We start from the raw sequence: 144,179 nt of genomic DNA, 5'->3' as shown, positions 1-144,179 counted from the left end.
GACGACTGAACGACGAATGACTGTTCCTTTAAGGGACGTCATCCAAGATGGCGTCCCTCGAATTCCGATTGGCTGATAGGATTCTATCAGCCAATCAGAATTAAGGTAGGAATTTTCTGATTGGCTGATGGAATCAGCCAATCAGAATCAAGTTCAATCCGATTGGCTGATCCAATCAGCCAATCAGATTGAGCTCGCATTCTATTGGCTGTTCCGATCAGCCAATAGAATGCGAGCTCAATCTGATTGGCTGATTGGATCGGCCAATAAACTAGCTATTGTACCTGGTTAAAATAATTACAAAGTTGCCTGTAAAATAAATATTAATCCTAAAATAGCTATAATATAATTATAATTTATATTGTAGCTATATTAGGATTTATTTTACAGGTAAGTATTTAGCTTTAAATAGGAATAAGTTATTTAATAAGAGTTAATTTATTTCGTTAGATAAATATTATATTTAACTTAGGGGGGTGTTAGTGTTAGGGTTAGACTTAGCTTTAGGGGTTAATACATTTATTAGAATAGCGGTGAGGTCCGCTCGGCAGATTAGGGGTTAATAATTGAAGGTAGCTGTCGGCGATGTTAGGGAGGGCAGATTAGGGGTTAATACTATTTATGATAGGGTTAGTGATGCGGATTAGGGGTTAATAACTTTATTATAGTAGCGCTCAGGTCCGCTCGGCAGATTAGGGGTTAATAAGTGTAGGCAGGTGGAGGCGATGTTGAGGGGGACAGATTAGGGGTTAATAAATATAATATAGGGGTCGGCGGTGTTAGGGGTAGCAGATTAGGGGTACATAGGGATAACGTAGGTGGCGGCGCTTTGCGGTCGGAAGATTAGGGGTTAATTATTTTAAGTAGCTGGCGGCGACGTTGTGGGGGGCAGGTTAGGGGTTAATAAATGTAATACAGGGGTCGGCGGGGTTAGGGGCAGCAGATTAGGGGTACATAAGTATAACGTAGGTGGCGGTCGGCAGATTAGGGGTTAAAAATTTTAATCGAGTGGCGGCGATGTGGGGGGAGCTCGGTTTAGGGGTACATAGGTAGTTTATGGGTGTTAGTGTACTTTAGGGTACAGTAGTTAAGAGCTTTATGAACCGGCGTTAGCCAGAAAGCTCTTAACTCCTGCTATTTTCAGGCGGCTGGAATCTTGTCGTTAGAGCTCTAACGCTCACTTCAGAAACGACTCTAAATACCAGCGTTAGAAAGATCCCATTGAAAAGATAGGCTACGCAAATGGCGTAGGGGGATCTGCGGTATGGAAAAGTCGCGGCTGAAAAGTGAGCGTTAGACCCTTTAATCACTGACTCCAAATACCAGCGGGCGGCCAAAACCAGGAGCCTCTAACGCTGGTTTTGACGGCTACCGCCGAACTCCAAATCTAGGCCATTGTTTCCTATGCATTGTACTGATCTGCTTTTTATTTACATGTACAACCCCATGGAAAATGCAAAAAAAAAAAAAAAAAACTAATTTGAAATTTCAATTCACCCTGTAATTTATTGAAAAACATTCGGCTAGATTACGAGTTTTGCGTTAGGCTTAAAAAGCAGCGTTGGCGGGTCCTAACGCTGCTTTCTAACGCCCGCTGGTATTACGAGTCTTGCAGGTACAGGCTCACCGCTCACTTTTTTGGCCAGACTTGGAAATACCGCAAATCCACTTACGTAAATTGCGTATCCTATTTTTTCAATGGGACTTGCATAGCGCCGGTATTACGAGTCTAACAAAAAGTGAGCAGTAGACCCTCTCCTGTCAAGACTGGTACCGCATTTTAAAGTCAGTAGTTAAGAGTTTTACACTACAACGCCGTAGCATAAAACTCTTAACTAAAGTGCTAAAAAGTACACTAACACCCATAAACTACCTATTAACCCCTAAACCGAGGCCCTCCCGCATCGCAAACACTAAAATTTAATTTGTAATCCCCCAACGTCGCCGCCATTATATTAAAGTTATTAACCCTTAAATCTGTCCAACCCTAACCCTAACCCCCCTAACTTAAATATAATTACAATAAATCTAAATAAAATTCCTATCATTAACTAAATTATTCCTATTTAAAACTAAATACTTACCTATAAAATAAACCCTAAGCTAGCTACAATATAACTAATAGTTACATTGTATCTAGCTTAGGGTTTATTTTTATTTTACAGGCAAGTTTGTATTTATTTTAACTAGGTAGAATAGTTACTAAATAGTTATTAACTATTTAATAACTACCTAGCTATAATAAATACAAATTTACCTGTAAAATAAAACATAACCTGAGTTACACTAACACCTAACACTACACTATAATTAAATCAATTCCCTAAATTAAGTACAATTAAATATAATTAAATAAAATTAGCTAAAGTACAAAAAAAAACAGAAACCTAAATTACAGGAAATAATAACCAAATTACAAGATTTTTAAATTAATTACACCTAATCTAATCCCTCTAACAAAATAAAAAAGCCCCCCAAAATAAAAAAGCCCTACCCTACACTAAATTACAAATAGCCCTTAAAAGGGCCTTTTGCGGGGCATTGCCCCAAAGTAATCAGCTCTTTTACCTGTAAAAAAATTTACAAATCCCCCCCAACATTAAAACCCACCACCCACACAACCAACCTTACTCTAAAACCCACCCAATACCCCCTTAAAAAAACCTAACACTAACCCCTTGAAGATCACCTTACCGGGAGAAGTCTTCATCCAACTGGGCCAAAGTCCTCAACGAAGCCGGGAGAAGTCTTCATCCAAGCCGGGCAAAGTGGTCCTCCAGACGGGCAGAAGTCTTCATCCAGACGGCATCTTCTATCTTCATCCATCTGGCGCAGAGCAGGTCCATCTTCAAGACATCCGACACGGAGCATCCTCTTCATCCAACAGCTAACACAGAATGAAGGTTCCTTTAAATGACGTCATCCAAGATGGCGTCCCTTCAATTCCGATTGGCTGATAGAATTCTATCAGCCAATCGGAATTAAAGTAGAAAAAATCCTATTGGCTGATGCAATCAGCCAATAGGATTGAAGTTCAATCCTTTAGGCTGATCCAATCAGCCAATAGGATTGAGCTCGCATTCTATTGGCTGATTGGATCAGCCAATAGGATTGAACTTCAATCCTATTGGCTGATTGCATAAGCCAATAGGATTTTTTCTATCTTAATTCCGATTGGCTGATAGAATTCTATCAGCCAATTGGAATTGAAGGGACGCCATCTTGGATGACGTCACTTAAAGGTACCTTCATTCTGTGTCGGATGAAGAGGATGCTCCGCGTCAGATGTCTTGAAGATGGACCCACTCCCTGCCGGATGGATGAAGATAGAAGATGCCATCTGGATGAAGACTTCTGCCCGTCTGGAGGACCACTTCGCCCGGCTTGGATGAAGACTTCTCCCGGCTTCGTTGAGGACTTCGGCCCGGTTGGATGAAGACTTCTCCCAGTAAGGTGATCTTCAAGGGGTTAGTGTTAGTTTTTTTTAAGGGGGTATTGGGTGGGTTTTAGAGTAGGGTTGGTTGTGTGGGTGGTGGGTTTTAATGTTGGGGGGGATTTGTAATTTTTTTTACAGGTAAAAGAGCTGATTACTTTGGGGCAATGCCCCGCAAAAGGCCCTTTTAAGGGCAATTTGTAATTTAGTGTAGGGTAGGGCTTTTTTTTTTTTTTTTTTTTTATTTTGTTAGGGGGATTAGATTAGGTGTAATTAGTTTAAAAATCTTGTAATTTGTTTATTATTTTCTGTAATTTAGTGTTTGTTTTTTTGTACTTTAGCTAATTTTATTTGATTGTATTTAATTCTATTTAATTGTATTTAATTTAGGGAATTCATTTAATTATAGTGTAGTGTTAGGTGTTAGTGTAACTTAGGTTAGGTTTTATTTTACAGGTCAATTTGTATTTATTTTAGCTAGGTAGTTAGTAAATAGTTAATAACTATTTAATAACTATTGTACCTAGTTAAAATAAATACAAACGTGCCTGTAAAATAAAAATAAACCATAAGCTAGCTACAATGTAACTATTAGTTATATTGTAGCTAGCTTTAGGGTTTATTTTACAGGTAAGTATTTAGTTTTAAATAGGAATTATTTAGGTAATAATAGTAATTTTATTTAGATTATTTTAAATTATATTTAAGTTAGGGGGTGTTAGGGTTAGGGTTAGACTTAGGTTTAGGGGTTAATACATTTAATATAGTGGCGGCGTCATTGAGGGCGGCAGATTAGGGGTTAATAAGTGTAGGTAGGTGGCGGCGACATTGGGGGTGGCAGATTAGGGGTTAATAAATATTAGGTAGGTGTCGGCGATGTTGGGGGCATCAGATTAGGGGTTCATAACTAAAATGTAGGTTTCGGCTGTGTCCGGAGCGGCAGATTAGGGTTTAAGAATATAATGTAGGTGTTGGCGATGTCGGGGACGGCAGATTAGGGGTTAATAAATGTAAGATTAGGGGTGTTTAGACTCTGGGTTCATGTTAGAGTGTTAGGTATAAACGTAAATTGTATTCCCTTATAGGAATCAATGGGGCTACGTTAAGGAGCTTTTTGGCAGGTGTTAGGCTTTTTTTCAGCTGGCTGATCCCTATGGGGAAATCGTGCACGAGCATGTTACACCAGCTCACTGCTAACGTAAGCAGCCCTGGTATTGGAGTGCAGTAATGAGCAAAAGTTTGCTCAACACTCACTTCTTGTCTGGTTTGTAAAAACCCGTAATACCAGCGCTGTCTGTAAGTGAGCGGTGAGCATAAACTGCTCGTTAGCACCGCACAGCCTCTAACGCAAAACTCGTAATCTAGGTGATTATTAGCACATTGTTTGATGTTTTACTTTGTGAATTTAATGTATTTTTGAAAATATACACTAATTTCAAATCTGATGACTACAACACACTCCAAAAAAGTTGGTACAGTTGACAGTTTACCACTGTGTGACATCACCTTTTCTTTCAATAACACTTATTAAGCAATTGGGCACTTAAGACACCAGATGGTTAAAGGGACAGTCAAGTCCAAAAAAACTTTCATGATTCAAATAGTTCATGTAATTTTAAATAACTTTCCAATTTACTTTTATCACTAATTTTGCTTTGCTCTCTTGGTATTCTTCATTGAAAGCTAAACCTAGGAAAGCTCATAAGATAATTTCTAAGCCCTTGAATGCCGCCTCTAATCACATGCTCTTTTATTTGCTTTTCACAACAGGGGAGAGCTAATTCATGTGAGCCATATAGATAACATTCAGCTAGATTTAGAGTTGGGCGGTAGCCGTCAAAACCAGCGTTAGAGGCTCCTAACGCTTGTTTTTACCGCCCTCTGGTATTTGGAGTCAGTCAGGAAAGGGTCTAACGCTCACTTTGCAGCCGCGACTTTTCCATACCGCAGATCCCCCTACGCCATTTGCATATCCTATCTTTTCAATGGGATCTTTCTAACGCCGGTATTTAGAGTCGTGGCTGAAGTGAGCGTTAGAAATCTAACGACAAACCTCCAGCCGCAAAAAAAAGTCAGTAGTTAAGAGCTTTCTGGGCTAACGCCGGTTTATAAAGCTCTTAACTGTGCTCTAAAGTACACTAACACCCATAAACTACCTATGTACCCCTAAACCGAGGTCCCCCCACATCGCCGCCACTCTATTAAAATTTTTTAACCCCTAATCTGCCGTCCGCACACCGCTGCCACCTACGTTATCCCTATGAACCCCTAATCTGCTGCCCCTAACACCGCCGACCCCTATATTATATTTATTAACCCCTAATCTGCCGACCGGACCGCGCCGCTATTATAATAAAGTTATTAACCCCTAATCCGCCTCACTCCCGCCTCAATAACCCTATAATAAATAGTATTAACCCCTAATCTGCCCTCCCTAACATCGCCGACACCTAACTTCAAGTATTAACCCCTAATCTGCCGATCGGAGCTCACCGCTACTCTAATAAATTTTTAAACCCGCCCTAAATTAAATATAATTTTATTCTAACGAAATAAATTAACTCTTATTAAATAAATTATTCCTATTTAAAGCTAACTACTTACCTGTAAAATAAACCCTAATATAGCTACAATATAAATTATAATTATATTGTAGCTATTTTAGGATTAATATTTATTTTACAGGCAACTTTGTATTTATTTTAACCAGGTACAATAGCTATTAAATAGTTAATAACTATCAGTAAATAAATTAAATAAACTACCTACAATTATCTACAAATAAACCTAACACTACACTATCAATAAATTAATTAAATACAATACCTACAAATAAATACTATGAAATAAACTAACTAAAGTACAAAAAATAAAAAAGAACTAAGTTACAAAAAATAAAAAAATATTTACAAACATTAGAAAAATATTACAACAATTTTAAACTAATTACACCTACTCTAAGCCCCCTAATAAAATAACAAAGCCCCCCAAAATAAAAAAATGCCCTACCCTATTCTAAAATTAAAATAGAAAAGCTCTTTTACCTTACCAGCCCTGAAAAGGGCCCTTTGCGGGGCATGCCCCAAAGAATTCAGCTCTTTTGCCTGTAAAAAAAAAACATACAATACCCCCCCCAACATTACAACCCACCACCCACATACCCCTAATCTAACCCAAACCCCCCTTAAATAAACCTAACACTAAGCCCCTGAAGATCTCCCTACCTTGTCTTCACCACACCGGATCCCGATCTGTCCAGAAGAGCCTCCGATGTCTTGATCCAAGCCCAAGCGGGGGGGCTGAAGAGTGACGTCCATCCTCGGGGTGAAGTCTGGATCCAAGCGGCGGCTGAAGAAATCCATCATCGGGCTGAAGTCTTGATCCAAGCGGGCGCTGAAGAAGTCCATCATCGGGATGAAGTCTTCTATGAAGCAGCATCTTCAATCTTCTTTCTTCCGGAGCCATCATCTGCCAGCCGACGCGGAACATCCTCTTCTACCAACGCCTACTCGCCGAATGACGGTTCCTTTAAATGACGTCATCCAAGATGGCGTCCGTCGAATTCCGATTGGCTGATAGGATTCTATCAGCCAATCGGAATTAAGGTAGGAAAATTCTGATTGGCTGATGGAATCAGCCAACCATAATCAAGTTCAATCCGATTGGCTGATCCGATCAGCCAATCAGATTGAGCTCGCATTCTATTGGCTGATCTGAACAGGATTGAACTTGAATCTGATTGGCTGATTCCATCAGCCAATCAGAATTTTCCTACCTTAATTCCGATTGGCTGATAGAATCCTATCAGCCAATCGGAATTCGACGGACGCCATCTTGGATGTAATTATTTTAACTAGGTAACTATTAAATAGTTATTACCTGGTTAAAATAAATACAAAGTTGCCTGTAAAATAAATATTAATCCTAAAATAGCTACAATATAATTATTATTTATATTGTAGCTATATTAGGGTTTATTTTACAGGTAAGTATTTAGATTTAAATAGGAATAAATTTTAAAAAAAAAATTAATTTATTTCGTTAGACTAAAATTATATTTAACTTAGGGGGGTGTTAGGGTTAGGGTTAGAATTAGCTTTAGGGGTTAAAATTTTTTATTAGAGTAGCGATGAGCTCCGATCGGCAGATTAGGGGTTAATACTTGAAGTTAGGTGTCGGCGATGTTAGGGAGGGCAGATTAGGGGTTAATACTATTTATGATAGGGTTATTGAGGCGGGAGTGAGGCGGATTAGGGGTTAATAACTTTATTATAATAGTGGCGCGGTCCGGTCGGCAGATTAGGGGTTAATCAGTGTAGGTAGGTAGCGGCGATGTTGGGGGAGGCATATTAGGGGTTAATAAATATAATATAGGGGTCGGCGGTGTTAGGGGCAGCAGATTAGGGGTTCATAGGGATAACGTAGGTGGCAGCGGTGTGCGGTCGGCAGATTAGGGGTTAATAATAAAATGCAGGGGTCAGCGATAGCGGGGGCGGCAGATTAGGGGTTAATAAATATAATATAGGGGTCGGCGGTGTAAGTGGCAGCAGATTAGGGGTACATAGCTATAATGTAGCTTGCGGCGGTGTTAGGGGTTAATAATAATATGCAGGGGTCAGCGATAGCGGGGGCGGCAGATTAGGGGTTAATAAGTGTAAGGTTAGGGGTGTTTAGACTCGGGGTTCATGTTAGGGTGTTAGGTGCAGACATAGGAAGTGTTCCCCATAAGAAACAATGTAGCTGCGTTAGGAGCTGAACGCTGCTTTTTTGCAGGTGTTAGGTTTTTTTTCAGCTCAAACAGCCCCATTGTTTCCTATGGGGGAATCGTGCACGAGCACGTTTTTGAAGCTGGCCGCGTCCGTAAGCAACGCTGGTATCTAGAGTTGCAGTGGCGGTAAATATGCTCTACGCTCCCTTTTTGGAGCCTAACGCAGCCCTTCTTTGTGCTTCATAATTCACCACACATTCTCAATCGGAGACAGATCAGAACAGCAGGCAGGCGATGCTAGCACCTGCACTCTCTGCTTACGCAACCATTCGCTTGTAATCTGGCCAGAATGTGGTTTGGCGCAATCCTGTTGGAAAATGCAGGGACATCCCTGGAAAAGATGACGTTTGGATGGCAGCATATGTTTCTCCAAAATGTATACATATCTTTCTGCATTAATGGTGCCCTCACAGATGTGCAAGTTACCCATGCCATGGGAACTCACGCACCCCTATACCATGACAGATGCTGGCTTTTGGACCTGACGCTGATAACAGCTTGAATGGACCTTTTCCTCTTTGGCCCAGAGAACACGGTGACTGTTTTTTCCAAAAACAATTTGAAATATTTACTTGTTGGACCACAAAACAAGATTCCACTATGCTAGTGTTCATTTCAAATGAGACAGAGCCCAGAGAAGTCAGCAGCGCTTCTGGAAAGTGTTGATTTATGGCTTCTGCTTTGCATAGTAAAGCCTTAACTTGAATCTGTGGATGCAGCGGTAAATGATGTTGACTGACAAAGCTTTACCAAAATATTCCCAAGCCCATGTTAGGATATCCATTACAGGCTTATGTCGGTTTTTGAGACAGCGACGTCTGAGGGATCGGAGATCACGCACTTCCACAAGTGGCTTTCAGCATTTCCTTTTACGCACCGAGATTTGACCGGTTCCTTGAATCTTTTAATTATATTGTGCACTGTCGAAGGTGAATGCCCAAAATTCTACCGATTTGTCTTTGGGAAATGTTGTTCTCAAAGTGTTGGATTATTCCCTGACGCATCTGTTGGCAGATTGGGGATCCTCGACCCATCCTTGCTCTTGAAGTACTAGGCCTTTTTGGAGGCTTCTTATATACTATGATTACACGATTGCCTCATCTGTTTCTCATTACTTTCTTATTTCAACTTGTCACATCGCTATTAGTCCTTAATTGCCCCTGTTCCAACTTTTTTGGAACATGTTGCAGTCATCAGTTTTGAAATGAGTGTATATTTTAAAAATACATTAAATTCACAATGTAAAACGTCATATAATGTGTTAATTATGTGTTTTCAATATAGTACAGGGTGAATTGAATTTTCAAATTACTCTTTTTTTGCATTTTCGATACTGTCCCAACTTTTTCGGAAATGCAGTTGTTACTTGTACCATTTAATGTCCCTTTAAGTGGGTTGATACTTACATTATTTTATGTCTGTCTCTTTTCTCGCCAAGTTAGAATAGAAAACTGGAAAAATAATATAAAGCACAAATCGTTCAATAGATTAGACTGATTTATTCTGGAAATATGTGAATGTATTAGCACAAAAATACCATTTATTTTCTCCTGAATTTACTAAATTATTTTTATGTGGTTTTTTCTTTCTTTTTCTCTTTTCTACTTTATTTACAGTAAGTTCAGTTAAATAATTTCCATCCCAACACAAAGCTATATTCTTTCTTTCCACTCTCTGTTCATATAAATATTTTTGGCTCAGAGACAGTCCAAGGCACACACTGGAGTTGAGTCTTTTTTTTACTGTTTATTGCAATCACCAACTGTCCTTGTTTTATGTTTTTTGCTGCCTTGTATAAAAGTAATTTCCATCAAAACATTTAATCAAACAGAAAAAAATAAAACAATAACTGTTCACTATGCAACACTAGATTTTGTTCTAGATTTTTGCAAAGCTGATACAGTAAATGCCTAATTTCTCGCTCTCTTGCTGGTGTTTTATTATGAAAATAAGTCCATAAATTTAAAGCACTGAAAAATCATTTACATATGAAATACAATAAACAAAACAAAAAAAAAAAGTGTCCTGATTTCTATATCTCAATTCTGCAAGAATATCTGCATTTTAATAAATGAGTGGTGGCAACCATCAGAGTTCCTTGGGTGCATAATACCTTATTAGTTAACATGCAAATCCACATAAAAGGTTTAATTATGAAAACTCTTTGTAATTTCAACAGTTTTCAAAAATAGTCACGTTGAAGACCATTGTTGTTTATATGTACGTATATATACACGTTGATTGGAGTGATTTAGATACCAAAATAACAAGAGTATTGCATTGAGCAATGATACTTTTTTATTGGACTAACTATACATTTATAAGTAGCCAAGCATTCAGGATATTCCTCCCTTTCTCAAGTCTGAAGCAATATTAACCAATTCAATGGAATTGACATATTATGTCTTGAAGCACAGGATGGTTAAAATGTTTGAGTGCAGGGAGAGGAGGGGGTGTCGTAAAATCATGAGGGGAGTTAGGGCTGACAATATCCAGTGTACAAAATCAGACAGGGGAGAGATATAATTATACATAGGGCTCGATTTATCAAGCGAGGGCGGACAGGTGCGTACATATTCACCCCTGTCCGCCCCAGTTCGCCTATGGCAGGCAGCAATCCACTGCCGGATTTTACCATTGCACACAAGCGCTAGTTTGTGCTTGTTTGCAACACTGCCCCCTGCTCACACACAGCAAATTATGCGCGTGCAGGAGCTGTCTATCTCGCCGGTCGGTCGAGACTGGGGAGATTGAAATGCTCCACCTAAGAGGTGGAGAACAGGGTAGGAAGCAGCAGTCTGATGACCATTGCTTGATAAATACTGACTGCAGGTTCTCTTGTGAGAACCTGCAGTCGTAGGGGAGGAGAGGCTTGATAAATCGAGCCCATGGAGCATATACTGATATCAAGTGTATAACTACCTGGCATCAAGATGTATAACGATCTGTAATTATGTATACATGAGGTAATATAAAATTGTTGCACACAAAAAATCCCACAGAATAAAAAATAAGAATAATAGTAATGGCATAAGATTATTATTTTTCTTTGGAGTTTTTTTTTTTTTTTTTTGTGGCAATTTTAGATTCCCCCTGCATACATAATTGCACATCTTTACATATCTTTATATATCTCTCCCTGTCTGTTTTTGCATACTGGATATTTAAAGCCTCTATACAACTTTCACCTCAACCCCCATCATGATTTTACAATACCCTCTCCCTGCACTCAGACCTCTGTAACACTTTCTGTCCTTTAAACTCTCCTGTGCTTCAAGACATAGGGCCAGATTTCAAGTGGAGCTCAAATGTTTGCGAGGAAGCCTCCAGCCATGTGTGTGTATAACTTCCACATACTGACCCATGTGTATCTTCTCAAAGCTCCCCTTCTCCTATTAGGGGTGTAGGTTTACTTTTATCAATAGAAGGTGAAATTTGACATAGTGGTTGGTGTTACTGTAGCTGCAACTTTTTTCAACATCTGTTTTAGGAATGTAAATCTTCAGACTCAGAATCATTGGTTGGAAATTGATGAAGTGTTTATTAACATTGAATAAAACAATTTAAAGAAAAGAAGCAATTGTGTGAGAATGTTTAAAGATATAGCTTCATGTAACATCTTCCTTACTTTAATATTATATGCACTCAACTTTATTGATATAAACATATAACAGGATGAGCAAAATTAGAAAATGATCAGAGAGCGCTTAACTTGTAATGTTTAAAACAGGCACAGGGCATAGCACCGTTTATTACAATGGGTGCCAGAGAGGGTTGACTTCTCTGGCATCTAAATAAACAAAGAACTCCATGTGGACCTAAATTTCAGAAAGCAGTTTTAACATTCAAAGGTCGTGGAGAGAAATACTGTTTATTTTGTAGATATTTCTATCATTTTGTTTTAACTAAGGCAACTTAAAAGCTTTAAGAAAATACTTTGTTCTCAATCAGCCTTTCTCTGACTAAAATCTCAATCAGGATCAGTTGAATCCCATTTTGAAATAGGGTTAGCACACTGCAGCACCTTGCCTCACTTCTGTTATTTGATTTATCTCTTGCTTTTACAGGGATTTTTGTTTTTCAGTGACCTCTGAGACATATAATTGCTGGTTTTGAAGCTGTATTACTTCCAAGACTAAAAGTATAGTTTATTTAAAGAAGTCATAACACTATAGTAAATTGTATATCCATTCAACTATCTTTAAAATAGCCATATTTAAAAAAAAAAAAAGTATTTTTCTTGTTTTACATTTTACATTTTCTACAAGGGATTAATAAAGTAAACTGACCTTTGACAGTTACTCTGCCTGTTTATGTACAAATCGTACCCATGGGAGTCATTATTGTTTATTATTAAGGTGTAAAAAGGACACGCCAAAGTTATCCACTAGGCAACCTAAGTGCAGGCCAGGGCCTCTTGAGTATTTAAGACCTTGTGGTCATGGATACACTGACATCTGATCCAGGTTTTAACAATGTCTAGGGTCAGCTAGACAACTAATCTAGAATATAAAATGAGTTTCAAAACTACAAAATATAAATATATTATTGTTAAAGAAAAGATTTGCTAAAACACAAATATAAGATTTATACAATTTCATATTATAACACAAAATATGTTTCTATTATTTGTTAAGCAGTAATATTTTTAATACTCTCAGCAGAATATGTGATTTTGGCTTATTTTCCATAGGTGTATAAAAACTAATTAAATTTCAAAAGGGCAACACTTAATGACAAACAACTCAATAGAGTTGTTTTTTCTTATATGTGTTACGTACAAATTGTTCATTAACATAAAATAAGATGTATCTCAGTTTAGAACATTTCAGAAACACATTAATTGAGAACCAATATCAGATAAATGTATCTAATCTTTATACAGTTGACTATTTTTTCACAATATAGTAATATTATCATTTATTGTAGAGAACTAACAATATTTTAATCACTAAATGACTGGATACCATGATCATAGGCTATCTAAAACATAAAGATCTATCCAAGCATTGAACATTCTATTTAAAGGTCAGTAAATTCACACTTTCTTAAAGCTTAGGCTATGTTCCTCTCAAACATTACATTCCAACCGCATTGTTTATTTTAAATAAATAATATTTTTAAGATGTTTTATTAAATCTTACTTTTTCCAGTGTAACCATTATTGGCCGCCCGTTCTCCAACCCCTCCATGACATCTCTAATGTGGGCGGTATAGACAAAATCTGTACTTCCCACATGCTAATTAGGTTACGCCCAATTTTCCTCCCACTGAAGCTCGCTCACGCTTCTGTCTCTACAGAGCGGATTTGTATGATATTGCTATAGCGCATGCGTCAATGTCATAGCTATACATGGATACGATAGCAAATGAGGTCATCGTGCGCACGTTCACTAATCTTGTACATAGAACGACAGATATCAAATGTCAAATTCTTCAAAATATAAAAAATAATGCGGCGGTTCAGAAGGCGGACAGTGAACATACAGTGAACATACACTTTTGCGATCAAATAAATAGATTTCAAAAAAAGTTTATCAAAAGTGATGAATGAAACTTATGTTGAATACATGATGCAAATGTAATTTTGATGTTTAGATTTTGGAGTATACTGTCCCTTTAAGAATGGGCGAATGTGCTGAAAGTTTAATTTGTTTGGTAGAATAAATGGTTCTGTGGACATTCATTCTGGACAATTGAATGTTGATAAGAATGAAAATCCATTAAAATTCAGTAATCGAATGTTACTTTCATTTTCAAATGTTCATAATCAAATCGAATATCCACAGTCGAAGTTTTGAATGTAACATTCAATGTAACAAATACTATTCAGACGTTCAATAGTTCATGTGATAGTGGATTTAGTAAATTGATACATAATAGATACAAATATATAAGTTTGAATGTTTCTATTTCTAATATTGCATAATTTAAATATTACATTTAAAAAGAGCATTAGAAATAATATTGCAAATATAAAGATTCAAATTCTTCAAATTTGAATATTGTAATATTCAAATTGAATTATTAGAAAAAATTGAATAGAATATTACATTTAAAGAAAGCATTAGAAATAAGATTACATTAAAAGAATGCTTAAATGTTGTACAAACATTCAAAATTCGAAACAAATTAACTAATGTGTTAAACTTTGTTTCCTTTTTTTAACCCCTTAAGGACCAACGACGTACAGGGTATGTCGTACAAAAAACGGTTGTTAACGACCAACGACGTACCCTGATCGCTTCCATCCGCTTTCATGTTATTGCAGTGATGCCTCGATATTGAGGCATCCTGCAATAACATTTGTTAGCCATCCGATGCATAGAGAGCCCTCTCTGGATCGGCCATCGATGGTCACGGTCGTTGGTGGGTGGGAGCCATTGCAGAGAGGCAGGTGGGGGCCATCGATGGGGGTTGTGGGACAGAGGGGGGGTGGGATCACGTTCGGGGGCGCCGGGAGCACGCACGGGGGTGGGAGCGGATGGGAACACTACACTATGGCACAATAGTTGTACAATAAAGAGGGAGAGAGGAGAAAGAATAACACGTAGATATATTTTTTTAAAGTTTCATTAACTGTTTAAATACAGACAAAATAAGTGTAAAGTTTAAATGCCTATAAAACAATGGAAGCTGCCATGTTGTAACTGAGGTTACCTTCTCTGCTGTGACCAATTAGGGACAGTTATAAATAGGTCACTAGAGTGTGCAGCCAATGGCTGTGTGGAATATAACAGTGTTCTGCACTTCCATTTCTAAGAGGAACTGAAAAGCTCAGATTTTCAGAATGGAATTACAGGAAAAGGGAACAAAATAAATAATGAAAGTATATTGCAGAGGTTTTTTTTATATATGCAACTTATCATTTTAAGCAAAAAGTATATTTAATCTAATGTGTAAGTATAGCATTTATGTCCATATTTAATTTGAGACAGTTTGCCTTTTCCCAAGATTTTCATGCTTTTCAAACTCCTTCTTCTGCCAGTCTAGTGACTCAGTTTTGGACAATTTCAAAACAGATACATTTGTGAGTTTCCAATAACAAAAGTCATATGAGTGTGCACACATAGGGGTACATTTATCATGGTGCGGACAGACATGATCCGCTATAGCGAATCACGTCTGCCGCACATCGATAAATGCTGACAGCATACACTGTCGGCATTTATCATTGCACCAGCAGTTCTTGTGAACTGCTGGTGCAATACCGCCCCATGCAGATTCACAGCCAATCGGCCGCTAGCAGGGGGTGTCAATCAACCCGATCGTATTTGATCGGGCTGATTGCTGTCCACCACCTCAAAGGTGGAGGACGAGTTAAGGAGCAGCGGTCTTAGGACCAATGCTTCTTAACTTACGCTTCAGGCAAAACTGAAGTGGAGCGGGTCGGAAGCAGCATCCGCTGCTTCATAAATCGACCCCATGATGTGCACTTACTCTTCTGTGCAATCCCACATTTGCACACAGTGCTAGAACCAAGGCTGCAACTACAGTACTAGTCATTAATATCACTAATCACTATCATAACTTATAGTGCTTGTACAACAGGTAAATTATCTGTTCTAGGCTTCTCAATTCCAGTTCTCAGGGCACACTAACAGGCCAGATTATCAAAATATCAGAACTATATCACAGGTGCAATATTCAGCTGATCAATAGCCATGGTTACTAACCTGCTCTCACTCATCAGCTGATTATGTCACCTGTGTTCTAATTCATATATTATAAAGATCTAGCCTATTTGTGGACTTGAGAAAGACTGGGCTAAAGCTGTTCTTTGTTTGGACTGTTTCTATTGGTTAGCAATCCATGTTCTCAAGGGAATGTGGAACCAAAGGTATTTTGCAAAAAGTGAAACATCTGCACATCTATTTTATATTAAAACGGTAATAAATAATCAAATGTGCCAGTTTTAGCTCTGCATGTTTATAGCTATGAGTATAAAAGCTTATTCTTCACAGCACACTTCTCAGAGTAAATATGCTATACATAGAAATTAGCTACAGAAGACAAGGATCATATTCATGTGCATATATATGTGTGTGTACTGTGTGCCCCCAAAGAAGACAATAATAAGAGGACTATAACTCACCTGTGCTATCCAACATGCATGTTAACATACACTAGACTAGCGGTCGCCAACCAGTGGTCCGTGGAAGTCTTGTGGTCCTTTTAAACATAATTATTTTTTTCCCACTTTCTGCCTCTCTGTTTCTAGCTCAGAAATTGGCACTCACCCTTTATCTGTCATTTGGGAGTGGTTATACTAGTTATATACAGTATGTGTGTATACATACATATACATACACACACACACATTATAGAGGTTTGTACTTTTAAAAAAATATATATATGTTAGTAGTCCACGGGATTTAAAATTGTGAGTTTAGTGGTCCTTGAGGTCAGAAAGGTTGGCGACCCCTGCATTAGACTGTGGCCCCTATTTATCATAGGTCTTGCGGACCTGATCCAACAGTGCGGATCAGGTCCGCAAGACCTTGCTAAATGCGGAGAGCAATACGCTCTCCACATTTAACATTGCACCAGCAGCTCACAAGAGCTGCTGGTGCAACGCCGCCCCCTGCTGACTCGCGGCCAAGCAGCCGCCAGCAGGGAGGTGTCAATCAACCCGATCGTATTCGATCGGGTTGATTTCCGGCGATTCCTGTCCGCCTGCTCAGAGCAGGTGGACAGGGTTATGGAGCAGCGGTCTTTAGACCGCTGCTTCATAACGTGTTTTTCTGGCGAGTCTGAAGACTCGCCAGAAACAGGGGCCCACAAGCTCCCTACGGAGCTTGTTAAATGGGCCCCTATAACTCAAGTGATAAAAAATAAATTTGGGCTTGTAATATGAGCACAAAAATGGAAGCAGTATGGATTACGTTAAAAATTTTGCACCCAAAATATTTAAAGGGACACAAAACTCAAAATTTTTATTTGATGATTAAGATAGAGCATACATTTGTAAACAACTGTTCAGCTAACGTCTATTAGCGATTTTGCTTTATTTTATTGGTATCTTTTCTTGAAGGAGCAACAATGCACTACTGGGAACTAGCTGAAAACATTTGTAAGCCAATAACAAGAGGCATTTATGTGAAACCACCAATCAGCAGCTAGCTTCCAGCTTCTGAGTCTACCTAGGTATGCTTTCCAACAAAGGATACCAAGGGAAAAGGAAAAATAGATAAAAGAAGTTAATTGGTAAGCAAACACAAAACAATGTACATTTTCTATTTATAAAATGACAGTTTAAAATGTTTTAAAAAATGTATTGTGTGTATATCTATTGCAAAGCAGTCATGTCAACACATTCTAGTATGTACAGTATATATAAACTACACTTGATTCAATGCCACTTTAATGTGAAACATTTTAAAACTGAATCACGCCCTTCTTGTTTTGATGGCTGTCCTGAATACATCATGTTCCTCCAATTTATGAATGGATTTTGATCACAACAGAGAAAGGTTTGAATGAATTATACAAGGACCTAAAACACAAAGGAGATGAATAATCATCATCTTTAGTCTTGATGTGTGATTTTGATTCTGCATAGCAACCTGCTTCCTAGTTTGGTAATTTGCTATTTCTTGTATCATTTAGTTTAGGAGAAGACAAGGCTGAGACCATTGATCTTAAAGTGATTGTAAAGTTTAAGGAATTAGTATCAGGTATCTAAAAAAAAATCTTAACAACAAGGGCGTTTTAATAAATTAAACTATACAATGATGCTTCTTTTTTAAAATACCTTTGCGTTCTGCTAAACGTACTGCTGATCCTCTGCCTGAGTTTCCTACTGTATTGAGCAGATTGATGACGAATCCGGCTTCCTCCAATCATTGCATGCCCCCTTTGGTGTCCAGCTCATGGGGCATGCAACGATTGGAGGAAGCCAGATTCGTCATCGATATGCTAACTACAGTAGGATCGGCTGTCTGCTTTCCATAATACAAAGGTAAGTATTTTAAAAAAGAAGCGTCATTGTAAAGTTTAATGAATTAAAGTGACCCTGTTTTTAAGATTATTTTTAGATACTGGGCACTAATTCATTAAAATTTACAATCACTTTAATCCCAAATTTATAAAAGTTTATAAAAATGCAATGTGATAACTGGAAATCTAGGATTTAGAGCAGAATATATTTCAAATGATTAATTTATTTCTAAATTACTTTTAAAAGTAGTGATGTTTTAGACTGCTGCTTCAATTTAATTATATCTAATTATTAAATAACCAACTAATTTGTGACTAATTATGAGCTATTCAAATGCTAACAGTTTTCTGTTCTTTTCTGAAATCACCTGCAGAGACGTAGATCATCCAAATTTTACATAAGAATACCATATTCAAGCACAATACTTACCGCCTACGATAAAAAGCCATAGGAAGCTGTTGTGTAATAATAGGGAAAACGAATGTATCTAATTACTACACATCACCCCTCCCTGGCCTGTAGTACTAAGGGCCTTCAGGATATGAAAAGAGACATAATGTATATTGCATTATCACCAACGTGGTTTGGGTAACAGGCAGGATCCTGTATGTAACCTGCATCAAAGAAGAAAATATATGGAAGAAGAATGTACAATTCTCTATACCTGCACATGCAGTAAAATGTAAATTGCCTGCACATAAATAAATTGAAATAATTTCTAAGCTTGTAAAATAACGCTTCTAATCCTTTGATTGAACCAGGATAGGAAATTCCCTCTTTACCTGTTCTACATATCCTGTGTAATTCAAATTTTTAAAAGCTTCAATGTAATATTCTGTATTTGAAGAATGATAAACATGTCTACAATGGAGCAAGCTGGAGTCAAAGCACAGTGAGCCTAAGAATGTGCTTTATCTGTGTCTTCATCCATTCAAATTACCATGGATTCCTTTATAAATAAACACCCATAAGACTGTCTAAAAATGTACATGGAGCATAAAAAGGAAAATATGAAATTTACATTCGTAGATAAATATCTAAACAGTAATACATAACAGAGAATTTATTTATGTGTTTGGTCCCACATTGTAAAGCATAAAAGCTGATGATTTAAGTATAATATATCTTTTTCTATCTTTATGTTTTCATTCACTTTAGTTTATTGGGGAAACCCTTTCTGACAAGACAGGTTGCTTTTATTTTTAGCCCCCTCCCAGAGCTGGTGCTATAATAGAGGCAGACTAGGTGACCGTCTAAGGGCGCCCCTGCAGGGGACAGGGGGCAAATTTGATGAATGATTATTTATTTTTTTGCTCCCTATGTTTGGTTTCATAGGAGGGGTCTTATGTTGTGACATAATGGCTAAAATTGGAGGGAACTCCTCTGAAATCTAGTACAGGTCAGCCTAAACAACTTGAAGCATATGGCTGAATCAGCAGCTAGCTCCCAGTAGTGCATTGCTGCTCCTAATCCTACTTAGGTATGCTGTTCCTTAAAGGATATCTTATTTCAGTGTATAGACACTTGGCATAATTATACAGTGCTGTGTGTTCATTTTCAGTGTTTAAATATTCTGCATAATTATGCATCACAGAGTGCTCACCATCCGAGTATAGGCACCCACCATCATTATACACGACAGCCTGCTCTGTTTTTTAGTGTACAAACCCTCAACAGCACTATACAGTGCAGCATATATGTCCTCAGTATATACATACTCTGCAGTTTTACTAGTGAATAGATGCCTTATCATATAGTACATAGTGTTGTGTTTATTAATGTATAAATGTTCATCGTCATCAATATACAGTGATAATTGTGCAAAATAAGTGTGAGTTGTACTGGTTTGTACAGTTTTCTTCTGTTTGTACATGTTCTCCAGTATAAACTATTTCAGGACATTACTTGCTCTTTGCCCATGCAGCTTTCTCTTAATAAACAGGACTGTTGTATATATTTAAGTCTCCAGTCTATTGCTATGCAATCTGCTGTTTCCTACTAACCCTGCTACAAAGATCATCCTGTTAAAGAGACCAGAATCACTACAGATACATAGATAAATATAGATATATTATATACTGTACACATACAGTATATATATATATATATATATATATATATATATATATATATATATATATATATATGTGTGTGTGTTCCCTTTTTACTTATTTTTAATACTACATAATTCTAATCTCCACATTTAGGGGTAGATTTATCAAGCAGCAGATGCTGCAATCTACCCCCGAAGTTTCAAGTACGCCTGAAACTTAATTTAAGAAGCAGCGGCCGTAAGACCACTACTCCTTAACTCATCCGCCACCTCTAAGGTGTATTGGCGGACAGCAATTGTATCCGATCGGGATGATTGACATCCCCTGCTAGCGACCGATTGGCCGTGAATGTGCAGGGGGCAGCATTGCACAAGCATTTCACCAGAAATGCTTGTGCAATGATAAATGCCGACAGCGTATGCTGTCGGCATTTATCGATGTCGGACGAACATGATCCTTTACAGCCTGACATTTTGATAAATCTACCCCTTAGCCTCGTATTTCCTCAGTTCATTAGGCTACAGTCAAATTGAGTATTTTAACCACAATTAATAAGATCAATGTGTTGGTGTAATGTTACATAGCCAAGATATCTAGTGCACAGGATATTCTATTCTGGGAAGTTTAAAGGGATACAAAGGTCAAAAATGAAACGTGCATGGGTGCACTTCAATTTGAAATATAAGCAATTGTTTCAATATACTTCAATTAGCAAAAATGCTTCAAGTTAAAATTATTACTGTTGTTCTGTATCATATGCACATATCCTGTGAGGGCCCGTGCACCAGTATTCAAACACCTCACCTTCCTAGAGAGTCAGCAGTGGCCTGTATGGTGCAAATTACATCTTCAGAAACAATACACACCCCTGCCAGCTCTCTAAGAAAGTGTGGTGTTTAAATACTGGTGCACAGGCCCTCACAGGATACGTGAGTATGCTGCAGAAAAACTGTAATAACCTTTACTAGAAGCATTTTTGCTAATGGAATTATATTGTAAAAATACAGATATTTCAAATCGAAAGTCACCCATGTACATTTTATTTTTTACTTTTCTATTCATTTAATATGCAGCTGTACTAAATAATAATGTATACGTGTATCTATCTATCCATCTATACAGGGAGTGCAGAATTATTAGGCAAGTTGTATTTTTGAGGATTAATTTTATTATTGAACAACAACCATGTTCTCAATGAACCCAAAAAAACTCATTAATATCAAAGCTGAATAGTTTTGGAAGTAGTTTTTAGTTTGTTTTTAGTTATAGCTATTTTAGGGGGATATCTGTGTGTGCAGGTGACTATTACTGTGCATAATTATTAGGCAACTTAACAAAAAACAAATACAGGGAGTGCAGAATTATAAGGCAAGTTGTATTTTTGAGGATTAATTTTATTATTGAACAACAACCATGTTCTCAATGAACCCAAAAAACTCATTAATATCAAAGCTGAATAGTTTTGGAAGTAGTTTTTAGTTTGTTTTTAGTTATAGCTATTTTAGGGGGATATCTGTGTGTGCAGGTGACTATTACTGTGCATAATTATTAGGCAACTTAACAAAAAACAAATATATACCCATTTCAATTATTTATTTTTACCAGTGAAACCAATATAACATCTCAACATTCACAAATATACATTTCTGACATTCAAAAACAAAACAAAAACAAATCAGTGACCAATATAGCCACCTTTCTTTGCAAGGACACTCAAAAGCCTGCCATCCATGGATTCTGTCAGTGTTTTGATCTGTTCACCATCAACATTGCGTGCAGCAGCAACCACAGCCTCCCAGACACTGTTCAGAGAGGTGTACTGTTTTCCCTCCTTGTAAATCTCACATTTGATGATGGACCACAGGTTCTCAATGGGGTTCAGATCAGGTGAACAAGGAGGCCATGTCATTAGATTTTCTTCTTTTATACCCTTTCTTGCCAGCCACGCTGTGGAGTACTTGGACGCGTGTGATGGAGCATTGTCCTGCATAAAAATCATGTTTTTCTTGAAGGATACAGACTTCTTCCTGTACCACTGCTTGAAGAAGGTGTCTTCCAGAAACTGGCAGTAGGACTGGGAGTTGAGCTTGACTCCATCCTCAACCCGAAAAGGCCCCACAAGCTCATCTTTGATGATACCAGCCCAAACCAGTACTCCACCTCCACCTTGCTGGCGTCTGAGTCGGACTGGAGCTCTCTGCCCTTTACCAATCCAGCCACGGGCCCATCCATCTGGCCCATCAAGACTCACTCTCATTTCATCAGTCCATAAAACCTTAGAAAAATCAGTCTTGAGATATTTCTTGGCCCAGTCTTGACGTTTCAGCTTGTGTGTCTTGTTCAGTGGTGGTCGTCTTTCAGCCTTTCTTACCTTGGCCATGTCTCTGAGTATTGCACACCTTGTGCTTTTGGGCATTCCAGTGATGTTGCAGCTCTGAAATATGGCCAAACTGGTGGCAAGTGGCATCTTGGCAGCTGCACGCTTGACTTTTCTCAGTTCATGGGCAGTTATTTTGCGCCTTGGTTTTTCCACACGCTTCTTGCGACCCTGCTGACTATTTTGAATGAAACGCTTGATTGTTCGATGATCACGCTTCAGAAGCTTTGCAATTTTAAGAGTGCTGCATCCCTCTGCAAGATATCTCACTATTTTTGACTTTTCTGAGCCTGTCAAGTCCTTCTTTTGACCCATTTTGCCAAAGGAAAGGAAGTTGCCTAATAATTATGCACACCTGATATAGGGTGTTGATGTCATTAGACCACACCCCTTCTCATTACAGAGATGCACATCACCTAATATGCTTAATTGGTAGTAGGCTTTCGAGCCTATACAGCTTGGAGTAAGACAACATGCATAAAGAGGATGATGTGGTCAAAATACTCATTTGCCTAATAATTCTGCACTCCCTGTACAGTATATACCAGTCATCAGGTGAAACATTTATGCTCAGAGCAGCAGCAGGTCCGTACAGCTGTGAAAAAATCTATAGGGGATTTTGATATATATTATACGTTGTTTAATTGGAATGCATATGTAGATAAAGAGAGAGATGGAAATTATGCAAAAAATGACTCCTTAATTGTGGAATTTAGCAAATAGAAACTTTACAATATTGTCTATATTGTCAGCAAACTATCAAGTAGAATAATCATTACTTAATAACTATTATAATAGAATAGAGAGATAGTTACTTCAGCTTGTTGCATTGTTGCTGTAATCCTAACATTTTACTGCCAAATTCTTAATTCACAAGTCTTTAACAGAGTTTGAGAACATCTGTACTGATCACTTACTCCCAGTCAACCTGAGTTCAGCCTTGTTCACTAACTTAACCCTTTAGGGGTTAAGTTTTTACTTTCCTCTCGTTGCACCTTTCAACAAATACAACCCATCTCTTCCCTCAGATTTTCCTCATAAGTGAATACCACATGATTCACTTATTCTCTCCCTTCTCTATGCGTGTTGCAATAATATGCCCCCTCTCTGGCTCCTCAACTCAATTTCTAGATCATGTTGCTGCCTGACTACCTTATTTCCTCTCTCCAGACACCGCTGCCCTCATTCTTGGGGACTTCAACCTCCCTGTTGACAATCAAACTGCCTCCTCTGCAAAACAACTTCTGCAGCTCACTTCCTCTTTCGGCCTGTCACAGTGGACTGTCTCTCTCACTCACAAAGATAGTCATTCTTTTGATCTGATTTTCAGCTATTGATGCACTCTCTCAAACTTCACAAATTCCTTTTTTCCTCTTTCTGACCATCATCTCCTCACTTGCAACATCACATAACTCCCTACAACTCTCTCTTACATCTACCCCTCACACCAAACTCCACAGAAGCATGAATTTACTAGATAAGCAACATCTCAAACCTCTACTCTCTTCAATCCCCTCCTTTTCCTGCCCTGACCGATCTATCTGCCACTACAATTCTACCCTTACATTAATCTGTGACTATTTGGCACGCTTCCTACCAAAGCTTGGAAGTCACACACTCATCATCAGCCCTGACATACTCCTCTGGCACGCTTCCTACCCAGATGTTCCTGCACTGCTAAGCAACACTGGAAAAAATATCAGTGTTCAGCTGACTTTCTTCACTACAAGTTCTTTTTGAACTCCTGCTATTCTGCCCTTAACCACTCTAAGCAAGATTACTTCTCTACTCTCATGTCTACTCTTTCTTCAAACCAAAAACATCTGTTCTCCACTTTCAATACTTTTCTTCACCCACCCCCACCTCTACAACTTCTCTTTCAGTTCAAGATTTTGCCAGTCATTTCAGCAACAAAATTGATTCCATCAGAAACTAATCTCTCAACATAGTACTAGTCTCTAACCCCCTCTAACGCTTGTCTTCCTTACATGTAGCTCTTCATCTGCTACACCTCTCTGCCAATCCCTTTACTAGCTTCTTCTAGCCTCCAGAATTAAACACAAAATTCTGACTCTTACAAACAATGCCCTCAATTGCACTACTCCCCATATATCTCAGACCTTGGCCCCTAGTTATTAAGGTCTGTCGGACATGATCCGACAGTGCGGATCAGGTCCGACAGACCTCGCTGAATATGGCGAGCAATACGCTCGCCGTATTCAGCATTGCACCAGCAGCTCACAAGAGCTGCTGGTGTAACGCCGCTCCCTGCAGACTCGCGGCCAATAGGCCACCAGCAGGGGGGTGTCAATCAACCCGATCGTACTCGATCGGGTTGATTTCCGGCGATGTCTGTCCGCCTGCTCAGAGCAGGTGGACAGGTTATGGAGCAGCGGTCTTTGTGACCGCTGCTTCATAACTGCTGTTTCTGGCAAGCCTGCAGGCTCGCCAGAAACATGGGGCATCAAACTCCATTCGGAGCTTGATACATATGCCCCTATGTCTCCAGATACTGTCCCTCCCGTCCCCTTGGCTCTGCTTACAAACCCCTCCTCTCCTCCTCTCTTGTTACCTCCTCACATTTCTGTCTACAGGACTTCTCTAAACTGGCCACTATTTTGTGGAACTCTCTCTCTAGTTTTAAAAGTTCCAAGCACTTCCTAAAGACTCTACTGTTCAGGGATGCATACAACATACACTAACCTTTTCTAACCTAAGTAATCTGTTTGAACCCCCTTAGCATGTAAGCCTATAAACCCAGCTGTTTGCAGATCACCTTCATGAGAGCTGAGTGCAACAGTGCAAGTCCCAGCAGGGCCCTCTACCCACTTAATCCCTATTAGTGTTACCTTGTATACCACTCCTATGTTTATAGCTAATCTGTTGGTGTTCTATAAATAACTAAAAAAAATAATAATAAGTTCAATGCTGATATTACAATATTAAAATATTTATTTGTATTTATTTTGTTTAAAGTTTCTATCTTTAGGAAATCAGTGTGTTGTTAATGTTTTATATTGTAATATTGTGTATGTGTGCTTGCATGTCATTATTTCCTTTTTGTTAGTTTTTTTTTTATAAATGTCAGTGCTTATCTCTGTAGGTTTCCCACTGCTAACTTTATTTATGTTGTAGTGTATCATAGTTTGTATGGAACCTGTATTAGTGCTTCTGATGGCATTGAACATTTCAGTAGTATTTTCTTGAAGTTTATAACTATGAATTAAATATATGAACTGACAATCGCAATATATAATTATTCTGTTACTGATCCATCTCTTCAACCAGACCTTGTGTAGCTGCCTTTGAAAGCATTTAAAAGCTTGAAACAGATGTGCGGTTTCAATGCCAAATTTCAACACCAAGGACAAATGGGAAACACAATTTGGAGCCATATAGAAGTGCATTTGGCAGCCTTCTATATACAATGTGTTAGGAACGGCTTGTTCCTTTTAGGCGCCCTAGTTCCAACATTTACCTGGGGAAAAAAATCTTTTATTTTTTATTTTTTAAATTTAAAAAAAAACTCTTTCTTATACTGATATACGCTGTTCTATGAGTGTGTATCCAAATTTCCCTGAGGCAGAATGTGCAAACTAATAATTAGAGTAAATAGAGATTCAGGAAAGGGCTTAGGGAGATATGTGTTGCAGACAAACAACCATTGTCTAAGACAAAACATCACCTGTGTATGTCTCAGTTTAGTCAGGTGTTATAGCTTTATGGAACCCTGAAGAAATATTATTGCTTATTAACAAGTTTTAGGATAGTGACTCAGCGTAGACTGCCATGTGTGAAAGCTTTTAGTTTAAGTCTTCAGAAAAAAATCATAATAGCTGTTAAGATATATTATTGATTACTGCCTCTTACTTTTACATTGACAAATGATTATGGAGCAAAGAACATTAGGACAGTACATTTTTTTTTAAATTAGAGAAATATAAAGTGCTTTATATAACACTGTTGCATTACTGAATTAAAAAAGTGCAACACCTGAGTTATATCTACAGTGAAACCCACTCATTATGGGTGGTGGTTTTAATGAGCAAAACCAGCTATTTCAATTCCAAGAATAAGCCCAAAGGAGAAATTTAATAATTTAAAGTACCGGCTCCTTTGCATTAAAGATTTTGCTATAAAGGGCTCAGTTTATCAAGCTGTAGATGCAGCTTTGCAGCTCTAGCAGTACAGACTCACACAAGCACGCCTGCAACCCTAGTTAACAGGGAAGAGGTCTTAAGACCACTATGTAACCTCTTCACAACAGATCTAACCAGGATAATTGACAAGCCCTGTGCGTGAACAGGGTGTGTGGTTGTATGAGAATTTGTTAGTGTAATGATAAATGTGGCAGCAGATGCTGACAGCTTGCTGTGATGCCTGGCAGACAGGTTCCAAGCTGGGAACTATGTCCTCTCACAGTATGATAAGGCTGGGACAAAATGTTTATTTATGTCTATTATAAACGAAATTTAATTTAGGAGTTTTCCAATTCTGACCACTGGAAGAACATATAGCAGGAAGACTAACCCTGTCACATAACTGTGCTAAATTGGCTTCAGCAGACATTAGTAGACAAGGATGAATATTTTGCTAACATAAAGACCAGGCTAGCCTTGTCTAGTCCAGTAACAAGTCCTGATTGGCTCCTCTGAGTGAGGTAAAAGGTGGGTTAAGTTTGGCTATTGAAATAAACAAGATGTTAATACATTCAAAACATTTTCATACTAACCCAGTATGTTAACTTATTGCAAGACTGCAGACAAATCTTGTGGCTCGATTGCTCACTGACTGATAAGCAAATCTCCCAAAACAAGGCTTGGAAAACTAGACAGGGATTTTGTTTCGTTATCTGTTGCCCATACTTTTTATTTTATAACCTTAGGAAATTGTTAACATTTCACATTTTTCCAGAAACCATAGGCCACTAAGGGGCCAAACACAATCCTTTAAAAAAGCATATCAAATTATTTATCTACAACCCCCCCCCCCCCCCCGAGTAGACTTTAATGGGGGATTTTGTGAAAATCATTTGAGAAGTTTTTCTAAAGAATTGTCATCAACCCCTAAATCATGAGACGTATAATAAAAACAAAAGTTATAATTATTATCCATAAAGGAGAGGCAATAAAGACACAAAAGCATACACTGGACACTTAAAGGAACAGTGTACTGTAACATTGGCTTCCTCTTAAAGGGACACTCAAGTCAAAATTAAACTTTCATGATTCAGACAGAGTCTGCAATTTTGAACAACTTTCCAATTTACTTTCATCAACAAAATGTGCACAGTCTTTTTATATTTACACTTTTAAGTCAACAGCTCCTACTGAGCATGTGCAAGAATTCACAGAATATACATATATGCATTTGTGATTGGCTAATGGCTGTCACATGATACAGGGGGAGTGGAAATAGAAACTTTTAAATCTGTCAGATAAAAATCTCCTATTTATTTGAAGTTCAAACTAAAAGCTATTGCATTGTCTTTTTATCATGCATCTGTTCATAGTTCAAATTGACCTTATTTACTGATCCTTTAATATATTTCTAATGTCTTGTTATACAAGCAGCAGAGTTTAAAATGGATTCAAAATTGATTGGGTATATTGTTGTATATGAAATAGCCATTTCTGCTCATTGAAACCATAACCCAAGGAGCTTGTGGGTAGAACAGATCTAATAAGCTTATGTGTGTAATTATTTACACAAAGTCGCCCTTATCTTATTTTTAATGTGTTAATCAAATAGAAGACAATGGAAAATTAACTATTTTCATACTATTATAATTAGTATGTCTCTATTGGAGCATGATTTCATCTAAACTTTCTAGATTTTCTAGAACATACATTTTCAGTATATGTGGGGATAGAACAGGCAACATCAGCTATTTCAACTGACAAAATAAAGGTCAATTATTTTTGTCAACAAATTAATCACTTCTAACAGATATAATAGAGCATTGGGAATACATTAAAGAAAATAAAAAGATAACAGTATCTTGCCCATTTAGCCATAAACACTGTAGCCATACTAAATGGTGAAGATTGTGTAACGCATTATAATAAATAATATTATAAACAAATAACATCAAATTCAATTATACCCACTAAAATGGTAAAACATTACAGAGCACACATAATTACAGGAATAGCATATGTTGCAGAGGACTGTCAGCAAAGGTAATGAGGGATTTACCTATAAATTATGTAAGAAATCCATCCATCAACCAAATACACAGATTATTTTCACTGTATTGATGAAAAATCTTTAACTTATATTCATAATTCAATTGAAAATTAAAGATGGAATATTTAGCCCTACACATGTATGTTCCAAGTGTTTTCCTTTTAAATATGTGTTTAATTGTTTTTTAAAAGTAATATTACTTTCTTCTTTGTTACTTTTTTACATAAATGTTGACCTTGTGACCAATGGCTATTTAATAAGTGTTAGTCAGTTGTGCATAAACGTGCATTTATAATACAAAATATTTTAGATGTTTAACTTACCTTTCATGCACACAAATATAGTTTTATATAACTACGCAAGAAGGAAAGAAATTGTTGAATTTTCAATCAAGGAAGAAACAAGTGTAACAAAATGGAACAGGTTTTAGCTGCCATAGCATAGAAAACTTAGTAACTGGAAAGTTTTATGGATATTAAAAAATATAATGTATACACTAAATGGGATTACCTATATTGACTTTGATAACCTTTCTAGAGAACAGATTTGTTCAGAGAATGTGGTTACAAAGTCTGAGATATGATTCCATATCTGCTATAAATTTATTAAAATACAATATTCTGCCTAAACCAGGACAGTGGCGTTCAAAAAGAAAGATGTTATCAGAGAATGATGGAAAACCTGTCACAAAAGATATTGCTCTCCCAAAAATTCTTCTCTTCAATTTTGCTTGATTAAACATCTCTGTATCTCTCAGGGGATCTTACACAGAGAAAAAAAAATGTTACTAAAAGTAGTGCAGGATTCTACTTGTTCTTACCCAGAGGTCAAACTTAAAGAATCCACAACAAATGCCTCAGTGGTATTTATAATACTTCAACCTAATCCTTAATGTTTGTTAACAAACACAGAAAAAAAATATGTCCTGTGGAAAGGTTTATGAGTATTTCTACATATTGCTGTATTATACATTTTACAGCAGCTAATTTAAAGTATAAAAACGGATGCATTAAAAACGGGAATGCATTTCAACTGCTAAAATAAGATATCCGGGGTACAGCAAAGCATGAAGTATTCTATGCAAGTCAAGGAAGAATGTTTATTAGACATAAATATTTAATTCTCCTGCTGTATATGTTTGTATTACGCTGTTCATTCATCAGAGTGTTTCACAACTGATTAATATATGACAAAGCCTCACTATACACAAATTAATCAGATTATAACCATTGCATGGTAATATGTCATTTCATATGTTATGACTATTATTCATATTATTCATGTGGATAGACTAGTACACCTCTGACTTTTACTAATCTAGCTCTCCAGGTGATACACTCATATAAAAAGCATTATACATTGTTGCAGGTACAAAATCTTAGATAGATGATAGATAGATAGATAGATAGATAGATAGATAGATAGATAGATAGATAGATAGATAGATCAAGAGAACAAAGAAAATTTAATAGGAGTAAACTAGAACGTTGCTTTAAATTGCATGCTCTACAGTATATGAATCATGAAATAAAAACCGTAGGTTTCATAAAACTACAGCTGCACTACCATGAAGCTATAATATGTATTTTGTGTGTGATAGATAGCTTGTGCAGATAGATAGATAGATAGATAGATAGATAGATAGATAGATAGATAGATAGATAGATAGAAAGACTAATGGACTATAAGACATCTAAATTGTTTTTGTTTTAATCGCATCAAACATTGAAGATAATGGGGCCAAATAATCAAGCTCTGAACGGAGCTTGATGTCCCGTGTTTCTGGCTAGCCTTCTGGCGAGCCGGAAACACAAGTTATGAAGCAACATTTTTTTTTTTCTTGCCTAGTTATCAAAAACTATATTTGTGTGCATCAAAGGTAAGTTAAACATCTAAAATATTTTGCATTATAAATGCACGTTTGTGCACAACTGATTAATACTTATTAAATAGTCATTGTTTATAAGGACAACATTTATTTAAAAAAGTAACAAAGAAGAAAGTAATTTTAAAGGGACAGTCAAGTCCAAAAAAAACTTTCATGTTTCAAACAGGGCATGTAATTTTAAACAACTTTCCAATTTACTTTTATCACCAATCTAAAGACCTCTGCTCCATAACCTGTCCGCCTGCTCTGAGGCGGCAGATGGACATCGCCGGGAATCAACCCGATCAAATACGATCGGGTTGATTGACACCCCCTGCTAGCAGCCAATTGGCCACAAATTTGCAGGGGGCGGCATTGCACCAGCAGTTCCCAAGAACTGCTGGGACAATGATAAAGGCCAACAGCATATGCTGTCGGCATTTATTGATGTGCGGTGGACATGATCCGCAATATCGGATCATGTTCGCTCGCACCTTCATAAATATACCCCTATAGTCTATTAGGTATCCCCAAAGGAAAAAGTCACATGGGATTAAATCTGGTGACCATGCCGGCCACTCCATGTCTCCCCTTAAAGAGATCAAACGCCCAGGGAACATTTCCCTCAACACTCCAAGTGAACGTCATGCTGTGTGAGCTGTGGCCCCATCCTGTTGAAACCACACATGTTGTGTATCCACATCATCCAGTTTGGGGCACAGAAAAATCTCTAATATTTCAACATACCGGTCAGAGGTCACAGTTACTGTTGCACCACCTCCCTAAAAAAAGTATGGCTCGATCACACCAAAGTTGGCAACTCCACACCAAACAGTTGCGCAAGGAGAATGGAGTGGTCGTTTGTGTCATTCATGAGGGTTATGTTCAGCCCAGTAGTGAAAATTCTGCTTGTTTATGGCTCCACTGATATAGAAGTGAGCCTCATCGCTACTCAGAAGAACAGCTGCAGCGGGAACCTTTTCAATAATTTTCTCACTTAGGGCTCTGTGGTTGGAATGATCTCTCTTGCTTAATTCCTTTTGTAAGGATGCAGTTTTAAATTGGCATGCAGAATTCTCCTCAAACTCTGAGTCAATTTTCCCAGTGCCATGGCATGCTTACGAGCGGAACACCTTGGCGATGGCTGAATGGATGCTATTACTGCTTCCACATTTTCTGGTGTTCTAATGGTCCTAGGTCTGCCAGGTGATTTTCTTTTCAGTGTGGATCCAGTTGCTCGAAGGTTAGAAATACATAGCAAAAACGTTTTCCGATCTGGCACAGATGCATTTTGACCGAGTGTGAAGTGTGTACGGAACACTCTCTGCGTTGCTATCACAGAATGGATGTTCTCGTAATATGCTTAAACAACAAAGCCCCGATGTTCACCGGTCCAACTCATGATGGGTACTGAAAACAGTAGAGCCTAACCTACCGAATGAGACCTATCCCACTTCTCTACCACCACTACAGCCCGGACAGTGCCCCTTCAAAATGTGGGAGATCTTTATGCTCCACCCTGTATGTAATTTATATATATATATATATATATATATATATATATACAGTATATATATGTGTGTGTGTGTGTGTGTGTGTGTGTGTATGTGTGTATGTGTTTTACAGTATATTTACAGGATAATGTCCTTCTCATTCTTAAAAAACACACACACACACATATATATATATATATATATAGTCATAAACAAGAAAAAAAACAACATATATTTGTGTATACCTATACCTGTATATCTATTCTTATATACTCGCAAGTATGAGTGTTAGGATTTTTTCACTCCATTGACTTGAAGTTGAAGTTAATTTTTTTGCACGTGTCTGGGTTTACGCTTGCGCAAAAAACTTTTTACTTTCAACATGTAATATGAGCACAACCCAATGCTTGCAAAAAACCTCCGTCTAGCAAAGTTATCGTGCGTGCAGGAGCACTAAATAGCGCTCCACTCATAATCTAGCCTTAAAATAGGTTGAGCTTGCAGGGAAATCAGAGTTCCTTATTTTATCACTGTTTGTGCACACATGCTTTCATATTATATATATGTCTGTATACCAAAGCCCAATACTTAGTGCCTAATAATATAAAGCTCTTGCTCAGATGAGATAATATAAAATGATCCTCCAGCCCTGCAAATTCCCTCACGAAAATTCAAAAAGGCAGATTTTGCAATACTTCTCCAATGGGAGTTCCCTGCATTTCTGTATGTGAAGGAGTGACAAGCCCAGTGCAATATAGCATTACATGACATGAGAGTTCTGATGCATTTACACTTTGTGCTTTGTATTTTATATTACTTTACACTTCAGATTAAGATGTTGATTCTAAAAAAAAATTACTGGTCTAGACGGGATTTTCCACTCAAACACTCGCAGGGGAAGCCTTCATGAAATTCTATAAAAAAAAGATGTCTCCCATAGAAATAATGTACAATGAAGGACCAGCACCTCCACGTAGGTACACAAGGGGAGAAAGTAAGGGTGCAAATCCTTAGGGATCTCCCTCATAGGAATCCAAGCATCAAAGCACAAAAAAGGAAAAGAAAGGCAGCACATTCAAAAGGGAAACCTTTAATAAATAGAGCAACGTTTCAGGGCTCCTGCACCTTTCTCAAGGTTTCCCTTTTGAATGTGCTGCCTCTCTTTTCCTTTTTTGTCCCATGGAAATAATGAGATCTTTCTGCTATGTTAAAGTTCACTTTGAAAAATGAAGTACACAGGGAGAACCCAAAGTCTGTTTTTTATCTTGAATATTACACCTAATACAAATCAAATCAGGCTTTTTCAGTGCACTGTACCTTAACCCCTGCACCCAAAAAATAAAGGGATAGGGAGGGATGGGGCAGCTACACTACAGAAAAACGGGTGTTGGGGGGTCCCTAACTTGTAATCGCGGGAGGGGGGTAGGTGGTGGGACCACTACACTACAGAAAAAACAAAAATAATAAAATAAATTACATAAAAAAGGGTTTCATAGCCAGCTACCAGTACCTAAGATGGCGGCACCAGTTAGAGGGGAGAGGGTTAGAGAGCTGTTTGGGAAGGATCCGGGAGACTGGAGGGTTAGGGTGATCCTACACTGCTGGAAAAAATGAAAACATAAAAAAAATGTAATTTAAAAAAAAAAAGCCTTACATTTTTATATTGGCAGACTGTCTGCTAGTACTTAAGATGGGGTAACCAGTGGGAGGTGGGGGAAGGAAGAGAGCTGTTTGGGAGGGATCACTTAGAGATCAGGGGGTGGGAAGTGCCAGGTGGGAGGGAAATCTCTACACTAAAGCTAAATTAACCTAATTAACCCCTTAACTGCCAGGAATAATAGAAGTGTGGTGCGCAGCTGCAATTAGCGGCCTTCTAATTACCAAAAAGCAATGGCAAAGCCATATATGTCTGCTTTTTCTGAAAAAAAGGGGATCCCAGAGAAGCTTTTACAACCATTTGTGCCATGATTGCACAAGCAGTATGTAAATAATTTAAGTGAGAAACCCAAAGTTTGTGAAAAAATTAACGATTTTTTTCTTATTTGATCGCATTTGGCAGGGAAATGGTGGCATGAAATAAACCAAAATGGGCCTAGATCAATACATTGGGTTGTCTACATAAAAAAAAAATATATCTATAGTATTGACAGGTAAATAAAAAAAAAAAAGCCTCTATTTCTGTTTAAATAGAGTGATAGCAAAAATGCTAAAAATTCTCCGGTATTTTGGGCAAGTTTTTCTCTGAAAGTCCCGGTAGTAAAGGGGTTAAAATTGCTGTTATTTTCGTATGCATAGGCTTTTGATTTAGAGTAATTAGTGTTTTGAATATTTTGATAAAAGCTCACCACCTTTTAATTTGCGAGAAAAAACTAAGATCTATAGAGCGGAAATGTGTAGATAATTACACTGGGATTTGAGAGGCAATTTAATATAAGTCCATGGAACGCCCATGTGCAGCCTATTTTTTATGAAAAAAAATAATTACTCTTTGTATTTTGCACTTGTAAGTACAAATTTTTATGTGTTTTTGCACATACATTGTTCATATTTCATATGATTTATTCTAGTGTAATTTATATACAACTTTTACATTTTTGATAAAATACATTTTTGGTGAACAAATATGTTATGCTTCTTGAGGCACCTGAACAATACAATTACAAATATATTTTTTTTTCCAGGGTATTTTTGTGTGAATGGTTCAATTATTCATTTTGAATGATTTTTATATTACAATTTTCATTATGCACTTTTGTTATTTATGAATCTCCTTCCAATATAAAAAATGCCCTGTATATGCCCCTTAGCAAAACACCCTGCTTTAAAGGGACACTGAACCCAAATGTTTTCTTTCGTGATTTAGATAGAGCATGAAATTTTAAGCAACTTTCTAATTTACTCCTATTATCAAATTTTCTTTATTCTCTTGGTATCGTTATTTGAAATGCAAGAATGTAAGTTTAGATGCCGGCCCATTTTTGGTGAACAACCTGGGCTGTCCTTGCTGATTGGTGGATAAATTCATCCACCAATAAAAAGTGCTGTCCAGAGGTCTGAACCAAGAAAAAAACTTAGATGCCTTCTTTTTCAAATAAAGATAGCAAGAGAACGAAGAAAAAATGATAATGGGAGTAAATTAGAAAGTTGCTTAAAATTACATGCTCTATCTGAATCATGAAAGAAAAAAATTGGGTTCAGTGTTCCTTTAAGGTTAAAAAGTAGCTTTATGGAATTCTGGTGAGAATTCTTAAAGGGACAGTCTAGTCAAAAATAAACTTTCATGATTCTGATAGTGCATGCAATTTTAAACAACTTTCCCATTTACTTTTATCATCAAATTTGCTTTGCTCTCTTGGTATTCTTTGTTGAAAGCTAAACCTAGGTAGGCTCATATGCTAATTTCCAAGCCCTTGAAGGCCGCCTCTTATCTGAATGCATTTCACAGTCTTTTCACAGCTAGAGGGCATTAGTTTATGTGTGACATATAGATAACATTGTGCTTATGCACGTGGAGTAACCCAGGAGTCAGCACCGATTGGCTAAAATGCAAGTCTGTCAAAAGAACTGAGATAAGGGGGCAGTCTGCAGATGCTTACAAACAAGGTAATCACAGAGGTAAAAAGTGTATTAATATAACCGTGTTGGTTGTGCCAAATTGGGGAATTTGTAAAAAAGGAATTATCTATCTTTTTAAACAATAAAAATTCAGGAGTAGACTGTCCCTTTAAAGAATATCACCAGCCTAGAGAGCTTTATAGATTCAGGCCCAAAGGTTTATTACATTTAAACTTTGCACTTTCTATTTTGTATTTTATTTTGTATACAGCAGTGTATTTAGGATAGGGATTTTACAATTTCTGCTTATGCTTTGACAATTTCTGTGTAACTTTAACAAATTAGGGTAATACTTTGTATATTTATGTGTATATTTTACAAAATACTTTCCACTACAAAGTTCAATTCTAATTTGTTAAGGTAACACAGAAATTTTCAAAACATAATCATAATTATAAAATAGCTGCTGCATCGGCGGAGCCAACTACCAAGCTGACTGGTCGCATACAGCAAGAGCTCCGGCTCTTAATGCTTTTAAAGGATTATTGTCAACTTCTAGAAATTCCAAAATGCCTAACAAAGTCTCCTACAAGTTTACTTTGGAAAATAAGTAATGATTGGAGCTAAGTAATTAGAGAATGGAACTTTACTTTGCACTGCATATTTCATGCTCGCCACGAGGTCACAGAGCTCTGTTACAATTTTTAAAAGCTTAGTAATGATTCGGTTTCTGGGCTATTATTATAATAATTTCTCCTATGCACCTGAAAGCATCTACAAAAATAAAAATAAAAATGACACTTGTAAATAATGAAGAAAACTTCTACGCCACGGTGCAGTCCCTGCTAGTAAATCTAACATGGCAGATGGAGGAGAACTTCAAAGAACTCTCAGAGCTCTTTGAGCCAGCTGCGCACGCTTTGGCTGACGAACCTACACCACCGGCTGAGAAGCTACCTATGCCTGAGCGGACCCCCAAGACGACAACCACTCTGCCTGCCTTGAGAGCGAATCATAGGGCTCACATTCCGGACAGGTCCTGACAGTGCGGGGACGACCCCTCAGAAACTACAGGACTCCAGGCACCCCTAGTCTCGGAGAATCACTCTAATTGTTGCAGGATTATTTTCACTGACAGCGTTATTCTCCTGCTACCTGCCGAGATCTTGGTTGGTTTGCCATTTCTATCTCCGGATCAACCTGCTACCAGCGCTCCCGCAGAGTCTCACAGATCGGAGTCTTCATTTGTGGCCCTCAGTAGACGGCACCCTCACGAGATGCGGTGGAGTCTTGCGATCCATGCTGTCCGTTATACCAAAAGAGGTATTGGCTAAACTTAACCTATTCGTCGCGCCCACCAGACAGGATCCTGTTATGCCCTCCAGAACTCTCCTGAACTTAACTTAAGTATATTACACTCTGACTACCGTTTTCCTTCATTTACAGAACATTTGATACCTTTTATTACCCCTCCCTTGTTAAGAGGATATGAAGCTTTTTCTCTTACTATATATGCTGGTAATCGCTTCAGTGTTACGGACATATTGCTAATAGCGTCCCATACTCTGGGGCTCACAATCACACCTCCATTTACACCAGATAAACACTGCTTACCCTGTTTTAATGTGTCATTTTTCATGCTCCTCTCTGTGAAATATCGCTTATACAATAGTCCTACTGTAAGACATCTATAGTTAATGACAAGAGGCTATAAGTGTCCCTCCATCATAAACTCTGTTTTAGTTACCCCTGATATGTGCTTGAAGTCCTTAGAACTGGGGTTAGATGGTATTAATTTTATTACTATCTGCACATATAAGCATATATCTACAGACTGCATTCACTGGTTCCTCCTGAAGGACACGTATTGATGATAACTCTTGGGTTTGATGCCATAATGTGTACACACACTGGTGGATAATTGTTCTGCAGTCCTGTTATAATACATTTGCTCATCTGTGTTCTGTTAGTTGGTTCTCTATCCCTGCTATGCCTATCTCTGCTTACTGTCACATATAGATAATGTTAGTTGAAAATGTGCCACTTATCATATTACAATTTTGCGTGATAGTGTTTTTGCTGTATTTCTTATCCCTGTTCCTCCATTTTTATTTCATATCCCTTGATCTCTGCTGAGTACGAGTTCCAATTATATGTGTTCTGTGTCCCCCATTGCCTTCGTAACTAGGGATACACTCATAGTTTCCAAAGGAAGTTTTTATTCATATCTTCAGAGTCTCAACACCTGATATTTTTTTTTATGTTCTTTGCATCACATATTAGTATATTTATAGAACAGAATGCGCAAATTTAAGCTAATGTTTGTACGTGTGATATGTTCTTGACCTAAGTGTCTTTTTCCTGTAGGCCATGGTCATTGTATCTCCAGTATCTATTTTGCTTGTACAAGGTAGTAGTTATGCTAATGATGTCAATATTTTATATTTAAGTTATGTGTTTTATTTCAGTGTTGGCTGATTTCCATTTATAGCTTCTAGTCACCCTCTTTAGACTATTACTCTAATAAGGGACCAAAGCACCTCACAGCGTGATATACTTTGCGAGGAGATACTACATCTCATTACTTATTGTTTCCTGTCAGGGACTCTGAAGCTACAGATACTCACTACTTACTTACAATCAGACCAGTCACCTATAATTGCTGGCTCCTGCCATATTTATATAAGATGTGAAAGTTATTGCTACTCCTTCTTCGTGCATATGAGAGAAACTACCTTATAGTGCTACCATAGTATAATCATATCTCCCCTCACCCTTTCCCACTCTGTTGATCAGAGTGGGTCATATCCAATCTCCCTTTCCCGTCTCCGTCCAGTGGTGACATTGATCCCCGAGGGGAGATACAGTATATATCTAGTATCCGTGTTGGGCTACCGGCAGCAAGGATAGGGGGCTAATTGAGGTAATATTGAAACTGCTCTATTATTTACATCTGTGCATTTTTTCAGCAGCTTTGCTCTATTTATGTTATCTACCTCATTTAAGCTCAAATTATCTAGTCATTCAGAGTGGTGTTACTTGCTGTGAAAAAGAGGTTTTCAAAGATCTGTGCCTGATACTGATCCATAGCTATCCACTCCTTTGTTCTATCTACTGCCCATGAGCTCCCTTATTTTAACACTATACTAAAGTAATTACCCCCTCGTAACTCGTTATTCATAACTTATATTACACTATTTTCCCCTATGCCACTGTGGCTTATAAGGCTCACTATCTTACTAAGAAAATCAGATATGCATACGACCTGTTAAACATCTAGCATCATCCCCTCCGCCCTCATTCCCTTTTTTTCCCCCTCCCTTATACATTGCACGTTACATTGTCACATTAGAACTTTGACACCTCTTTTTTCTCTCTTTCTGGGACTGCTGCTAAACGGTGTTAACCCGCTGAAGTCAGTCAAATGAGGATACCCTATTTGAGGTTCTCCCACATGATTAAAATGATGGTGTCAAAAATGAACTTAGACTATGTTATATAATAGAACAATGTTATTGTGGTTTTGTATTTATATATGTTTTTCTTTTTATGGTTATCATTCTTATATTCCTGCTGCCTGTAACAATTGGTTCATCTTTGATCCATCGCATTAACCATTGTTCATAAGCTTATATTGAAAAAAAATGAGATTTCTAAGAGGTTTGCATAACATGTAATCTTCATATATGTGTATGCTCATGTTGATATGCAATTTATGATGTGGAAACAGAGGTTTATCTGTTAGATTTGAGTTGCTAACTGTAATCTATTCATCATGCTTGTATTGCAACTTAATATTTTGTACTACGTCTTTATTGTAACTATGTTTAGAATCTCAATAAAAGAAATATTTAAAAAAAAAATAAAAAAAAAAGGTGCTGCTGCATCGAAAGCTAAGTCTAAATGCATTAAAGGGACAGTATACACCGATGATTTTAATATAACTGCATGTAATAGACACTACTATAACGATTAATATACACAGAAACTTATCTAAAAATCCAGTATAAAACCTTTAAAACTTACTTAGAAGATCCCAGTTTAGCACAGTTGAAATGGTTATTCTGGGACACACATTGAAATAGGCTGTAAAGCAAAAAGAGCAGACACTCTCCCCTCCACCCTCCCCTGCATATGAAAAGACCCTTTACACAAACAGTAGCAAGCTGGAGTAGGCAGAATACTTCTAAAACTTTGGGGCTTGGTTAGGAGTCTGAAAATCAGCACACTGCCATTTAAAAATAAGCAAAACTATACATTTTTTATAACAAACAAAATGTATGAGCTATAAAAATGGATCATCTACAAAACATGCAAAGAAAAAACTAGTGTACAATGTCCCTTTAACATACAAAAAAGAATGTGCAAAGCGTAAATGTAATTATACTAAAAGAACCAAATCTAAAGTGTAAAATAATATAAAATACAAAGCACAAAGGGCTAGAATACAAGTGACGCAGTATTTTACCCCGCTATCGTGAAAACTCCGCTAGAGTTAAAGGGACATGAAACCCACATTTTTTCTTTTGTGATTTAGAAAGAGTATGTAATTCTAAACAACTTTCTAACTTACCTCTATTATCTAATTTGTGTCATTCTCTTTATATCCTTTGCTGAAAAGCATATATAGATAGGCTCAGTGGCTGCTGACTGGTGGCTACACATAGATGCCTTGTGTGATTGGCTCACCCATGTGCATTGCTATTTCTTCAACAAATAATATTTAAAGAATGAAGCAAATTAGATAATAGAGGTAAATTGGAATATTGTTTGAAATTGTATTCTCTATCTGAATCATGAAAGAAATGTTTTGGGTTTAGTGTCCCTTTAAACTTTTTTCTGTAGTCGGGTTGCCTTCATTTTACAATTAAAAAAAAATATATATTGCGCTAGCATTAACCCGAATAGCACGAAAAACTTAACTTAAGTTTTCGCGTGCGCATGCATGTATTCCCCCATAGAAATCAATGGAGTAAAAAAAGTGGGGGAAAAAGCTAACACCCGAGATTGTGCAAACTCAATCGCATTTTCGCATTCCCTACAGAAGTCAACGAAGAAAAAACAATTGTTGGGGGAAAAAACATCCATCATACAAACAACATAGCATATTCGCATTAGCAAATGTGAAATATTTACAGTAAACACATAGTTAAAATCTTTATTAAATATGAATATTGCATAAGTATGTTTTATCATGTTTTCCTCTAGTTAATGGCAAAGGGATATAATGCACTAATACATATGTTTATATATGTGTGCATATATATTACTGTTTTTATATGTATATATATATGACTGTAAATATATATATATATATATATATACATACACATATAAATATATTAATATATATGTACACATATATAAACAAACAAATACATCTTTAGCAATGTATATGTATGCGTTTCAATGTTAAAGCAATTTGCCTGCCTTTTTTTTTTTTCAAACACCCGAGATCTCATATCTTTGAGTCCTTATAACTTTTTGTGCAATATTTTTTTTAAAATAATTTTTATTAGGCAGTGTTAAGTGAGTGTTTTGTGCAACTTTTTTGTTTCGGAAAACAGTTAACCACAGCTCTGAGTTTGCGTAAATGGTGGTTACGCTAGCACAATCATGATTTCGCTCAACTTGTAATATCAGTGCAATCAAAAGGCTTGCGAAAAGAGGATATCGCTTGTGCATAACCATTTGTACTAAAACTCTCATGTCATGCAGTGCTATACTGCACTGGGCTTCTCTCCCCTTTCCATATAGAAATGCAGAGAACACCCCTTAGAGAAGTATAGCAAAATATGCCTGTCTAGAATTTTGTGAGAGATCTCAGAGCGCTGGAGGATCATTTTAGGTCATCTCATCTAAGTGAAGAGGTTTATAGGAGGCATCTCTCATCTCTCTGGGACTTATAGGTTCCACCCTTTTTCTTATAGCATTCAGTAAGTTTAGCCCCTGTGAAGTCTGCACTATAATTACTCTCCAAGCAAGAGAAACTTCTCTCCTACCTCTAACTAGGCATGTAATTTCTTCTGCCATCTATGTTTACCCAAATTTTCTATAGCCAATACTTAAGTATATAAACTTTCAGTATAGGTAGGGATTACATAGGCAAAATCAGCTGTTTCAAATGCCAAAATAAAGGTAAATTAGCTATTTGTAAACTATGTGATCCAAATGAGCAGGTACAATAGATAATTGGAAACAAATAGACCTAATCTCTATTTTTACTGATAAGAGCAATCAAATTGTGGGACCTGCTTGAGGATCTAGTAACTGCCAACAGAATAGATAACTTGGTTAAGAAATATTTTTGGCTAAAAACATAACCCATGGTTATAATTGTTTGTATTAGGTTTTCTGAATGTATAAGTGTCAGTTCACTTGGTAGGGAGTAATGAGGCTCTGTGAAGGTTGAACTGAATAACCCTTTCTTCTTCTGTCACCCTAATCTACTATGTTCCTGTTTATTTACCTAACAAACCTTAAAGAGACAGTGCACACAAATGTAATGCATATAATAGACACTACTATAAAGAAGAATATGCACAGATACTGATCTCAAAATCCAGTATAAAACCTTTTAAACATTTACTTAGAAGCTGCCAGTTTTGCACTGTTGATGAGGTTGACTGGGACACCCAGTGAAAGGGGCTAAAAAAACAAGAAGAACAGACACTTCGCCTCCCCCCTTCCCTGCATATGAAAAAACAGATAACATAAACAGGAGCCAGCAGTAGTCTGTACACACAAGTAAACTTCTGGTACTGTGGGGCTTGGTTAGTCTGAAAGTCATCACAATGTTATTAAAAAATAAGCAAAACTATACATTGTTGCAAAAACACTCCCAGATGGGCTGTATAAATGGATCATCTGCAAAACATTTGCCTTTAAAATCCAAGGTACAGCAAACTATGTATCAATGGGTGAGATTGTTTCACTAAAAATAAACAAAATAGTCATACAAATAATGATTGTTATTAATTAGGAGAAATAATGGGACTCAACTTGATTTTAGTTGGACATTAAAACTTTATTCAGTCATACAAGAGGAGTGCCATCCCATCATTTCTCCTATTTACATGGGTTTGGGTTCACTGAGAGGAGCCTATGGGTTGTGCACCCTGACTCACTTACACTGCTGCTTAATTCCTAGAGTGCTGGTCTTCATTCGCACGTTATGTACTTTATTAATTATTTTGCAGTTTTATCCTCCTCAATGGACCATAAAGGGCCAGATTACAAGGGGAGTGCAACATATCACTCCTGCTTGAGCATTAACTCTGCTAAAATTAAGTTTTTTGCACGTGTCGGGCTGCATTCGTATTATGAATTGAAAGTAACCTGACAAGAGCACAAAAAGCCAAACTTACAATATTGCATCCATGTTCACGTATTCCCCATAGAAGTCAATGAAGCAAAAAAGTGGGAATAAAACCTTACACCCTACTCGTGTGTAAGTCCGATCACATATTCTCATGTGCACTAACCGGACATGACAATATTAATATTAAACATTCCAAAGTTCTTCACATAGCAAAATATGTTCTATTTATTCAAAAATAAACATTTCTACATATATCTGGTACTTTGGTACAATATATATCTATACCTTTTATATATTGGCCCCCTGCATTTCTGTCAGATAAAGCATTACTTCGCACAGAAAATTGTTGCACTTACAAATGTTTAGGTAATGTCGTGTTTATTTTTTATTGTTTGTATTGTATGACACAAAAAAGTGGAGGAAAAAAAGCCAAATCTGATACATTCCACGCAAAACTCCGAAAATGGACTGGACAATAACAATTTGTGGTAACATTCTAACATTTTTAGATTTTTACTTTTACCACTTTTACACTCTCCAGCCCACTGCTTTAACAAACAAAAGTTAAAACATATTTTTGCATTCACAAGCAACAGAATCCAGATAATAGAACAATATAAAATAGTGGTTGCTCCTAGGGGCGGAGCTAACTTTGGTGCAGTCTGAGCAGTGGCATCAGGGCCCAAGTGCTTGGGGGGTCATAGCCTATACATAGGCCTAAGCAGAATGTGTACAATCCTAATGCAGGAGAGCATTTTATTAGTGTAGTTTTCACATCTATCTATTTATCTATCTATCTACCCTTCTAAATGTCTGTCTGTCTATCTATTTATACAGATTAATCAAATTGTACGTAGCAGTGTGTATATTATAGCTATTGATTACTACTAAGTTACCTTGGGGAGCCCCCCTCCGAAAAAAACAAACAAAACATTTGCTCCAGTGGATAAACAAATATTTATATACTGTATGTCCTTAAAGGGTCAGTAAACCTAGGAAATAATAACATTAGCTTAGCTCCAGATTTCTAAAGTGAAGGGTTAAATAGATATCAGGCAAAAAAAAAACAGAACGCCGCTCCTGGCTCTACTGAGCAGGTCTGTTTTCTTCTGCTAAGCGCATCATAGGCATGCTGTCTATTCACAGTGCGCCCGATCGCGCTATTAAAATCAATGTAGCTCGCTCCCGCTCTGGTAGCAGAAGCGAGTTACATTGATTTTAATAGCGCAAAGGGCCGGCTGTGATTAGACAGCGTGCCCAGATGCGCTTAGGAGAAGAAAACAGACCCGCTCAGTAGAACCAAGAGCGGTGTTCTGTTTCTTTAGAAATCTACAGCTAAGCTAATGTTATATAACTCAGCACTATGTGCACAATTATATAACATTATTTCCTAGGTTTACTGGCCCTTTAATGAAGCATCATTTTTTTCTTACATCTGGATTAGGTACAAACATCATTAGAACCTGTTTTTTGTGTCTGTAGGTGTTTTTTTAGGGATTTAATTATATTCCCATGGAAGCAAAATATATGCTGTAAATATAAAAGGTAAACATGGCAGATAATTTATTCAGTACTGACCCCAACTGTCACCTACATTGTATGAATGCATTTTCTTCACTTATCCCATTTTTGTTTCCCTTAACCCATAATAACAAATGATGTGCGCAATTAAAGGAATATGAAACAGTGTTCCTTTATTTAAAAAATAATAATTAATTTAAAAAATGTTAAATCATAATAAACAAAATTCCTCTACTGAGCTTTGACAGTAAACTGATTGTAGTTATTATTTTATAGTGCCCCCAAGCAACACTACAAGGAAAACCTGCACGTTTGCCTTCCTATAGGGATCACAGCCCCTTGGGGGACAGTGACAGAAAGCAATGGACCCTTCATAAAATAAGTTTAAAAAAATGGTAAAAACCTTTTATAGTGATAAATAATGCATTTAATACTATGAGGCCTATTTATCATGTCTACCGGACCTGATCCAACAGTACGGATCAGGTCCGACAGACATCGCTGAATGCGGAGAGCAATACGCTCTCCGTATTTAGCATTGCACCAGGAGCGGGGTGTCAATCAACCCGATCATACTCGATCGGGTTGAATTACGATGATTCCTGTCCGCCTCATCAGAGCAGGCGGACAGGGTTATGGAGCAGCGGTCTTTAGACCGCTGCTTCATAACTGCTGTTTCTGGCGAGCCTGCAGTCTCGCCAGAAACACGGAGCATCAAGCTCCGTATGGAGCTTGATAGATAGGCCCCCATGTGCAGAATTAAGTATGCTTTATGTTTACTCTCCCTTTAAAAAAATTAAACAAAAGGTAAAATAATTTTAAAATAATGAATAATACATATTGCAGTTTATATTAAGTATAACCGACTGCATTGTGCTTTTTCTATTACAACAATGATACTATTTGATATACCTTTAAGTTTTTATTAAACTGGGAAATTACTATATTTATTGACATGAACTGAGCATGTACAAAAATGTAAACATTTAAAAGAAGCAGCAAGATGCCAAGAGAAGCAGGTCAAAATAGATTTTACAGAGGGTAAGGCTAATGGATAAAATCCTAAAACAATTAAAAAACCCATCCATAAAATGTTTTCTGGAGATCTATAATGCCATTAGTAAGGAGAGCAATCAGATTTTCATGGTGCACTGTAAGTTTTACATTTTTCAACAAGCATTATTATTCAGTGTTAAAAAGATAGTAACAAACATGTGCTGAACTGAACTCCATAAAAAGAATGACAGGAATTATGCTTATGCGGGAATTAGTCACAGGCTATGAACATGAATGTCAAACAAGCTTCCTAGCATATTGTCAGTTGACTTTGAGCTGGATTACAAGTGGAGCACTAAATTATTGCACTCCCACAAATGGGAAAATTGGCCCATTTGCCGGAGTGCAAAAATTAACCAACAATTACAAGTTACAGGTTATTGATACCGCAACCTCAAGGTAGCAATTAGCGCTCCAAAAATTAACCAGAGATTATAGATCTCTGGTTAATTTTGTAAAAGTGCCCCAAATGAGGGCATTGTAGTTTTTTATTTAAAAAAAAAAATCTAGCTTTTTTTTAAATTAAAAATAAAGTGTACTGCACAGTTTTGGGGCTTTAAAGTTGGTGGGAGTGGGGTATTAGAAAAAATCCTGCACTGAAAAGTGCCTTTGACATTGTTGTCTATGGGAACTGTGTGTTCCCATAGACTGCAATGTAAATATATATATATATATATATATATATATATATATATATATATATACTTATATACATATATATTTATTTGTTAATATTAACACATAAATATATATGTATATGTACATATTTAACACAGAAAAAAATACAGTGCTATATCATGTGGAGTCCCAAAACTGAAACACAAAAACTCCTGAATGGACAGGTCTCCTAATACTTTAGACCCCAAAAAGATCAGTTCATAAACTAATGGGGATAGGAGAGGAGAATATCCAAACTTGCTTGCAGCCTAGTCCCAAAGGAAAGAGGAATGTCGCCCGGGGAATCTAGAGATATTCCACAGCATATCTGGAACAGAAGAGGGAAGGGCGCACAGAAAAGAATCCCCACTGGTGTAGTATGCAAAGGCAGATCGAATATTCAAAAACAAAAAGCCAAATGTGCACTCACGTGAAATAAACTCAAATCATATGAGGTATGGAATCAGCATAGGAGGGCATAAAAGCCACAGGAGAGTTCAGATAAAAGTGTCCACACTATCCATAAAAGGGTCCACACTATCCCAGCAGCCGTTCTCTGTCCGAACCGAAATTCCACCTCTCCAGCAGAAGATTAAACACTTTGAAAGGGGTTATGCAGCCTGGTCAGTGAATGTTGAATGTGTATACTGCATGTGTAAAGGGTGGTGCTCGGCATAAATAGGACATAAACTGAAAGGTATGGCGAAAATGCTTTATTAGCATGAAAAAACAAGTATCTGTTATAAAACACAGTAGCCGCTGTGGCATAAAATGATCATACAATTAAAAACGCCCAAAACAAAGTCAGAGAGTATAAAAGTCATACCATAGCTAAGTAATATATATTAAAAAATGCTGCCCATCACTGCACTAACATACATCCTTCGCTGCACAAGGTTCTGATGCCGTCTGTGACGGCCTCAGAATGAGGCTCCCATTGGAGCCTATGGAAGCAGGCTCTCATTAGCGCAATGCTCCCTAGCAATGTGAACACGAGATAGCATTTGCATTGTGATTAACTTGTAATACCAGCACACATTATCGTGCACTGGTATTACAAAGTAGAGTGATATAGCGCTCCACTAGTAATCTAGCCCTTTGTGTTTAGTTTCATGCACAAATTCTATTGTAAACCCATTAAATCTATTCATATTTTACATTTTTTTTTTAAAAATCTAAAGGCTAGATTACGAGTTTTGCGTTATGAGGGGAGCGGTGCTAACTTGCATGTTATTGTCACCGCTCACTTCCCTACAGCGCTGGTATTATAGGTTTATAAAAACCTGGCGTTAAACGGCAAGAAGTGAGCATAGAGCAAAATTGTGCTCCATACCGCACTCCAATACCAGCGCTGCTGAAAGCCGCTGTGAGCTGGTTGTACGTGCTCATGCACGATTTCCCCATAAACATCAATGGGGAGAGCCGGCTGAAAAAAGTCTAATACCTGCAATAAAGCAGCATAAAGCTCTGTAACGCAGCCCCATTGTTTCCTATGGGGAAACTAAATGTATGTTTACACCTAACACCCTAACATGAACCCCGAGTCTAAACACCCCTAATCTTACACTTATTAACCCCTAAACTGCCACCCCCGACATCGCCAACACCTACATTATACTTATTAACCCCTAATCTGCCGCTCCGGATATCGCCGCCACCATAATAAACATATTAACCCCTAAACTGCTGCACTCCCGCATCACAAACACTAGTTAAATATTATTAACCCCTAATCTGCCGCCCCTAGCATCGCCGTCACCTACCTACATTTATTAACCCCCTAATCTGCCGCCCCCATCGTCGCAGCCACTATACTAAATTTAGTAACCCCTAAACCTAAGTCTAACCCTAACACCCCCTTACTTAAATATAAATAAAATAAATCTACTATCATTACCTAAATTATTCCTATTTAAAACTAAATACTTACCTATAAAATAAACCCCAAGCTAGCTACAATATAACTAATAGTGACATTGTAGCTAGCTTAGGGTTTATTTTTATTTTACGAGCAAGTTTGTATTTATTTTAACTAGGTAGAATAGTTACTAAATAGTTATTAACTTTACTAACTACCTAGCTAAAATAAATACAAATTTACCTGTAAAATAAAACCTAACCTGAGTTACACTAACATCTAACCTTACACTACAATTAAATAAAATACCTAAATTAAATACAATTACCTAAATTACAAAAAAAAACACTAAATTACACAAAAAATTTTTTATCAGATATTTAAACTAATTACACCTAATCTAATAGCCCTATCAAAATAAAAAAAGCCCCCCCAAAATAAAAAAAAAAACCCTAGCCTAAACTAAACTACCAATAGTCCTTAAAAGGGCTTTTTGCGGGGCATTGCCCCAAATAAATCAGCTCTTTTACCTGTAAAAAAAAATGCAAACAATCCCCCATCAGTAAAACCCACCACCCACACAGCCAACCCCCCAAATAAAATCCTAAATAAAAAAACCTAAGCTCCCCATTGCCCTGAAAAGGGCATTTGGATGGGCATTGCCCTTAAAAGGGCATTTAGCTTTTTTTTTCAAAAGCCCAAACCCTAATCAAAAAATAAAACCCACACAATAAACCTTTAAAAAAAACCTAACACTAACCCCTGAAGATCCACTTACAGTTTTGAAGACCGGACATCCATCCTCAACGAAGCCGGGAGAAGTCTTCATCTAAGCAGCAAGAAGTCCTCAACGAAGCCGGGAGAAGTCTTCATCCAAGCCGGCAGAAGTGTTCGTCCAGGCGGGCAGAAGTCTTCATCCAGACGGCATCTTCTATCTTCATCCATCCGGCACAGAGCGGTTCTATCTTCAAGACATACGGTGCAGAGCATCCTCTTCCATTGAAGTCTTCTTCCAGAATGAAGGTTCCTTTAAATGACGTCATCCAAGATGGCGTACCTTGAATTCCGATTGGCTTATAGAATTCTATCAGCCAATTGGAATTATTGTTTGTATTTTTTTTTTACAGGTAAAAGAGCTGATTTCTTTGGGGCAATGCCCCGCAAAAGGCCCTTTTAAGGGCTATTGGTAGTTTAGGCTAGGGATTTTATTTTTATTTTGGGGGGCTTTTTTATTTTGATAGGGCTATTAGATTAGGTGTAATTAGTTTAAATATCTGATCATTTCTTTTTTATTTTGTGTAATTTAGTGTTCGTTTTTTTTTTAATTTAGGTAATTGTATTTAATTTAGGTAATATATTTAATTGTAGTGTAATGTTAGTGTAAGACATGTTTAGGTTTTATTTTACAGGTAAATGTGTATTTATTTTAGCTAGGTAGTTAGAAAATAGTTAAAGGGACGGTCAACCATAGAATTGTTATTGTTTTAAAAGATAGATAATCCCTTTATTACACATTCCCCAGTTTTGCACACACAACACAGTTATATTAATATACTTTTTACCTTTGTGATTACCTTGTATCTAGGAACCTTCTTCCAGCCCCCTGATCACATGACTGTGACTTGTTATTTTCTATTGTCTTAAATTTAGCATTGTTTTGTGCTAGATCTTAAATAACTTTCTGTGCCTGAACACAGTGTTATCTATATAGCCCACGTGTACTTTCTGTCTCTTTGTGTTGAAAAGAGATTTAAAAAGCATGTGATAAGAGGCAGCCCTCAAAGGCTTAAAAATTAGCATATGAGCCTACCTATGTTTAGTTTAAACTAAGAATACCAAGAGAATAAAGCAAATTTGATGATAAAAGTAAATTGGAAAGTCAATTAAAATTAAAAGTCCTATCTGAATAATGAAAGTTTAATTTATACTAGACTGACCCTTTGATAACTATTTAGTAACCATTCTACCTAGTTAAAATAAATACAAACTTGCCTGTATAATAAAAATAAACCCTAAGCTAGCTACAATGTTACTATTAGTTATATTGTAGCTATCTTAGGGTTTATTTTAAAGGTAAGTATTTAGTTTAAAATATGAATAATTCAGGTAATGATAGTAGGTTTTAGTTAGATTTATTTTAATTATATTTAAGTTAGGGGGTTTTAGGTTTAGGGGTTAATAAATTTAGTATAGTGGCGGCGGCGTTGGGGGCGGCAGATTACGGGTTAATAAATGTAGGTAGGTGGCGGCGATGTTAGGGGTGGCAGATTAGGGGTTAATAATTTTAACTAGTGTTTGCAAAGCGGGAGTGCGGCGGTTTAGGGGTTAATAAGTTTATTATAGTGGCGGCGTTGTCGGGAGCAGCAGATTATGGGGTTAATCATTTTATTTTAGTGTTTGCGATGCAGGAGGGCCTCGGTTTAGTTGTTAATAGGTAGTTTATGGGTGTTAGTGTGCTTTTTAGCACTTTAGTTATGAGTTTTATGCTACAGCTTTGTAGCGTAAAACTCATAACTACTGACTTTAGATTGCATTACGAATCTTGCGGTATAGGCTGTACCGCTCACTTTTTGGCCTCCAAGAAAAAGCTTGTAATATCGGCGCTATGGAAGTCCCATTGAAAAAAGACTTTATGCAAATTGCATAAATTAATTTGCGTTACAGCCAAAAAAGTGTGAGGTACAGTTTTTTTGACAAGACTTGTAATAGCAACGGTAGTAAAAAAGCAGCGTTATAACCCATAACGCTGCTTTTTCACTCATAATGCAAAACTCGTAATCTAGCCGTAAATTATTAAAGATGCCTGAGATTCTTTTGTGGGACGAACAGAACTATTTTAACTAAGTTTAAGGTGACTGTGGATTCCCATAAGCAATTCCAAAAGTCTATTATATTGCAGTGTATGCACACAGATAAAGTATATCTTTATTTGTCTATCTTGCTTTTTATAATATTACAACATTATTGTAATTTACATTTAAAAAAATAATTGACTGTGTTGTGAGGACCGATTAGTATATAGCATGTTGTTTCATAAGTCAACATTGTTATGTCTTTATTCTGGTGTGGCATCTTGCAAGTAATTACTTTGAGTTTGATATGTTCTGCTCTGGGTATGCTAGGGATGCCAATCCAGTCATATACATTGTTTGAGGTCATCAGAAGACACCTGTTACCCAGGACCATGAGATATACTGTGTGCTTCATTCCTCTAATGTAATGGACAGAGGGACCAAGTGTGGTGATATCATCTGAGATATTTTTTAACTCAAACATTATATATTAGTAAATAATAAAAATAAATGACTATATATTATAACACTACTAACTCTGTCATCCACTTTTATAAAGAATTTCATATATATATATATATACCCATACAGTCATACATATTTACAGCAAATCAGTCTAACTTACCTGTATGCTGGCATCTAGCTAAATAACTTTTACAGCTATCCAACTGGATATATTAATTTATACCATTAAAGGGACATTAAAAACTTTGAGATGGTTATATAAAATGATAAATTGTATAGTTAAAAAAAACTCTCCAATATACTTTCATTATTTATTTTGCCCCCTTTTACTGTAATTCCATTCTGAAAGGGTGAGCTTTTGAGTTCCTGTTAGAAATGGAAGTGCAGAACACTGTTATATTTCACACAGCCATTGGCTGCACACTCTAGTGACCTATTTATAATTGTCCCTAATTGGCCGCAGCAGAGAAGGTAACCTAAGTTACAACATGGCAGCTCCCATTGTTTTATAGAAGCTAAAACTTTACACTTATTTTGTCTCTATTTAAACAACTATTGAAACTTTAAAAAAATCATCTACATGTTATTCTCAGACTAATATTTCCTTTGAACGCATCATTTTATATATCATTTATTTAGTGTTTAATGTCCCTTTAAGCATATTATAGTTAGCCAGCCAGGGGTGGAACTATCCTTGGTGCAGCAGGTGCAGTGGCACTGGCGCACAAGTGCCCGGGGGTCATAGCAACCAGTCTGTATATAGGAATGTGTACAATGTGTACAATACTAATGCAGGGCAGCCTTTTAATAGTGCAGAATGCAGGTCCATCTATTTAGCTATCTATCCACTCATATCATTATACAGAGCAATTTGTATTATCATTAACTTTGGGGTGCACCAGGGCCTTCTGTTAATTTGTCTGCTACTGTAGCTAGCAGTGTCAGTGATTGCCATCTCTGTTATCTGGATAGACCCCAAAAGTGTGCAGATCTCAGGTTCACAAATAGTGTGTCCCCATATAAAACAGCTGGAGATTGACTGAATGAATTCAAATAACTATGGTGAGTAAATCTATCAGTAGTCAGTTTGCCATGTACAGCACACCCAACAGATGGCACATTATAACCCACCATATTGAAGTTATTTTGTGCAATGGCACACATTATAGGCTGTAGCTCTTGCATAGTGTTTTAAGGGTTAAAAATAGCATTTCTATATTTCAGAGATAGCACCCATTTTCATACAAGAGTAGAGCTCACCAACAGACCACTCCAGTTAACTCTTGCAATGTCATGTGGCACAACAGCATACAATAATGGGGCTGAGGTTCCAACCACTCCCCCATAAGATAAACCCAGACATGCACAGTATCACTTCCTTCTGGCAGCATCTATCATATTTCTTAAGTGATATATGCGATGAAGCAAATAATAATCTAAGTAAAATATTATGTGTTAATGGAACACATAGAGTTACATTACTGTTCTGTGTTACTGCCTCAAAATGATTAAATTACAGCTTTGCATGTGAGTGAATGTGTGCGTGTTTCTGGTGTAAGCTGAATAATTGCTCTGTGTGTGTTTGTTACTGGTTTAAACATTTTAAATTATTGCTATATGTCTGCTTCTGGCTCGAAAAGAGTTAAATCAGTGCGTTACAGGCTCAATAAGGGGGGCTCAAATATCTGAGTGTATCACTAGCTTAAAGGACCAGTAAATACAGTAGATTTGCATGATAAAAAGACAGTGCAGCAGCTATGTCTATTTCAACCCCCATTGCATCATGTGACAACCATCAGCCAATCACAAATGCATATACATATATCCTGTTAATTCTTGATCAGACTCAGTAGGAGATTATGACTCAATAAGTGTAAATATAAAAAGACAGTGCACATTTTGTTAATGGAAGAAAATTGGAAAGGTGATTAAAAATGCATGCTCTATCTAAATATTGAAAGTTTAATTTTGAATTGAGTGTCCCTTTAAAGGGTTTAATTTTTGCTCTTTCAGCATTACTTTATATGACGTTACATTAATTATCTGTGTGTGACTGATACAAAGGGTTAAGTCAATGCTCTGTTTGTTGCCTTTCTGGCATAGAAGAAAAAGCAGTATTCATTGGTCTGGTCTGAAGTCTGGTGTGTTTGGGGAGCTACAGGAGCATTGTTCTGCTTTGAGGTCCGGTGTGTTCTCACACCAACTCAATCATTTTGCACAACCTGCAGCCAGCCCAATTCAAGATCACAACAGTAAGCTACTTCCACTATCCATGATGCTTCACCATAAAATAGTGTGGTTCACAACAACTTCATGGCATTTCTTTGTCTTGCAAATTTACGCATGTAGACAGAAAAAATAGTGTTGTGTGTTGTAGTAACTGCTGGAGTACCATATCCCTATATTAATTTTCAGCATGAATAAACTCATCTTAATGTCACTAAATTAGATATGCAATGCAGAAAGCGGGTCCCTTTTCAACTCTAATCATTTGCAAGTTGGTAGGAACATGTTTTTACTGCACTGTACATTGGTTCTCTATGCAGATTGCTTGAGAAAAAAAATACATTAATTCTTGAAAGCATTCGCATTTGCTGGTGAATTTTGATGCTTATGCCTTAATCAATATACAGCAGGACAAAATGGGCAATAAATTAAACTCAAATTGGATGGATGCTGGGACAGTGCAGATGTATCATCTTTGGTCATCATGATTTTGCTGTAAATGCTGCTGTATTATTAAGTGGTGTAGTCGTTTTTAGTTTAATGGAAATGATGTAGATTTTATTAGTATTACAGTAATAGAAATAACTCTGTCGCTGGTCTATTATTCCCCTTTTGTGCACAACATGGCACAATAATAATTCATCTAACCTTTTGAAACAGGGCCTGGGTTATATCTTGTAATGCAGTAGATTGAATGCTATCTAGAGAAATTGAATAGTATCAAGAGTAATCCAGTGATGCTATCAGTTGTATTGGAAGGCTGATTGACTGTGATTGATGTGACTCAGGTAGTGTGTGATTTGACCAGGATCTTACTTGATACAGTCCTATCGTTCCCTAAGCTTGTTTTTGCAATCATGTATGTCAATTGCTGAAAGGATAAAGGGGAATTCCTTTTTGAGTGATTCCTGTTTCCATAGTCTTTAGAAAAGATAATATTTGTCAGCTACTGTTTCCTTTTTACTTCTTGACACACAATTCATTCAACTTTATTTGGCTTTGGGGATAGATGTGCTTAGTTCATATACATTTAAAGTATTAACTAAATAAAAGACCCACCATTTGTCAGGTAATTAAACTTTACTATATGAACCAATAAGAAAGGGGTGCTTTTGTGGAAAGAAAAAAAAAAGAAAGAAAATATATACATAATGGAATAATTGATTTATAATGTACTAGTACTAAAGCCCGTGTACACGGGCCATTTTTTGCCGTACAGCGGTCCCACCCCTTGCTCTCACCCCCTCTCTATTGCTCTCTCTCCCCCTCTCTTTTGCTTTCTCTCCCCCCTCTCCTTTGCACTCTACCCTCTTTTGCTCTCTCTCTCCCCTCTTTGGCTCTCTCTGCCCCCTCTTTTGTTCTCTCCCCCCTCTTTGGCTCTCTCCCCCCTCTTTGGCTCTCTCTCCCCCCTCTTTGGCTCTCTCTCCCCCCTCTTTTGTTCTCTCCCCCCTCTTTGGCTCTCTCTCCCCCCTCTTTGGCTCTCTCTGCCCCCTCTTTTGTTCTCTCCCCCCTCTTTGGCTCTCTCTCCCCCCTCTTTGGCTCTCTCCCCCCTCTTTGGTAGTGATGTCGCGAACCTACAATTTTCGGTTTGTGAAACGCGGACTCGAACTTCTGGTATTGTTCGCGAACGCGCGAACCGCCATTGAATTCAATAGGCAGGCGAACTTTAAAACCTACAAGGACTCTTTATGGCCACAATAGTGATGGAAAAGTTGTTTCAAGGGTACTAACACCTGGACTGTTGCATGCTGGAGGGGGATCCCTGGCAAAACTCCCATGGAAAATTACATAGTTGATGCAGAGTCTGCTTTTAAGCCATAATGGGTCTAAATCAACTAACATTCCCAAAGTGGCTGTCTCAAAACATCCCGGACAGAAGATAGATTGATAGTGATAGATAGGATAGATAGATATACATAGATTGATAGTTAGATAGAATCGATAGAAGAGAAATAGATAGATTTGTTAGATATATAATTACCCTAATAAATTCTAATAATCAAACATGCGTTCTTGGACCCAACTAGCTTGTGTCAATTAGTACTTTTCTTAGCACTTTAATCCCTGTTCCCCCCCCCCTATCGGGGGAGTTCTATATGGCCTGCCAGATTACCCTGAAAAATTATAATAATAAGACATGTGGTCTTCTACCTATTTTAACGAGGTTGTGTTTTAAGTACTACCATTCTTAGCACTTTAATCTCTGTAACTCCCCCTATTTGGTGAGGTCTATACGGCCTGGATGATTACCCATACAAAATATAATAATAAGACATCTGCTCTTGGTCTGCAACCCATGGTAACTATGTTGTGTTAATTAGTAATGTCCTTCGCATTTTAATAGCTATTACTCATACTCACCCTATCGGTGGAGGTCTATATGGCCTGCATGATTACCCTTACAAAATATAACAACCAAACATATGCTCTGGGACCCATGGTAAGTAGGTTGTGTTAAGTAGTACTGTTCTTTGCATTTTCATACCTGTTACAACACCAAATGGTGGCAGGTCTATCTGGCCTTCATGATTAGCTGCACCCAAACCCAAAAAAAAGCCGAGTGGTCTTAGACTAACACCCATGGCTAACTCTGTTGTTTCAATTAGTACTATTCTTAGCACTTTCATCCCTGTTACGGGCGGTCTACATGGCCATCATGATTAGCCGAACAAAATACTACAATCCAACCTTTGCTCAGTCTTCATAGGCCCTTCATTGTCTGTATTTTGATAGTACAGTTCTTATTATTTTTATAGCTTATACAACACCGAATGTTGTCAGCTCTATATGGCCTGCATGATTAGCTGCACCCAATACAAAAATAAATCCAAGCGGTCTTGGATTAACACCCATGGCTAACTCTGTTGTTTCAAGTAGTACTATTCTTAGCACTTTCATCTCATCATCCCTGTTACTTCCAGGACTCTCGGTGGTGGTGGTCTACATGGCCATCATGATTAGCCTAACCAAATACTACAATCCAACCTTGGCTCAGTCTTCCTAAGGCCCTTCATTGGCTGTATTTTGGTAGTACTGTTCTTATTACTACATGGTGGTCTACATGGCCATCATGATTAGCCTAACCAAATACTACAATCCAACCTTGGCTCAGTCTTCCTAAGGCCCTTCATTGGCTGTATTTTGGTAGTATTGTTCTTATTAGTTTAATAGCTGATACGACACCGAATGTTGTCAGCTCTATATGGCCTGCATGAATAGCCGCACCCAAAGCCAAAAAAAAGCCAAGCGGTTTTGCACTAACACCCATGGCTAACTCTGTTGTTTCAAGTTCTACTATTCTTAGCTCTTTCATCTCATCATCCCTGTTACTTCCAGGACTCTCGGTGGTGGTGGTCTACATGGCCATCATGATTAGCCTAACCAAATACTACAATCCAACCTTAGACCAGTCTTCCTAAGGCCCTTCATTGGCTGTATTTTGGTAGTACTGTTCTTATTAGTTTAATAGCTAATACGACACTGAATGTTTTCAGCTCTATATGGCCTGCATGAATAGCCGCACCCAAAGCCAAAAAAAAGCCAAGCGGTTTTGCACTAACACCCATGGCTAACTCTGTTGTTTCAAGTTCTACTATTCTTAGCTCTTTCATCTCATCATCCCTGTTACTTCCAGGACTCTCGGTGGTGGTGTTCTACATGGCCATCATGATTAGCCTAACCAAATACTACAATCCAACCTTGGCCCAGTCTTCCTAAGGCCCTTCATTGGCTGTATTTTGGTAGTACTGTTCTTATTAGTTTAATAGCTGATACGACACCGAATGTTGTCAGCTCTATATGGCCTGCATGAATAGCCGCACCCAAAGCCAAAAAAAAGCCAAGCGGTTTTGCACTAACACCCATGGCTAACTCTGTTGTTTCAAGTTCTACTATTCTTAGCTCTTTCATCTCATCATCCCTGTTACTTCCAGGACTCTCGGTGGTGGTGGTCTACATGGCCATCATGATTAGCCTAACCAAATACTACAATCCAACCTTGGCCCAGTCTTCCTAAGGCCCTTCATTGGCTGTATTTTGGTAGTACTGTTCTTATTAGTTTAATAGCTGATACGACACCGAATGTTTTCAGCTCTATATGGCCTGCATGAATAGCCGCACCCAAAGCCAAAAAAAAGCCGAGCGGTTTTGCACTAACACCCATGGCTAACTCTGTTGTTTCAAGTTCTACTATTCTTAGCTCTTTCATCTCATCATCCCTGTTACTTCCAGGACTCTCTGTGGTGGTGGTCTACATGGCCATCATGATTAGCCTAACCAAATACTACAATCCAACCTTGGCCCAGTCTTCCTAAGGCCCTTCATTGGCTGTATTTTGGTAGTACTGTTCTTATTAGTTTAATAGCTGATACGACACCGAATGTTGTCAGCTCTATATGGCCTGCATGAATAGCCGCACCCAAAGCCAAAAAAAAGCCAAGCGGTTTTACACTAACACCCATGGCTAACTCTGTTGTTTAAAGTTCTACTATTCTTAGCTCTTTCATCTCATCATCCCTGTTACTTCCAGGACTCTCAGTGGTGGTGGTCTACATGGCCATCATGATTAGCCTAACCAAATACTACAATCCAACCTTGGCTCAGTATTCCTAAGGCCCTTCATTGGCTGTATTTTGGTAGTACTGTTCTTATTAGTTTAATAGCTGATACGACACCGAATGTTGTCAGCTCTATATGGCCTGCATGAATAGCCGCACCCAAAGCCAAAAAAAAGCCAAGCTGTTTTGCACTAACACCCATGGCTAACTCTGTTGTTTCAAGTTCTACTATTCTTAGCTCTTTCATCTCATCATCCCTGTTACTTCCAGGACTCTCGGTGGTGGTGGTCTACATGGCCATCATGATTAGCCTAACCAAATACTACAATCCAACCTTGGCTCAGTCTTCCTAAGGCCCTTCATTGGCTGTATTTTGGTAGTACTGTCATCCTTTTGAATAATAGATTACAGGAAAGGCATTGATTTTAGAATCCCAGAGATCATTTATATGACCCGTAAAATAAATAAAAAAATTCATTAGATACCCGTTACATAATTATTTATCCTCAGGCCTTTTTAATACGAGGGTCCCGGAGCCTCAACCGAAACAACAGCATGAAAGAGGAGATATGTCATCCTTTTGAATAAAAGATTACAGTAAAGGCATTGATTTTAGAAACCCACAGATCATTATTTGCAACCGTGAAATTAGAAAAAAACATTGATTACACAGCCGTGACACTTATTTATGCTCAGGCCTTTTTAATACGAGGGTCCCGGAGCCTCAACCGAAACAACAGCATGAAAGAGGAGATATGTCATCCTTTTGAATAAAAGATTACAGTAAAGGCATTGATTTTAGAAACCCACAGATCATTATTTGCAACCGTGAAATTAGAAAAAAACATTGATTACACAGCCGTGACACTTATTTATGCTCAGGCCTTTTTAATACGAGGGTCCCTGAGCCTCAACCGAAACAACAGCATGAAAGAGGAGATATGTCATCCTTTTGAATAAAAGATTACAGTAAAGGCATTGATGTTAGAAACCCACAGATCATTATTTGCAACCGTGAAATTAGAAAAAAACATTCATTAGACACCGGTTACACTTATTTATCCTCAGGCCTTGTTAATACGAGGGTCCAGGAGCCGCAACTGAAACAACAGCATGAAAGAGGACATATGTCATCCTTTTGAATTATAGATTACAGGAAAGGCATTGATTTTAGAAACACTGAGATAATTACTTGCAACCGGGAAATAAAAAAAAACATTGAACAGACACCCAGTACACTTTATTATCCATAGGCCTTTTCAGCAGAGGCTCCAGGACCCTCAACAAAAACAAGAGCAGGGAGCTGGGCATAGGAGTACAATGGAGTGTGACAATAATAATCTGAAGGTGAAGATTGCATAGTTGTGGCATTTTAATTTTGTTATCATGGGAACTTAGTACTTGCAATGTCCTTGCTCTGGTGAATCCATATTGCAAATGTGTTATTTAAGACACTGTTTGTCTATTTTTTTGAATATCAGCATTTGGTAAATGAAGCTCAACTTAAGGCTGGTGAGAAACGACCTTTCTTCTGGCTGTTTGCAAATGTTGTGGCTCTGGACAAACATGTGAATAAGGGGCCATCAGCCATATTCTGCACGCAACCCCTTTGATGATTGACGATAAACATGTGTCACCTGCAAGCAGAGCTCGTTACTTCTGTCTAAATCATCTTCCTGGTATGGACAGGCCACTGTTTCCCACAGCAAGTACGAATATTGAAATACAAGATTGTCTTGAGTATGGTAGGAAACCAAAGTTTATTTAATTCTGTACTATCTATCACCACAAAAAATGAACTTCTTGAAGCAACGAAAATGCCAGCAATTTCATGTGCTTATGGATGACAAGGACGTCCTGTCCTGTGGTGCACAGAGATGGAGACGATTTTTGCCCTCCCTGTACACTACCCAGATGTCTCAAACATCACCAGAAACACAATACAGCCACTCTTGTGAAGTTCCTGGAGTGTTCCGGTAGCCATCTCTTTGCGCTCCTAAAGGAATACTTTATCAGTGTTTTTGTATACATCCGACAACAGCTTCGGAGACTGTGGTGACGCACATGTTATTTACTGTTGTTCCAGCTGTGGCAATATCAATTGGCATGAAAAAGTTAAGATTTGTGGGTGGCGGAGCCTATAGCTGTTGCGGTAGGACGTCTGTTTGAGGAGCTCCAGGTCTTACAAGTTACTTTGGAGTTAGTTTTCAACCTTAATTTAATTTTCTTTTTGGGATTCATAGTCACACTTTCTGGGGCTATCCAAGAGGAGCCTGGTAAAAGCAGTAGTAGTCACCCCTTATATCAACGGGTACGGAGACCTGTTTTTTGCATTTCCAATATTGCGCCGGTCCACAAACTAATCCTGAATGAAAAAAAAAACTTAAAGTTTGGACTAGTGACACACATTTTATGCACGCTGTGGCAATTGCAATTTGCAATAAAAATAATCTGCTAACAACAACCACTACCTACGACCACACCTGACTCCTGAAGTCATGCTTCAGTTATTAAGTCAAGTTAAATAAAAAAAAAAAAAAATTTATGCTCAGCAGAGGCTCCAGGACCCTCGACAAAACCAGCAGCAGGAAAGAGGACATATGGCATCCTTTTGAAAAAATTATTATAGGAAAGGCATTGATTTCAGAAACACAGAGATCATTAGTTGCAAACGGTAAATAGAAAAAAACATTGATTATACACCCAGTACACTTATTTTTCATTAGGCCTTTTTAATAAGATTAAGAGGCTCCCGGAGCCTCAACAGAAACAACAGCATTAAAAAGTACATATGGCATCCTTGTGAATAATAGATTACAGGAAAGGCATTGATTTTAGAAACCCGTGGATAATTTTTTGCAACCATGAAATCTAAAAAAACATAGATTAGACACCCAGTACACTTCTTTATCCTTAGGCCTTTTAAGCATAGGCTCCAGGACCCTCAACAAAACCAGCAGCAGGAAAGAGGACATATGGCATACTTTTGTAAATTAGATTACAGGAAAGGCATTGATTTTAGAAACACAGAGATCATTTATATGACCAGTGAAATAGAAAAAAAAATGATTGGACACCCAGTACACTTCTTTATCCTTAGTCCTTTTTAATACGAGGGTCCCGGAACCTCAACAGAAACAACAGCATGAAAGAGGACATATGTCATCCTTTTGAATAATAGATTACAGGAAAGGCATTGTTTTTAGAATCCCACAGATCATTTATATGACCCGTGAAATAGAAAAAAACATTGATTAGACACCCAGTACACTTATTTATCCATAGGCCTTTTTAGCAGAGGCTCCAGGACCCTCAACATAAACAAGAGCAGGGAGGTGGGCATAGGAGTACAATGGAGTGTGACAATAATAATGTGAAGGGGAAGATTGCGGAGTTGTGTCATTTTAATTTTGTTATTGTGGGAAATACTTGCAATGACCTTGCTCTGGTGAATCCATATTGCAAATGTGTTTTTTAAGGCACTGTTTGTCTATTTTTTGAATATCAGCATTTGGTAATTGAAGCTCAACTTAAGGCTGGTGAGAACCGACCTCTCTTCTGGCTGTTTGCAAATGTTGTTGCTCTGGACAAACATGTGAATAAGGGGCCATCAGCCATATTCTGCACGCAACCCCTTTGATGATTGACGATAAACATGTGTCACCTGCAATCAGAGCCCGTTACTTCTGTCTAAATCATCTTCCTGCTATGGACAGCCCACTGTTTCCCACAGCAAGTCCGAAGCTTGAACTACAAGATTGTCTTGAGTATGGTAGGAAACCAAAGTTTATTTTATTCTGTACTATCACCACAAAAACTGAACTTCTTGAAGCAACGAAAATGCCAGCAATTTCATGTGCTTATGGATGACAAGGACGTCCTGTCCTGTGGTGCACAGAGATGGAGACGATTTTTGCCCTCCCTGTACACTACCCAGATGTCTACAACATCACCGGAAACACAAGACAGCCACTGTTGTGAAGTTCCTGGAGTGTTGCGGTAGCCATCTCTTTGCGCCCCAAAAGGAATACTTTATTGTTGTTTTTGTATACATCCGACAATAGCTTCGGAGACTGTGGTGACGCACATGTTAGTTACTGTTGTTCCAGCTGTGGCAATATCAATTGGCATTAAAAAGGTAAGATTTGGGTGGGCGGAGCCTATAGCTGTTGCGGTAGGACGTGTGTTTGAGGAGCTCCAGGTCTTACAATTTACTTAGGAGTAATTTTTCAACCTTAATTTAATTTTCTTTTTGGGATTCATACTCACACTTTCTGGGGCTATCTAAGAGGAGCCTGGTAAAAGCACTAGCAGTCACCTCTTATATCAACGGGTACCGAGACCTGTTTTTTGCCTTTCCAATATTGCGCCGTACCCCAAACTAATCCTGAATGAAAAAAAAAATATTAAAATTTGGACTAGTGACGCACATTTTATGCACGCTGTGGCAATTGCAATTTGCAATAAAAATAATCTGCTAACAACAACCACTACCTACGACCACACCTGACTCCTGAAGTCATGCTTCAGTTATTAAGTCAAGTTAAATTAATTTTTTTTTCTTTATTATGCGCAGCAGAGGCTCCAGGACCGTCGACAAAACCAGCATCAGCAAAGAGGACATATGGCATCCTTTTGAAAAAATGATTATAGGAAAGGCATTGATTTCAGAAACACAGAGATCATTAGTTGCAACCGGTAAATCGAAAAAAACATTGATTAGACACCCAGTACACTTATTTTTCATTAGGCCTTTTTAATAAGAGGCTCCCGGAGCCTCAACCGAAACAACAGCATCAAAAAGTACATATGGCATCCTTGTGAATAATAGATTACTGGAAAGGTATTGATTTTAGAAACCCGTGGATAATTTTTTGCAAACGTGAAATTTAAAAAAACATAGATTATACACCCAGTACACTTCTTTATCCTTAGGCCTTTTTAGAAGAGTCTCCCGTAGCCTCAACAGAAACAACAGCATGAAAGAGGACATATGGCATCCTTTAGAAAAATAGATTTCTGGAAAGGCATTGATTTTAGAAACACAGAGATCATTAGTTGCAACCGTGCAATCTCTAAAAAATTGGATTATACACCAAATACACTTATTTATCCTTAGGCCTTTTTCGCAGAGGCTCCAGGACCCTCCACAAAACCAGCAGCATGAAAGAGGACATATGGCATCCTTTAGAAAATTAGATTACAGGAAAGGCATTGATTTTAGAAACACAGAGATCATTAGTTGCAACCGTGAAATCGCAAAAAACTTCGATTATACACCAAGTACACTTATTTATCCTTAGGCCTTTTTAGCAGAGGCTACAGGACCCTCCACAAAACCAGCAGCATGAAAGAGGACATATGGCATCCTTTAGAAAATTAGATTTCAGGAAAGGCATTAATTTTAGAAACACAGAGATCATTAGTTGCAACCGTGAAATCTAAAAAAACATAGATTATACACCCAGTACACTTCTTTATCCTTAGGCCTTTTTAGAAGAGTGTCCCGGAGCCTCAACAGAAAGAACAGCATGAAAGAGGACATATGGCATCCTTTTGAAAAATAGATTACAGGAAAGGCATTGATTTTAGAAAGACAGAAAAAATTTGTTACAAACGGGAAATCTAAAAAAACATTGAATAGACACCCAGTACACTTCTTTATCCTTCGGCCTTTTTAGGAGAGGCTCCAGGACACTCAACAAAACCAGCAGTAGGAAAGAGGACATATGGCATCCTTTGTGAAAAAAAGATTATAGGAAAGGCATTGATTTTAGAAACCCGTGCATAATTTGTTGCAACCGTGAATTTGAATCAAAAAAATTGATTGGATGGACACCCAGTACAATTCTTTCTCCCTAGGCCTTTTTATAAGAGGGTCCAGGACCCTCAAACAAAACACCAGCAGGAAAGGGGACATATGGCATACTTTTGAACAATAGAGTAAGAGTACAGGAAAGGCATTGATTTTAGAAACCCATAGATAATTTTTTGCAAATGTAAATTTGAATCAAAAAAATTATTCAATGGACACCCAGTACACCTCTTTCTCCTTAGGCCTTTTTATAAGAGGGTCCTGGACCCTCAAAAAAACACCAGCAGGGGGGGCGGAGCTAGCCAGCAACAGGAGCAGAAGCAGTTTGCAGCAGCTCTGCTCAAATAATTCTAAGAATTAGCTACAAAGGTGATATTTTCAGTAGAATCTGTCCAAATCCCAACCTTTGGGCACCTGTGTATTGAGGAGGATCAATTTTCACAAAAATTTGCAAAGTTTGAGGAAGATTGTAGCGGGCCGGTTCACAGAACCAGAGAAAAAGTAGGAAAGGCCGGGGCTGCGGCCTACACTGGACCCCAGATCACAGTTTGTCACCGGCAAAAAAAAGAAGAAAATTGAATTGTCTCAGATCTAAGGGCTTCAAAGGACATACACCAGAGGATTGGGGTAAGAACCCACTATTTTTATTCCCAATTTTTGATTGAAAAAGACATAACAGCTCAGAGATCACAGAGTTAAGCTGCGGTTCTCTAACAGCAACTAGAGGTGAAATACAGTTAGGATACACTTGGGGAGACTGCTGGCTTGTTCTGGGGACTTGCAAATCATAACTACTACATAGACTGTGTGGCAAGAGGATACAGGAGAGGGGCTTGTGGCGGGAAAGTCGCCATTTTCTATCTGTCCTGTACATATTACTTCATCATCAAAGCCCAAATAATTTGCAAGAGTATTTATAGTGTCTGGAGTGCTAACCTAATAGAACTTTTTATATTCTCACTAAAAAGACTGCTAATCTGATAGCTTGCGCAACATTACAGCGTAACACAGTACAACAGCTTTGAGTTCTTGGAACTTTGAAAACAACTAGATTTTTATCTCTCCCCCCCCCCCTTTCCTGCCATCCTCTGTGGTGGTGGGTCATATCCCCAATTCCTTCTTCTGTGATCGTCCTGTGAGGACAAAGCTCCAGGGGAGAGAGATTATATGGCAGGACAAGCTGAAGTAGCTTGCAATACCTGAGAGGAGTGTTTGCTACAGTTAAAGGATTTTATAGACACTGGTTGCCCCTTCCCTAGCCCCACAGGAGTTAGTTGGGCCTGGGATACCAAGGGAGCAGCATTCAATAAGCCTCAAAAACTGGCACCCTCTAGGTACATACTGATTTATAAGCTGCAACCTGTTCAACATATTGACATGAAGCTGAATTAAAAGCATATTCTATAAGCGGACTGAGTGGGAACCCTTTCCTATGCATTTATTATAACTGCCCTAAATATTGTAGTCTGCCAGTGCTTTGTCAATAATTATTGATTTCCAGTTTTTGTTATCTACTGTAATCTATCTAGTTTGCCATGATGAAGGGAAGAAATCAGTCAGTCAAAGACTGTCTCTCTAGATCTCAGCTAGAAAAAACACAAAGTGCTGGGGAACTATCTGTAGACGCAGAGTCCCAACCATCCTCCCCAAAAAGCCCCCACACAGCTGCAGAGGGGGGTTCACAGAGTAGTGATCTCCTATTACAGATTAAGCAAATGTTTAAGGAAGAGATGAGGGCAGCTCTCTCAGAATTAAAACAAGATATATCAGAAATTGGAGATAGGACGGCAACTTTGGAGGATAAAATGGACGATATTGCAGAAGAAATACCTATTTTGCAAAACACTATAAAAACACAGCAGGAGCAAATACAGAAGTTGGAGGATGCATTAGAGGATCTGGAGAACAGATCCAGAAGATCCAATATTAGAATTTGAAACCTGCCAGAATCATACAACAACTTACCGGATACATTGCTAAAAATATTTCAACAATTAGTACCGGATACAGATCCTTCATTGTTTCTGATGGACAGAGCACACAGAGCACTGGCCAGACCACCCACAACAGCGACAGCAAGAGATGTGATCACCAAGTTACATTATTATCATATCAAGGACCAAATCATGCAAGCAGTATGCAATGTTCCTAGAATAACATTTGAAGGTCATGCCTTGCAGCTTTTCAAAGATCTTTCGCCAACTACCCTCAGGAGGAGAAGAGAGCTCAAACCAGTGGTTTCAGTGTTAATCAAGGCACAGATCAAATATCGTTGGGGTTTCCCATTCAAGCTTATTTTTATGTATGAGAAGTCATCATACTCTTGTTCATCTCTTTCAGAAGGACAAAGCATTTTGGAGAAACTAAAGCTAGAGAAAATAAACGAAGCAGAGTCCTCTTCCCCAAAGCCTCAACGTAAAGCGATTACGAAAGAATGGACATCTGTGGGCAAGAACAGCAAAAATGCTCGGCCTAGTAGAAATCAGGAGAGTCCTACTTGAGGAGAGCAGTTGGGGACACTTTTGATATCCATTTTTGATACTTCAACTCTAATTCGTCATGAGTGGAGAAACCAATAAAGAGTGGCTAATGTCATTATTCTTCATTCAGTTCACTGGTTCAGCTTGGAGTTCCTGGCGGACTTCTTTTCATGATAACCCTCTTTCTGGACCTTTCCCCTTGTCTTTTCTTTCCCTTCCCACTGAGTCCGCTAACAGTTTTCTTACAGGTTTTTTCCTGGTTGTTTTTTGTTATCATTTTATTATGTTCTCAAACCCGGATGTCGGGGTACAAATAATGTTGTTTGTATATTCAGTTCTACAGTTTTATGTTACTGTTGGCAATGTTTATTGTCTTTTCCTCGGCAGGTCAAGGTCTTCTAAGTCGTTGGTTTTCAGGTACCGAATGTATCAGAATGTGTTTAGGGTCCAATCCTTATCTTGTTTATTGTATGCAGGTTCACGTCTCTTGTCAGGGAGAGGTGCACTATGGTTATTTAAAGAAATGTATAGCAATGTACACATGTTGAAAGCAGATATTAATTGTTACACATATGTCACTTAAGATGCTTACGCATAATGTTAAAGGTCTTCACTCCAATGTAAAAAGACGCAAAGCCATTAGCATGTATAAATCCCTAGGGGCACACGTTATTTTCATGCAGGAGACACATTTCACCAAGACAGCAACCCCTAAATATTGGGACAGAGCATATCCATTACAGTATCACGCCACTTGTAGTAAGAAAAAGTGTGGTGTCTCTATTCTTATGCACAATAGTATCAATTTCCAGGAAGAAGAGTCTTTTATAGATACACAGGGTAGATACATAATTCTCAGAGGTAAAATTCATGACACCCCAGTGGTAATAGGTAATATCTATGCTCCTAATGAATCTCAGGCCCCTTTCTTGGCTAAACTCAGTAAGTTACTAACGTACTGGAAACAGTATAGGCTAATCATTGGGGGAGATTTTAACACGGTGGTAGACCCCGAAATGGACAGATCAGGGATGAGGTCAGCTTCTCAAACACAGAAATTTAGAAAAGTACTATATGATTTTTTGTTAGATCACAACCTATTAGATAGCTGGAGAGTTCAAAATGGAAATAATAGGGATTATACCTTTTATTCCTCAGCCCATAAGGTTTATTCACGAATTGACCATATTCTTGTGAGCCAAATATTGGCACCATTAATTATGAAATCAGACATAATAGTTAGCACCTGGTCAGACCATAATGCGGTTTTGACGACACTTTCAGGCTTAATAGACCCGCTTAGAAACAAGAGTTGGCATTTGAACCCTACCCTATTCAAAGATAAATTGTTCTTAGAGTTTTTGAGAAGGGAAATTGGAGTTTTTATTGGCTCTAATCAACAGTCAGTAGAAAATCCTTCATATGTGTGGGGGGCGCTTAAGGCCTTTACAAGAGGCATATTAATTAGAGAATCTAGCTCCAAATTAAAAGCGGCACATGCTTATGGTGAGAGGCTAAAGGAAGAAATTAAGCAATTACACAATCTTCACTGCACCACTCAGAGCACAAATACACTTAAAAGGCTAAATAGTAAAAGGGAGGAACTGGATAAATTGTTATCTCAGGAAGCATCTAGATCCTTAAAACTTATTGATACACAATATTTCATCCACGCTAACAAGCCTGACAGAATGTTAGCTTGTAGGCTGAAAGATATGACAAGGCTCACAACGGTCCCTCAGTTGCAGAAGCCAGATGGTTCTACCACTAACCATCCTCAAATTATAATATAAATATAAATTTTATGGTTTATTAAGAAATCTAAAACATTGCCCCTAATAAATGTGATCATCCAGTTCAACACTACCCCAAAAAAGGTTGAAATAATAACAAAAATAAAAAATACTTAGGATTCTGTGTATATATACACACCCTTATCTATCACATAGACATAATACATTAGGGTAATAAAATCATATCTGTTAACCCCCTTGATTGTTTAATAAATTGTATACAATGTTAGAATGTAACAGCTGAGGATACGATTTTGATACCTCAGCTGGAGTTTTTTCAGACGTACCCATTGGTTATTTTTCAGTGACAACTTCCGGTTTTAATTAGTCAAATGTGTATATAATGTTACAATTTGAAGTGTATTTTATCTGCTTTATATCTGATGAAACGACCCGTAGCTGGTTGAGAAACGCGTCATTAAAGCCTTTTAAATTTTACCTGGAAGCTGTCCAAATTTTATTCAATTTTATGTTAGTGCCGTTAAGTTACAGACTACCTTAACTACTTAAATAACAACAACCATTATACACCTGGTTGTTACAATATAACAGACATTTTATCACTAAGTAACGTGTACGGCTAAAACTACAGACCTTTTACAGAGAGGACAAACCAACACACAGTATACTAGCCGCTGTATAAGGTGCTAGCAGGCGAGATCGCACTGGTCACAGAACAGTGCCAATTCCTTTGGTAAGCATAATACATGTTTCCTCCATCTTTTTGAAAAAACATATTACACTATGTGGAGTCTCCTCTCTACTTTCTAAGGTATATACATCCTTGAGTTGAATCCATGGAGCACCTGGAGGATACATGCCTATACACAGTGTACTGGCCGCTGAGTAAAGTGCCAGCAGGCGATACAGCACTGGTCAGAGTTCAGTGCAACTTTTTTTGGTAAGCGCAATATTTGTGTTTTATTATCTGCTGTGAACCAAACATTATCACACTATTGGCGCCCTCTTTTTTTCCTTTTTCTGCCTCAGTAATACCCACCCGCTCTCTGGGATCAAGAGGAGCTGCCCCGCCACAATCACCTCCTGGCGGCTATCTGCTATCTGTTTTCTATGGACCAAGACACCGGATTTTAACACATTGGGACTTGGTATTATATCTATGATAACTATCACTCTGTCCTAGAAGATTTTTGTTTTCAGTTTTGTTGCATTTTTTATTTTTCATATTTGTATGTTTTCATTCTTTGTTGCATCGTTTGCTTTTCAATTTGAGTGCGGAGCTATTTGTCACTCCCATTTTTTCCCGCCCCGTTTTTTCAAAACCATCAGCGCGCCTTTTTTGTATCCCCTTCTGGGATACTACAGTTTGTCAAATTATAGCAGACACCTTTGCATCATATTACCAATCATTATATGCACTCCCTCGGGGAGACAGGAATCCCCAACAATTTGAAAACTACCAGGAATTTTTGGGCCATGACGATATGCCTAAGCTTGACGCAGATGATCTAGATGGGCTAAACGCACCTATCACATTAGCTGAAATTAGACAAACAATCAAACACCTAAAAATCAATAAAGCACCTGGTCCGGATGGATACACTGGTATTTATAAGACATTTCTAGATGAATTAGGCCCCTTATTAGTGAACACCTTTAACCATATGTTAAAAGGGGGATATATCCCGAAAGAATTCTTACTAGCTCGAATTTCAGTAATTCCGCAGCCGGGCAAAAACAAGCAACACTGCAAAAATTATCGGCCTATATCTCTAATTAACCAAGACATAAAGATTTTCTCTAAATTTTTAGCCACCAGACTCAACAAACTAATGCCTAAACTAGTCCATCCGGATCAGGTGGGGTTCATAGCGAACAGGGAGGCCCCGGATAATGTGAGAAAGGTGATTGATTTAATTAATCTTGCGTCGGTTAAAGGGATGCCTTCTCTGTTCCTTTCTTTGGATGCAGAGAAGGCATTCGACCGTATTTACTGGGACTACCTCGATAAGGTATTAGATGCATTTGGCATAACGGGAAACTTTAGAAAAGCGATCGCCACGATATACTCTCATCCCTCAGCATTTGTTAAAATTGCGCGGTATAAGTCAGGACCCATTGAAATAGCAAATGGTACTAGACAGGGATGCCCTCTTTCCCCGCTTCTATTTGCCCTGTGTATCGAACCTTTAGCAGCCAGCATCAGACGAAATGTAGATATTACAGGCATACATATAAAGGCAAAAGAATATAAAATCAGTCTTTTTGCAGATGACATTATTCTTTCGATCACAAAGCCACTTATTTCTCTTCCTGTACTGTATTCCACTATAGATAAGTTTGCAGCAATATCAGGTTATAAAATTAACAATGATAAGTGTGAGGCTATTAGTGTAAATCTACCAGCACACACTAAAAAACTCATGGAGATTAATTTCTCTTTCTCATGGGCTGAGAAGGGAATGAGATATTTAGGAGTGATACTTACAAATAGGACTAAAGATCTGTATCAATTAAACTACACGCCTTTGATATCACAGATTAAAAACTTGCTACAGAAATGGGAAAAGTTGAAAATTTCGCTATATGGCAGAATAATTGGAATTAATATGACAATTCTCCCAAAAATATTATACCTATTTAGATGCTTACCAGTCTCTGTGCCATCCAAAACACTCACACAACTCCAGAAGTATGTAATTTTGTTTATTTGGCAAGGTAAAAGAGCAAGAACTAATAGACAAACTCTCTGCAGAAGTAGAAGAGGGGGAGGGATGGGATTGCCAGATTTTCTAGCATATTACCATGCGGCCCGTGTGGCTCAGACTGCGTTATGGCATAACAAGATTGATAATATTCAGTGGGTACAACTGGAGTCAGATATGGTTGGGGTGGAGCCAATTTATAAACTTCTATGGACTAATAGAACTCATAGGCCTAACATATGGAAAACTTTTGCAGCAGTAGCACACTCCGTCTCGCTATGGGACTCTTTGTCTATTAAATTTAAGCTAATCTCAGACACTTCTAAGGCAATGCCATTAATAACGCTGTCTACTACACTTGACGTGGGGCTTCAGAATAAGTGGGCCAATAGGGGGCTGTACAGAATTGCTGATACTTTAAGGGGACAGAACTTTATGGACTTTAACACATATGCTAGCCTTAATGAACAGGATAGACCCAGTTGGTATCAATATCTTCAGATGAAGGCAAGAGTTTGCGAGGTGATAGGTAACTCATACAAAGGGAGCACCACATACTTAGAACAAATTTGCTTAGCTGGACAGAGAATGAGAGGGACCATTACTGGACTGTATGCCATTTTTAACTCTCCACCAAAGACTCATAAGCTTCCTTTTATGCAAAAGTGGGAAGAAGAATTTCAATTTACTTGGTCTTTAGAAAAATGGAATGATGTTTTGTTTAGGGGATCCTCCTTTTCCATATGCGCTCATTTAAAAGAAAATTACATGAAGACTGCTTTTCGTTGGTATTTTCACTCCTCGAGATTGCATAAATTGGAGATAGGTAATAGAAAATGTCTAAGAGGGTGTGATGAGTTAGTTACTTACTCGCACATGTGGTAGGACTGCCCACGGGTAGCAAATATCTGGTCACAAACCTTCAGTCTATTGGGCAACATTTTTGGGCGCACTTTAAGAGTGTCGGCCTCTCAAGCCCTTCTGCATGAGCCTATTCCAGGGTTTAACAGGGCACGAAACAAGTTTATTTTTACCATCTTTACTATAGTAAGATTAACAATAGCCCAGTATTGGAAAGTTGAGATCCCTAACTTTCAGATTATTCTAAATAAAATTGGTTACTACTACCAAATGAGTAATAATGCAGCTAACATGCTTGACACTGAAGAACAGTTTGTTTCTGTCTGGGAACCATGGATTATGTTTTCTGAAGCCAGAGTTGTTAGTTAACAACCTAAGTTTCTGAGAGTATTTATTGCTTAATGAGTATTGGTTTATAATGTGACCTGAAATGTACGGTAACATTTATTGATGTTTATATGACATGCTGACCTGCCGAGATATACCTCAATATGTTTCAAGTTATGTTGATGTAACATTTGCATTTACTTTGTTGTGTAATTAAGAAGAAAAATTCAATAAAAATCTTTTCAATTAAAAAAAACACCAGCAGGAAAGAGGACATATGGCATACTTTTGAAAATTAGATTACAGGAAAGGCATTGATTTTAGAAACACAGAGATCAGTTATATGACCCGGGAAATAGAAAAAAAACATTGATTGAACACCCAGTACACTTCTTTATCCTTAGTCCTTTTTATAAGAGTGTCCCGGAGCCTCAACAGAAAGAACAGCATGAAATAGGACATATGGCATCCTTTTGAAAAATAGATTACAGGAAAGGCATTGATTTTTAAAAGACAGAAAAAATTAGTTACAACCGGGAAATCTCAAAAAACATTGAATAGACACCCATTACACTTCTTTATCCTTAGGCCTTTTTAGCAGAGACTCCAGGACACTCAACAAAACCAGCAGTAGGAAAGAGGACATATGGCATCCTTTGTGAAAAAAAGATTATAGGAAAGGCATTGATTTTAGAAACCCGTGGATAATTTGTTGCAACCGTGAATTTGAATCAAAAAAATTGATTGGATGGACACCCAGTACAATTCTTTCTCCCTAGGCCTTTTTATAAGAGGGTCCAGGACCCTCAAACAAAACACCAGCAGGAAAGGGGACATATGGCATACTTTTGAACAATAGAGTAAGAGTACAGGAAAGGCATTGATTTTAGAAACCCATAGATAATTTTTTGCAAATGTAAATTTGAATCAAAAAAATTATTCGATGGACACCCAGTACACCTCTTTCTCCTTAGGCCTTTTTATAAGAGGGTCCTGGACCCTCAAAAAAAACACCAGCAGGAAAGAGGACATATGGCATACTTTTGAAAATTAGATTACAGGAAAGGCATTGATTTTAGAAACACAGAGATCAGTTATATGACCCGGGAAATAGAAAAAAAGCATTGATTGAACACCCAGTACACTTCTTTGTCCTTAGTCCTTTTTATAAGAGTGTCCCGGAGCCTCAACAGAAAGAACAGCATGAAATAGGACATATGGCATCCTTTTGAAAAATAGATTACAGGAAAGGCATTGATTTTTGAAAGACAGAAAAAATTAGTTACAACCGGGAAATCTCAAAAAACATTGAATAGACACCCATTACACTTTTTTATCCTTAGGCCTTTTTAGCAGAGGCTCCAGGTCACTCAACAAAACCAGCAGTAGGAAAGAGGACATATGGCATCCTTTGTGAAAAAAAGATTATAGGAAAGGCATTGATTTTAGAAACCCGTGGATAATTTGTTGCAACCGTGAATTTGAATCAAAAAAATTGATTGGATGGACACCCAGTACAATTCTTTCTCCCTAGGCCTTTTTATAAGAGGGTCCAGGACCCTCAAACAAAACACCAGCAGGAAAGGGGACATATGGCATACTTTTGAACAATAGAGTATGAGTACAGGAAAGGCATTGATTTTAGAAACCCATAGATAATTTTTTGCAAATGTAAATTTGAATCAAAAAAAATATTCGATGGACACCCAGTACACCTCTTTCTCCTTAGGCCTTTTTATAAGAGGGTCCTGGACCCTCAAAAAAAACACCAGCAGGAAAGAGGACATATGGCATACTTTTGAAAATTAGATTTCAGGAAAGGCATTGATTTTAGAAACACAGAGATCAGTTATATGACCCGGGAAATAGAAAAAAAACATTGATTGAACACACAGTACACTTCTTTATCCTTAGTCCTTTTTATAAGAGTGTCCCGGAGCCTCAACAGAAAGAACAGCATGAAATAGGACATATGGCATCCTTTTGAAAAATAGATTACAGGAAAGGCATTGATTTTTGAAAGACAGAAAAAATTAGTTACAACCGGGAAATCTCAAAAAACATTGAATAGACACCCATTACACTTCTTTATCCTTAGGCCTTTTTAGCAGAGGCTCCAGGACACTCAACAAAACCAGCAGTAGGAAAGAGGACATATGGCATCCTTTGTGAAAAAAAGATTATAGGAAAGGCATTGATTTTAGAAACCCGGGGATAATTTTTTGCAACCGTGAATTTTAACTAAAAAAAATGATTGGATGGACACCCAGTACAATTCTTTATCCATAAGGCCTTTTTATAAGAGGGTCCAGGACCAGGACCGTCTTTAACACAGGGCAAAAGGGGCAGCTGCCCTGGGCCCAGTCTTTGTTGAGGGGCCCTATAGTCCTAAAAAAATTTTATTTTTTTTTTTTAAGTTCATGCCAGACTGCTGATGTCATGTAACATGGGGGACACACACAGTCAGTCCTAATATTGTCACAGTCAAACATTCTCTGCTTATATTTATTTGTGAGAAAAGGTGCCAGACCGTGCCAATGTCATGTGACATTCCAAGCTAGTGCCATGTGCTGTTTTAGATGTGCACTGTGCAGCACTGGATGCTAAGCCCTAACTAGGCATCCAGTCAATCCCACTGCATCCGAAAAGGTCCTGCTGGGGTTACCACTGTTACCAGGTAACTGCTCTGGTGGTGGGGATTGTTTCTGGGTAGGGCTGACTATAGGCGCATGCAGCCGAAAGCTGAAGTGTCAGGCACGTGAGGATTTGAGCATCTGTGCAGCTGCACACACTGCTCTCTTCAGTCTTGAGGCTGTGTGACTCGTCTGTATCCATGCAGCCTTGGGCAGACAACATGCAGTCTGTTGGTCCCCTTATCCCTGCTCTTTCTGCTGTGGCTCTAAGGTCAACTAACTGAAGTTTGTTAGGAAAACAGTGCTTTGTAGAAAGGTGTCAGTGGGAAGAATAAGTGAGTGTACACATGCCCCTCCCCCATGCAGCATTGTCTAGTGCAGGATGAGAGGGAACTTGTTCCTAGCAAAGTAGTGACATGTGCTGCTGTGGCTGATGTATAGTGTCATGCTGATACTTCACACATTAAGGTAAGGTTTATTTTTATAGTTTTTATTTCTCTCTGTTTCAGATTTTACAGCTTCCCATAGTAGTTCTACTGTTCCAGTCAGTAAACTTATATCTGTCTGCACCTCTATGCGTCCGCCTCAGTCTTTACCTTGCTTTGCTCCTGTTGGCTGCTCTAAATCTCTTTAACCAGCTAACCCCACACCAGAATCACATTCAAAAGCATATTAAATAAATCCAAAGTGGAGGAATTTATATATTTATTTACTTATTAGTACTGCTTAGGTCCAGTTTGACATATTGCAATTTTTTTTTAATGATTAGCCCAGCAGTGGATGATCCACTGCTGGGCTAATAATTTTAAAAAATAAATAAAAATAAATTGATTTAGTTGTTTTTTGGGATGTTGGGGTGGAGAGTGAAATTGCATGGGAGGGGGGGCCCAAGAAAATGTTTGCCCGGGGTCCAGTCAATATTAAAGACAGCCCTGTCCAGGACCCTCAAACAAAAAACCAGCAGGAAAGAGGACATATGGCATACTTTTGAACAATAGAGTACAGGAAAGGCATTGATTTTAGAAACCCATAGAATTTTTTTTTTAAATGGAAATTTGAATAAAAAAAAAGATTCGATGGACAGCCAGTACACCTCTTTCTCCTTAGGCATTTTTATAAGAGGGTCCTGGACCCTCAAAAAAAACACCAGCAGGAAAGAGGACATATGGCATACTTTTGAACAATAGAGTACAGGAAAGGCATTTATTTTAGAAACCCATAGATAATTTTTTGCAAATGGAAATTTGAATAAGAAAAAATGATTCGATGGACACTCAGTACACCTCTTTCTCCTTAGGCCTTTTTATAAGAGGGTCCTGGACACTCAAAAAAAACACCAGCAGGAAAGAGGACGTATGGCATCCTTTTGAACAATAGAGTACAGGTACGGCATTGATTTTACAAAACCAGAGATAATTTTGGTCAAATGAGAAATAGAAAATAAAAATGAGTGGACACCCAGTACACCTCTTTCACCTTAGGCCTTTTTATAAGAGTGTCCAGGACCCTCAAACAAAATACCAGCAGGAAAGAGAACATATGGCATACTTTGGAACAATAGAGTACTGGTACAGCATTGATTTGTGAAACCCACAGATAATTGTTTGTAAAAGTGAAATAGCGCCAAAAACCATGCTTGGACTCCCACTCCAGGTCTTTCTCCTTCAGATTTTTTATAAGAGGGTCCAGCACCCTCAACAGAAACAACTGCAGGAAACACCACCACATATGCCATCCTTTTGCACAAGCGAGTACAGGTATGGCATCCATTTTAGAAACCCAAAGATAATTGAGAGGAACCAGGAACATTTTTCTAAAAACTGGATGGGGCACCCATTACTACAGGTCGTTCTCCTTCAGCCTTTTTATATCATGGGCACGACCCGCAACAGGCACAACAGCATGAAACACAACATATGCCACCCTTTTGCACAATAGAGTACAGGTATGGCATAGATGGAACCCGGAGATAATTTAGAGCAACCAAGAGACGGATAAAGATGCTTGGTCGGTCCTACTCTTTCAAATTTGTTGCATTTTGCGTTCAATTGAATGGTCCACCGGATATGAGTGGTGTGTAAAGTTGTACAATTTGTAACAGTTTAATCACTAGTGTTATGTGCCTTATTTTTTTTATTTGAGTTTTGTACCCACAGAGATGCAGCAGAGGTCAGAAAAATTAGGAATGTACTAATGACTGAAAAATTGGGGTATTGTTGTAGCAACTGCTGTAGCAGCGGCCAGAAAAATCGATGTTTGTAAAACATTTATAAAGTGCCCTAAAAGCTTGTGGCTTCAACACTAGTTGTTGGCGGATAAGTCAAGCAAGTCCTCCATCTTTATAACCAAAAAAAAAATGCCAGCCTGTGTACCAGTTGTAGCCCAAGCCAGCTCATATCATCATCAGTAGTTTTGTATTCAAAGGTATCGCCCAATGTCAGTCCCTTCGGGATCCAGCCCTCATTCATTTTTATAAAAGTGAGATAGTCAAGGCTTTTTTGACCTAGGCGACTTCTCTTCTCAGTGACAAAACCTCCTGCTGCACTAAAAGTCCTTTCGGACAGGACACTTGAAGCGGGGCAGGCCAGAAGTTCCATTGCAAATTGGGATAGCTCAGGCCACAAGTCCAGCCTGCACACCCAGTAGTCAAGGGGCCCATCGCTCCTGAGAGTGTCGAGATCCGCAGTTAAAGCTAGGTAGTCTGCTACCTGTCGGTTGAGTCTTTCTCTAAGGCTGGATCCCGAAAGGCTCTGATGGTGCATGGGAGTTAAAAAGGTACGCATGTCCTCCATCAACAAGACGTCAGGAAAGCGCCCGGTCCTTGCCGCCGTGGTCATTGGAGGAGGAGGATTAATTTAATCTCTTCCCCTGTTACATTCCTGTGGTGCTGTGACATCACCCTTATACGCTGTGTAAAGCATAGTTTTAAATTTATTATGAAAATGCTCCATCCTTTCCGACTTGCGGGAATTTGGTAACATTTCAGGCACTTTATGCTTATACCGGGGGTCGAGGAGCGTGGACACCTAGTACAGGTCGTTCTCCTTCAGCTTTTTTATACGAGGGTCCCTCAACAGGCACGACAGCATGAAAGAACCCATTTGAACAAGGTTGGATGCTGAGCTAATCATGTCGCGTTCCTCCTCCTCACTGATCTCACTGATGGTATCTTCTTCCCCCCAGCCACGTACAACACCACGGGTACCAGAGAGGTGACAACAACGAGCACCCTGGGATGACTGTTGTGCTCGGTCTTCCTCCTCCTCATCCTCCCCAAAGCCACATTCCTCCTCTGACTCCTCTTCCTCACAATCCTCTTCCTGCGTTGCCGCAGGTCCAGCAAGCAATGCTGATTCGGCTGTTTGCGGGGGTGATGGACACCACAACTCTCCCGCTTCCTCTTCACGCTCATCTACTGCCTGATCCAGCACTCTTCGCAGGGCACGCTCCAGGAAGAAAACAAATGGTATGATGTCGCTGATGGTGCCTTCGGTGCGACTGACAAGGTTTGTCACCTCCTCAAAAGGACGCATGAGCCTACAGGCATTGCGTATTAGCGTCCAGTAATTTGGCAAAAATATCCCCAGCTCCCCAGAGGCTGGCCTAGCACCCCGGTCATACAAATACTCATTAACAGCTTTTTCTTGTTGGAGCAGGCGGTCAAACATTAGGAGTGTTAAATTCCACCGTGTCGGGCTGTCGCAAATCAAGCGCCTCACTGGCAGGTTGTTTCGACGCTGGATATCAGACAAGTGCGCCATGGCCGTGTAGGAACGCCTGAAATGGCCACACACCTTCCTGGCCTGCTTCAGGACGTCCTGTAAGCCTGGGTACTTATGGAAAAATCGTTGTACAATCAGATTACACACATGTGCCATGCACGGCACATGTGTCAACTTGCCCAATTTCAATGCCGCCACCAAATTACTTCCATTGTCAGAAACAACCTTGCCAATCTCCAGTTGGTGCGGAGTCAGCCACTGATCCACTTGTGCGTTCAGGGCGGTCAGGAGTGCTGGTGCGGTGTGACTCTCCGCTTTCAGGCAAGTCAACCCCGGTGACACTGCCGTACCCGGGATGTAGCATAGTACCTGGGGAGCTGGGGGGGTGCCATAGATGTGGAGCAAGACGCAGAAGTTGAAGAGGACTCAGCCGAGGAAGAGGTTATGGAAGAGGATGGAGTAGGAGGAGTAGAGGAGGTAGCAGCAGGCCTGCCTGCAAGTCGTGGCTGTGTCACCAACTCTTCTGCAGAGCCATGCATTCCATGCTTGTCAGAAGTCAGCAGGTTTACCCAATGTGCAGTGTAGGTGATATACCTGCCCTGACCATGCTTTGCAGAACAGCTATCCATGGTCATATGGACCCTTGCCCCAACGCTGTGTGCCAGACATGCCATAACTTCCTTTCTCACAACAGAGTACAGGTTTGGGATTGCCTTTTGTGAAAAGAAATTTCTGCCAGGTACCTTCCACTGCAGTGTCCCAATAGATACAAATTTTTATGAAAGCATCGGACTCCACCAGCTTGTATGGTAAAAGCTGGCGGGCTAAGAGTTCAGACAAGCCAGCTGTCAGACGCCGGGCAAGGGGGTGACTTTGAGAAATTGGCTTCTTACGCTCAAACATGTCCTTGACAGACACCTGACTGTGGGCAGATGACCAGGAACTGCTACGTAAGAGAGACTGAGAGGAGGATGGTTGAGAGGGGGCAAGGAGGACAGCACTGGTTGACGTGGCTGAAGATGCTGGAGCAGGAGGAGGAGGGCGGCTTTCACTTTGTGTGCTGCTTCTACTCATGTGTTCTTCCCATCGGCCTTTGTGATGGGAGACCATGTGCCTTCGCAAAGCAGTTGTACCTAGGTGGCTGTTGGACTTCCCACGACTCAGTTTATTTTGGCACAGGTTGCAAATGGCATCGCTGTTGTCAGAGGCAGACACACAAAAAAAATGCCACACTGCTGAGCTCTGCGATGATGGCATTCTGGTGGTGGCAACAGCATGCGTTGATGGTCGTCGGCGGGCTGTCTGGCTGACCCCTGGTGACGATGCATGCTGTCTGACTGTGCCACTAGCTCCTTGAGACGACCTCCCCGTGCTTCCAAATCGTCTCCTCCTCCTCTCTGTCTCCCCATCTGAACTTTCCCCCTCTTCTTCTTCTCTTCTAGCAGGCACCCACGTGACATCCACCGACACATCATCATCAACCGCTTCACTTGTATCTGAAACATCAAGAATGGAAGCAGCAGCGGGTACAACATCATCATCATCATCACACCGTACCTCCATGTCGGTAATGCTGCCTGACTGAGACTGATCACTATTATCTACATCCTCTGTCAATGATGGTTGCGCATCACTCATTTCTTCAAAATGATGTGTCAATAACTCCTGTGACATATCAAGTGAAGCGGCTGTGGTGCTAGTGTTGGTGGTGGCAACAGGCGGCGGAGTGGCACTGGTCACTTGAGACCTGCCCAAAGCACAGCTGGACTTAGATGGTGCGTCAAGGTTAGGAGGACTAGCAGCGGAAGCTGAAGAAGATTGGGTTTCCTGTGTTAGCCATTCAACTAGGTCCTCCTCAGAAGTTTTTGCATCCCCCCTGGCACCCAGCGTCTGAACAATGTGCATATTTGTAGGGTCTAAAGGAATCACAGCACCACGACCACGACCACGGAACCTGCGGGGTGGCCTGCCTCTGCCTGTCATTTTTTTTTTAAATGGACACTAACAATACTATTACACCAATTGAGTGGTGGCACTGTGAAAGTGGGCACAGTATACGCTGTGAGACTGACAACAACAAAAAAGACAGATGTTTTAAAAATCACAAATTGTTAATTTTTTGAAATATTACTAGTACTGTGGCAACAAATATGATTGTTTGGCACTATTTGGCAAATGAGCCTGTCTGGCACACACGCTGGGAGAAAGGAAACTGCAATTCAATGGCACTAGGAGACTGAAGAATCACAGTCAAAACAGTTATGATTAACAAAAATTTCAATCCTGTTACAATAAATATGAGTGGTGGCACTAATTGGCTAGTTGGGACTGGCACACAGGCAGGCAGGCAGGAGGAAAATGCAATTCAAGGGCACTAGTAGACTGCAGATTGACAGTCAAAACAGTGTTGATTGACAAATTTTGCAATACTGTTAAAAGAAATATGATTGCTAGCACTAATTGGATAGTTGGGCCTGGCACACAGGCTGGCAGGCAGTAGAAAAGTGCAATTCAATGGCACAAGCAAAATGAGGATTAAGATCAACAATCAAGATTTTTTTTATTTTAATTAGTAACTATACTGTGACAACAATTAGGATTGGTGTAAATAGTTGGCAAGACGGCCTGGCACAAAAGGATGGCAGGCAGGAGGGAGATGCAATTCAAGGACACTAGGAGACTGATTAATGACAGTCAAAACAGTGATGATTGACAATTTTTGCAATACTGTTAAAAGAAATATGATTGCTGACAACAATTGGCTAGGTGGGCCTGGCTCACAGCAGGCTGCAAGGCAGGAGGAAAGTGCTATTCAATGGCACCAGCAAACTGAGGTCTCAAATCACAGCAACTATTACCAAAAATTTTAATTTTTAATTATTAGAATATTGTCACAACAAATATGATTGGTGTAAATATTTTTTAAGTAGGTCTGGCACACAGGCTTGGAAGGCTGTAGAAAAGTGCTATTCTAGGGCACGAGCAAACTGAGGATTAAGATCATCAACAATAAAGATTTTTTTTAATTGTAATTAGTAACTATACTGTGACAAAAAATTAGGATTGGTGTAAATAGTTGGCAAGACGGCCTGGTACAAAAGGATGGCAGGCAGGAGGGAGATGCAATTCAAGGACACTAGGAGACTGATTACTGACAGTCTAAACAGTGATGATTGACAATTTTTGCAATACTGTTAACAGAAATATGATTGCTGACAACAATTGGCTAGGTGGGCCTGGCTCACAGCAGGCTGCAAGGCAGGAGGAAAGTGTTATTCAATGGCACCAGCAAACTGACGATTCAAATCACAGCAACTATTACCAAAAATTTTAATTTTTAATTATTAGAATACTGTCACAACAAATATGATTGGTGTAAATATTTTTTAAGTAGGCCTGGCACACAGGCTTGGAAGGCTGTAGAAAAGTGCAATTCAAAGGCACGAGCAAACTGAGGGTTAAGATCATCAACAATAAAGATTTTTTAAATTGTAATTAGTAACTATACTGTGACAAAATATTTGGATTGGTGTAAATAGTTGGCAAGACGACCTGGCACAAAAGGATGGCAGGCAGGAGGGAGATGCAATTCAAGGAAACTAGGAGACTGATTACTGACAGTCTAAACAGTGATGATTGACAATTTTTTAAATACTGTTAACGAAATATGATTGCTGACAACAATTGGCTAGGTGGGCCTGGCTCACAGCAGGCTGCAAGGCAGGAGGAAAGTGCTATTCAATGGCACCAGCAAACTGACGATTCAAATCACAGCAACTATTACCAAAAATTTTAATTTTTAATTATTAGAATACTGTCACAACAAATATGATTGGTGTAAATATTTTTTAAGTAGGCCTGGCACACAGGCTTGGAAGGCTGTAGAAAAGTGAAATTCAAAGGCACGAGCAAACTGAGGATTAAGATCATCAACAATAAAGATTTTTTTAATTTTAATTAGTAACTATACTGTGACAAAAAATTTGGATTGGTGTAAATAGTTGGCAAGACGGCCTGGCACAAAAGGATGGCAGGCAGGAGGGAGATGCAATTCAAGAAACTAGGAGACTTATTACTGACAGTCTAAACAGTGATGATTGACAATTTTTGCAATACTGTTAACAGAAATATGATTGCTGACAACAATTGGCTAGGTGGGCCTGGCTCACAGCAGGCTGCAAGGCAGGAGGAAAGTGCTATTCAATGGCACCAGCAAACTGACGATTCAAATCACAGCAACTATTAGCAAAAATTTTAATTTTTAATTATTAGAATACTGTCACAACAAATATGATTGGTGTAAATATTTTTTAAGTAGGCCTGGCACACAGGCTTGGAAGGCTGTAGAAAAGTGAAATTCAAAAGCACGAGCAAACTGAGGATTAAGATCATCCACAATAAAGATTTTTTTCATTTTAATTAGTAACTATACTGTGACAAAAAATTTGGATTGGTGTAAATAGTTGGCAAGACGGCCTGGCACAAAAGGATGGCAGGCCGGAGGGAGATGCAATTCAAGGAAACTAGGAGACTGATTACTGACAGTCTAAACAGTGATGATTGACAATTTTTGCAATACTGTTAACAGAAATATGATTGCTGACAACAATTGGCTAGGTGAGCCTGGCTCACAGCAGGCTGCAAGGCAGGAGGAAAGTGCTATTCAATGGCACCAGCAAACTGACGATTCAAATCACAGCAACTATTACCAAAAATTTTAATTTTTAATTATTAGAATACTGTCACAACAAATATGATTGGTGTAAATATTTTTTAAGTAGGCCTGGCACACAGGCTTGGAAGGCTGTAGAAAAGTGCAATTCAAAGGCACGAGCAAACTGAGGGTTAAGATCATCAACAATAAAGATTTTTTTAATTTTAATTAGTAACTATACTGTGACAAAAAATTTGGATTGGTGTAAATAGTTGGCAAGACGGCCTGGCACAAAAGGATGGCAGGCAGGAGGGAGATGCAATTCAAGAAACTAGGAGACTGATTACTGACAGTCTAAACAGTGATGATTGACAATTTTTGAAATACTGTTAACAGAAATATGATTGCTGACAACAATTGGCTAAGTGGGCCTGGCTCACAGCAGGCTGCAAGGCAGGAGGAAAGTGCTATTCAATGGCACCAGCAAACTGAGGATTCAAATCACAGCAACTATTACCAAAAAATTTAATTTTTAATTATTAGAATACTGTCACAACAAATATGATTGGTGTAAATATTTTTTAAGTAGGCCTGGCACACAGGCTTGGAAGGCTGTAGAAAAGTGCAATTCAAAGGCACGAGCAAACTGAGGATTAAGATCAACACTAAAAATATTTTTTATTTAAATTAATAACTATACTGTCTGACTGTGACAACAATTATGATTGGTGTAAATAGTTGGCTAGACGGCCTGGCACAAAAGGCTGGCAGTGGCAGGCAGGAGGTAAATGAAATTCAATGGCCCTAGGAGACTGAATATTTGCAGTCCAAAAAATTATGTTTTTTTTTTTTTTTATTACTGTTACAAGAATTGTGATTGGTGCCACTAATTGGCTACTTGGGCCTGGCAGACAGGCTGGCAGATATGAGTCGTGGATGGTAGGTAGGGCAGCAATTTAACACAGTATGCTGTGTAAGTGACAAAAACACAGGACTGATAGAAAATTAAGTTACATTACACTAGCAAAATATTTTAAAATTTTAGATTTTAATATTAAAATTATGTTAAGAAGTGCAATGCACATATGACTCTATGAGTGGTCGCACTGGCTGGCTGCTACGTAGGGCAGCAATTATAACAACAGTATGCTGTGTAAGTCAGATAGACAGTTAGACACAGGCCTGATAGAAAATACAATTAGATTACACTAGCATAATGATTTAAAGACTTTTTTTTGGAAATTTTAAGAAAAAGGTTAAGCACATACATATGAGTCGTGGCTGATAGCCTTGGAAGGGCAGCTATTAAAAACAGTAGTCTCTGTATGTCGGATACACACACGCCTGATAGAAAATACTATTAGATTACACTAGAAAAATGATTGAATTTATTTTTTTGGGGGGGAAATTAAAAAAAAGGTTAAACACATATGAGTCGTGGCTCATAGACTAGGGAGGGCAGCAAGTAAACACAGTAGGCTCTCTATGTCAGCAAAACACACAGTCCGGATAGAAAATTATATTAGATTACACTAGCAAACAAATTTAAACTTTTTTTTTTATATTAAAATTAAGGTGAAAGAAAAATAGATATGAGTGCTGGGTGGCTGCCTGGCACAGACCAATTAACCAAAAGACTGAAAAAAAAGAGGTATATTAATGCTGAGTGAGCCTGACAGACACAGGCATGATAGTAAATGTAATTAGATTACACTAGAAAAATATTTTTTTGTATTTTTTTTTTAAATTAAAAATAATGTTATAAACGGATATTAACACTGCTGGCTGCTGGCTGGCACAGAGCAATGACCCAGAGTATATGCTGTGTGACACTGGCCTGATAGAAAATGAAAAAAAATTACACTAGAAAAATAATTATATTTTTGGGTTAGTTAAATTTAAACTAACGTTGTTAGGGAGATATCAGTGGTGGCAGTAGTCACAGCATATTGCTGTGAGCCTTAAACACACAGCTGAAAGCCAGGCAAATGCTAATAAAAAAAGAAAAAAAAAAAAAAAACGGCACGAAATATAGCCCTAAAAAGGGCTTTTTGGGGTGCTGTGCTTGCAGCAGAGATGAGTGGAGTCCTTCTGGACTGTAAATACACTAGCCTAGCTATGTTTTTCCTATTAATGTCAGGAGCAAAAACACAACACGTCCTCTCATTAAAAAAGCAAGGTCGTTATGAGTCTAAAATGGCGGATTCCGAGTAGCTGGGAGTGTCTGTGAGGGAGTGTCTGATGTTGATTGGCTCTAATGTGTCAGGCGGCTGTGACATAAAGGGTCAAAGTTTCCACAATGATGACACATAGGGGCGGATCGAACATCGCCATGTGTTCGCCCACAAACGCGAACGCGAACAACCTATGTTCGCTGTGAACCGTTCGCGGGCGAACAGTTCAGGACATCACTACTCTTTGGCTCTCTCTGCCCCCTCTTTTGTTCTCTCCCCCTCTTTTGCTCTCTCTCTCCCCTCTTTGGCTCTCTCCCCCCTTTCTTTTGCTCTCTCTGCCCCCTCTTTTGTTCTCTCCCCCCTCTTTGGCTCTCTCTCCCCACTCTTTGGCTCTCTCTGCCCCCTCATTGGCTCCCTCTGCCCCCTGTTTGGCTCTCTCTCCCCCCTCTTTGGCTCTCTTCCCCCCTCTTTGGCTCTCCCCCCCCCCTCTATTTGTCTCTCTCCCCCCTCTATTTGTCTCTCTCCCCCCTCTTTGGCTCTCTCTCACCACTCTTTGGCTCTCTCTGTCCCATCTTTTGTTCTCTCCCCCCTCTATTTGGCTCTCTCTGCCCCCTCTTTTGTTCTCTCCCCCCTCTATTTGGCACTCTACCCTCTTTTGCTCTCTCTCTTCCCTCTTTGGCTCTCTCTGCCCCCTCTTTTGTTCTCTCCCCCCTCTTTGGCTCTCTCCCCCCTCTTTGGCTCTCTCTCCCCCCTCTTTGGCTCTCTCTCCCCCCTCTTTTGTTCTCTCCCCCCTCTTTGGCTCTCTTTCCCCCTTCTTTGGCTCTCTCTGCCCCCTCTTTTGTTCTCTCCCCCCTCTTTGGCTCTCTCCCCCCTCTTTGGCTCTCTCTGCCCCCTCTTTTGTTCTCTCCCCCTCTTTTGCTCTCTCTCTCCCCTCTTTGGCTCTCTCCCCCCTTTCTTTTGCTCTCTCTGCCCCCTCTTTTGTTCTCTCCCCCTTCTTTGGCTCTCTCTCCCCACTCTTTGGCTCTCTCTGCCCCCTCATTGGCTCTCTCTGCCCCCTGTTTGGCTCTCTCTCGCCCCTCTTTGGCTCTCTTCCCCCCTCTTTGGCTCTCCCCCCCTCTATTTGTCTCTCTCCCCCCTCTTTGGCTCTCTCTGCCCCATCTTTTGTTCTCTCCCCCCTCTATTTGGCTCTCTCTGCCCCCTCTTTTGTTCTCTCCCCCCTCTATTTGGCTCTCTCCCCCATATATTTGGCTCTCTCCCCCCTTCTTTGGCCCTTCTCCCCCCTCTCTTGCTCCCTCTCTTGCCACGCCCCCATCGTGGCACCCCGCCCGGCCACGCCCCCTCACGACGACACCCGCACGGCCACGCCCAATTGCGGCGACACCCGCACGGCCACACCCATTGCGGTGACACCCGCCCGGCCACGCCCCCATCGCGGCACTACATGGGAGGTGAGGTGAGTGACAGCTTGCCTCACGCTCCCCAGACCTCACAGCTGTTCAGCTTGTATGCTGTGTACCTCGCGCACGCTCGCTGTCACTCTCCTCCCATGTAGCGCGCGGCCGCTTCTCACAGCTGTTACTGGCCTCGCTGTACCTCGTGCACGCCCGCTGTCACATGGGAGCGCGGCCGCTTCTCACAGCTGTTACTGGCCTCGCTCCAAGCCGACACTGATCAAGGCCAGGTATGTTTGTCACGTGCAGTCTCTACTGCGCATGACTGCATCTGACAAACATACTTGGCCAATTATTATATAGGATGTTTGGCTGCTAATACATGATATGAATAATGAGGCCTAATGATTATGGATACAACCTAATATTTTCTTATGTTGACCTTCACAACTAAAGTAAAACTCTGGAACTTCAAACAAGTGATTGAGGTAAACTGAGATCAAACTCAGGCCCAGTGTATGAAATTCAGATATACATTTTCACCACAGCGGTGATCATAAATTTAATAAGGTTAAGTCAGTGTTTAAATATAAATATACTAGTCCTGAAGCCCGTGTACATGGGCCAAAATCCCCATTCACTTGGATGCCCTCTCCCTCTCTCCTTTCCTGCCGCTCTCATCATTTTTTTTCTGCAGTGCAGCAGTCCCACCATCTCCCACCCCCACCCGCCCGCTCCTGTCCCGTCCCCCTCCCACAACCACTCCTGCATCACCCCCTATCCGCTCCCCCTGCCAACTTCCACCCATATCCCCGCTCCCGCCCCGCCTCTCTCTCTCTGCTGTCTGATCTTCACGGCCTTTTGAAGTCTCGCGCAGTCTCGTGCGCAGTCACTGACTGATCCTTCCTTACAGCCAGGTATGTTTGTCTCACGCTGCAGTCTCTACTACGCATGACTGCATCGGACAAACATACCTGGCCTTTTATAATATAGGATCAGGTGCACAAACACTTCAAATAATAAAAAAAGCACAATGCTGAATATTTGTGCTTATTTTTATATTTTAATTACATTTTAGTGCATGTTTTATTCTGATTGATAGAAACACTGCTGGGTTTTTTTAGCTTTTTTTGTTTACAGAAGACATTCACAAATACTCAATAATCTGTTAAACAAACACTTGCTGGTTAGTAAAAGTTATAAAATTGATAACACTTTTACCATATCAAACATGACATTAATTCTAATCTTTCTGTATTTTTTCCAATGTTGGAAAAACGGGAACAGACATTCACAAATACTCAATCTGTTAAACAAACACTTGCTGGTTAGTAAAAGTTATAAAATTGAAAACACTTTTAACATATCAAACATGGCATTAATTCTAATCTTTCTGTACTTTTTCCAGTGTTGGAAAAACGGGAACAGACATTTTTTTTTCTTCAAGTGGTCACAATGTTTCTGAGTCAAATACAAGGGAGTAACTATCACAGGATTTGATCTCCATTTTCCCACAATGACACTCAAAACTGCAAATAATGGCTGTTGATTACTAAAATAACAAATGGTTAATGGGTTAATGGAGTTTGTGAATTTGTTTTGCAATTGGATAGAGTGGTGTTTATGATAAGTGTTAAACAATATGAATGCTGTTTATATATAGGTATGATGGGTGTCCTGGGCTTGTTTAAACAATGATGTTTTTAAAACTTTTAGGGCCAGAAAACAACCTTCACTTTTGCTCACTTGCTAACTGGGCTAAAAGTAAACTTTTAATCCAGCCAGGTTAGCGCACGTAAAAAGTTTTATATATATATATATATATATATATATATATTCTCCATGTGTATCTGCACTCTCAATCTCCTCCAGTCATCAACCAGGGTGCCAGGTCAGTAATATTCACAGTATTTTCAAAATAGGACTGCACTCGCTGGATTTAAGCATAAAACTTATTTTATTGTGGTAACGTTTCGGAGTCCACAGACTCCTTCCTCAGACCAGTACAAACATGCAAGTGAACATAGTGCCTTATATATACAATAAGCCCCACCCATCTAACAATACCTGTGTGAATTGCGCCAAAAACATGGTTGTCATGGTGATGACCCCCTCAACCAAACAATATTGCCATACTACTAAGCTAATAAAATATATAGAGCAGAAATATAAACATATCATTATAGCAATGTATATCCATATAGACCAACATTTGCAGTATCAGGTTACATTGTGTTAACAATAATTCAGCACGTGATTCATGTTATAAAGTCACATTAAGCATGGAACAATTGAGTCACAATAATCTATCCCTAATTTATAACCAGTTGGTTACTTGTATGAGTCTGTATGTGTCCATAATTGAGGTTATTACACAGTCATCATATCACATATTGTTTAAATAAGCGTTACCCAGAATTGGAGAATCCTAGTAAATCTCTGCCACTGCTTTTGTAAACGCATCATGTTTGTCAGGTCATAACAGATCTAGATTATTGCTGATACTCATAGCAGACACCTCCGTATAGGAACATACCTTATGTAAAAATGCCAGTATCCCCAGTCTGACTAGTGATCTGCCAAAAAGATGTGTTGCTGTCAAGTGCCAAGTTATGTGTCTCAGAGACGCTGTGCAGTGAACTCCGGCGTCTGTGGTGTAATTCCTCAAACCGCATGGCTAATTAGCATATGCGGCTGACGTCACCCGGCTTGCGCTACTGCTTGTAGTCATGGTAACCGCGGTGCGTTTATACAGCTTCAAGCCCTGTCAGTATTATCAGAGTGATTTGAACTCATTAGTGAGTTTTATGCTTAAATCCAGCGAGTGCAGTCCTATTTTGAAAATACTATATATATATATATATATATATATATATATATATTTTTTTTATTTATATATATATATATTGTGACAAAACCAACAAAACCAATCTCGCCATTGTACATTGGAGGGCCTGTTATGGAACATTCTTTGGGCTGGAGGTACATGGGCTTAAGGATACCCAGAGACTGCATGGAAATATGGAATGTTATATGCTGGACACCCCATGTACTTTCATAACTCTGTCTTATGTCTATGTCACCCTGTATCCATAAATACAGGATGGGTACAGGGTGTGAGTGCCCCTTGTGGGAGCAATTGTGACTCTATAAGCCAAGTGGGCATAAAAGACTTTATAGCTAATAAGAACTGTTCCTATATTCAGTAATAAGATGTATTCTATGTATGTTTCAGATCTGATTGTGTCTCAGGAGTCTGTCTGGGTAAACTGATTGTGTCCTTGTGTGATTATGTTAACTAGACTGCCCAACATCAGATTGTCTGAGTAAACGTTCTTCCCTAGTTAATTAACTTAATATGTTAATCTGTTTTACCTGTCAATAGACAATTGTTAGAGGTTTGATGCATTGTTCATATGTCTGCTTTACTGTTAAACCAATGCCCTTTGTAACCTGAAGCCAGGGTGTATAAATCTGTGTGCTGCCTTCAAATAAAGGAGACATTCTGTTTTAAACCTGAAACTGGCTGGGTTGTGAATTGCTGATTCCCTATGCAGGACATTGTTCATCTGGTATTAACCCTTGGTACACAGTTGGTACCGTAACATTGGTGGCAGCGGTGGGATGAACCTTATCGCCCAGAAGAGCAACTACACAAGCCAGTAACCTCAGGAAGAGGGGGATTATTACAATACTGACTAAGATGGAAAAGAGAAAAGTAAATTTTGCAGCTTTTAAAAACTTCCTGGAAACAGAAGGAGAGATTGATGGGTACCTTGCGGATTTTGAGAGGCAATGTGCACTACACAAGGTACCCGCAGAGGACTGGGTCACGATATTATCTGGAAAACTATCCGGCCGGGCCAGAGAGGCTTTTCGGGCAATTCCAGATGAGGAAGTCAGGGATTATAATACTGTAAAAGAGGCTCTGCTCTCCAGGTATGCGGTTACACCGGAGGCATACCGGAGGCGGTTCAGAGACACTGTTAAATTAGCTGGAGATTCCTACCTTGAGTGGGCATGTAAGGTGCACCGCACAGCAGCTCACTGGATAGCGGGGTGCCAAGCCATATCTGGGGAAGAGGTGCTGCAGCTATTCCTGTTGGAACATTGCTTCGACAAGTTACCCGCAGGAGTTCGAGAGTGGGTTCGGGACCGTAAACCCTCCACCCTGCAGGAAGCGGCTCGCTTGGCAGATGAATATACGGATGCCTGCAAACTGGACACTGCTACCACTAAGCCCCCTGCTAGAGTGGAGTACAGACCCCCAGTCACCCCAGCAGCTGCCAGTTACCAAACCCCGGCGCACCGCTATACCACACGGCCTCCGGCCACGAACTACCCTCAGAGAGCCCTGTTCAATTTGCGGTGCTACTCACAACCTATTCGGTGCTTTAGATGTAAGCAACTAGGGCACAAAAGACCAGAGTGTCCCCTAAACGCAGCGAACCAAGCGCAGTCCTGGAGAAGACCCGCCGGCGGAATCCCACGTAATCCTCAGCCTGCGGCCCGCTACGTAGAGGCGCAAGAATGCTGGAGCATCCTACATGAGGCAGACCTTGTGCAAGCTGCCCACCGGAATAACCGGCAACTGGTTAAAGTGAATGGGAAGAAGGTCAGTGGTCTACGGGATACTGGTGCTACCATGACCTTGCTTCAAAAGAACTTGGTGTCTGAGAAACAGTACACTGGAGACACTGTGGCTGTGAGGGTAGCAGGGGGCGATGTGTTCAGCCTACCTGTTGCCAGGGTACATTTGGATTGGGGAGTGGGCGCTAGACCTGTGAATGTGGGGGTCAAGAAGGACTTACCTGCTGATGTTCTTCTTGGAAATGACTTGGCCCCCCTTGTTTCTGCCTACGCTCCTATGGGTCCCGCTGATGTTAACTCTGTGACTACCCGTGCCCAGATCCATGCAGCAGAGACTGACCCACCTGCTGCTAAGCCCCAGGACGATGAGCTCAGTAAATCTCTATCCGCTATTGATATGTGGAGGTCCCGTTACAATGCGCTGATGAAGGAGAAGAGGAGCGCAGAGGAAAAAGCACGTTTAGAACGTGAATCTCTGCTAGACAAGCTGCACCGACAGACTGCAGAAAACACCAGCTTGAGAGTGGGACATGAAACCTTAAAGACAAACTTAGCGACACTTGAGGAGAAGCTGACGCTGGCTCATAGTGAGGTGCAGCAACTCAAGGGCACCCTATGTCAGTATGAAGGGATTGTGGATACCTATAAAGAGCAGGTACAGAAAACTCGTAAAGAAGCTGATGGGATTTTGAAGGACTGTTTGGCCCTGGTCTGGGCACTGAGGAATTTGAACCCTTGTTTGTATGGACAGGAATTCTCTCTCATAACGGGAATCCAGATGGATTGTCCCAGCAAACTGACATGCCTACCAGGCGCTCTGGTGGTATATGGCACATTATATACCCTGGACAGCCGAGCATGACAAACCAGAGGGAGAGGAGTTTGATGGTCCTGGCTTGTTATGGGAGTCCTTTGCAGAGCCTGACTTTGGGAGCCCAGACTCCATTCCCCAGCGGCAGGCTGCGTTAAAAGGGGTAGGGACAGTTGGTCCTGTCCCCCAGCAACACGGCTGTTTAGCCAAAGGGAAGACGATTGGTCTCCCCCTCCAGCAGCACAGCTATGTATCCAAAGGGGAGACAGTCGGTCTCCCCCTCCAGCAACCAGGCTCCCACCAGGCTACTTCCATGGTAGTGCTGGCACCCGGGCAGAGTACAGCTGGTCTCTGCCCACCTCGCAACCCACCAATTCAGCGTACCAGTCCCCCACACAGCTGTGGTGAGGTACCTGGACATGGACAAGTTTTCCCCGTACTCAGGTGTAGTAACCATTTATTGTGGGTGGGCTGTACTACTAATTGTGTTTTATGGGTGGGTTGCTGGACTAACCAGGGCACTGACCGGCAGGAGGTCAGATACCCTGTTAGTCTGTTTGGAAAAGGGGAGAGATGTGACAAAACCAATCTCGCCATTGTACATTGGAGGGCCTGTTATGGAACATTCTTTGGGCTGGAGGTACATGGGCTTAAGGATACCCAGAGACTGCATGGAAATATGGAATGTTATATGCTGGACACCCCATGTACTTTCATAACTCTGTCTTATGTCTATGTCACCCTGTATCCATAAATACAGGATGGGTACAGGGTGTGAGTGCCCCTTGTGGGAGCAATTGTGACTCTATAAGCCAAGTGGGCATAAAAGACTTTATAGCTAATAAGAACTGTTCCTATATTCAGTAATAAGATGTATTCTATGTATGTTTCAGATCTGATTGTGTCTCAGGAGTCTGTCTGGGTAAACTGATTGTGTCCTTGTGTGATTATGTTAACTAGACTGCCCAACATCAGATTGTCTGAGTAAACGTTCTTCCCTAGTTAATTAACTTAATATGTTAATCTGTTTTACCTGTCAATAGACAATTGTTAGAGGTTTGATGCATTGTTCATATGTCTGCTTTACTGTTAAACCAATGCCCTTTGTAACCTGAAGCCAGGGTGTATAAATCTGTGTGCTGCCTTCAAATAAAGGAGACATTCTGTTTTAAACCTGAAACTGGCTGGGTTGTGAATTGCTGATTCCCTATGCAGGACATTGTTCATCTGGTATTAACCCTTGGTACACAGTTGGTACCGTAACATATATATATATATATATATATATATATATATATATATATATATATATATATATATATATATATATATATATATATATATATATATAGTCCTGTAAAGCGCCCTCTTACCATCCAGGCAGTAACCAGGGTGCAGGTTAAAATCCTTAATAGATCCATGCACTCACAGGATTCTTTAATGCGCTTTATTGTGCACAAATCATATAAACATACCCATGACGTTTCAGGTATCTCACCTCTTCATCAGACTGAGGTGTAGATTTATTAAGCAGCGGATGCTGCTTTCTACGCACATAGTTTCATGCTCGCCTGAAATGTAAATTAAGAAGCAGCGGTCATAATGGGCCGCGAATGAGCAGGGGACAGCATTGCACAAACATTTTTTTAGCGAGGTCGAGCAGACATGATTCTGCTTGACCTATGGTAAGTCTACCCCTTAGTCTGATGAAGGGGTGAGATCCACGAAACATCACGGATATGTTTATATTAAAGAATCCAGTGAGTACATGCCTTTCTTTTGGATATATATATATATATATATATATATATATATATATATATATATATATATATAGGGGGTAATAGTGTATTGGGTGAGTTTGTGATGTGGGGTTGATTTAGGGGTTGTTAGAGTAGTAGGGGAGTATTAAATGTGAGTGTGTGGCAGTTTAGGGGTTAATATTGTAGAGGAGTAGTTTGTGATGTGAGGTGTTGTGGTTTAGGGGTTAATAATGTAGTGGGATAGTTTTTGACGTGGGGCTGTGGCGGTTTAGGAGTTAATAGAGTAGTTTAGCCCTTTCAGATTGTGTAAAACGTTTTTGCGTTAAACGCAATTGTGATTGAGTGATCGCATTTACTATCAACTTGTAATACAAGCAGACATTGCCACTCAATGGCGCCCATAGAAAATATGGGGAGCGTAGATTACCACGAGTTTGCAGTAATATAAACAGCGTGCCACTTGTAATATGGATTTGAGCGTAAAAAACACTGTGATCTTGCAATCGCGTTTATGCTTTTCCCACTAACGATAGTGCTCCATTTGTAATCTGGCCCACTATCCTCCAATTCACTTCTTTCCTTCATCACCCTCTAACTCCCCCATCACCTTCTTTATCATTCCCTCTGTAACCCCCATTGTCAATTTCTCATCACTTTGTCTTTCCCTTCCTTATTCACTCACTTATTCACTCTTACTCCATTTTAGTTGTGCTCTTTCTTCCTGTCTACCCACTAATTCCCACTGAATTTCCTTAAAAAAATTAGTTTGTGGGTCCTCATGTATGTGTGTATCTGTGCATATGTATATAAGATAGGTAGCCCTCAGTTTACTCCGGGGTTAGGTTCCAGGAGGAATGGTTGTAAATCGAAACCGTTGTAAATTGAGACCCAGTTTATAATGTAAGTCAATGGAAAGTGAGGGAGTTAGGTTCCAGGCCCCTCTCAAAATTGTCATAAGTAACACCTAATACATTATTTTTAAAGGTTTGAAATTAAGACTTTAAATGCTAAACAGCATTATAATCCTAATAATATAGATTGTATCATCATCAAACTAAGTTTAATGAACAAAAACATTTGCTAAACATCACCTAATAAAATAATTACACAAAAGATTGCATCATCATCAAACTAAGTTTGATGAACAAAAACATTTTTTACTTGCATTTTTCTGCAAACAGTTCTCTGCATTGTTAGCATGTTAGATAATATTGGTTCTGCACCTATTCTATGCATTTCAATCTGCAGTGATTAATAGGAAGTTAGGCACCCTCACCTCAAGCAGCTGGACAGGAAGATAATAGGGAAGTGGCTGCAAGAGCTTGCTCGATAGGTCTTGTCTGATCTGTGTACATAGATCAATTTCAGGCTGTTAAACTAGTTTAACTTTGCTGAAACAGAAGCGCATAGCTCCACCTACTGGCTATTTTAATTAGTGCACTGATTTTTAATGCATTTTAATAGCAGTCCCATGACTGAAAAAAAGGTTGTTATTCGGAAACGGCGCAAATTGAACCGGCATAAACCAAGGGCCACCTGTATATATATATATATATATATATATATATATATATATATATATATAAATATAAATATATATATATATATATATATATATATATATATATATTTCTTTGCCTGAAATAAACCTAATTGTAATTTTTTTATTTTTTTTATTATTTGGAGTATGGCTACCTCAACTAGGCAGCAAAAATCCATTGAACAATTAAAAAGTACTACAATGTATTTTTTTGTAATGTATTGATGATGTACTGATTTGTAATAGTCTACTAAAGAGAGAAATGCAATCAAAAACTGCAAAAAGGTCGCAGACGTAAATCAATTCACAAACACAACTGTTTATATGCAAAAATATGTTGATGACCAGGAAACAGATATTAAAATGGATTTGAATGGCTTAGAAAACAAAGAAAATTAAGTGTATACTGTATACTGTGTTCCCTCACAGTTCTTATATTGGGTATAATAGGGGCCCATGTTATAAATGTACTGGGCTTGTGCAATGATTTTTGCCCACCCAGGCAAAGATACATTTTCCCACCCTCTTGACAAATCACATACCCTTATTGCTTCTTGGGGCGCTATCCGATATACGGCGCAGGTTTCGGCGCAAGCGTGGAAACCTGCGCAGCCCGTAGTTTCAGCTTGCACATCGAGCTATCCCATATACGGTGCCGGCATTTGCTAAAGTGCTGTAAGTCTGACAAACTAGCGATGTCCAGAAATCAGAAGTACAAATTTCTGGAGTCGCCAGTGACTTACGGTACTTTAAAAACTGCAGCCGCATAAAAAAACTGACTAAAATATTAAATCTCCCGTTACTGTCTAACACGCCTCCCAAACATAGCCCGACACGTATACCCCTCTATCCGTAATCTCCCCTCTCACTCCTAACAATAAATATATTAAACCCTAAACCGCCACTCCCGGACCCCGCCACCAGCTACATTAAATGTATTACCCCCTAATATGATCCCCTTACACCGCCGCCACCTATTTTAACTATATTACCCCCTAATGTGAGCCCCCTACCCCGCTGCCAGCTACATTAACTATATTACCCCCTAATATGATCCCCCTACACCGCCGCCACCTATTTTAACTATATTACCCCCTATTGTGAGCCCCTACCCCGCCGCCAGCTACATTAACTATATTACCCCCAATATGATCCCCCTACCCCGCCGCCACCTATTTTAACTATATTACCCCCTAATGTGAGCTCCCTACCCCGCCGCCAGCTACATTAACTATATTACCCCTAATATGATCCCCCTACACCGCCGCCACCTATTTTAACTATATTACCCCCTAATGTGAGCCCCCTACCCTGCTGCCAGCTACATTAACTATATTACCCCCTAATATGATCCCCCTACACCACCGCCACCTATTTTAACTATATTAACCCCTAATGTGAGCCCCCTACCCCGCCGCCACCTACATTATATTGATTAGCCAATAGAATAAGAGCTACTGTAACTCTATTGGCTATTCTAATCAGCCAATAGAATTACAGTAGCTCTTATTCTATTGGCTATTCAAATCAGCCAATAGAATTAAAGTAGCTCTCATCCAATTGGCTGATTTGAATTTGAAGGCTCAAATCAGCCAATAGGAATTCAAGGGACGCCATTTTTAATATCATACCTTGAGATCCGATTCAGTGTACGTCGGCGATCGTATGAAGAGGATCCTCCACGCTCCATGGCTCCAGTCTTCAGTTCCAGCGTCGCCGATCTTCAGTTCCTGCATCGCCGGTCTTCAGTTCCAGAGAGCACGGTCTTCAGCTCCGCGATCATCGGTCTTCAACTCCTCCGCTCCGCGCCGGCTGGTTCCTGGAAGAAGAAGAGGTCGCCGCCTGGAAGAAGACTTCTCCGCCTGGAACAGGACCTTCTCCACCGGTCTTCAGGACAGGTAAGGAGCACTTGGGGGTTAGACTTAGGTATTTTTAAGGGGGGATAGGGTGGGTTTTAGAGTAGGGGTGTGTGGGTGGTGGGTTGTAATGGGGGGGGTTGTTCTTTTTTTCACAGGTAAAAGAGTTGATTTCTTTGGGACAATGCCCCACAAAAGGCCCTTTTAAGGGCTGGTAATAGAACTGATTACTTTTTGTAATTTAGTTTAGGGTAGGAACATTTTTTTATTTTGGGGGGCTTTTTTATTTTATTAGGGGGCTTAGATTAGGTGTAATTAGCTTAAAATTCTTGTAATCTTTTTTATTTTTTGTAATTTAGAGTTTGTTTTTTTGTAATTTAGTTTAGTGTATTTAATTATATTTTAGTTTAGATAATTGTAGTTTATTTAATTAATTTATTGATAATGTAGGTGTATTTGTAACTTAGGTTAGGATTTATTTTACAGGTAAATTGGTAATTATTTTAACTAGGTAGCTATTAAATGGTTATTAACTATTTAATAGCTATTGAACCTAGTTAAAATAAATACCAAGTTACCTGTAAAATAAATATAAACCCTAAAATAGCTACAATGTAATTATTAATTATATTGTAGCTATCTTAAGGTTTATTTTATAGGTAAGTATTTAGTTTCAAATAGGAATATTTTAGTTAATAAGATTAATATTATTTATATTTATTGCAATAATAATTAAGTTTGGGGTGTTAGGGTTAGATAGGGTTAATATAGTTAATATATATAATATAACTATATTAACCCTAATATAATTAGGGTTAATATAGTTAATATAGGTGGCGGCAGTGTAGGGGGGTCAGATTAGGGGTTAATATATTTAATATAGGTGGCAGCGGTGTAGGGGGGTCAGATTACAGGTAAAAGAGCTGATTACTTTGGGACAATGCCCCGCAAAAGGCCCTTTTAAGGGCTGGTAATAGAGCTGGTTACTTGGGGGCAATGCCCCGCAAAAGGCCCTTTTAAGGGCTGGTAATAGAGCTGGTTACTTTGGGGCAATGCCCCGCAAAAGGCCCTTTTCAGGGCTATTTGTAATTTAGTTTAGGGTAGGGACATTTTAGTATTTTAGGGGGTAATACATTTATTATAGGTGGCGGCGGTGTAGGGGGATTAGATTAGGGGTTAATCATTTTAATATAGGTGGCGGCGGGGTAGGGGGATTAGATTAGGGGGTAATATAGTTAATATAGGTGGCGGCAGGGTAGGGGGATTAGATTAGGGGGTAATGTAGTTAAAATAGGTGGCGGCGGTGTAGGGGGATTAGATTAGGGGGTAATGTAGTTAAAATAGGTGGCGGCGGGGTTGGGGGCTCACAATAGGGGGTAATAATTTTAATATAGATGGCGGCGGTGTAGGGTGATTACATTAGGGGTTAATAATTTTAATGTAGGTGGCGGCGGTGTAGGGGGATCACATTAGGGGGTTAGACATTTGATGTAGGTGGCAGTGGGGTCCGGGAGCGGCGGTTTAGGGGTTAAGCACTTTATTAGGGATTGCGGCGGGGGATTGCGGTTGACAGGTAGATAGACATTGCGCATGCGCTAGGTGTTAGGTTTTATTTTGCAGGCAGTTTAGGGAGCTACGGGGCTCCAATACTCAGCGTAAGGTTTACTACGCCTTCATTTTGTGGCGAGGTGAAGATGGAGTAAGATTTCTCCATTTTCGCCACGTAAGTCCTTACGCTGTATATTGGATACCAAACTGTGCGGGTTTGGTATACCTGTCTATGGGCCAAAAAACTACGGCCGAAGGCAGAAATATACGAGCGTAACTTCTAGGTTACGCCGTATATGTGATACCAAACCAGCGCAAAATTTGGCGTTGCCGGCTTTTGCGGGCGACGCTGCATATCGGATCAGGCCCTTGATGTGTTTTACAAATGTTAAATCTCTATATATCTTCCTCCCTTCTCTAGCTGGGGCTATTTTGGAAATCTGCTGGGAGTCAGCTACATTAAAAAATGATAAAAAATTTGCCCTGCTGCATGGCAAATCTGTCCCTCCCCTCCCTGCAGGGCATTCTAAAAGGAAAGCCTGTACCTCCCTTATGGAAGCACCAACCCTATACATTTCATATCAATTGTAGCACTTTTAGAAGCACAAATTGTTTTAAAAGCAATTTTCATGTATATTGGTTTGCACTAAAGTTTAAGGGCAAACCTTTAAATGTCTCTTAGTTATTTTCTGTATGTCATTTCATGCACTTAGTGTTTGATTTACCATATTGTCTGTATTTGAAGTCATTTCTTGTGTGGTTTGAAAATGTAATAATTCCTACAGCTTTTCCACAACAGCACTTTGTTTAAAAAAAATGCATATGTGTACGTCAACAGTAAAATCTATAACAAAACACAATCACATAGATGTTTTTTTTTAACATCATGTTCTCCCATCATATATACACAATGTTCAAAAATTCATGTTTAAATACCTACTTGCTAAAAGGAATGCTATAAAGTGCTGAATATATATTATGTGTTAGAATGTAATTCATTCCAGCAGTTTTATTTGCTATCACAAGCACATCTGGATAATCTCTAGGATGAATTAATTATTTCAATTAGCACAAACTAGTTTTGTTAATTTGTTATAAATTTTAATCACATTCATAATTGAATGCTTTGAATATAAATATACAGAGTTTTACATATAAGCTATTTTTGCTTAGTGGGCAGAATATGAAGAAGTGCACTAAGCCGTGAGAAACCTAAATTATGATTATTATTAATATTATTATTTTTTAATTGTATAGTGCTAACAAATTCTGTAGTACTATAAACATACTTATAATATACAAATGTAACATTTATAATATATAATATAATATATAATATATTTATTTATTTATAAGAAGCAAATCGGTAGAGGGCCCTGCCAAGACTTGACGTCTGTTGTAGACCACCTTACATGAAGGTGGTCTACAGTACAATTGGGCTCAAAGGGACGACAAAAGAAGAAGATGAACTGAGGTAAGAAAAGGTTAAGGGTACATTGTATCAATCCATGATCAGTAGAGTATTTAAGGAGAGCTTGAAACTACCGCAACCTAAATAAATGTATTAACCCCTATCCTGCCGCTCCCGGAGCCCACCGCAACTTTAATAAAGCTATTAACCCCTATCCTGCCACTCCAGGAGCACACCGCAACTTTAATAAAGCTATTAACCCCTATCCCACCGCTCCTGGACCCCACCGCCACTAAATAAATGTATTTACACCTAAACCCCTGGCTTCCCACATCACTACCACATACTAAACCTATTAACCCCTAAACTGCCAGCCCCCCACATCACCATAAACTAAATTAAGCTATTAACCCCTAAACCTGGCTGACTGGAATAGCCAATAGAATGCAAGCTCAATCCTATTGGCTGATTGGATCAGCCAATAGGATGAAAGCTCAATCCTATTGGCTGATTGCAACAGCCAATAGGATTTTCCCCCCTTAATTCCTATTGGCTGATAGAATTCTATAAGCCAATCGGAATGTAAGGGACGCCATTTTGGATGACGTAATTTAAAGGGAAACTTAATTCTTCAAGAGACGTCGTAAGAAGAGGATGCGCCGCGCAGGATGTCTTGAAGATGGACCCGCTCCTCGCCGGATGGATGAAGATAGAAGATGCCGTCTGGATGAAGACTTCTGCCTGCTTGGATGAAAACTTCGGCCCGCTTGGATGAAGACTTCTGCCGGCTTCGCTGAGGACTTCTGCCGCTTGAATGAGGATGGATGTCCGGTCTTAGAAAACTGTAAGTGGATCATCGGTGGTTAGTGTTAGGTTTTTTAAGGGTTTATTGGGTGGGTTTTAATTTTAGGTTAGGGACTTTGGGCAGTAAAAGAGCTAAATGCCCTTTTAAGGGCAATGCCCATACAAATGCCCTTTTCAGGGCAATGGGGAGCTTAGGTTTTTTTAGATAGAGTTTTATTTGGGGGGTTGGTTGTGTGGGTGGTGGGTTTTACTGTTGGGGGGTTGTTTGTATTTTTTTTTACAGGTAAAAGAGCTGATTTCTTTGGGGCAATGCCCCGCAAAAGGCCCTTTTCAGGGCCATTGGTAGTTTAGTGTAGGCAAGGGTTTTTTTTTATTTTGAGGGGTCTTTTTTATTTTGATAGGGCTATTAGATTAGGTGTGATTCTTTTTTATTTTTGATACTGTGGTTTTTTATTTTTTGTAACTTAGTGTTTTTTATTTTTTGTAACTTAGTTGTTATTTTTTTGTAATTTAGTAATTTTTTATAGTAGATTTAAATAACTTGAGTAGGGTTAGGTTTTTTAAATATGTAATATAGTTAATTTAATTGTTAGTTTAATGTAGTTTTAGTATAATATTTAGGGTAGGTTAATTAATAGTTTAATATAGTTTATTTTAATTCTAAAGGTAAGTTTTAATTTATTATAAGATAGGGATGAGGTAATTATAATGTAAAGTTAGCGGGTTGTTAGGTTTAGGGGTTAATGGCTAAATTTAGTTTATGGCGATGTGGGGGGCTGGCGGTTTAGGGGTTAATTGGTTTAGTTAGTGGTAGTGATGTGGGAGGCCAGGGGTTTAGGGGTTAATAATTGTATTAAAGTTGCAATGGGGTCCGGGAGTGGCTGGATAGTGGTAAATACATTTATTTAGTTGCGGCAGGATCTGGGAGCGGCGGGATAGGGGTTAATACTTTTAGTTAGTTGCGGTGGGCTCCGGGAGCAGCGGGATAGAGGTTAATACTTTTAGTTAGTTGCAGTGGGGTCCGGGAGCAGCGGGATAGGGGTTAATACATTTATTTAGTTGCGGTGGGCTCCGGGAGTGGCGGGATAGGGGTTAATATATTTATTTAGGTGGCGCAGGGTCCGGGAGCGGCGGGATAGGGGTTAATAACTTTATTTAGGTTGTGGCGGGATCCAGGAGTGGCAGAATAGGGGTTAATAACATTATGTAGGTGGCGGCGATGTCGGGGGCGGCAGATTAGAGATGTTTAGACTCAGGGCTTATGTTAGGGTGTTAGGTGTAAACGTAATTTGTTTTCTACCATAGAAATCCATGGGATTTCTGGCAGCAACAAACATAAGCTTCCGCTGCTTTCAGACTCCCATTGATTCCTATGGCATCCGAGGCCTCTAGGGTGGCGGATTGAAAACCAGGTATGCTGGGCCGGAATAGTGGCGAGCGTACCTGTTAGAAGTTTGATAAATGGCAAAAGGTGTCAGATAGTGCCGAATTTGTATTTGGAACATCTGCAATGATGTAAGCATCGATCTGTGTCGAATTGAGCCTGGCAGATCGTATGTTATGTCAAAAATTTCAACTTTTGCCGGTCTATAGGCTTTGATAAATGGGTCGAATCAAGCTCGCCACAATTACGCTGTGGAATTCCAGCATATTTGCGGTTGATGGCTTGATAAATATCCCTACATACATCTTCATGAAGATAGTGTAATAGGTTTAACTTCTAGACTGCCAAAAAGTGTTCTTGAGAAAGAACTGCAACAATTTAGCTATTCCAGTTGCTTCACATAAAACAGATGACTATCTGGTGTGAACCTATTGGAGCCTATTTACTATGGTGCGAGTGGACATGATCCAATATAGCGGATAATGTCCGCTGCACATTGATAAATGCCGATAGCATACGCTGTCGGCATTTATCATTGCACCAGCAGTTCTTGTGAACTGCAGTTCTTGTGAATAGGCCGCTAGCAGGGGGTGTCAATCAACCCAATCATATTTGATCGGGTTGATTTCTGTCCGCCGCCTCAGAGCAGACAGACAAGTTATGAAGCAGCTTCTGTTTCCGGCAAGCCTTCAGAAAAAGCACAGGCCATCAAGCTCCATACGGCGCTTGATAAATATGCCCCATTGTCTCTGATTAGCACTTTGCTATCTGTTTTCATTTTAACTAAGATGACTTAAGGAGTACCAAAAATTGAGAAATTGGTGAATTCCTCTCTATTGTCAGTAAACGTAGATACCTGATTTACAATTTACATCTGGAATTAAATGTGTTTAATTTTACTATTGTTTTTCAGCATCAGCATCATGCTGGTGCAATTCTGTGTTCAGAAACAGAAATTTGCATGAAGATTTATGTTCTCATAAAACTTAGAATACAATCCAAGGAATACATTAAGGGATTACAACAACATAATTCTATACTTGTGCATGTTGCTAAATGTAACAGTTCTCATAAATGAAAATATAAAAAAAAACAACAGATGATTTTATTTTAAAGGGTCATTAATTAATGTATAAAGAAAACGATTTAAATTCATTTTGAAACAAGAAGGAAGTACATGTCTGTAAAAAAATCATCCTTTAAGGAAGTTATTTACGGTATATATATATGCAACAGAAATGAATCACTATATTGTAAAAGATCAGTATATGTATTAAGGTCTAGATTACAAATAGAGCGCAATTGATAGCGCAGGGCGTGTTGTCTTGTTCATGGTCTCGTGGTAAGAATAATACACAACCTGGTATTAACCAGAGCGTCTTAACCAGGTTATAACTTTTTTTAGTGCACCCCATACATTTTATTGATAGAGCAGGGAGCACTATTAGACCGATTTTAGCTTTTGTAGTACAGGTGCAAAACTGGTTGGGACCGGAAAAGGTTTTAATTTCAGAACAGTTTAGATTTTGGAATATTTGTAAATTTGTATTTGTAAATTGGAAATAAGGGGCATATTTATCAAGCTGGTGCCTCTTGTTTCCGGTGAGCCTTCAGGCTCGCCAGAAACAAAAGTTATGAAGCAGCGGTCTAAAGATCGCTGCTCCATAACTTGTCGGCCTGCTCTGAAGCCACGGACAGAAATCAACACGATCGAATACGATTGGGTTGATTGACACCCCCTGCTAGCGGCCGATTGGCTGCAAATCTGCAGGGGGCGCCATTATTTTCATATCATAATACAGGTTATACATACAACCTAAAGGTAGTTTATGTCATTTTAATACTTTTGTAGACATAGTACCATCAGAAAGATAGTACAGTACTGTAATCAGAAAGCTATTATAGACTATAATTTTCATTTTAAAACACAGTCTCCTCTGCCTGTGCCATTGGTTTGGTTTTAGACTTGGTAGTGGAGAAAAATGGTAATTTTTAATAATTTTATTTTAATTATAAAGAAAAACTTCTAGATTTTGGAAAACTTCTAGATTTTAGAATTCCAGATTGGGAATATGTGCATGTATAAGTGATGTGATAAGTGTGGCACTCGAGTGCAATCCAAAATAGAGCTAAAAACATAGCGTTTTTATTATTAATAGTATAGAACTCCACTACTTGTGTACGTGTGCACTATTGGCTTGCCGCACGATAGGCTTAAAGTTATCCTACGTGTTTTACTGCAAACCCCATACAAGTCTATTATGTGAGGGATTTAGTTCACTTGCGCTATTCAACATGCAGATATCAGTGCACCATAGACTATCGCCCAATCAATAAAAACTATATAATAATATGAGTGCAAAAATATAAGTACTATTGATGGTGCTCCAGCGATGTTAATGCACAATACCGCTAATATATTTGCGTTCCACTCATGGGCATCCGCAGAAGGCAAAAAGATGAAATGTGCCCAGACAATGTATGTGTGTATATATATATATATATATATATATATATATATATATATATATATATATATATATATGTGTGTGTGTGTGGGTGTGTGTGTGTATACAGTGCTTTTTTTTTGTTTAAAGAAAAAATGCAGCTACGCAGTGATTTTTTTATTCTCAATTCTATAGCTGAACACTCACCAATATAAGATTTAAAAAGGCCCAACCACATATTAGCAAAAACCCAAATAGAGGCATACTCATAGTAAAGGAGCTTAAAATCTCTGTTCTGTAAAAGCGCCAAAAACTGACTAGCGGTCACGTGACTATCTATATCACTCGTTCACATGGGTTATTGAACTGCACAGTGTTTAAAGGGAAGATGTCTACACCCCTGTAAGCCTCAGTGTACATTTAATAGATTATACTCATGTGTTATTTACACACACACATGTATAATCTATAAAATATACACCAAGAGGCACACTTTTCGTTAGTCAGTTTTACACTGCTTTACAGAGCAGAGATTTTACGATCCGGTACTATAAGAATGTCACCCTTTGGGTTTTTGCCAATATGTGGGTAAGCCTTATTTTATCTTATATTGGTGAGATTGCAGTTATAGAATTGAGTATAAAAAACAATGTATAACAATGAAAAAGGTGATAATGTTAGCAGGAGGATGACCACTTGCCCCCTGTCCCTGCTACTTGTGGATGCCCATGGTTCCACTTGCAATTTAGGCCTAACATTTTTAAACTAATTTAAAACTGTCTTTTCTTTTAAAGCAACATTTGCATTGTTTTACAGTCCATGAACACACTCCCTTGAGTGTTGTATTCTTATCTACATTGCTATGGTCAATTAGAGATTGACATAAATGAGCTACTGTACATATCAGCCAATCTCTGTGCTGCACGTAAGAAGATCAGGGTTCAATATTCCATGCAGTCCAGCTTGTCTAAGGGGAGTGGAAAAACCTTTGTATCCTTTGTTGAAAAAGAATATGTACATATCCAATATTACTGAGAGCTAGCTGGTGATTGGTAGCTACTCATATATGTCTTTTGTCATTGGCTCACTAGGGGCCAGATTATGAGTGGATAAAAACCACAAAGAAAACCGCTATCCTAGACAGAATCCACACCAAAACCCACAACAGCAAGGAGCTGTTCACAGTCATCAAGGAATTCTCCAAACCCAACAGTGACACTAACAACATCCCACCCTCCCAGGACCTCTGCGACACCATCGCTACTTACTTCCACCGCAAGATCATCAACATCTATGACAGCCTCAAGCTCCAGAACTCACCACTCACTGCCGACCCACCCACCCCCACCTCACCCAAACCCAACACCCGCCACCGTCTACAGACTACCTGTACACACTCAGAATCATGAAATCTATCCACTTCGGAGCACCCTCCGACCCATGCCCACACCACATATTCAACAAAGCGGGTTTTACCCTCGCCCATAAACTCTGCCTCACCATAAACTGCTCCATCAAAACTGGTACCTTCCCAGATGACTGGAAGCATGCAGAGCTGAAACCCTTGCTGAAGAAACCCACAGCTGACCCCATAGATCCTAAATACTACCGTCCCATCTCTCTACTCCCCTTTCCAGCCAAAGTAATCGAGAAGGCCATCAACGCACAACTTGTTGACCACATCGAGACCATTCAGTAAATAACAAGTCAGTGTCAGCAAACCGTATTGGAAGTTTTATGTTGTAGCTATTTATGCAGGAATAAAAAGCTACTATTTCATCTACCGGTGCTCCTGACTTGTTATTTACTGAATGTATTGAGGATTCCCCTAGTGAGCACGGACGCAGACACCAACGGGCTTGAGTGTCTCCTCCCATCTTTACACCGGATTGGTCCGACACTAAGCAGGGCAAGTACGTCACAGCAATTGCGACCAATGGAGAGCACTGCACGTGTCTGAGGAGGGTGTGATCGTTACATACCTAGCCGATTCACGGAGGCCTGGAGACCCTGGATACCGCAAGATCAGAGGAGGTTTCCGGAAGGGAATATCGACACGGACTACGGTAAATGCAAGGTACCGCCATTTGATCGCACCCGTGGACCGGACGCGGTAAGACAGACTCTTTTTGTACTGTTTGAGATTAACATATGTGCCCTACTTTCTGGATATGGACTGTTTCACATTATACATATGATATTCAAGTTTTGAACTTTGTTCACATTGATATACCGATTGAACTTTTTGTGCAGTTCCCCTTATTGATTGATTCACATCGAGACCAACCACATCTTGGACCCCTCCCAATCCGGTTTCAGGAGCAATCACAGCACCGAGACCACCCTCCTCGCTGCCACAGACGACATCCGTGCCCTGCTCGACCAAGGAGAGACTGCCGCCCTCATCCTTCTAGACCTCTCAGCCGCATTCGACACTGTAGACCACAGCACCCTCCTCACTCGCCTACATGATGCCGGCATCCGCAATAAGGCCCTGGAATGGATCACCTCCTTCCTCAGCGGCAAAACCCAGAAAGTCAGACTCCCACCCTTCTCCTCCAATCCCACAGCAATCAGCTGCGGTGTACCCCAAGTCTCTTCTCTTAGCCCCACCCTCTTCAACATCTATATGGCCCCCCTCGCCGCCATCATCCGACAACACAACCTCAACATCATCTCCTACGCTGACGACACCCAGTTAATCATCTCACTCACCCAAGACCCTGCCACCGCCAAGAAAAACGTCCACGAAGGACTAACAGCAATCGCCACCTGGATGAACAACAACCGTCTCAAACTCAACACTGACAAGACTAAAATCCTCCACCTCGGACCCACCAAATCTGCATGGGATGACTCCTGGTGGCCCACAGCCATCGGACACCCTCCAACTCCAACACACCACGCACGAAATCTAAGCATCATTCTCAACTCATCATTTTCCATGGACCGCCAAGTCAACGCTGTCTCTTTGACTTGTTTTCACATACTCCACCTACTGTGAAAAATCTTCAAGTGGCTCCCCACCGAAACTAGAAAATCTGTCACCTCAGACAAAATCTGTTGCACCTCAGACAATCCACCTCCCTTACAAACTTCAAAAAGGACCTCAAGATCTGGCTCTTCGACTGAATCGTCTTCCCTTAGCCCCCCTCTCCCCCCCTCCCATAGCGCCTTGAGACCCTCACAGGTGATTAGTTTGCGCTTTACAAGTACCCAATAGATAGAATAGATAAATAGATTAACAGTTATGCGCTAGCAATAAGGGGGTTATCGCGGGTGTTTGCGGGTGTCGAGTATTTCTGCTCGTATTAGAAGTTGAAAGAAAACACAATCGCTTGAGCACAATTGATGCACGTTGGGTAAGCGCATTCTAAAAAGCTCTGGTTAAAGGACCACTAAATGACGTAGAATTGCATAGCTGACGTGCATAATAAAAAGACAATGCAAATAACATCTATTCTGAATTTTAAATAAGTATTAGATTTTTTTCTGGCTAATTTATTTTTTTACATGTACTGGTCCCCTGTATCATTTGACAATGATCAGCCAATCACAGACTAGTATATGTATAACCTGTGAAAATGTGCACATGCTCAGAATCAGCTTATTCCCTAGAAAGTGTGTATATAAAAAGACTGTGCAAAATGTGATAATGTAAGTGAATTGGAAAGTGTCTTAAAACTGCATACTCTTTTGGATTCATAAAAATGTATTTTGACATGTCACAAAACACATAAAAAATACATTACAAAGGAAAGTTACACTCATAATAACACCATCTAATAAAAAATATTTTAAAAAGTTGCACACAAAAGTTATAAGGGCTCAAAGGTGTTAGAAAAAAGGCAGGCAAAGGGCTTTAACATAGAGATACATACAGTATATATACAGTATATATATATATATATATATATATATATATATATATATACACATGTCTAAACATGTCTAAACATGTATATGTATTTATATTTATACTAGTCCAAAAGCTTGTGTACACTGGCCAATTTTTGCTGTACAGCGGTTCCACCCCTTGCTTTCTCTCTATCCCCCATCTTTTCTGCTCTCTCTCTCCCCCCCCCCTCTCTTTTGTTCTCTCTCTCCCCCTCTCTTTTCCTCCCTCTCTTTTGCGCTCTCTCTCCCCCTCTCTTTGCGCTCTCCCCCTCTCTTTTGCTCTCTCTCTCTCCCCTCTCTTTTGCTCTCTCCCTTTCTCTCCCCTCTCTTTCACCCCCTCTCTTTTGCTCTCTCTCTCCCCCTCTCTTTTGCTCTCTCCTCCATCTCTTTTGCTCTCTCTCTCCCCTCTCTTTTGCTTTCTCCCCCATCTCTTTTGCTCTCTCTCTCCCCCTCTCTTTTGCTCTCTCTCCCTCTTCTCTTTTGCTGTCTCTCTCCCCTCTCTTTTGCTGTCTCTCTCCCTCTCTTTTGCTCTCTCTATCCCCCTCTTTTGCTTTCTCTATCCCCCCTCATTTTTGCTCTCGCTCTATCCCCCCTCTTTTTTGCTCTCTCTCTCTCCCCCCTCTTTTTTGCTCTCTCTCTCCCTCCTCTTTTATGCTCTATCTCTCCCCCCTCTCTTTTGCTCTCTCCCCCCCCTCGTTTGCTCTCTATATACCCATCTTTTGCTCTCTCCTCCCTCTCTTTTGCTCTCTCTATCCCCCCTCTTTTTCTCTCTCTCTCCTTTCTTTTGCTCTCTTTCCCTCCTCTTTTGCGGTCTTTCTCTCCCCTTTCTTTTGCTCTCTTTCCCCCCTCTCTTTTGCTGTCTCTCTCCCCCTCTCTTTTGCTCTTTCTCTCCCCTCTCTTATGCTCTCTCTCCCCCCTCTCTTATGCTCTCTCCCCTCTCTTTTGCGCTCTCTCTCCGCCCTCTTTTGCGCTCTCTGCCCTCTTATGCGCTCTCCCCCTCACTTTTGCTCTCTCCCCTCTCTTTTGTTGTCTCTCTCCACTTTCTCCCCCTCTCTTTTCTGTCTCTCTCCCTCTCTTTTGCTCTCTCTATCTCCCCTCTTTTGATCTCTCTCTCCCTCCCCTTTCTTTTGCTCTCCCTCCCCCCTCTCTTTTGCTGTCTCTCTTCCTCTCTATCTCCCCTCTTATGAGCTCTCCCTCCCCCTCTCTTTTGCAGTCTCTCTCCCTCTCTTTTGCTCTCTCTATATCTCCCCTCTTTTGATCTCTCTCTCTCTCCCCCTGTCTCTCTAAGTCTCTTTTGCTCTCTCTCTCTATCCCCCTCTTTGGATCTCTTTTGAGCTCTCTGCGCGGCCGCCTGGCCCCGCCCATGCCCAGCCCTGCCCACGTCATGGCCTGCTCGGCCCTGCCCACGTCACGGCCCGCCGGCTACTCCCACATCACGCCCGGTCACGCCCATGTCCGGCCGGCCCGTAACTCACTCTGCAGTGTTAAAGGCCAGGTGTGTTTGTCCTTGCGCACAGTGTCTACTGCACATGACAGCTTCGGAAAAACACACTTGGCCTTTTATTATATAGGATATATATATATATATATATCTGTGTGTTTGTGTGTACAGATGTATTTATGTATTTATATGTGTATAAATGTATTTAAAGACATATATACACATATAAACACATAAATACATATGTACACATATAAATACATATATATATATATATATATATATATGTGCATTGAAGTTAAGTAGATTAAAACATGTAAAACCATATTTATGCTATATTCATATTTAAAGGGACAGCCTAGTTAAAATTAAATGTTCATGATTCAGATAGGGCATGCAATTTTAAACAATTTACTTTTATTTTCAAATGTTTTGTTCTCTTGGTATTCTTTGCTGAAAGCTAAACTTAGGTAGGCTCAAACTGATTTCTAAACAGTTAAAAACCACCATTTATCTCAGTGTATTGTGACAGTTTTTTACAGTTAGACTGTGCTAGTTTATGTTTGTCATATAGATAACATTATGCTCACGCCTGTGGAGTTATTTAGGAGTCAGCACTGATTGGCTAAAATTCAAGTCTGTCAAAAGAACTGAGATAAGGGGGCAATCTTCAGAGGCTTAGATACAAGGTAATCACACAGGTAAAATGTATATTAATATAACTTTGTTGGTTTTGCAAAATTGGGAATGGGTAACAAAGGGATTATCTGTCTTTTTAAACAATAACAATTCTGGAGTAGACTGTCCCTTTAGCAAAGTGTTATACTATGTACATATTTTAATAAAGTGTTATACTATGCAAATATTTCACATTCTAATTTTCTGCACATAGCAGAATATGTTCTATGTATTTCTAAATAGATATTCCTAAATTTCTGCATATATCTCTACCTATATATAACCATATATATTTGAGCAAAAAAATATCAGATATATATAGAAATATGTATTTCTAAATAAATAGAACATATATCTGTATGTGAAGAACATTGGAATGTGAGATATTTATATTTTCATGTTGGGTTAGCGCACTTTAGAATATGCAATCATGTTTGTGCACAAGTAGAGTGTTAGTTTTTCCCCACTTTTTTTGCTTTGTTGACTTCCATGGTGGAATACATTATTGTGTGCGATATTGTAAGTTTGGCTTTTTCTGTGCGTCGGGTTAGCGTGCGAGAGAAAACAGTTTACTTTCAACTCATAATAGGAGCGCAACCCGACGCACGCAAAAAGCTTACTTCTAACTCAGTTGACGCTTGAGCGGGAGCATTAAATATTGCTCTACTTGTAATCTGACCCTAGGGGGCCTATCTATCAAGCTCCGAATGGAGCTTGATGGCCCGTGTTTCTGGCGAGTCTTCAGACTCGCCAGAAACAGCAGTTATGAAGCTGCGGTCTAAAGACCGCTGCTCCATAACCTATCCACCTGCTCTGAGCAGGCGGACACACATTGCCGCAATTCAACCCGATCAAGTACGATCGGGTTGATTGACACCTCCCTGCTGGCGGCCGATTGGCTGCGAGTCAGCAGGGGGCGGCGTTGCACCAGCAGCTCTTGTGAGCTGCTGATGCAATGTTAAATGCAGAGAGCGTATTGCTCTCCGCATTTAGCGAGGTCTTGCGGACCTGATCCGCACTGTCGGATCAGGTCCGCAAGACCTTTGATAAATAGGGGCCTCTGTGTTTTAGTTATCTCCCAGTAGTGCATTGCTTCTCTGGAACTGTGTGCTTAATTCATTTGTTATATACAGTTATATAGTGTTATATACACAGTTATATACAGTTATATAGTGAATAATAAACTGCCCTAACACATAAGAGCATTTTCTTTTTGTGCGTTTACATCCCTTTAAAGAACAGACATATGGCCTTATAATCAGAATTACAGAGTGAGAGTTCTGTGCGAAAGATTTTGTTACTTACAATATATTTTTATTAACTGGAAATAGACTTAGATATTTATCTTGCTGCTATATCTTTTTTTTTTTTACCCAATATTGAAGATACAAACACAGCAAATAAACATTTCCAGTTTCTTCTACCCTAACAGGTATCATAATTATGTTTTTTAATTCCAGCTCTAAAAGTACTAGTATAAAAAAAAAAAAAAAAAAAAAAAGAATTTTACGCACCACCATCTGCTGGGCTCATCAGACATTTTTAGTGTTTATATGCAGACATTATGCAAGATTTCCTAACCTTTGTGGGGTGATAACAGTTTATGGTTCATCTTGAAAATCCATTTGATTATGTGCTGTTTTGCCATTATCCTTTTAAAATGCTTTGCTGTATAGGCATATTTTAAATTTTCCTTTGGTTAAAAGATGAAACAATCATTCATCATGACTCATGATTTGCTTGGTTTGCTGTCGCAGCATGTGTATTCAGTATATTCTTTCTATGTCTTTTTGTGTTCTCATAGATCATTCTAAGGACTTTAGTGGAGAGGTTCTTAGATCTATAAGTTTTTGTTGCTTTTGCTTTATTGATGTTCAGATGCCCCTTTTATATACTTATCTTTTTCTTTCTGTTATCAGTTTGTTTTATCTTCTTTTTATATGAAGGGAGAAAAATAAATAAAAAGATGAAGGGGATGATGATAAGGAGCCAGACAGAACTGTCAATCAAAGCATAAGCATAGCATTACAATAAGTAATAATGTCTAATGCTTGCAGGTTGCTACAATCCATGTCCAATATCAATGTTTTAAAAGTCAAATAAGCTATGTAAAAGATCAAGGATAGCAACGTGTCCTGACCTGACCATTGCTTGCACAGTTTCTTTGTGGTTATTTTTAGAAAAAGGTTTTTAAAGAAACATTCCAAACTCAATTCCTATCAGGCATTTCAATTGTACTTATTTATTGATATTTGCATTTCTTTCATAAAACCCACAGATCCGAATCCATAACTTCACTTTTTCTATGTAACACTGAAAAAAATCATGTTTAGTAAAGACTTTTAAAAGCATGAAAGAAAATGTGAACACATTGGGGCCAAATAATCAAGCCAAGTATGCATTTAAATGCATCTGTTTCCGCGCGAGCCTTCAGGCTCGCCGGAAACAGGAGTTAAGAAGCAGTGGTCTTAAGACCGCTGCTCCTTAACTCGTCCGCCACCTCTGAGGCGACGGTCAGCAATCAGCCTAATTGGATACGGTCGGGTTGATTGGCACCCCCTGCTAGCAGCTGATTGGCCGCAAATGTGCAGGGGGCGGCATTGCACAAGCATTTCACTAAAAATGCTTGTGCAATGATAAATGCTGACAGCGTATGCTGTCGGCATTTATCGATGTCCGTCCGCACATTGTTAAATTGGCCCCTAAGCGATATTACTGCTTCATTGAGTAATACCAGCGCACGCAAATGTGCGCTGGTATTACAAGTTGTCAGCAATGCGAATGCAAGCTCACGTTCACATTGCTGGGAAGCATTGCACTCACGAAAATGCACTTCCATAGGCTTCTATGGGAGCCTCGTTCTCATGCCGTGACACAAAGCATGAGAACCTCGCACAGCGAAGGGGGTAAGTAGCGCAGCGATGGCAGTAAAGTGTAAAAATATTTGTATATGATTATATACATATATATTTATGTGTTAATATATGAAAAGAAGTATAGAAGCATATATAGAAGCATACAATTGACCACAAAGCTAAATATCAAGGATTCTGGGGTAATGACAGGGAAAACATATTTTTGTTCATATTCTTACATTCATCTATTGTTTAAATCCCCTTTCTTAAATCCAGATTAAGAGGGGTTTGCGCTCATCGGGCTTATCGCTGGTATTACAAGTTGAAAGTAAATGCGTTCGCTTAAGTGCAAATGCGATTTATGCTGGAATGATTAACGCAACTTCAGAGCTCTGGTTAACATTAGTGAAACATAAAAGTTGCACAAAACACATCAAACATAAATTACAAAGTATAGCTACACTGATTATATATAATCATGTGTAGATAGATAGAGATAGATAGATAGATAGATAGATAGATAGATAGATGATAGATAGAATGTACCACAAAACCATCATATATATGTAGAAATATGTATTTATGAATAAATAGAACATATTCTGTTACTTGAAGAACATTGGAATGTAAAATATTCATATTTTCATCTCAGGTAAGTGCAAATGAGAATATGCGATTGGGTTTGTGCAAGAGTGGGGTGTTTTTTTCCACTTTATTTTCTCCATTGACTTATATGAGGGAATACGTGAATGCACAGACAATTTTCTAAGTTTGGCTTTTTGCGCTTGTCTGGTTAGCGTGAGAGCGAAAACAGTTTATCTTCAACTCATAATATGAGCGCAACTCAACAAGCGCAAAAATCTTACTTCTAGCAAAATTAACTCTCAAGCGGAAGCATTTATTTGTGCTCCACTCATAATCTGGTCCTGTCTTTTATTGCTATCGCAATGGCATCTACATCTTTGGAAATGCTAAATAAATGGGAGTGCATAGGACCCCCCCAACACACACACAGCCAATGGGAATAGTCCTGAGCTAGTGCTGAAAAGAGAAGATATATACACGGCTCTATATACTGATGAGTTTTTTTAAGTACTTCCTTTCACAATTGATTTATAATAGTAAAATAATTATTTCTATTTTCTCTACAGGAACACAGTACATTCCTTTTTTAATGTTGTCTTTCTTTTTACTTGAATATGTTCTATCCATCTTAACTACATTAGTATTCCATGTCTGCATGAAAATAAGCAAATTAGATGAAGCAAGCCCTATCGGATTGGGTTTGCCAACTGGTAATTCTATTTACTGTAAGAAGAATGTCAATGACATTATCATTGCTTCCAGAACAATATAGGTTAATTATACAAATAAATATAAATGTGTGAGTTCACTACAGTAAGACATACAAGTGACAACATTTTGTACTACTTCAGCCAACAGATGACAGAACTAATGTGAGTAAAAACAGTGTCAATATGTGACAGGAAACGCAAGGTGATGGGAAGTCTCACTTGTGGTAGTAAAGTTTAGCTTTGATAATCACCATATTGGCATATACACATTCCTTAAATCCTATTGCAGAGAAGCTGTGATGTTCTGTATTTGTCTCTTCCTAACACATGTTTAATTTTAAATAAGAAATCATTTTCCTGTATCTGCATTGCAGCAATAGATTTTATGATTCTTGGCGATTTTCTCACTTACTTTGATAAACAGGCCTCATATACCTTTGCACACTCACCAATGATTTAATAGAAATAATGGATGTACATCAGCACATTAATGATTAATCCTTTGTTGTGAGTTTGGCTATGACTGAGTAAAATATTGATGGCACAAAGGAAATGAGCTGTTTCTTAATTTAGTTTTGTTCTGGTAATGTGTAACTAATGTTGTTTCCTTCTACCAATATGCATTTAGTGAACCTTTAAAATTTTAATACCAAATGATAACAAAACTAATAGCAGCACAGAGAAGTATTGGAATGCATATTAAAAAGAATATAACTGTTTTTCTTTTCAGGTTTAAAATTATTCTTCATTTCCCAATGTAGGCAAATCACAGGCCTGTTTGTACTAAACCTTCAACAAATATCTACATATCTTTTACTTTTATGTTTGGTATATTGTTACTTTTTTTTTTTGTCTTTTGGAATATATATATATAGTTTGCAAAAGCTTGTACATAGGCACAACTTTGACTCGTGCAAAGGATGCAGTTGCTATAGGACCCTCAGCAGTAGGGGCATAATGCGTGGTTATCTCATGCGAGGGGGTAAATAGTGTTACAACGATAGGAGTCCAAAGCTTTTCGTCCAGATTCTGTTAGCAATCAGCCATAAAGATCCATAACTAGCGATCTAATTGTGATACAGCTGTACAGATGGTGCCACTACAAAAACAATTGGTGTATCCGTAATTTTTAATGGTGGCTCAGTTAGTAAAATCCATTTAAGATCTAACTCAGTTTGTTTTCCGACAATTTCATAAAGTTTGAAAATCAAACTAATTAATACATTTATTTATACAGCTTCAAGACACACAAAAAAGAAAAGGTAACTATAGAAAGTCAGATAGACAGATAGGTAGGTAGTGTTATATACTGTATATAGATAAATAGATGTGCAGACAGACAGGTAGACAGATAGATCGATAGATAGATAGATAGACAGATAGAACGATGTCTACCTGTCTAGACAGACAGACAGACAGACAGACCGACCGATCGATCGATTGATCTATCTATCTTCCACCACAAAGACTATCTTGAGCAGCAACTTCCATGACATTTGATCTCCATTTCTCCATAACGGCACAGTTAATATTCAATAATAGCTAATTATCACCAAAATTCAAAATGGGTTAATGCAGTCCATATGCATGTTTTGCAATGAGATAGAGTGGTGTTTCTGGTGTTAAAGAATTGGAATGACATTTTTATATGGGCATGATGGGTATTAGGGATGTGCAGGGGACAACATTTCCATAATTAATATTTGAGAGAATTCATTAGCCTGAATATTCGTTTCTTGCACTAATTTTTCATTTTGTTTAAAATAAAACGAAAATCAAATTTTTTTTAACATTTACATTCGTGTTCATTATAACGAATGTAAATGTTTCGAAGCTACAGGTGAAAAGTTCACCTGTAGCTACATATTTGACTTAACATAGCGCGCTTCTGGGTGCCGAGTGTGCTAAGCCTCTTGTTAGCACGGCTAGGGACCTGTCAAGAAGAGGATCAGCTTAGCGCACTATTCAGAGTGCATTAAGTTTAGTATAAAGCCTAAAAAATAAATTTAAAGGAAACAAATAAATACTGATGAATTTCATCAGTATTTTTTCTTTAAATTTTGTTGGTGCATTCGTTTGGATATTCGTTTTTGTTTATGTCTTGCAGTACAAATGTACATTTATCTGAAAACGAATGCACATGTCTAATGGGTATACTGGGCATGTTTCATCAATGATTTGTTTCAAACTTTTAGTATTGTAAAAGTATTTTTTATTCATTGAGAAATAAAAATAAAATTATTACAAACAGTGAAATAGTCCCAATGAGAAAAAAATAAGAAGTCTAAATAATGTGAATAAAAATCAATGTGCATTGAAGCAAGAAATAAACTTCCAAAGATCAAAAATCTGGAAGAAAGGTAATCAGGAAGAATCTGACGATGACTCTGATGCATCTGTTGCAGTGTGTACCTCAGATAAAAAGAAATATAGTGCAAGGCTGTAACGACCAACAGAAATAAACTTCAGCCAAGTTTGTACTTACATAATATAGATATACTATAACTCTAAGGCCTAGATTTGGAGTTCGGCGGTAAAAGGGTTGTTAACGCTCCGCGGGCTGTTTTCTGGCCGCACTATAAATTTAACTCTGGTATCGAGAGCTTAATCAAATGCTGCGTTAGGCTCCAAAAAAGGAGCGTAGAGCATTTTTACCGCAAATGCAACTCTCGATACCAGAGTTGCTTACGGACGCGGCCGGCCTCAAAAACGTGCTCGTGCACGATTCTCCCATAGGAAACAATGGGGCTGTTTGAGCTGAAAAAAAACCTAACACCTGCAAAAAAGCCGCGTTCAGCTCCTAACGCAGCCCCATTGTTTCCTATGGGGAAACACTTCCTACGTCTGCACCTAACACCCTAACATGTACCCCGAGTCTAAACCCCCCTAACCTTACACTTATTAAACCCTAATCTGCCGCCCCCGCTATCGCTGACCCCTGCATATTTTTTTTAACCCCTAATCTGCCGCTCCGTAAACCGCCGCAACCTACGTTATCCCTATGTACCCCTAATCTGCAGCCCTAACATCGCAGACCCCTATATTATATTTATTAACCCCTAATCTGCCCCCCTCAACATCGCCGACACCTGCCTACACTTATTAACCCCTAATCTGCCGAGCGGACCTGAGCGCTACTATAATAAAGTTATTAACCCCTAATCCGCCTCATTAACCCTATCATAAATAGTATTAACCCCTAATCTGCCCTCCCTAACATCGCCGACACCTAACTTCAATTATTAACCCCTAATCTTCCGATCGGAGCTCACCGCTATTCTAATAAATGGATTAACCCCTAAAGCTAAGTCTAACCCTAACACTAACACCCCCCTAAGTTAAATATAATTTTTATCTAACGAAATAAATTAACTCTTATTAAATAAATGATTCCTATTTAAAGCTAAATACTTACCTGTAAAATAAATCCTAATATAGCTACAATATAAATTATAATTATATTATAGCTATTTTAGGATTAATATTTATTTTACAGGCAACTTTGTAATTATTTTAACCAGGTACAATAGCTATTAAATAGTTAAGAACTATTTAATAGTTACCTAGTTAAAATAATAACAAATTTACCTGTAAAATAAATCCTAACCTAAGATATAATTAAACCTAACACTACCCTATCAATAAAATAATTAAATAAACTACCTACAATTACCTACAATTAACCTAACACTACACTATCAATAAATTAATTAAACACAATTCCTACAAATAAATACAATTAAATAAACTAGCTAAAGTACAAAAAATAAAAAAGAACTAAGTTACAGAAAATAAATAAATATTTACAAACATAAGAAAAATATTACAACAATTTTAAACTAATTACACCTACTCTAAGCCTCCTAATAAAATAACAAAGCCCCCCAAAATAAAAAATTCCCTACCCTATTCTAAATTAAAAAAGTTACAAGCTCTTTTACCTTACCAGCCCTGAACAGGGCCCTTTGCGGGGCATGCCCCAAGAAGTTCAGCTCTTTTGCCTGTTAAAAAAAAACATACAATACCCCCCTCCCAACATTACAACCCACCACCCACATACCCCTAATCTAACCCAAACCCCCCTTAAATAAACCTAACACTAATCCCCTGAAGATCTTCCTACCTTGTCTTCACCATCCAGGTATCACCGATCCGTCCTGGCTCCAAGATCTTCATCCAACCCAAGCGGGGGTTGGCGATCCATAATCCGGTGCTGAAGAGGTCCAGAAGAGGCTCCAAAGTCTTCCTCCTATCCGGCAAGAAGAGGACATCCGGACCGGCAAACATCTTCTCCAAGCGGCATCTTCGATCTTCTTCCATCCGGAGCGAAGCGGCAGGATCCTGAAGACCTCCAGCGCGGAACATCCATCCGGACCGACGACTGAACGACGAATGACTGTTCCTTTAAGGGACGTCATCCAAGATGGCGTCCCTCGAATTCCGATTGGCTGATAGGATTCTATCAGCCAATCGGAATTAAGGTAGGAATTTTCTGATTGGCTGATGGAATCAGCCAATCAGAATCAAGTTCAATCCGATTGGCTGATACAATCAGCCAATCAGATTGAGCTCGCATTCTATTGGCTGTTCCGATCAGCCAATAGAATGCGAGCTCAATCTGATTGGCTGATTGGATCGGCCAATCGGATTGAACTAGATTCTGATTGGCTGATTCCATCAGCCAATCAGAAAATTCCTACCTTAATTCCGATTGGCTGATAGAATCCTATCAGCCAATCGGAATTCGAGGGACGCCATCTTGGATGACGTCCCTTAAAGGAACAGTCATTCGTCGTTCAGTCGTCGGTCCGGATGGATGTTCCGCGCTGGAGGTCTTCAGGATCCTGCCGCTTCGCTCCGGATGGAAGAAGATCGAAGATGCCGCTTGGAGAAGATGTTTGCCGGTCCGGATGTCCTCTTCTTGCCGGATAGGAGGAAGACTTTGGAGCCTCTTCTGGACCTCTTCAGCACCGGATTATGGATCGCCAACCCCCGCTTGGGTTGGATGAAGATCTTGGAGCCAGGACGGATCGGTGATACCTGGATGGTGAAGACAAGGTAGGAAGATCTTCAGGGGATTAGTGTTAGGTTTATTTAAGGGGGGTTTGGGTTAGATTAGGGGTATGTGGGTGGTGGGTTGTAATGTTGGGGGGGGGGTATTGTATGGTTTTTTTTTACAGGCAAAAGAGCTGAACTTCTTGGGGCATGCCCCGCAAAGGGCCCTGTTCAGGGCTGGTAAGGTAAAAGAGCTTGTAACTTTTTTAATTTAGAATAGGGTAGGGAATTTTTTATTTTGGGGGGCTTTGTTATTTTATTAGGGGGCTTAGAGTAGGTGTAATTAGTTTAAAATTGTTGTAATATTTTTCTTATGTTTGTAAATATTTATTTATTTTCTGTAACTTAGTTCTTTTTTATTTTTTGTACTTTAGCTAGTTTATTTAAATGTATTTATTTGTAGGAATTGTGTTTAATTAATTTATTGATAGTGTAGTGTTAGGTTAATTGTAGGTAATTGTAGGTAGTTTATTTAATTATTTTATTGATAGGGTAGTGTTAGGTTTAATTATATCTTAGGTTAGGATTTATTTTACAGGTAAATTTGTTATTATTTTAACTAGGTAACTATTAAATAGTTCTTAACTATTTAATAGCTATTGTACCTGGTTAAAATAATTACAAAGTTGCCTGTAAAATAAATATAAATCCTAAAATAGCTATAATATAATTATAATTTATATTGTAGCTATATTAGGGTTTATTTTACAGGTAAGTATTTAGCTTTAAATAGGAATAAGTTATTTAATAAGAGTTAATTTATTTTGTTAGATGTAAATTATATTTAACTTAGGGGGGTGTTAGTGTTAGGGTTAGACTTAGCTTTAGGGGTTAATCCATTTATTAGAATAGCGGTGAGCTCCGATCGGCAGATTAGGGGTTAATGTTTGAAGTTAGGTGTCGGCGATGTTAGGGAGGGCAGATTAGGGGTTAATACTATTTATGATAGGGTTAGTGAGGCGGATTAGGGGTTAATAACTTTATTATAGTAGCGCTCAAGTCCGCTCGGCAGATTAGGAGTTAATAAGTGTAGGCAGGTGTCGGCGACGTTGTGGGGGGCAGATTAGGGGTTAATAAATATAATATAGGGGTCGGCGGTGTTAGGGGTAGCAGATTAGGGGTACATAGGGATAACGTAGGTGGCGGCGCTTTGCGGTCGGAAGATTAGGGGTTAATTATTTTAAGTAGCTGGCGGCGATGTTGTGGGGGGCAGGTTAGGGGTTAATAAATATAATACAGGGGTCGGCGGGGTTAGGGGCAGCAGATTAGGGGTACATAAATATAACGTAGGTGGCGGTCGGCAGATTAGGGGTTAAAAAATTTAATCGAGTGTCGGCGATGTGGGGGGGCCTCGGTTTAGGGGTACATAGGTAGTTTATGGGTGTTAGTGTACGTTAGGGTACAGTAGTTAAGAGCTTTATGAACCGGCGTTAGCCAGAAAGCTCTTAACTCCTGCTATTTTCAGGCGGCTGGAATTTTGTCGTTAGATGTCTAACGCTCACTTCAGAAACGACTCTAAATACCAGCGTTAGAAAGATCCCATTGAAAAGATAGGATACGCAAATGGCGTAGGGGGATCTGCGGTATGGAAAAGTCGCGGCTGAAAAGTGAGCGTTAGACCCTATAATCACTGACTCCAAATACCAGCGGGCGGCCAAAACCAGCGTTAGGAGCCTCTAACGCTGGTTTTGACGGCTACCGCCGAACTCCAAATCTAGGCCTAAGACAATTGCCCAAATCAGAACATCTCAGGTAAAAACTGTACTTATCCCAGACTTGAAAACATTTATTAAAATGGGTAAAAACAATATAATCTGCCAAAACGTCAAAACAGGGGGTGATTTATCAAGCTCCGTCGGAAACAGTAGTTATGAAGCAGCGGTTTAAAGACTGCTGCTCCATAACTTGTCCGCCTGCTCTGAAGCCGCAGACAGAAATTAACCCGATCAAATACGATTGGACACCCCCTGCTAGCGGCCGATTGACTGCGAACCTGCAAGAGGGCGGCATTGCACAAGCAGTTCACAAGAACTGCTTGTGCAATGATAAATGCCAACAGCTTATGCTGTCGGCATTTGTCGATGTGCAGCGGACATGATACACTACATTGTATCATGTCCGCTCGCACTATACTAAAAATATACAGTTCCACTGACAATGACCATTGTCTCCAAATTAGGGGAAAATGCTACTGTCCAAACTCCAGTTTATTAGTCATTTTGTAAACACAGCTCAGTGGATCTAGTATAGTTAACCCTACCCTGTGACCAGCTGCAGTTTCCACTCCACTGTATATGTTTCAACTTAATGATGGCTTTATCAATACTTTCAGTTTTTAATGTAGGTTTTCTGATTTTGGCTATTGTCTACATAGTTCTACACATAGAGGGGTAGTTATCAACGTGTCTACTTTACTTGCCTTCACCGGCCCAATATGCCCGCCTAAGCACGCCTCACATCGCCGCCGCGGACCTGCAAAATTTCGCCTAAGTTATCAAAAAAGCTGTCAAAAAGCCACGCACCAAGTACGGGGCGATGAGCAGCAGACTATGAGAGTTATCACTCATTCGATCTGCTCTTCGGCTTTTTGACAGCTTTCTTGCTAGCCTGTCACTAAGCACCCACACTAAACTACACTGTTCTACCCCCTATACCAGCGCCCCCGGAGCCCCCCGCAACTAAATAAAGTTATTAACCCCTAAACCGCCACTCCTAGACCCCGCCGCAACTCTTATAAATGTATTAACCCCTAAACCGCCGCTCCTAGACCCCGCCGCAACTCTTATAAATGTATTAACCCCTAAACCGCCGCTCCCGGACACCGCCGCCACCTATATTATACCTAGTAACCCCTATCCTGCCCCCCCTATACCGCCACCCTCTATAATAAAGTTATTAACCCCTATCCTGCTTATCCCGGACCTCGCCGCAACTAAATAAATAGTTTAACCCCTAAACCGCCGCTCCCGGACCCCGCCGCAACCTATATTAAACTTATTAACCCCTATCCTGCCCCCCCTACACCGTCGCCACCTATAATAAATTTATTAACCCCTATCCTGCCCCCCCCTACACCGCCGCCACTGTAATAAAATTATTAACCCCTAAACCTAAGTCAAACACTAACCCTAACACCCCCCTAACTAAAATATTAATTAAATAAATCTAAATAATATTTCTATTATTAACTAAATTAATCCTATTTAAAACTAAATACTTACCTTTAAAATAAACCCTAATATAGCTACAATATAAATAATAATTATATTGTAGCTATCTAAGGATTTATTTTTATTTTACAGGCAAATTTCAATTTATTTTAACTAGGTACAATAGCTATTAAATAGTTATTAACTATATAATAGCAACCTATTTAAAATAAAGAGAAATTAACCTGTAAAATAAAAACTAACCTAAGTTACAATTACACCTAACACTACACTATCATTAAATTAATTATTCCTATTTAAAATTAAATACTTACCTGTAAAATAAACCCTAAGATAGCTACAATATATTTAATAATTACATTGTAGCTATTTTAGGATTCATATTTATTTTACAGGTAACTTTGTATTTATTTTAGCTAGTTAGAATAGTTATTAAATAGTTCTTAACTATTTAATAACTACCTAACTAAAAGAAATACCAAATTACCTGTAAAATAAATCCTAACACTACACTATCATTAAATTAATTAAATAAATTAACTACAAATAACTACAATTAAATACAATTACATAAACTAACTAAAGTACAAAAAATAAAAAAAGCTAAGTTACAAAAAATAAAAAAATAAGTTACAAACATTTAAAAAATATTACAACAATTTTAAGCTACTTACACCTAATCTAAGCCCCCTAATAAAATAACAAAGCCCCCCAAAATAAAAAAATGCCCTACCCTATTCTAAATTAAAAAAGTTCAAAGCTCTTTTACCTTACCAGCCCTTAAAAGGGCCTTTTGCGGGGCATGCCCCAAAGAAAACTGCTCTTTTGCCAGTAAAAGAAAAATACAACCCCCCCAACATTAAAACCCACCACCCACATACCCCTAATCTAACCCAAATACCCCTTAAATAAACCTAACACTACCCCCCTGAAGATCATCCTACCTTGAGTTGTCTTCAGCCAGCCGACCCACCGATTGAACCGAAGAGGAGATCCGGAGCGGCAGAAGTGATCCTCCAAGGGGCGCTGAAGAAGTCTTCCATCCGATGAAGTCATCATCCAGGCGGCGCTGAAGAAGTCTTCCATCCGGGCGATGTCATCTTCCAAGCGGCGCTGAAGAAGTCTTCCATCCAGGTGATGTCATCTTCCAAGCGGGGTCTTCAATCTTCTTCTTCAGGATCCATCTTCATTCCGCCGACGCGAAACATCCTTCTTCCCCAACGGACTACCGACGAATGAAGGCTCCTTTAAGGGACGTCATCCAAGGAATCTATCAGCCAATCGGAATTAAGGTAGGAAAAATCTTTGATTGAATCAGCCAATCAGATTGAGCTCGCATTCTATTGTCTGATCGGAACAGCCAATAGAATGCAAGCTCAATCTGATTGGCTGATTGGATCAGCCAATCGGATTGAACTTCAATCTGATTGGCTGATTCAATCAGCCAATCAGATTTTTCCTACCTTAATTTCGATTGGCTGATAGAATCCTATCAGCCAATCGGAATTGAAGGGACGCCATCTTGGATGACGTCCCTTAAAGGAGCCTTCATTCGTCGGTAGTCCGTCGGGGAAGAAGGATGTTCCGCGTCGGCGGAATGAAGATGGATCCTGAAGAAGAAGATTGAAGACCCCGCTTGGAAGATGACATCGCCCGGATGGAAGACTTCTTCAGCGCCGCTTGGAAGATGACATCACCTGGATGGAAGACTTCTTCAGTGCCGCCTGGATGATGACTTCATCGTATGGAAGGCTTCTTCAGCACCCCTTGGAGGATCACTTCTGCAGCTCCGGATCTCCTCTTCGGTACCATCGGTGGGTCGGCTGGCTGAAGACAACTCAAGGTAGGATGATCTTCAGGGGGGAGGTGTTAGGTTTTTTTAAGGGGGGTTTGGGTTAGATTAGGGGTATGTTGGTGGTGGGTTTTAATGTTGGGGGGTTATTTTTCTTTTACAGGCAAAAGAGCAGTTTTCTTTGGGGCATGCCCCACAAAAGGCCCTTTTAAGGGCTGGTAAGGTAAAAGAGCTTTGAACTTTTTTAATTTAGAATAGGGTAGGGCATTTTTTTATTTTGGGGGGCTTTGTTATTTTATTAGGGGGCTTAGATTAGGTGTAAGTAGCTTAAAATTGTTGTAATATTTTTTAAATGTTTGTAACTTTATTTTTTTATTTTTTCTAACTTAGCTTTTTTTATTTTTTGTACTTTAGTTAGTTTATGTAATTGTATTTAATTGTAGTTATTTGTAGTTAATTTATTTAATTAATTTAATGATAGTGTAGTATTTAATTGTAACTTAGGTTAGGATTTATTTTACAGGTAATTTTGTATTTCTTTTAGCTAGGTAGTTATTAAATAGTTAATAACTATTAAATAACTATTCTAACTAGCTAAAATAAATACAAAGTTACCTGTAAAATAAATATAAATCCTAAAATAGCTACAATGTAATTATTAATTATATTGTAGCTATCTTAGGGTTTATTTTACAGGTAAGTATTTAGTTTAAATAGGAATAATTTATTTAAGTATAGTGTAGTGTTAGGTGTAATTGTAACTTAGGATAGTTTTTATTTTACAGGTTAATTTATCTTTATTTTAGCTAGGTAGCTATTAAATAGTTAATAACTATTTAATAGCTATTGTACCTAGTAAAAATAAATTGAAATTTGCCTGTAAAATAAAAATAAATCCTAAGATAGCTACAATATAATTATTATTTATATTTTAGCTATATTAGGGTTTATTTTAAAGGTAAGTATTTAGTTTTAAATAGGATTAATATAGTTAATAATAGAAATTATTTAAGTTAGGGGGTGTTAGGGTTAGTGTTAGACTTAGGTTTAGGGGTTAATAATTTTATTACTGTGGCGGCGGTGTAGGGGGGTAGGATAGGGGTTAATAAATTTAATATAGGTTGTGGCGGGGTCCAGGAGCGGCGGTTTAGGGGTTAAACTATTTATTTAGTTGCGCCGAGGTCCGGGATCGGCAGGATAGGGGTTAATAACTTTATTATAGAGGGCGGCGGTATAGGGGGGGGCAGGATAGGGGTTAATAGGTATCATGTAGGTGGCGGCGGGGTCTGGGAGCAGCGGTTTAGGGGTTAATACATATATTATAGTTGCGGCGGGTCAGGGAGTGGCGGTTTAGGGGTTAACATATTTATTATAGTGGCGGCGGGGTCCGGAAGTGGCGGTTTAGGGGTTAATCAGTTTATTAGAGTGGCGGTGGGCTCCAGGAGCGGCGGTTTAGGGGGTAATAAATTTATTTAGTTGCGGCGGTGTAGGGGGGGACAGATTAAGGGTGTTTAGACTCGAGGTACATGTTAGGGTGTTAGGTGTACACATCTCCCATAGGAATTAATGGGATGTCTGGCAGCAGCGAACTTAAACTTTCGCTATGGTCAGACTCCCATTGATTCCTATGGGATCCGCCGCCTCCAGGGCGGCGGATTGAAAACCAGGTACGCTGGGCCGGAAAAGTGCCGAGCGTACCTACTAGTTTTTTGATAACTAGCAAAAGTAGTCAGATTGTGCCGCACTTGTGTGTGGAACATCTGGAGTGACGTAAGAATCGATCTGTGTCGGACTGAGTCCGGCGGATCGAAGCTTACGTCACAAAATTCTACTTTTGCCGGTCTCTAGCCTTTTATAACTAAGGCGAATCAGCCTAGCCACAAATACGCTGCGGAATTCCAGTGTATTTGAGGTTGACGGCTTGATAACTACCACCCTATGTGAGTACTTACTTGGCTGATGTTTATTTCTGTTGTTTTTTTAAAGCATTGCACTATATATCTTTTCATCTGTTTTAGGTACACACTACAACAGACGTTTCTGAGGCATCATTCAAATTTTAACAGCTGTTCCTGATTTCCGTATCTCCAGATTTTTGATCTTTGGAAGTTTCTTACTTGCTTCAGTGCAGAGTGATTTTTTATTCACATTATTTTGACTTTTATTCAAAGAGAAAACCTCACTAAGAACAGTGTGGGAAATTAATTGTGGTTGCAATTTATCTCATCTTTAATAAAATATCTCATCTATAATAATGGGATTTTAACGGTTCTCACATTGTAAATCATGAAACCACTAATCGAAGAGTTTGAAAACATCAGCAAAAGTTCCAAACAATTAATAATGGGATTTTAATGGTTCTCACATTGTAATTCATGAAACCACTAATCGAGGGCTTTAAAAACATCAGCAAAAGTTCCAAACCTCACTTTAGAGAACAAGGTTTGTCTTTTGCCTAATATCTTTAACGGTAAGAATATTGCAACACAAGGTTCTAGATACTGTAAATCACGATTATTCAAAACATAATTTTTGGGACTCCTCTTTACAGCAAAAACCTGTGCTAATGATCTCAGTTGCCAACAAACAAAATGGAACAGCATACTGTTATGAACATGTGATTACCAAAAAATGGCCAGATTACGAGTGGCGTGCTAACATTTACAATAAAAAAGGGGTTTATCTTGGGTGTTTGCAAGTGTCAGGTAATGCTCATATTAAAAGTTGAAAGTAAATGTGAACGTGTGAGCGCAATCACGATTTACGATAAAATGATTTTTGCATGCTCACAGTTCTGGTATAGGGGCCCATTTATCAAATGTCTTGTGGACCTGATCCGACAGTGCGGATCAGGTCCGACAGACATCGCTGAATACGGAGAGCAATAGGCTCTCCGTATTCAGCATTGTACCAGCAGCTCACAAGAGCTGCTGGTGCAACGCCGTCCCCTGCAGACTCGCGGCCAATCAGCCGCCAGCAGGGTGTGTCAATTAACCCGATCGTACTCGATCGGGTTGAATTGTGGCGATTCCTGTCCGCCTCATCAGAGCAGGCGGACAGGGTTATGGTCAGGGGTCTTTAGACTGCTGCTTCATAACTGCTGTTTCTGGCGAGTCTGAACACTCCCCAGAAACACGACCCTTCAAGCTCCATATTGTCAGGATGCCAGGAATCAAACTGAGACAAGAATAATAATAAATCACACCTTTAATAATAGCAAAAAATAATAAAAAGTCCATAAGTCAAATAACAAGCCAGGAATCAAAACCAGAGCTGGTAGTCAGACGAGCCGAGTCAGGAGCCAAAGCACATAGTCAGACAAGCCGAGACAGGAGCCAAAGCGAGTAGTCAGATGAGCCAGAATCAGGAACAAGGAGAACAACAGAGTCAGGAACAAGCCAGGGATCAGGAATCAGGAGGGACGTCAGACAGCCAGGTAATACACAGGAGCTCTCACAAACAGGTCTTAGACAAAGCAAGGGCAAAGCATACTGAACAGAGCCCCTTTAAATAATAAGTGATGACATCACAATTCTAAGACTGCATCCTGTCTCACACGGATGATGTACACCAGTCTGGCCATAAAAGGGCATGCAGGAAATGAGCAGCATCACACAGTATGCACCAGAGTCAGCAAGAGAGGTGAGTAACATGGCTGCCAGCAGTACATGGCAAACAAAACAGGGAAAAAACCCCGACAATACCCTCCCCTCAACGACCTCTCCCCCACGGGAGGACAAAAGGCTTATTGGGGAAACGGGCATGGAAGGCACGGAGGAGGGCGGGAGCATGAACATCAGAGGAGGGAACTCATGAACACTCCTCCGGACCGTAGCCCCTCCAGTGAACCAAATACTGTATGCGGCCCCTGGACATACGAGAGTCAATAAGGCTGCTGACCTCATACTCCTCATGGTTGTCAACAAAGATAGGACGGGGACGAGGCAACACAGTGGTAAACCGATTACAAACCAATGGTTTCAAGAGGGAGACATGAAAAATATAGAACAATAAAGGCAATCCTGAATCTTCAACCACGTGGAATGGAGTTGCCGGAGATGCTCCTCCAAAGCCGGAATACCCTGAGACATGAATGAATCGGGCAACAAGGATGGTTGAAACCCATAATTCGCCATGAACGGGGATAACTTGGAGGAAGCATTAATAGCACTATTACGAGCAAACTCTGCCCAAAGTAACAGTTCAGACCAATAATTGTGGTGATCTGAGACATAGCAATGGAGGAACTGTTCCAGAGCTTGATTAGACCGTTCCACAGCCCCATTGGATTGAGGGTGATATGCAGAGGAGAAGGAAAGCTGGATCCCCATTTGAGCACAAAATCTGGAGACAAACTGGCTACCCCGGTCCGACACTATCTCCTTGGGTAACCCATGTAAACAGAAGACCTCCCGGGCAAAACTTAAAGCAAGCTCCTGAGCGGTAGGCAACTTCATCAAGGGAATGCAATGTGACATTTTTTTTAAAAATGGTCAACCACCATAAGGATAACAGTACTACCATTGTAAACAGGGAGTCCGACAATGAAGTCCATGGAAAGATGTGTCCAAGGACGCTCACCATTAGCAATAGGTTGAAGAAGACCCACAGGAAGACATCGAGGAGTCTTATTCTGTGCACAAACTGAGCAGGAGGCAACATACGCAGCAACATCAGAACGAAGATCTGGCCACCAAAATTGTCGAGTGACAGACCAAATCATTTGGTTCTTGCCTGGGTGGCTTTAGGATAGTGGTAAGTGTGCAAAAGTTTAGTTCGAAGATTCTCAGGAACAAAACACTTACCACTAGGTTTCTCAGGAGGTATATTGGTTTGTGCAGCCAGGATCTCCTCCCCTAAGGGAGAAGTCAAATTAGTACATATGGTAGCCAAAATATGGTCAGGAGGTATAACTGGAGTAGGTATAGACTCCTCCTTGGACAGAGGCGAAAATTGTCGAGAGAGGGCATCAGCCCTAACATTCTTACTACCAGGCAGGTAGGAGACCACATAATTAAACCGAGACAAACATAACACCCATCTGGCTTGTCGGGGCAACAAACGTTTTGCTTCAGATAGATAAGTTAAATTCTTGTGGTCAGTAAGAATGAGCACTGGCACGCTAGTTCCCTTGAGTAGATGCCTCCATTCCTTGAGTGCAAAAATTATGGCCAGTAATTCCCTGTTGCCAATTTCATAATTGCACTCCGCTGGAGACAATTTCTTAGAGAAGAAACCACATGGATGCAAGGAACCATCAGGCATAGGACGCTGAGACAAGAGGGCACCTACTCCAGTCTCAGACGCATCGACCTCAAGAACGAAAGGCAGGACAGGGTTAGGATGAGCCAGAACTGGAGCGGCAGCAAAGGCAGTCTTAAGACTATCAAAGGCCTTAATGGCAGTAGGTGACCAATGGAGTGGATTATTCTCTTTACGGGTCATGTCTGTGATAGGTTTGACCAAGGAAGAAAAGTTTTTAATAAACTTCCTATAGTAATTGGCGAACCCCAAAAAATGTTGAATAGACCGAAGACCAACTGGGCGAGGCCATTGCAGAACTGCAGATAACTTGTCAGGATCCATGGAGAACCCTGTAACAGAGATAACATAACCTAGGAAGGTTACTTGAGACTGATGGAACTCATATTTCTCGAGTTTACAAAACAGGCCATTCTCACGTAGTCTCTGAACAACCCGTGTAACATCAGAATGATGAGCCTCAAGTGTGGGTTAGTGTATGAGGATGTCGTCTAAATACACCACAACACACTGTTGCAACATATCTCATAGGACATCATTAATAAATTCCTGGTGTTAAATGCTGTTTTCCATTCGTGGCCCTCCTTGATTCCAATGAGATTGCACGCTCCTCTCAAATCAAGTTTAGTAAAAACCGTAGCTCCCTTGAGGTGGTCAAAGAGTTCTGTAATGAGCGGAATAGGGTAAGCATTCTTAATGGTAAGACGATTAAGATCCCTATAATCGATGCATGGTCTTAACTCACCACCCTTTTTCTTCACAAAGAAGAAGCCAGCCCCTGCAGGAGAGCAGGATTTGCAGATGATCCCCCGCAACAGAGCATCGGCAACATACTCCTCCATAGCACAATTCTTCGCAACAGACAGAGGGTAAACCCAGCCCCGAGGAGGAATGGCTCCGGGTTGCAGGTCTATGGCACAATCGTAAGACCGGAGAGGAGGCAATGTACCGGCACGCACCTTGTCAAAAACGTCTAGGAACTCTCGTACTCCTCTGGTAATTGAGATACCGAAGACGTGCACAAGACTTTAACTGGTTTCCGAAGACAAGTCTAAATACATTGTAGAGACCACAACAAAATTTGGACCTGCGCCAGTCAAGACTGGGATTGTGCTTTTGGAGCCAGGGATAACCCAGAACAACCGGAAAATGTGGAGAGTTTATCACCTGGAACTGGAGGGTTTCAAAATGAAGAGCCCCAACAACCATGGATAATGGAGCAGTTTTGTGAGTAACGAGTTCGGGCTGAAGGGGCCTACCATCAATGGCCTCAATAGCAAGTGGAACTGACCGAGGCAAAACAGGAATGGAGTGCTTTGATACAAAAGCACTGTCAATGAAATAGCCTGCAGCACCGGAGTCAACAAGAGCCTGGGTGACTATGGAGGAGTCCACCCAGGAAAGAACAACCATGACCAATTGTTTCTCCTTTAGCGGTTCCGGGGATGAGGATAAACCACCCAAGGTCTGCCCCAGACAGGACCTTAGGTGTGAGCATTTCCTGGCCGTGTAGGACAAGACTTCAAAAGGTGGCCCTGTAACCCACAATAGAGGCAGAGCCCCTCCCTCCTCCTAAAGTCCCTCTCCGCCGTGGAGAGATACAGGAATCTCAACTGCATTGGCTCAGCAGTACCTGGTGACTCGGGACCAGAGCCATGGGAGGGAGGGAGGCATGGGGAGGCACGTAGGAGACAATGGAAAAGGAGGCTTCCGCAAGAGCTCCTTGAAAGAGGGCCTCTCTCTGAGTCTGATGTCAATTAGGATCAAAAAAGACACCAATGCTTCAAGATCCTCTGGTAAATCTCTGGCAGCAAATTCATCTTTAATCACATCAGAGAGCCCATGAAAGAAGGCGGCAACAAGGGCTTCATTGTTCCAACCTACATCTGCGGCAAGCGTACAGAACTCAATGGCCTACTGAGCAACAGATCTTTTACCTTGCTGAATGGACATGAGTCATTTAGCAGCAGAGGAGGAGCGAGCCGGAACATCAAATACCCTTTAAAAAGAGGCCACAAATTCAGGGTAATTTGAAATAACAGGTTTATTAGTCTGCCACAAGGGATTAGCCCAGGCAAGAGCTGTGTCAGAGAGTAACGAGATGAGAAATCCCACCTTAGCTCTGTCAAAGGGAAACACCTGAAGTAACATCTCAAAGTAAATGCTCACCTGGTTCAAAAACCCTCTGCACTGATTAGGATCGCCTCCATATCGCTGAGGTAGAGGTGCAGAACCGGACATGCTCCTGGTAGGACTAGGTGCAGCAGCGGAAACAGGAGCAGCCATAACTTGCGGGACACTTTGGTCCAAATGTGCAGTGTGAGTCAGCAGGGCTAGTGCAAATTGATCCAAGCGGTGATCCTGTTCATCCATCCTGGAAATTATGGCAGGTAAAGGTGGATTATTAGCACCATCAGGATTCATGGCCCTTGCGTAATGTCAGGATGCCAGGAATCAGACTGAGACGAGAAGTGCATAAATAATCACACCTTTAATAATAGCAAAAAATAATAAAAAGTCCATAAGTCAAATAACAAGCCAGGAATCAAAACCAGAGCTGGTAGTCAGAGGAGCCGAGTCAGGAGCCAAAGCAAGTTGTCAGACGAGCCAGAATCAGGAACAAGGAGAACAACAGAGTCAGGAACAAGCCAGGGATCAGGAACCAGGAGGGACGTCAGACAGCCAGGTAATACACAAGAGCTCTCACAAACAGGTCTGAGACAACGCAAGGGCAAAGCATACTGAACAGAGGCCCTTTAAATAATAAGTGATGACATCACAATTCTGAGACTGCATCCTGTCTCACACGGATGATGTACACCAGTCTGGCCATAAAAGGAAGTGCATGAAAATGAGCAGCATCACACAGTATGCACCAGAGTCAGCAAGAGAGGTGAGTAAATTGGCTGACAGCAGCACATGGCAAACAAAACAGGGAAAAAACCCTGACACATACGGAGCTTGATAAATGGGCTCCTAAATGTTTCACAAAACAAAAAAGTGTCACAAAACACATCAAAAATATATTTAAAAGAACAGTTACACTTACAATACTACTATCTAAAAAAAATATTTATAAAAAAAAATGTACAAAAAGATATGAGGGTTCTTATCTATCAAGCTCCGTATGGAACTTGAAGCCAGCTCACCAGAAACGCCAGTTATGAAGCAGCGGTCTAAAGACCGCTGCTCCATAACTTGTTCACCTGCTCTGAGGAGGCGGACAGACATCGCCGCAATTCGATATGATCGAATACGATTGGGTTGATTGACACCCCCTGCTAGCGGCTGATTGGCCGCGAATCTGCAGGGGGAGGCATTGCACCAGCAGTTCACAAGAGCAGCTGGTGCAATGCTGAATGCGGAGAGCGTATTGCTCTCCGCATTCAGCGAGGTCTGTCGGACATGATCCGCAATGTCGGATCATGTCCGACAGGCCTTTCATAAATAGGCCCCGAGGTCTCAAGTGTTTAACATTGAGATAGATACAGTTACATGTCTAAAAATGTATATTTACCCAATATTAAAAACTAAGAATATGTAAATCGTAAGCATTAATTTTGGCCTAAAATATATTGTCTACTGCTAAAGCAATATATTTGAATCATTTTTCCTGGTAATAATGAAAAATTGGACAGCTGTCAAAATATATTATAAATAACAGCCACACCCCAGGCGTCACACATTGTGTACTTACAGTTTTTGTAACTGATCCTGCGGGTTAACAGAATACATCAAAAACAAGTATTTTAAGTGCTATTGAAAGCATAATTGTGTTATTGAGAAATAAATCGAAACACTATCTGTGTATAAATACTGTTACCTTGTTGAAATCAGAATGCACATGAAGAATGGAACTGCAAATCCTATGTTGAGTAAAAAAAGGAAGCGCCAGATTACAAGTGGAGCGGTATTTAACGCTCCCGCTCGAACACTTACTCTGCTAGAAGTAATTTTTTTGCACGTGTTGGGTAGCACTCGTATTACAAGTTGAAAGTAAACTGTTTTCTCTCTCGCGCTAACACGATACATATAAAGAGCCGAACATAGAACATCGCTCGTGCAATAACGTATTCCCCCATAGAAGTCAATGGAGCAAATGAAATGGGGGAAAAACAAACACCCTACATATATATTTTTGTGTTTATATGTGTATATGAGGTCAAAGATTGTATATAAACATATATATACATACATATACGTATTTAGACATGTATATGTATGTATCTCTATGTCAAAGCCCTTTGCATGCCTTTATTTGTTTTCTAATTTTTTTTAAATAATTTTTATTAGATAGTGTTATTATGAGTGTAACTCTATTGTGTAATGTATTTTTAATGTGTTTTGTGACACTTGGCAAAACAGTTAACAAGATCACTTGGGACGCAGTAAGTATTATAGCGTAAATTGTGATTGCGAGTTTAAGCGTTCTTGTTTACTTTCAACTTGTAATACGAGCGGTAAACCCTACACACTCAACCACCCAGGATAAATCCCTTTTTTGCTTGCGTGTAACTAACGCTCCACTTGTAATCTGTCCTGAAGATGGCAATTACTATGCTTTTATTTCTATAGATTCGATAAAATGGCTAAACAACCTATTGTTGTTTATAAACTGAAAAAATAATGTAGCTTGGTAACTGCACATTCTTGAGCTGATAATGTTTAATATAAAGATAGATTAGTGTTGCAGACATATACTTCCCTTTTTGAATTAGTATGGAAATTTGACATAGAAATTTCCATATTTCATGTATTTTTGTTCTTTCTATTTCTGGAGACAGCAGACTGCAATATTACGTGATAACAAGACAACTCAGAAGCAGAGATAAATTCAAAGACTATTTTTAAAATAACTGACAAGAACACTTATTAGATGAAAACGATTTTCCAAATCTGAACAGTTTTGACGTTGATGTCATGATTGACTGTATCCAAAATGTGTTATTCTCTAAGATAAAACAATAATATCTTGATTAAATATTCACCTCTGTTTGGACTCTACTGGATTCCATTACTGTCTTTCCAAAAAAAGGATAGTATCCCTACTGACTCCATGATCCGTCTCATCACAATGAGCGTCTTTCATGAAGCGTCACAGAGATTAGCAGATGTTAAAATGATTCATTTTACATTAATTTTAACTTTGAAGCTATTTATACTAGGAATTTACATCATGTAGAAGAAACGTATAGTATTTAATTTCTAACATTCTCTGATCAGAATTATTTGGTTTCAAATATTTTTGTTTTGCTATGCTTTTAAGTGGATATTGGAAACTTTTTTAACAGCCTTTGTTTATGCTCAGAATAAAAATCCATGCCCCATTTTATAAATTGGCTTTACTAAAAAAAATTTAAAAAATTATTGATAGATAGATAGATAGATAGATAGATAGATAGATAGATAGATAGATAGATAGATAGATAGATAGATAGATAGATAGATAGATAGATTTGCTTATTTAGATAATGGGTTTACAACCAACAGAACATGTTCTATTAACTGAGATTTAATCAATTATATTAACTCATCTTCATTGTCATAGATATTTCCTGACATATCATTATTTTTTTTTAACATAAATGGTAATTTAATGCTATTTAACAAGCCAACCTACAACAAATAAATACAAGTTCTTGCAGGCACATCTACTTAATGACTCTTTCTGAGTTGGTTTTCTAAAGCTATTACATCAAATGGCTTATAGCTTGCATAACATGAGAATAGCCATTCATCAAACCCCTCACTTCTCCAAATAAAAAAATAATAGATTTCCCATGGAAGATTAAATGATGACACTGAATTCCATGTTCTATTTGCTTTGTAAAGTAATCAGTTTTTTAATAAATACTTAAAATATCAGTTTGCTCCAAGCAGATACATGGCTTTCTTAAATTTCTCATAGAGTATTGAATTAAACAAGCTGGATTAAAGGTACATTTTAGTGCAAAAAAATTGTTGTATTTTTTTGTTTTAGAGAATTTTATTTTCATACAAATGTATTTATTTTTTATATGGATAAACCCTGAAAAGTGGGTAAATGCATAGTTACAGTTGTGCTCCCTTGACACTCTAGATAAGGATACATATTGAGAGCCAATCCAGATCAGGCAAACCACTGACCAAATCCTTATCTGTAGCAGGGTATAAGTTTTCAGAAGTGGCTAGATAACAAGTAAAGCGCAAAAATAATATTGCTCCTATTCTTGCACTTCTATTACAAGTTCACGAAAGGAAAATGTTTATAGCGCCTAAACAAAAGCCTCCTGTGTGCTAACATCTGGATGTCGGACAGTGCAGCCACTATTTAAAATGTATATTTATAAATGTATATATATTGATATATTGTATGTATATATATATATATATATATATATATATATATATATATATATATATATACATATATAAGAAAGTTAGATTTAAAAATAACACGTAAGTGAAGAACAAAGATATTTGAAATATTTCTATTAAAAAAGAAACATTTATTTATTTGACATGGATATTTTATATGACAAGGTGTATGACAGGAAATGTATATATATATATATATATATGTGTGTGTGTATGTGGTGTGTGTATATATATATATATATATATATAACAGAATTTATGCTTACCTGATAAATTACTTTCTCCAACGGTGTGTCCGGTCCACGGCGTCATCCTTACTTGTGGGATATTCTCTTCCCCAACAGGAAATGGCAAAGAGTCCCAGCAAAGCTGGTCACATGATCCCTCCTAGGCTCCGCCCACCCCAGTCATTCGACCGACGGACAGGAGGAAATATATATAGGAGAAACCATATGATACCGTGGTGACTGTAGTTAGAGAAAATAATTCATCAGACCTGATTAAAAAAACCAGGGCGGGCCGTGGACCGGACACACCGTTGGAGAAAGTAATTTATCAGGTAAGCATAAATTCTGTTTTCTCCAACATTGGTGTGTCCGGTCCACGGCGTCATCCTTACTTGTGGGAACCAATACCAAAGCTTTAGGACACGGATGAAGGGAGGGAGCAAATCAGGTCACCTAAACGGAAGGCACCACAGCTTGCAAAACCTTTCTCCCAAAAATAGCCTCCGAAGAAGCAAAAGTATCAAATTTGTAAAATTTGGCAAAAGTGTGCAGTGAAGACCAAGTCGCTGCCTTACATATCTGGTCAACAGAAGCCTCGTTCTTGAAGGCCCATGTGGAAGCCACAGCCCTAGTGGAGTGAGCTGTGATTCTTTCAGGAGGCTGCCGTCCGGCAGTCTCATAAGCCAAACGGATAATGCTTTTAAGCCAAAAGGAAAGAGAGGTAGAAGTCGCTTTTTGACCTCTCCTTTTACCAGAATAAACAACAAACAAGGAAGATGTTTGTCTGAAATCTTTAGTAGCCTCTAAATAGAATTTTAGAGCACGGACTACGTCCAAATTGTGTAACAAACGTTCCTTCTTTGAAACTGGATTCGGACACAAAGAAGGTACAACTATCTCCTGGTTAATATTTTTGTTAGAAACAACTTTCGGAAGAAAACCAGGCTTAGTACGCAAAACCACCTTATCTGCATGGAACACCAGATAGGGTGGAGAACACTGCAGAGCAGATAACTCTGAAACTCTTCTAGCAGAAAAAATTGCAACCAAAAACAAAACTTTCCAAGATAGTAACTTAATATCTATGGAATGTAAAGGTTCAAACGGAACCCCTTGAAGAACTGAAAGAACTAGATTTAGACTCCAGGGAGGAGTCAAAGGTCTGTAAACAGGCTTGATCCTAACCAGAGCCTGAACAAATGCTTGAACATCTGGCACGACTGCCAGTCTTTTGTGAAGTAAAACCGATAAAGCAGAGATCTGTCCCTTTAGAGAACTTGCAGATAATCCTTTCTCCAAACCTTCTTGTAGAAAGGATAGAATCTTAGGAATTTTTATCTTGTTCCATGGAAATCCTTTGGATTCACACCAACAGATATATTTTTTCCATATTTTATGGTAAATTTTTCTAGTTACAGGCTTTCTAGCCTGAATCAGAGTATCTATTACAGAATCTGAAAACCCACGCTTTGATAAAATCAAGCGTTCAATCTCCAAGCCGTCAGTTGGAGGGAAACCAGATTCGGATGTTCGAATGGACCCTGAACAAGAAGGTCCTGTCGCAAAGGTAGCTTCCATGGTGGAGGCGATGACATATTCACCAGGTCTGCATACCAAGTTCTGCGTGGCCACGCAGGAGCTATCAAGATCACCGAGGCCCTCTCCTGATTGATCCTGGCTACCAGCCTGGGAATGAGAGGAAACGGTGGAAATACATAAGCTAGGTTGAACGTCCAAGGTGCTACTAGTGCATCTACTAGAGTCGCCTTGGGATCCCTGGATCTGGACCCGTAGCAAGGAACCTTGAAGTTCTGACGAGACGCCATCAGATCCATGTCTGGAATGCCCCATAATTGAGTTATTTTGGCAAAGATTTCCGGATGGAGTTCCCACTCCCCCGGATGGAATGTCTGACGACTCAGAAAATCTGCTTCCCAATTTTCCACTCCTGGGATGTGGATCGCAGACAAGTGGCAGGAGTGATCCTCCGCCCATTGAATTATCTTGGTCACTTCTTTCATCGCCAGGGAACTCCTTGTTCCCCCCTGGTGATTGATATATTATCTATTATCCTGTCTCTTTATTTGGTTTGAGGATAAGTGAGACCTGTGGAACCTTCCCCTTGGGGGTAGTTCCTTGAATTCCAGGAGATAACCTTGAGAAACTATTTCTAGCGCCCAAGGATCCTGAACATCTCTTGCCCAAGCCTGAGCAAAGAGAGAGAGTCTGCCCCCCACTAGATCCGGTCCCGGATCGGGGGCTATCCCTTCATGCTGTTTTGGTAGCAGTGGTAGGCTTCTTGGCCTGCTTACCCTTGTTCCAGCCTTGCATTGGTTTCCAGGCTGGTTTGGGCTGTGAGGCATTACTCTCTTGCTTAGAGGATGCAGAATTAGAGGCTGGTCCGTTTCTGCGAAAGGGACGAAAATTAGGCTTATTTTTAGCCTTAAAAGACCTATCCTGTGGGAGGGCGTGGCCCTTTCCCCCAGGGATGTCTGAAATAATCTCTTTCAAATCTGGTCCAAATAATGTTTTACCTTTGAAAGGAATGTTAAGCAATTTTGTCTTGGAAGACACATCCGCTGACCAAGACTTTAGCCAAAGCGCTCTGCGCGCCACGATAGCAAACACTGAATTTTTCGCCGCTAATCTAGCTAATTGCAAAGCGGCATCTAAAACAAAAGAGTTAGCCAATTTAAGTGCGTGAACTCTGTCCATAACCTCCTCATATGAAGATTCTCTACTGAGCGACTTTTCTATTTCCTTGAACCAGAAACACGCTGCCGTAGTGACAGGAACAATGCATGAAATTGGTTGTAGAAGGTAACCTTGCTGTACAAAAATCTTTTTAAGCAAACCCTCTAATTTTTTATCCATAGGATCTTTGAAAGCACAACTATCTTCGATAGGAATAGTAGTGCGTTTGTTTAGAGTAGAAACCGCCCCCTCGACCTTGGGGACTGTCTGCCATAAGTCCTTTCTGGGGTCGACTATAGGAAATAATTTCTTAAATATAGGGGGGGAACAAAAGGTATGCCGGGCTTTTCCCACTCTTTATTTACTATGTCCGCCACCCGCTTGGGTATAGGAAAAGCGTCAGGGGGCACCGGAACCTCTAGGAACTTGTCCATCTTACATAATTTCTCTGGAATGACCAAATTGTCACAATCATCCAGAGTAGATAATACCTCCTTAAGCAGTGCGCAGAGATGTTCTAATTTAAATTTAAATGTCACAACATCAGGTTCAGCTTGATGAGAAATTTTTCCTGAATCTGAAATTTCTCCCTCAGACAAAACCTCCCTCATGGCCCCTTCAGATTGGTGTGAGGGTATGACAGAACTATTATCATCAGCGTCCTCTTGCTCTTCAGTGTTTAAAACAGAGCAATCGCGCTTTCTCTGATAAGTTAGCATTTTGGATAAAAGATTTGCTATGGAGTTATCCATTACAGCCGTTAATTGTTGCATGGTAATAAGTATTGGCGCACTAGATGTACTAGGGGCCTCATGCATGGGCAAAACTGGTGTAGACACAGTAGGAGATGATGTAGTATCATGTTTACTCCCCTCATTTGAGGAATCATCTTGGGCAATATCATTATTTGTGGCAGTACTGTCCTTACTTTGTTTGGACGCTATGGCACAATTATCACATAAATTTAAATGGGGAGACACATTGGCTTTCATACATATAGAACATAGCTTATCTGAAGGTACAGACATGTTAAACAGGCTTAAACTTGTCAACAATGCACAAAAAACGTTTTAAAATAAAACCGTTACTGTCACTTTAAATTTCAAACAGAAAACACTTTATTACTGAATATGTGAAAAAGTATGAAGGAATTGTTCAAAAATTACCAAATTTTCACCACAGTGTCTTAAAGCCTTAAAAGTATTGCACACCAAATTTCAGAGCTTTAACCCTTAAAATAACGGAACCCGAGCCGTTTTTCAATTTAACCCCTATACAGTCCCAGATAAAGTCTTTGCTAAGACCCAACCAAGCCCTGAGGGGAATACGATACCAAATGACGCCTTCTAAAAGCTTTTTCAGAGATTCTTAGATCCTCACACATGCATCTGCATGCCCTGCTCTCAAAAAACAACTGTGCATTAATGGCGCGAAAATGAGGCTCAGTCTATGACTAGAAAGGCCCCCTAACTGAAAAAGGTGTCCAATACAGTGCCTGCCATTTTATAAACGTTCCCCAAGATTATAAATGTCAATAGTTAGCCTAAATTTGAATAATATGCACAAATAAAGCAATCGATTTAGCCCATAAAAATGTCTACCAGTTTTTTAGCCCATAATAAGCCCTTTATTCTGTTTGTTTTTGACTAAGAAAATGGCTTACCGGTCCCCATGAGGGGAAATGACAGCCTTCCAGCATTACACAGTCTTGTTAGAAATATGGCTAGTCATACCTTAAGCAGAAAAGTCTTCTAACTGTTTCCCCCAACTGAAGTTACTTCATCTCAACAGTCCTATGTGGAAACAGCAATCGATTTTAGTTACTGTCTGCTAAAATCATCTTCCTCTTACAAACAGAAATCTTCATCCTTTTCTGTTTCAGAGTAAATAGTACATACCAGCACTATTTTAAAATAACAAACACTTGATAGAAGAATAAAAACTACATTTAAACACCAAAAAACTCTTAACCATCTCCGTGGAGATGTTGCCTGTGCAACGGCAAAGAGAATGACTGGGGTGGGCGGAGCCTAGGAGGGATCATGTGACCAGCTGTGCTGGGACTCTTTGCCATTTCCTGTTGGGGAAGAGAATATCCCACAAGTAAGGATGACGCCGTGGACCGGACACACCAATGTTGGAGAAATATATATATATATATATATACATATATTTTTATGTACAAACACATACAAAATTACATACCTCCAAACATTTCTCAGAGGCTTTCCAAGATAAGTGTATAAGGGGTGGAACAATGAAAAGATGAGTGGGGTCACTGGGGCTGTGTGTACCCTGGGATGGGTGGAGTCTAGCATGGAGTGGGCGAAACCTTGACACCTGTAAACCAGGAAATTTTCCCTGATGGAGAAAGATGCAGGACAGACAGCAGGCAGACTTTCCAACCATGGAAATCCCAAGTCCAAGTGAGATTGTTCTTTTCAATATCCCAATGTTAGCCATGTGCTTGGTAAGTGAGAAGAAGAAATGTAAGTAAGTACATTAGTATCAGACTCAGGAGCAAGTAGGAAACCCATGTATTCAGCTAGGAGGGAAGAGAATGTGTAATATACAGTATCTCACAAAAGTGAGTACACCCCTCACATAAATATTTTATTATATATTTTCATGTGACAACACTGAAGAAATGAGACTTTGCTACAATGTAAAGAAGTAAGTGTGCAGCCTGTATAACAGTGTAAATATGCTGTCCCCTCAAAATAAGGCCTTGCCATGGTCGACAAGAAGTTAAGAGCTGCCAGCATTGCTGTAGAGGTTGAAGGGGTGGGGGGTAGCCTGTCAGTGCTCAGACGCACACTGTATCAAATTGTTCTGCATAGTTGTCATCCCAGAATGAAGTCTCTTCTAAAGATGATGCACAAGAAAGCCCGCAAACAGTTTGCTGAAGACAAGCAGACTAAGGACATGGATTACTGGAACCATGTCCTGTTGCCCAATGAGACCAAGATAAACTTATTTGGTTCAGAAGGTGTCAAGCGAGTGTAGCAGAAACCAGGTGAGGAATACAAAGACAAGTGTGTCTTGTCTACAGTCATGAATTGAGGGAACCATGAATGCCAACATGTACTGTGACATACTGAAGCAGAGCATGGTTCCCTCCCTTTGGAGACTGGGCTGGAGGGCAGTATTCCAACATTTTAATGACCCCAAACACACCTCCAAGATGACCACTGCCTTGCTAAAGAATCTGAGGGTAAAGGTGATGGACTGGCCAAGCATGTCTCAAGATCTGGGTGGCATCCTCAAACGGAAGGTGGGGGAGCATAAGGTCCCACCAGCTCTGTGATGTTGTCATGTAGGAGTGAAAGAGGACTCTGGTGGCAACCTGTGAAGCTCTGGTGAACTCTATGCCCAAGAGGGTTAAGGCCGTGCTAGAAAATAATGGTAGCCAAACAAAATATTGACACTTTGGGCCCAATTTGGACATTTCCACTTAGGGGTATACTCACTTTTGTTGCCAACAGTTTAGACATTAATGGCTGTGTGTTGAGTTATTTTGAGGGGACAGCCAATTTACACTGTTAAACAGGTTGTACACTCACTACTTTACATTGTAGCAAAGTGTCATTTCTTCAGTGTTGTCACATGAACAGATATAATAAAATATTTACAAAAATGTGAGGGGTGCACTCACTTTTGTGAGATATTGTTTATATATATATATATATATATATATATATATATATATATATATATATATATATATATATAATATTTTCACAAAAAAAGCACTCTCCAGTCTTATCCTATAAACTCTTTGTTTATTCGGGACGTTTCAGGGTTTCCCCCTTTATCAAACCACAATTGTTTTATATATATATATATATATATATATATATATATATATATATATATATATAGTATCTCACAAAAGTGAGTACACCCCTCACATTTTTGTAAATATTTTATTTTATATTGTCATGTGACAACACTGAAGAAATAACAGTTTGCTACAATGTAAAGTTGTGAGTGTACAGCCTGTATAACAGTGTACATTTGTTGTCCCATCAAAATAACTCAACACACAGCTATTAATGTCTAAACCGTTGGCAACAAAAGTGAGTACACCCCTAAGTGGAAATGTCCAAATTGCGCCGAAAGTGTCAATATTTTATGTGGCCACCATTATTTTCAAGCACTGCCTTAACCATTGGGCATGGAGTTCACCAGAGCTTCACAGGTTGCCACTGGAGTCCTCTTCCACTCCTCCATGATGACATCTTGGAACTGGTAGATGTTAGAGAACTTGCGCTCCCCCATCTTACGTTTGAGGATGCCCCACAGATGCTCAATAGGTTTTAGGCCTGGAGACATGCTTGGCCAGTCCATCACCTTTAGCCTCAGCTTCTTTAGCAAGGCAGTGGTCATCTTGGTGGTGTGTCTGAGGTTGTTATCATGTTGGAATACTGCCCCGCGGTCCAGTCTCTGAAGGGAGGGGATCATGCTCTGCTTCAGTATGTCACAGTACATGTTGGCATTCATGGTTCCCTCAATAAACTGTAGCTCCGCAGTGCCAGCAGAACTCATGCAGGCCCAGACCATGACACTCCCACCACCATGCCTGACTGTAGGCAAGACACACTTGTCTTTGTACTCCTCACCTAGTTTCCGCGACACACGCTTGACACCATCTGAAC

The sequence above is a fragment of the Bombina bombina genome, chromosome 6, assembly GCF_027579735.1.
Source record: "Bombina bombina isolate aBomBom1 chromosome 6, aBomBom1.pri, whole genome shotgun sequence".
Lineage (NCBI taxonomy): Eukaryota > Metazoa > Chordata > Amphibia > Anura > Bombinatoridae > Bombina > Bombina bombina.
Note: the sequence above shows the minus strand (reverse complement) of the source record.